At 44.0% G+C, this 144,179-nt stretch overlaps 1 protein-coding gene across 1 annotated transcript; it reads left to right on the top strand.

The window, feature by feature from the left end:
• Positions 1 to 81,680: 81,680 nt before the first annotated feature.
• On the top strand, positions 81,681 to 134,155 carry LOC143783287 (1,25-dihydroxyvitamin D(3) 24-hydroxylase, mitochondrial-like). The gene is made up of 13 exons (XM_077271694.1): positions 81,681 to 81,707; positions 86,401 to 86,409; positions 88,674 to 88,841; positions 88,965 to 89,155; positions 93,511 to 93,604; positions 95,675 to 95,771; positions 95,857 to 95,948; positions 98,724 to 98,835; positions 110,950 to 111,092; positions 114,293 to 114,459; positions 118,147 to 118,225; positions 131,778 to 131,975; positions 133,985 to 134,155. The coding sequence occupies exons 1-13, from the start codon at positions 81,681 to 81,683 to the stop codon at positions 134,096 to 134,098; spliced, it is 1,491 nt and encodes a 496-aa protein (XP_077127809.1). The 3' UTR covers positions 134,099 to 134,155.
• Positions 134,156 to 144,179: the final 10,024 nt, after the last annotated feature.

Raw genomic sequence — 144,179 nt, 5'->3', positions numbered from 1 at the left:
CTCACATAAAGAGCATTGCATGCTATGCAGATGTTTTTTTGCTTTGCCCACAATAGGTAAGAGCAAAGTATACCTGTGTGAGCCAGAGATTTCCCTGCGCAGGCACGAGATTGCATTCGGCTATGGGGATGATTCATGATCATGACACGTTATCCACACCATTCACAGTGGGAGGACAGCGATTACGAGTGGAAACGAGGGACAAACGCTGCTGCAATGACGCACATCAGACCAGAGCATTCAGATTTGTATACAGTGTGGGAGCAAATCAAAAGGTTTTTCTGGGGATATGCAGAGAGGTTCAGGATATAATACACAATTTTCTGTAGCAGCGCATGCACTAAAGAAGGTGGTGGTAATGGTTCATACATGAAAAAACTGGTGACAGGTTCCATTTAACGTACTGTAAGAGTGAATTGGCAGACAGTGATGATGATGTTGTCGGCTTCTAATCCAACCTTTTTCTGGAGTACATTAATAGATAATCCTAACTTATCAGAAGAGCGTTTCATTTCTGCAAGAGAAATATTGTGAAAATTAAAGAAGAACATCTCTGTCATGTCCAAGTACTTGTGAGGAAAGGTTTAGAAAAAAATCATAAGAAATATACTGTTACAGATGGTTTAGTATATACGAATAACAGTGTATCTTTAATAAACAAATTAAATGCAAATTTGCTCTATATTGTCAATTCTATATTTGCCAAGCTGATAGACTCCTACAAAAAAAGAACGCATGCTGTCATAAATTTAATTGTTACTTCACCAAAGTATTACTTTAAAAGTGTGCATATTTATACAACCACATTATTTTAGTTATTTTTCTTTTTCCTCCCAAAAAGATTTTAGTTTCTTTTTCTATTGAATTGTGTAGTATATAGGTGACAATAAAAGTGGAAAAAGTTATGAAATAATTCTTCTGGCTTTTTTTACATGACTACAACCTGGCATTTTAAAGTGGGTGGGTAGACATTTTATATCCACTATAGGTCAGAGTATTTTAGAAAGAAGGGTCAAATGTGTCACCACTTCATTGTAAGAATGTAGTTAAAAAATGTTTTAGAGTATTCATTTGGGAGCCTTGCTGGACCTGGGGACATATTTTGTTTAATTAATTTAATTACTTACTTACGAAGCACCATTAATTCCACAGTTATTTACAGACATTATTAGCACTGTCCCCATTGTGGCTCATAATCTAAATTCCCTATAAGTATGTCTTTGGAGTGTAGGAGGAAACTGGAGTTAGGGAGGTAACCGTTACAAACATGGAGAATACATACAAACACCTTGCAGATGTTGTTTTTGGTTGGGTTTGAACCCAGGACCCCAGCGCTGCAAGGCTGCAGTGCTAACCAATCATGCACCATGTTGCCCAATTTAATTACTTATTTAGATTACAGAGTGTAATTGTGAAGGTTTAAATTTAGGTAATGATAGGCATGATAAGAATCTTTTTTTAAATATTCTTCTGATAATAGAGGTGTAGTATTTATTTTTTTTAAGTTGCCATAGGATTCCCCAAAGTAATCCACTATTTTTTGAGGACCATGCATTTGCATTGCATGAAGATTTGCTTTTTCTTTCCATTAGCTAAAATCTGACTTGGCCTGTCTTTATGCATACACAATTTTCAGTTCATGAGTTTTAAGCTTTTCCAATATTGAAACAAGTGAAAAGTTGTTCCTGCATTTTCTTAGCTCAGACATTAAAATGTCAGAATGATAAGCTTTATTGTGAGTTTCACATAATTCAATCTCTTTTCTGAGTTCCTTGGACATTTTTAACCTTTCTTTTTTTGCCGTAGCCATGATTCGAATAAATATTCCTTTTATATATGCTTCATGAGCAAAGCAGAGAGTTTCTGTTAGCGGAACTGAAAAATGCTTAAAATGGGAAAAAAATAAGGATGATATTAACATAATATTGTGTTGTTTAAAATTTCAGCAAAAAATGTTGAGTCTTTAGGGAAATTGAGAAGGCATATTATATTTATCTGTTAAAGTGAACCTGTCAGTAGGATTGCGCTGAGTAACCTACAGACAGTATCAGGTTGGCGTCTTAATATTGATTAAAATGATACCTTTGATGATGAAATCCGTCTTGTAGTTGTTGTTTAATCTTTATTTTCAATTTACAGTTAATGATATGCCCATGATCCAGGGTGGTGTCACGCACAGTGTAGGAAGTACAACATGAAGGGATCAGGCGAAGGGAACCCAACACTAGGGAAAGGGGGAGTGGAAACCCCTAGGCAGATTTATCATCACCCTGTCTGCCCTAAACGTCCCTATATGGGTTCTGCACCCATCGCCGAGCAGGAACCTGATCCCTGCCTTACCCTGGCGAAAAGCCCTGCATAGGGAAGGACAGGATGTGCACTAGTGAATCCCCACAAACACTACAGACAGCTTGTGTACACAAACAAGGGGAACACTTGAAGACCCAGAGATGTAGCACAGACATCCTCCAGCAACACCAAAGAGGAAGATAGCCAACTGCTATAGCTCTGAGCCTCAACAAGGGTAATAGAAATATTACTGGTAACTAGGGTTGAGCGAAACGGATCGTTCATTTTCATAAGTCGCCGACTTTTGGCAAAGTCGGCGTCTCATGAAACCAAGCCGATCCCTGTGTGGGGTCGGCCATGCGGTACGCGACTTTCGCGCCAAAGTCGCGTTTCAATGACGCTAAAAGTGCCATTTGTCAGCCATTGAAGGTGGACGCAGAGTGTGGGCAGTGTGATGACATAGATCTCAGTCCCCACCATCTTAGAGAAGGGCATTGCAGTGATTGGCTTGCTTTCTGCGGCGTCACAGGGGCTATAAAGGGGCGTTCCCGCCGACCGCCATCTTACTGCTGCTGATCTGAGCGTAGGGAGAGGTTGCTGCAGCTTCTTCGGAAGCAGGGATAGTGATAGGCAGGGTACATAAAGCCACAAACCGCTTGTGCTGTAGCGATTTCCACTGTCCAATACCACCTTTTGTTTGCAGGACATTTTTTTTTCCTCAGCGCTGTAGCTCATTGGGCTGCCCTAGAAGGCTCCCTGATAGCTGCGTTGCTTTGTGTGTATGCCGCTGTGTAAACCAACTGCTTTTTTCAAAGCACAAATCCTGTTTTTCCTTCCTTTCTGCACAGCTATCTTGTGTGTTTGTCCACACTTTTGTGTGCAGCAGTCCTTTTTACAGCTGCCTGCCATACTTTTCTGAGATAACTGCAGGGAGATAAATATTGGCAAGTCTGCCTCCATGCCATTGCTGTGTGTGGCATCTCTCTCTCATTGTGTGCCACTGAAAACACTGTGTAATAGTTGGCCATTTTTTTTTGGGGGGGGTACATTCTCCCTTTTAAAAAAAAAAAAAAAATATTGGGAGATAAATATTGGCAAGTCTGCCTCCGTGCCATTGCTGTGTGTGGCATCTCTCTCTCATTGTGTGCCACTGAAAACACTGTGTAATAGTTGGCCATTTTTTTTTGGGGGGGGTACATTCTCCCTTTTAAAAAAAAAATAAAAATATTGGGAGATAAATATTGGCAAGTCTGCCTCCGTGCCATTGCTGTGTGTGGCATCTCTCTCTCATTGTGTGGCACCGAAAACACTGTGTAATACTTGGCCTTTTTTTTTTTTTCTAAATTCTCCCTTTTCCCAAAAAAAAATTAGTGGGAGATAAATATTGTCAAGTCTGCCTCCGTGCCATTGCTGTGTGTGGCATCTCTCTCATTGTGTGCCACTGAAAACACTGTGTAATAGTTGGCCATTTTTTTTGGGGGGGGTACATTCTCCCTTTTCAAAAAAAAAAAATATTGGGAGATAAATATTGGCAAGTCTGCCTCCGTGCCATTGCTGTGTGTGGCATCTCTCTCTCATTGTGTGCCACTGAAAACACTGTGTAATACTTGGCCATTTTTTTTGGGGGGGTACATTCTCCCTTTTAAAAAAAAAATATATATATTGGGAGATAAATATTGGCAAGTCTGCCTCCGTGCCATTGCTGTGTGTGGCATCTCTCTCTCATTGTGTGCCACTGAAAACACTGTGTAATACTTGGCCATTTTTTTTGGGGGGGGTACATTCTCCCTTTTCAAAAAAAAAAAAAATTATTGGGAGATAAATATTGTCAAGTCTGCCTCCGTGCCATTGCTGTGTGTGGCATCTCTCTCTCATTGTGTGGCACCGAAAACACTGTGTAATACTTGGCCATTTTTTTTGGGGGGGGTACATTCTCCCTTTTCAAAAAAAAAAAAAATTATTGGGAGATAAATATTGGCAAGTCTGCCTCCGTGCCATTGCTGTGTGTGGCATCTCTCTCTCATTGTGTGGCACCGAAAACACTGTGTAATACTTGGCCATTTTTTTTTTTTTTCTAAATTCTCCCTTTTCCAAAAAAAAAATTAGTGGGAGATAAATATTGTCAAGTCTGCCTCCGTGCCATTGCTGTGTGTGGCATCTCTCTCTCATTGTGTGCCACTGAAAACACTGTGTAATACTGGGCCTTTTTTTTTTGGGGGGGGTAAATTCTCCCAGAAAAAAAAAAAATAGTGGGAGATTAAGATTGGCATTTCTGCTTGAGTGCTGGGCCTGTGTGTGCCATCTGTCTCAAATTATTGGGCCACAGAAAACCTAGTGTGTAACATTGGGCCTGATTTTCCTTTCAGTGTCAGGCACCTATAAAGGTATATATAAATCCTACAGAAGTTTGAGTTCACCTTATAAGTAGTGTTGAGCGATACCGTCCGATACTTGAAAGTATCGGTATCGGAAAGTATCGGCCGATACCGGCAAAGTATCGGATCCAATCCGATACCGATACCCGATACCAATACAAGTCAATGGGACTCAAGTATCGGACGGTATTCCTGATGGTTCCCAGGGTCTGAAGGAGAGGAAACTCTCCTTCAGGCCCTGGGAACCATATTAATGTGTAAAAGAAAGAATTAAAATAAAAAATATTGCTATACTCACCTCTCCGAGGGAACCGGCAGCGTTGTTTGCTTAAAATTTGCGCTTTTCTTTCCTTACGTGAAGTCCCGGCTTTGTGATTGGTTGCGTCGCAGTCACATGGGCGACGCAACCAATCACAGCAAGCCGTGACGTAATTTCAGGTCCTTAAGGATTTTAAAATTATGTCCCGGCTTTGTGATTGGTTGCGTCGCAGTCACATGGGCGACGCAACCAATCACAAGCCGTCACGTCACGGGAGGCTGGACACGCGCGCATTTTAAAATGCGCGCTTGTCCAGCCTCCCGTGACGTCCCGGCTTGTGATTGGTTGCATCGCGGTCAACCAATCACAAGCCGGGAGGCTGGACACGCGCGCATTTTAAAATGCGCGCTTGTCCAGCCTCCCATGACGTCCCGGCTTGTGATTGGTTGCATCGCGGTCAACCAATCACAAGCCGGGAGGCTGGACACGCGCGCATTTTAGCCTCCCGTGACGTCCCGGCTTGTGATTGGTTGCGTCGCGGTCAACCAATCACAAGCCGGGAGGCTGGACACGCGCGCATTTTAAAATGCGCGCGTGTCCAGCCTCCCGTGACGTCACGGCTTGTGATTGGTTGCGTCGCCCATGTGACTGCGACGCAACCAATCACAAAGCCGGGACGTAATTTTAAAATCCTTAAGGACCTGAAATTACGTCACGGCTTGCTGTGATTGGTTGCGTCGCCCATGTGACTGCGACGCAACCAATCACAAGCCGGGACTTCACGTAAAGGAAAGAAAAGCGCGAATTTTAAACAAAGAACGCTGCCGCTTCCCTCGGTAAGGTGCAGGCTGCGTCGGAGAGGTGAGTATAGCAATATTTTTTATTTTAATTCTCTCTTTTACACATTTTTACATTAATGTTGTTTCGATACCGATACCCGATACCACAAAAGTATCGGATCTCGGTATCGGAATTCCGATACCCGCAAGTATCGGCCGATACCCGATACTTGCGGTATCGGAATGCTCAACACTACTTATAAGTTGTTTTACAGTAACAAATAGTGTTACTTTGGTTACGTTTTGCAAGCAATGAGGAAGTGTAGTGGAAGAGGTCGTGGCCGTGGGCGGTCATTGTCAGCTGCTAATGATGGTAGTGGTGGTGGAGCATCAGGTGGTCGTGGTAAAAGCAGTTCAGCACCTAAGTCTCGAGTTGTTGAGCCAGGTTCGTTGTCTGGCTACACAAGGCCTCGAACGCTCTCTTTTCTGGGAGTAGGAAAACCACTTTTGAAGCCGGAGCAGCACGAACAAGTATTGGCTTTCATTGCTGACTCTGCCTCTAGCTCTTTCGCCTCCTCCTCGGAAAGTGCCAAATGTCAGAGCAGTGCATCGTCAGTGGATGCTCCCTGTCAGGGACAAGTCGCTTCCTTGTCTTCTTCACCCAGAACAAGAGAGAAGGATGCGTCAGGAGACACAACGGGTTACTCCATGGAGCTCTTTACACATACCGTTCCTGTGTTAGACAGTGAAACAGTTAACAGGCCATGTCCATTAGAAGTTGAATCGGACATGGAGTGCACAGATGCACAGCCACAGCCAGATTACTATGCTGTTCCTTTGACTCAGACCAGAACATTGCCCTCGCAGTGTACTGAGGCAGAATCAAACCCAGCGGAGACTATGGTGCCCCATCACGGACGCTATACCACCGGCTTACACGGTGACACAGCCGAAATCGCACATGACATAGAAGAGGAGGTCATAGATGACCCAGTTGTGGACTCCGATTGGCAGCCATTGGGGGAACAGGGTGCAGGCGGCAGTAGTTCTGAAGCAGAGGAGGAGGAGCCGCAGCAGGCATCAACATCACAACAGGTTCCATCTACCGGGCCCGTATCTGGCCAAAAACGCGTGGCAAAACCAAAACCAGTTGGAGGACAGCGTGGCCATCCGGTTAAAGAAGCTCAGTCTGCAATGCCTGAAAAGGTATCCGATAGTAGAAAGAGTGCAGTCTGGCATTTTTTTAAACAACATCCAAATGATCAGCGCAAAGTCATCTGTCATAAATGTTCAACAACCTTAAGCAGAGGTCAGAATCTTAAAAGTCTAAATACAAGTTGCATGCATAGACATTTATCCACCATGCATATGCAAGCCTGGACTAACTACCAAACATCCCTAAAGGTTGCAGCACCCTCGGCCAATGAAGCTAGTCAGCAACGCTACATCCCTTCCCTCCCTGTAAGCCGACCATTTCCCACACCACCTGCAGTATCTGTGCAGCTTTGGTCGCCAGGCCAAAGCAGTCAGGGAATCACCAGGTTAGTAGTAGGAAACACTGCATGTAGGGCACTGGCAAGAATACCATCTCCAACCCTCTCTCAGTCACCCATGTCCACCGGCACCACCGCTAGTTCCACGATCTCCAGCTCTCCAGTCCAGCTCACATTATAAGAGACTCTTGTTAGGAAAAGGAAGTACTCATCCTCGCATCCGCGTACACAGGGTTTGAATGCCCACATTGCTAGACTAATCTCATTAGAGATGATGCCCTACCGGTTAGTTGAAAGCGAAGCTTTCAAAGCGCTGATGGACTACGCTGTACCACGCTACGAACTACCCAGTCGGCACTTCTTTTCTAGAAAAGCCATCCCAGCCCTCCAACAGCATGTTAAAGACCGCATCGTCCATGCACTCAGGCAGTCTGTGACTACAAAGGTGCACCTGACAACAGATGCCTGGACCAGTAGGCATGGCCAGGGACATTACGTGTCCATCACGGCACACTGGGTGAATGTGGTGGATGTAGGGTCCACAGGGGACATCAATATTGGGACAGTTTTGCCTAGTCCACGGTCAAGGAAAGAGTTGGCTGTAGGCGTTCGCCCCCCCTCCTCCTCTTCCTCCTCCTCATGCAGAAGCGAGAGCTCGTCCACACACCACAGTCGCACATCCACTCCATCCGCAGCTGCCACCAGGTGTGCCATTATGGGACAGCTAGTGGCAAGCGTCAGCAGGCTGTATTGGCAATGAAGTGTTTGGGCGACAACAGACACACCGCGGAAGTTCTGTCCGAGTTCTTGCAGAATGAAACTCAGTCATGGCTGGGCACTGTACATCTTGAGGCAGGCAAGGTTGTGAGTGATAACGGAAGGAATTTCATGGCTGCCATAGCCCTTTCCCAACTGAAACACATTCCTTGCCTGGCTCACACCTTAAACCTGTTGGTGCAGTGCTTCCTGAAAAGTTACCCGGGGTTACCCGACCTGCTCCTCAAAGTGCGCAGACTTTGCTCGCATATCCGCCGTTTGCCCGTACACTCCAGCCGTATGCAGAACTACATCCAAAGTATATAGACCAATAATTACATATGGCGTACTACCAAAAAAATCACAGATACCCAAAGAGAAGAGGAGTACCAACCAAATATAAAATATTTTATTGATAATATTTAAAAACAAAATAGTAAAGGGTTTACATAGTACAAGAAAAAATGGGGACAAGGCAGAGTAGCCCCAATGCAATCCATATAAAAATTAATCAAATGCAGACATAAAAAGAGTCATACCCAGTAGTTGAAAAAGATATATAATATATAAATATGCCAGCAGGGGTCAGTATTGCTCCAAAAGAAACGTATAGGTCAATAATCCCAAAATGGTTTTAAGGAGCAGTAATGGTGTGCTGAAAAAAGGCTACACCAAAGGGAAGGTTGAAAAGGGTATCAATGTTGATACAATTATATTAGCATGGTAACCATAGATATACATAAAGTGCCCGTGCATGTGCGAATATGGAGCCTATATAGACTAATATAGTGCAAAAAAGGGGCTATGGGTTAACTATAGAATACCACATAAATACCTGCTGTTAGAAGGATTGCAGTGGGAAAGGAAACCCCATGACGCGCGTTTCGCAGCGTAGCTTCTTCCTGGGGGTTGTAGTGATATAGGGGACATAGTGCGGTCCTTATATGTGCGGCGGTTGTCTTGGCGCTGGCGTCCATCAGACACAGGACAGGAAGCGGTGGGTTCGGCGTCCCACGTCACCTAGTCCCGCCCAACTCCGAGAGGTCAGAGAGGTAAGAAACATGGCGACGCTGCTGGACACGTTGCCACGGCAACCTGAAACGGCCGATGGGCGCAAGCGCACCACGCTACAGCAAGGAAGCACCGTATGAGGGGGCTGAATAAAGGTAAAAAGAAGAATGATACTGAATACACGCTGAACATGGTAATGACCTGACATGTTGCTAGGGAGTGCCGAACTAATTAGGGTGTGAAAGGGACGTGTGCAAAGGAATAAAGAAGAAGGCTTACATCTAGCCACTTCAGACATAAACTAAATGTGAGGGGAAAAGGCAGTGGATATGCATAAATAAATGGCAACGTAACATCTTACTGGGGACACAAAGGTGGATTGATGTCTGACCTAATCAAGGTAGGACAAAGTGATATACAAACCACTAAGGTCTATATACAGTAATGAAAATCAAAGTGCATAGTGCAATCACATGATGATTATACATAATTAAAATAAACATGATATATTGAACTGGATGTGTAAAGAAAAAATACAGCCAGAAGAAGAAAACATAATAATAGCACATCAAACATAATTACACAAGTGAGAATAATAAATATATTTAATCAATCAATTGTAGATGATGAAGTCCTTTCGAAGCATACAGTGAAGCCTGAATAGAAAACATGGCGTGAGGAAGGTGAATAAGGTAAGTAGCAACAACGGGTCACATTCACGTATATGGACTGTAAAATACTGTAAAAAAGAAAAAGACAACACACAGTATTAATAGCACATACATATAATGTACATATGTGATCTCCTGTACGTGATTGTAGGTATTGCAGGGATACTTTTCGCCAAAACGGGATCGCTCATAATAATAGGCCAGAACTTGGAGAGGGCTTGTCTCATGGGTTTCCATTTCTCGTTGTAATTAGAGATAAATCTCACCATGGACGGTGTATTTGAGGGATTTCTTATCTTCTGTTTTAGTAGATCACATCTTGGTCTATTGCTCGCTTTAGACCAACCCCGGCGGATGGTTCGATTTGAGTATCCCCTTTGTGAAAAACGTTGTGCCAATTCCAAGGATTGAGCTTGAAATGAGGTTTCAGTGGAACAAATTCTCCTACACCTCAAGAATTGCCCATATGGTATACTGTCTTTAAGAGGCCTGGGGTGTGATGAAGTGGCGTGTAACACTGAGTTTATGGAGGTCTCCTTCCTGAATATTTCTGTGTGTAAAAAGCCATCTTCACCTTTAAAGATTTCCTTAAAGGTTTCCTTTCCCACTGCAATCCTTCTAACAGCAGGTATTTATGTGGTATTCTATAGTTAACCCATAGCCCCTTTTTTGCACTATATTAGTCTATATAGGCTCCATATTCGCACATGCACGGGCACTTTATGTATATCTATGGTTACCACTGCTAATATAATTGTATCAACATTGATACCCTTTTCAACCTTCCCTTTGGTGTAGCCTTTTTTCAGCACACCATTACTGCTCCTTAAAACCATTTTGGGATTATTGACCTATACGTTTCTTTTGGAGCAATACTGACCCCTGCTGGCATATTTATATATTATATATATTTTTCACCTACTGGGTATGACTCTTTTTATGTCTGCATTTGATTAATTTTTATATGGATTGCATTGGGGCTACTCTGCCTTGTCCCCATTTTTTCTTGTACTATGTAAACCCTTTACTATTTTGTTTTTAAATATTATCAATAAAATATTTTATATTTTATATTTGGTTGGTACTCCTCTTCTCTTTGGGTATTCGTATGCAGAACTATCAGCGGTCTTTGAACCTTCCCCAGCATCGCCTAATCATCGACATTTCAACAAGGTGGAACTCCACACTGCACATGCTTCAGAGACTGTGCGAACAGAGGCGTGCTGTTATGTTTTTGTGTGAGGATACACATACACGGGCAGGCAGTTGGATGGCAGACATGGAGTTGTCAGGTGTGCAGTGGTCGAAGCTACAAGACCTGTGTCAAGTCCTTCAGTGTTTTGAGGAATGCACACGGCTGGTTAGTGCAGACAATGCCATAATAAGCATGAGCATCCCCCTAATGCGTCTGCTGATGCAAAGTTTGACGCACATAAAGGAGCAGGCGTCTGCAGCCGAGGAAGAGGAAAGCCTTGATGACAGTCAGCCATTGTCTGGTCAGGGCCGTGTAGAGGACGCGGTAGCGGGCGAAGAGGAGGAGGAGGACGAGGAGGATGATGGGGATGAGTACTTTTTTAATGAGGAAGCTTCTCCTGGGCCAACAGAAATTAGTGGCGTTGCAAGGCCGGGTTCTGTTTTTTTAAGGGAGACAAGTGACGTAGATTTGCCTGTAACTGCCCCTCAAACCAGCACAACCGCAGATTTGCCAACAGGAACTTTGGCCCACATGGCGGATTATGCCTTACGTATCCTCAAAAAGGACCCACGCATTACTAAAATGATGAGCGATGACGATTACTGGTTGGCCTGCATCCTTGACCCTCGCTATAAAGGCAAATTGCAAAATATTATGCCACATGAGAACCTCGAACAAATCTTAGCAACCAAACAAGCTACTCTTGTAGACCATTTTATTCAGGCATTCCCAGCACACAGCACCGGTGATGGTTCTCACACAAGCTGCAGGGGGCTACATGGCAGAGGTGTTAGAGGTGCACAGATCAGAAGTGGCGTTGGACAGAGGGGTTTTCTGAGCAGGTTGTGGAGTGATTTCGCAAAGACCGCAGACAGGACAGGTACTGCAGCATCTATTCAAAGTGACAGGAGACAACATTTGTCCAGTATGGTTACTAACTATTTTTCAGCCCTTATCGATGTTCTCCCTCAACCGTCATTCCCATTTGATTACTGGGCATCAAAATTAGACACCTGGCCTGAATTGGCAGAATATGCGTTGCAGGAGCTTGCTTGCCCAGCAGCTAGTGTGCTATCAGAAAGAGTATTCAGTGCTGCTGGTTCAATATTAACCGAAAAAAGGACTCGTCTGGCTACCCAAAATGTGGATGATCTCACCTTCATTAAAATGAACCACTCCTGGATTTCGAATGATTTTGCCCCACCTTTCCCGGCTGACACCTAGCTTTCCTATAAAAAGGTGTTGCTTGTGGACTGGTCTTACTGAGTGTTCAAATCTCTTAATTTGCAGCAGCTGTATGACCAGCATACGAAATGTTTACACATCCCCCAATGGGAAAACTCCCCCCACGGGGCCGTTGTCTCACTCTCGACACTTGGCGCAAGCACCCGTTAGTTACAGTGCTGTTTGTCAGAAGAGGTGGGTGTGCTCGCTTTTGGTCGACGGCACTGCCACTGGGTCCCTCATAGTACAATGTAGTGTCTCTGGCGGTGGTGGTGCGCACCCAACGTCAGACACACCGATGTAACATGAGGGGCCCTGGGGCGGTACCGCCAGCCACAAGAGAGTCCCCCCCCCCCAGCTCAAACTGTGCTCTACCACGTGCAAAATTATCTCGCACAGCTCCAACAATGTTTAGTCTATGCGCTGACATCATTCAATGCCTGGCACTGACAAACAATAACAATTTCTTGACATCTATGATGCTAGTTAAAGTAGTCTGGGTCAGTGTCCTATATTGACACCAGTACATACTAATTTACTGCCAAATTACTGTGTCATAAACTCTGCAGATGAGCCCACCCCTGTACCTAAGCATGCCACCCTTTTTTTATTTATAGTTGTTTTGCGAGACATTAACAGCTATTTATTTTTTGGGAGTACTAACTGTGTCACACACTTCTTGCAATACTCCTCCACTGACCAGTGACCACAATGCTGCCTGGAGTGCCTGCCTGTGTATCCATGTAACCGATTTCAAACTGCCATGACTGCCTACTGTTTGTTATTTTAGGCCTTTGTGAGCCTGTCTGCGGCCCCTACTTGCAATACTCCTCCACTGACCACAATGCTGCCTGGAGTGAGTGCCTGCCTGTGTATCCATGTAACCGATTTCAAACTGCCATGACTGCCTACTGTTTGTTATTTTAGGCCTTTGTGAGCCTGTCTGCGGCCCCTACTTGCAATACTCCTCCACTGACCACAATGCTGCCTGGAGTGCCTGCCTGTGTATCCATGTAACCGATTTCGAACTGCCATGACTGCTTACTGTTTGTTATTTTAGGCCCTTGTGAGCCTGTCTGCGGCCCCTACTTGCAATACTCCTCCACTGACCACAATGCTGCCTGCCTGTGTATCCATGTAACCGATTTCAAACTGCCATGACTGCCTACTGTTTGTTATTTTAGGCCTTTGTGAGCCTGTCTGCGGCCCCTACTTGCAATACTCCTCCACTGACCACAATGCTGCCTGCCTGTGTATCCATGTAACTGATTTCAAACTGCCATGACTGCCTACTGTTTGTTATTTTAGGCCTTTGTGAGCCTGTCTGCGGCCCCTACTTGCAATACTCCTCCACTGACCACAATGCTGCCTGGAGTGAGTGCCTGCCTGTGTATCCATGTAACCGATTTCAAACTGCCATGACTGCCTACTGTTTGTTATTTTAGGCCTTTGTGAGCCTGTCTGCGGCCCCTACTTGCAATACTCCTCCACTGACCACAATGCTGCCTGGAGTGCCTGCCTGTGTATCCATGTAACCGATTTCGAACTGCCATGACTGCTTACTGTTTGTTATTTTAGGCCCTTGTGAGCCTGTCTGCGGCCCCTACTTGCAATACTCCTCCACTGACCACAATGCTGCCTGCCTGTGTATCCATGTAACCGATTTCAAACTGCCATGACTGCCTACTGTTTGTTATTTTAGGCCTTTGTGAGCCTGTCTGCGGCCCCTACTTGCAATACTCCTCCACTGACCACAATACTGCCTGCCTGTGTATCCATGTAACCGATTTCAAACTGCCATGACTGCCTACTGTTTGTTATTTTAGGCCTTTGTGAGCCTGTCTGCAGCCCCTACTTGCAATACTCCTCCACTGACCACAATGCTGCCTGCCTGTGTGTCCATGTAACCGATTTCAAACTGCCATGACTGCCTACTGTTTGTTATTTTAGGCCTTTGTGAGCCTGTCTGCGGCCCCTACTTGCAATACTCCTCCACTGACCACAATGCTGCCTGCCTGTGTATCCATGTAACCGATTTCAAACTGCCATGACTGCCTACTATTTGTTATTTTAGGCCTTTGTGAGCCTGTCTGCGGCCCCTACTTGCAATACTCCTCCACTGAGCACAATGCTGCCTGGAGTGCCTGCCTGTGTATCCATGTAACCGATTTCAAACTGCCATGACTGCCTACTGTTTGTTATTTTAGGCCTTTGTGAGCCTGTCTGCGGCCCCTACTTGCAATACTCCTCCACTGACCACAATGCTGCCTGCCTGTGTATCCATGTAACCGATTTCAAACTGCCATGACTGCCTACTGTTTGTTATCTTAGGCCTTTGTGAGCCTGTCTGCGGCCCCTACTTGCAATACTCCTCCACTGACCACAATGCTGCCTGGAGTGCCTGCCTGTGTATCCATGTAACCGATTTCAAACTGCCATGACTGCCTACTGTTTGTTATTTTAGGCCTTTGTGAGCCTGTCTGCGGCCCCTACTTGCAATACTCCTCCACTGACCACAATGCTGCCTGCCTGTGTATCCATGTAACCGATTTCAAACTGCCATGACTGCCTACTGTTTGTTATTTTAGGCCTTTGTGAGCCTGTCTGCGGCCCCTACTTGCAATACTCCTCCACTGACCACAATGCTGCCTGCCTGTGCATCCATGTAACCGATTTCAAACTGCCATGACTGCCTACTGTTTGTTATTTTAGGTCTTTGTGAGCCTGTCTGCGGCCCCTACTTGCAATACTCCTCCACTGACCACAATGCTGCCTGCCTGTGTATCCATGTAACCGATTTCAAACTGCCATGACTGCCTACTGTTTGTTATTTTAGGCCTTTGTGAGCCTGTCTGCGGCCCCTACTTGCAATACTCCTCCACTGACCACAATGCTGCCTGCCTGTGTATCCATGTAACCAATTTCAAACTGCCATGACTGCCTACTGTTTGTTATCTTAGGCCTTTGTGAGCCTGTCTGCGGCCCCTACTTGCAATACTCCTCCACTGACCACAATGCTGCCTGGAGTGCCTGCCTGTGTATCCATGTAACCGATTTCAAACTGCCATGACTGCCTACTGTTTGTTATTTTAGGCCTTTGTGAGCCTGTCTGCGGCCTTTACTTGCAATACTCCTCCACTGACCACAATGCTGCCTGGAGTGCCTGCCTGTGTATCCATGTAACCGATTTCAAACTGCCATGACTGCCTACTGTTTGTTATCTTAGGCCTTTGTGAGCCTGTCTGCGGCCCCTACTTGCAATACTCCTCCACTGACCACAATTGTTGTGAAATTGGATTTTGGGCTCCCCCGGTGGCCACTGGTGGAATTGAACTGGTGTGCATCATCCCCTCTGTTCACCTGTTTCCATCAGGATGTGGGAGTCGCTATTTAACCTTGCTCCTCTGTCACTTCCATGCCGGTCAACATTGTAATCAGAAGCCTTTCTGTGCATGTTCCTGCTGCTAGACAACTCCCAGCTAAGTTGGACTTTAGTCCTCGTTTGTTTTTGCATTTTGTTCCAGTTCACAGCTGTAGTTTCGTTTCTGTGTCTGGAAAGCTCTTGTGATCTGAAATTGCCACTCTGATGTTATGAGTTAATACTAGAGTCTTAAAGTAATTTCAGGATGGTATTTTGATAGGGTTTTCAGCTGACCATGAAAGTGCCCTTTCTGTCTTCCTGCTATCTAGTAAGCGGACCTCAATTTTGCTAAACCTATTTTCATACTACGTTTGTCATTTCATCTAAAATCACCGCCAATATATGTGGGGGCCTCTGTCTGCCTATCGGGGAAATTTCTCTAGAGGTGAGCAAGGACTATATTTTCCTCTGCCAGGATTAGTTAGTCCTCCGGCCGGCGCTGGGCATCTAGGGATAAAAAACGTAGGCAACGCTACCCGGCTACTGTTAGTTGTGCGGCAGGTTTAGTCATGGTCAGTTTAGTTTCCATCCTTCCAAGAGCTAGTACTTATGTTTGCTGGGCTATGTTCTCTTGCCATTGAGAACCATAACAGTTTGACCGGCCCAAAAAGGGTTAAATTAATTGACAGAGAAAGGAGAGAAAAGAGAAGTCTGCTGAAGATTTTTTTTTTTTTTCCCTTCCCTTCAGTTCTGAGTGTGCTTGTAATTGAATCTCTTGCAAGTCTGCCTATATTGCAGCCTTTCTCTCGCTCTCTCTCCTTCTAATCCTGGAATGGCTCTGTGTTCACCTGTTTAAAATGGATATTCAGAGTTTAGCTGCAGGTTTGAATAATCTCACCACGAAAGTTCAAAATTTACAAGATTTTGTTGTTCATGTTCCTATATCTGAACCTAGAATTCCTTTGCCTGAATTTTTCTCGGGGAATAGATCTTGCTTTCAAAATTTCAAAAATAATTGCAAGTTGTTTTTGTCCCTGAAATCTCGCTCTGCTGGAGATCCTGCTCAGCAGGTCAGGATTGTGATTTCCTTGCTCCGGGGCGACCCTCAGGATTGGGCTTTTGCATTGGCTCCAGGGGATCCTGCGTTGCTCAATGTGGATGCGTTTTTTCTGGCCTTGGGGTTGCTTTATGAGGAACCTCAGTTAGAGCTTCAGGCGGAAAAGGCCTTGATGTCCCTATCTCAGGGGCAAGACGAAGCTGAAATATACTGCCAGAAATTCCGTAAATGGGCTGTGCTTACTCAGTGGAATGAGTGCGCCCTGGCGGCGAATTTCAGAGAGGGTCTCTCTGATGCCATTAAGGATGTTATGGTGGGGTTCCCTGTGCCTGCGGGTCTGAATGAGTCCATGACATTTGGCGGTGTCTACTGAGAAGACGCCAGAGAATATGCAATGTGATAGAATTCTGTCCAGAAGTGAACGGCAGAATTTAAGACGAAAAAATGGGTTGTGCTTCTATTGTGGTGATTCAACTCATGTTATATCAGCATGCTCTAAGCGTACTAAGAAGCTTGATAGGTCTGTTTCAATTGGCACTTTACAGTCTAAGTTTATTCTATCTGTAACCCTGATTTGTTCTTTATCATCTATTACCGCGGATGCCTATGTCGACTCTGGCGCCGCTTTGAGTCTTATGGATTGGTCCTTTGCCAAACGCTGTGGGTATGATTTGGAGCCTCTTGAAACTCCTATACCCCTGAAGGGGATTGACTCCACCCCATTGGCTAGTAATAAACCACAATACTGGACACAAGTAACTATGCGGATAAATCCGGATCATCAGGAGATTATTCGCTTTCTTGTGCTGTATAACCTACATGATGTGTTGGTGCTTGGATTGCCATGGCTGCAATCTCATAACCCAGTCCTTGACTGGAAAGCTATGTCTGTGTTAAGCTGGGGTTGTAAGGGGACGCATGGGGACGTACCTGTGGTTTCCATTTCATCATCTATTCCCTCTGAGATTCCTGAATTCTTGACTGAATATCGTGACGTTTTTGAAGAACCTAAGCTTGGTTCATTACCTCCGCACCGGGAGTGCGATTGTGCCATAGATTTGATTCCGGGTAGTAAATACCCTAAGGGTCGTTTATTTAATCTGTCTGTGCCTGAACATGCTGCTATGCGAGAATATATAAAGGAGTCCTTGGAAAAGGGACATATTCGTCCTTCGTCATCTCCCTTAGGAGCCGGTTTTTTCTTTGTGGCTAAGAAAGATGGCTCTTTGAGACCGTGTATTGATTATCGGCTATTGAATAAAATCACGGTTAAATATCAATATCCGTTGCCACTGCTGACTGATTTGTTTGCTCGCATAGAGGGGGCCAAGTGGTTCTCTAAGATAGATCTCCGTGGGGCGTATAATTTGGTGCGAATTAAGCAGGGGGATGAGTGGAAGACCGCATTTAATACGCACGAGGGCCACTTTGAGTATTTGGTGATGCCTTTTGGTCTTTCAAATGCCCCTTCAGTCTTTCAGTCCTTTATGCATGACATTTTCCGTGATTATTTGGATAAATTTTTGATTGTGTATCTGGATGATATTTTGATTTTTTCGGATGACTGGGACTCTCATGTCCAGCAGGTCAGGAGGGTTTTTCAGGTTTTGCGGTCTAATTCCTTGTGTGTGAAGGGTTCTAAGTGCGTTTTTGGGGTTCAAAAGATTTCCTTTTTGGGATATATTTTTTCCCCCTCTTCCATCGAGATGGATCCTGTCAAGGTTCAGGCTATTTGTGATTGGACGCAACCCTCTTCTCTTAAGAGTCTTCAGAAATTTTTGGGCTTTGCTAACTTTTATCGTCGATTTATTGCTGGTTTTTCTGATGTTGTTAAACCATTGACTGATCTGACTAAGAAGGGTGCTGATGTTGCTGATTGGTCCCCTGCTGCTGTGGAGGCCTTTCGGGAGCTTAAGCACCGCTTTTCTTCCGCCCCTGTGTTGCGTCAGCCTGATGTTGCTCTTCCTTTTCAGGTTGAGGTCGACGCTTCTGAAATCGGAGCTGGGGCAGTTTTGTCGCAGAGAAGTTCCGATTGTTCCGTGATGAGACCTTGTGCCTTTTTCTCGCGTAAATTTTCGCCCGCCGAGCGGAATTATGATGTTGGGAATCGGGAGCTTTTGGCCATGAAGTGGGCTTTTGAGGAGTGGCGTCATTGGCTTGAGGGGGCTAGACATCAGGTGGTGGTATTGACTGACCACAAAAATCTAATTTATCTTGAGTCCGCCAGACGCCTGAATCCTAGACAGGCGCGCTGGTCGTTGTTTTTCTCTCGGTTTAATTTTGTGGTGTCCTACCTGCCGGGTTCTAAGAATGTTAAGGCGGATGCCCTTTCTAGGAGTTTTGAGCCTGACTCCCCTGGTAACTCTGAACCTACAGGTATCCTTAAGGATGGAGTGATATTGTCTGCCGTTTCTCCAGACCTGCGGCGGGCCTTGCAGGAGTTTCAGGCGGATAGACCTGATCGTTGCCCACCTGGTAGACTGTTTGTTCCTGATGATTGGACCAGTAAAGTCATTTCTGAGGTTCATTCTTCTGCGTTGACAGGTCATCCTGGAATCTTTGGTACCAGGGATTTGGTGGCAAGGTCCTTCTGGTGGCCTTCCCTGTCTCGAGATGTGCGAGGCTTTGTGCAGTCTTGTGACGTTTGTGCTCGGGCCAAGCCTTGTTGTTCTCGGGCTAGTGGATTGTTGTTGCCCTTGCCTATCCCGAAGAGGCCCTGGACGCACATCTCGATGGATTTTATTTCGGATCTTCCTGTTTCTCAGAAGATGTCTGTCATCTGGGTGGTGTGTGACCGTTTCTCTAAGATGGTCCATTTGGTTCCCCTGCCTAAGTTGCCTTCTTCTTCCGAGTTGGTTCCTCTGTTTTTTCAAAATGTGGTCCGTTTGCATGGTATTCCGGAGAATATCGTTTCTGACAGAGGAACCCAATTCGTGTCTAGATTTTGGCGAGCATTCTGTGCTAGGATGGGCATAGATTTGTCTTTCTCATCTGCTTTCCATCCTCAGACTAATGGCCAGACCGAGCGGATGAATCAGACCTTGGAGACATATTTGAGGTGTTTTGTGTCTGCAGATCAGGATGATTGGGTTGCTTTTTTGCCTTTAGCGGAGTTTGCCCTCAATAATCGGGCCAGCTCTGCCACCTTGGTGTCTCCTTTTTTCTGTAATTCGGGGTTTCATCCTCGATTTTCTTCTGGTCAGGTGGAATCTTCGGATTGTCCTGGAGTGGATGCTGTGGTGGAGAGGTTGCATCAGATTTGGGGGCAGGTAGTGGACAATTTGAAGTTGTCCCAGGAGAAGACTCAGCTTTTTGCCAACCGCCGGCGTCGGGTTGGTCCTCGGCTTTGTGTTGGGGACTTGGTGTGGTTGTCTTCTCGTTTTGTCCCTATGAGGGTTTCTTCTCCTAAGTTTAAGCCTCGGTTCATCGGCCCGTACAAGATATTGGAGATTCTTAACCCTGTGTCCTTCCGTTTGGACCTCCCTGCATCTTTTTCTATTCATAATGTTTTTCATCGGTCATTGTTGCGCAGGTATGAGGTACCGGTTGTGCCTTCCGTTGAGCCTCCTGCTCCGGTGTTGGTTGAGGGCGAGTTGGAGTACGTTGTGGAAAAAATCTTGGACTCCCGTGTTTCCAGACGGAAACTCCAGTATCTGGTCAAATGGAAGGGATACGGTCAGGAGGATAATTCTTGGGTGACTGCCTCTGATGTTCATGCCTCCGATCTGGTCCATGCCTTTCATAGGGCTCATCCTGATCGCCCTGGTGGTTCTGGTGAGGGTTCGGTGCCCCCTCCTTGAGGGGGGGGTACTGTTGTGAAATTGGATTTTGGGCTCCCCCGGTGGCCACTGGTGGAATTGAACTGGTGTGCATCATCCCCTCTGTTCACCTGTTTCCATCAGGATGTGGGAGTCGCTATTTAACCTTGCTCCTCTGTCACTTCCATGCCGGTCAACATTGTAATCAGAAGCCTTTCTGTGCATGTTCCTGCTGCTAGACAACTCCCAGCTAAGTTGGACTTTAGTCCTCGTTTGTTTTTGCATTTTGTTCCAGTTCACAGCTGTAGTTTCGTTTCTGTGTCTGGAAAGCTCTTGTGATCTGAAATTGCCACTCTGATGTTATGAGTTAATACTAGAGTCTTAAAGTAATTTCAGGATGGTATTTTGATAGGGTTTTCAGCTGACCATGAAAGTGCCCTTTCTGTCTTCCTGCTATCTAGTAAGCGGACCTCAATTTTGCTAAACCTATTTTCATACTACGTTTGTCATTTCATCTAAAATCACCGCCAATATATGTGGGGGCCTCTGTCTGCCTATCGGGGAAATTTCTCTAGAGGTGAGCCAGGACTATATTTTCCTCTGCCAGGATTAGTTAGTCCTCCGGCCGGCGCTAGGCGTCTAGGGATAAAAAACGTAGGCAACGCTACCCGGCTACTGTTAGTTGTGCGGCAGGTTTAGTCATGGTCAGTTTAGTTTCCATCCTTCCAAGAGCTAGTACTTATGTTTGCTGGGCTATGTTCTCTTGCCATTGAGAACCATAACACACAATGCTGCCTGCCTGTGTACCAATGTAACCGATTTCAAACTGCCATGACTGCCTACTGTTTGTTATTTTAGGCCTTTGTGAGCCTGTCTGCGGCCCCTACTTGCAATACTCCTCCACCTACCACACCAATGCTGCCTGCCTGTGTATCCATGTAACCGATTTCAAACTGCCATGACTGCCTACTGTTTGTTATTTTAGGCCTTTGTGAGCCTGTCTGCGGCCCCTACTTGCAATACTCCTCCACTGACCACAATGCTGCCTGCCTGTGTATCCATGTAACCAATTTCAAACTGCCATGACTGCCTACTGTTTGTTATCTTAGGCCTTTGTGAGCCTGTCTGCGGCCCCTACTTGCAATACTCCTCCACTGACCACAATGCTGCCTGGAGTGCCTGCCTGTGTATCCATGTAACCGATTTCAAACTGCCATGACTGCCTACTGTTTGTTATTTTAGGCCTTTGTGAGCCTGTCTGCGGCCCCTACTTGCAATACTCCTCCACTGACCACAATGCTGCCTGGAGTGCCTGCCTGTGTATCCATGTAACCGATTTCAAACTGCCATGACTGCCTACTGTTTGTTATCTTAGGCCTTTGTGAGCCTGTCTGCGGCCCCTACTTGCAATACTCCTCCACTGACCACAATGCTGCCTGCCTGTGTATCCATGTAACCGATTTCAAACTGCCATGACTGCCTACTGTTTGTTATCTTAGGCCTTTGTGAGCCTGTCTGCGGCCCCTACTTGCAATACTCCTCCACTGACCACAATGCTGCCTGGAGTGCCTGCCTGTGTATCCATGTAACCGATTTCAAACTGCCATGACTGCCTACTGTTTGTTATTTTAGGCCTTTGTGAGCCTGTCTGCGGCCCCTACTTGCAATACTCCTCCACTGACCACAATGCTGCCTGGAGTGCCTGCCTGTGTATCCATGTAACCGATTTCAAACTGCCATGACTGCCTACTGTTTGTTATTTTAGGCCTTTGTGAGCCTGTCTGCGGCCCCTACTTGCAATACTCCTCCACTGACCACAATGCTGCCTGCCTGTGTATCCATGTAACCGATTTCAAACTGCCATGACTGCCTACTGTTTGTTATTTTAGGCCTTTGTGAGCCTGTCTGCGGCCCCTACTTGCAATACTCCTCCACTGACCACAATGCTGCCTGGAGTGCCTGCCTGTGTATCCATGTAACCGATTTCAAACTGCCATGACTGCCTACTGTTTGTTATTTTAGGCCTTTGTGAGCCTGTCTGCGGCCCCTACTTGCAATACTCCTCCACTGACCACAATGCTGCCTGGAGTGCCTGCCTGTGTATCCATGTAACCGATTTCAAACTGCCATGACTGCCTACTGTTTGTTATTTTAGGCCTTTGTGAGCCTGTCTGCGGCCCCTACTTGCAATACTCCTCCACTGACCACAATGCTGCCTGGAGTGCCTGCCTGTGTATCCATGTAACCGATTTCAAACTGCCATGACTGCCTACTGTTTGTTATTTTAGACCTTTGTGAGCCTGTCTGCGGCCCCTACTTGCAATACTCCTCCACTGACCACACCAATGCTGCCCGTGTACCCCTGGAACCTATTTAAAAGTTCATAGAGCCTAGTTATATATTTTATTTACTATTAATAAGGCCATGATGGACTACGCTGTACCACGCTACAAGCTAACCAGTCGACACTTCTTTTGCGAGAAAAGCCATCCCAACCCTCCACCAGCATGTAAAAGACTGCATTGTCCATGCACTCTGGCAATCTGTGAGTACAAAGGTGCACCTGACAACAGACGCATGGACCTGTAGGCATGGCCACGGAAGATTACGTGTCCATTACGGTGCAATGGGTTAATGTGTTGGATGCATGGTCCACAGGGGACAGCCTACTAAGTCTGTCTGCAGTCCCTAATTCAAATTGTCCTCCACTGTCTAAATCGGAGCTTCCACCTTCTGGCTTTCGGCCTATAGTATCAGAAATTAAACTGCATTTGGCCTTCAACTTTGGTTACGGCCTACTAACGGTGTCTGCCCCTGCCTGGTGTTTTTCCTCAACTGAAAAAAGCTGAGCTTCAACCTTCTGGCTCTCATTAAGTGCTGTGTTTTCAAAAATTGGTGGTTAGGGCCTACTAACGATGTCTGCCCCTCCCTGGTGTTTGCCCTCAACTGAATAAAGCTGAGCTTCAACCTTCTGGCTTTGGGCCTATAGTATCAGATATTAAACTGCATTTGGCCTTCAACTTTGGTTACGGCCTACTAACGGTGTCTGCCCCTGCCTGGTGTTTTTCCTCAACTGAATAAAGCTGAGCTTCAACCTTCTGGCTCTCATTAAGTGCTGTTATTTTAAAAATTGGTGGTTAGGGCCTACTAACGGTGTCTGCCCCTCCCTGGTGTTTGCCCTCAACTGAATAAAGCTGAGCTTCAACCTTCTGGCTTTGGGCCTATAGTATCAGATATTAAACTGCATTTGGCCTTCAACTTTGGTTACGGCCTACTAACGGTGTCTGCCCCTGCCTGGTGTTTTTCCTCAACTGAATAAAGCTGAGCTTCAACCTTCTGGCTCTCATTAAGTGCTGTGTTTTTAAAAATTGGTGGTTAGGGCCTACTAACGGTGTCTGCCCCTCCCTAGTGTTTTTCCTCAACTGAATAAAGCTGAGCTTCAACCTTCTGGCTTTCGGCCTATAGTATCAGAAATTAAACTGCATTTGGCCTTCAACTTTGGTTACGGCCTACTAACGGTGTCTGCCCCTCCCTGGTGTTTGCCCTCAACTGAATAAAGCTGAGCTTCATCCTTCTGGCTTTCGGCCTATAGTATCAGAAATTAAACTGCATTTGGCCTTCAACTTTGGTTACGGCCTACTAACGGTGTCTGCCCCTCCCTGGTGTTTGCCCTCAACTGAATAAAGCTGAGCTTCAACCTTCTGGCTTTGGGCCTATAGTATCAGATATTAAACTGCATTTGGCCTTCAACTTTGGTTACGGCCTACTAACGGTGTCTGCCCCTCCCTGGTGTTTGCCCTCAACTGAATAAAGCTGAGCTTCATCCTTCTGGCTTTGGGCCTATAGTATCAGATATTAAACTGCATTTGGCCTTCAACTTTGGTTACGGCCTACTAACGGTGTCTGCCCCTCCCTGGTGTTTGCCCTCAACTGAATAAAGCTGAGCTTCAACCTTCTGGCTTTGGGCCTATAGTATCAGATATTAAACTGCATTTGGCCTTCAACTTTGGTTACGGCCTACTAACGGTGTGTGCCCCTCCCTGGTGTTTTTCCTCAACTGAATAAAGCTGAGCTTCAACCTTCTGGCTTTCGGCCTATAGTATCAGAAATTAAACTGCATTTGGCCTTCAACTTTGGTTACGGCCTACTAACGGTGTCTGCCCCTGCCTGGTGTTTGTCCTCAACTGAATAAAGCTGAGCTTCATCCTTCTGGCTCTCATTAAGTGTTGTGTTTTCAAAAATTAGTGGTTAGAGCCTACTAACAGTGTCTGCCCCACCCTGGTGTTTGCCCTCAACTGAATAAAGCTGAGCTTCAGTCTTAGGCTTTTGGCCTAAAGTATCAGATATTAAATTGCATTTGGCCTATTAGTGTGTTTGGGCCCTTAAAACAGTGTCTGCTGCTCCTGGGTTTGCTACTCCACTGAACAAAGCAGTGCCACCTGTTTAGTCCTGTTACCAATTTAGAACTGCATTTAGCCTACTTTATTCTTTGGCCCTATATCTGTTTCCTCCTCATCCTGCCCATTGCCCAGTCACTGCTAGATGAGTCTGCTGGTACATTGACCTAGACCACTACATTCCCCTTGCACTCTACACAGCCAGAATCTGACCCTGCTGAAAGTAAGGTTCCCCTTCCCGCATGTTATACCACCTTACACAGGGACAAAGAGGAAGGTGCAGATGAAAGTGCAGGTTCCTTCATCAGGTGGAGGGGGCATACTCGTTGGCGACGTCACTGGCACAGGGCCCCTCAGAGTACGCAAAAGTGTCGCTGCTGGTGGGAGGCGCCCCCGCCGTGCAAACACACCGCTGTACTTTGAGGGGCCCTGTGCCAGTGCCAATGCGAACAAGTGTGCCCCCCTGCTTGCTCAGGATCACAGCACTTGCAACATTGAAATACTTTCCTCTCCCTGCTCCACTGCCGTGACGTAGTCCACGATTCCTGAGCCCACTAAAACCTTGAACCAGCCCTACCCCCCACAAATTTGCCAAATGACCCCCAAGTTCCATTGAACAACTATTATTATAAAGTTAATTAAGATTGACAAGCTTCAGAAACAAGAATAGATGTTTTTGGCATTAAAATGGGCACTGTAGGTGTTTTCCTGGCCTCCACTCACTGCCGACTATGCTTCCCCATTGACTTGCATTGGGTTTCGTGTTTCGGTCGATCCCCGACTTTTAGCGATAATCGGCCGACTGCACTCGACTCGACTCTGGACAAAGTCGGGTTTCACAAAACCCGACTCGATCTTAAAAAAATGAAAGTCGCTCAACCCTACTGGTAACTTCCAGCAGCAGGCAGCGAGTCTATAACACCCTGGTCAAGGTGTGTCAATTAGAGCCAGAGAAAGATTGCCATTGGGTCAAAGAGTCAGAACGGTTAAGAAGGTGACTGCAAAACCAAACGCAGAGACCTTCTGCAGCCAGATGCAGTGTGACTGTCTACAGCTTCTAATGCACCCACGACAGGTGGCCTGTGGTGGGGCTTAATGTGTATTCATATGTATGGCTTCTGATAGGTCAATGATCCCTCAGTGACCTACCCCTAGTTTACATAATGAATATTAGTTATTTATGACCTTATTTACTTAGGCTTGATTGTATGCATCTGGTCCACCCTTAATTCTCTGACCAAGATGAGCAGAGACCACTCCTCTCTGCTTCACACCTGAACGCACTTAGTTTTACATATATTGCATAGCTAAAGTCTGCATAGACTTCAGTCTGCAGTGTGATTCCTAAAAGTGTGTCCTAAAAGTGTGAAGATAACAGTCAAATTAAAACCTGAATTGAACCTGAAGGGAACTGAAGGGAACTGGCCAGTCACTGCAAACAATGTTTCTGTTTGTTATCACTTTCACCCCTATAATCGTTCACTTTCTGCTAACTCCCCTAATCCCCACTGCTGTAATCCTCCCCATCCATCTCACCTCCTCCTCAGAACTGTTCCTTAACATACAATCCTCTGCCTCCAAACACAGACAGCCCCCTCATGCCCTCTCCTGCTCCCGCCTGCTAACACTTTCTCTGCTCCTTCTCACTGCTGGTGATATCTCTCCAAATCCTGGTCCTCCTCACCACATTCCCACAGTCATTTCTACCTCCCATCCACGCTCTATTACAAACTTCCATAACCTCTCTAACCTTATAACCATTCGCCCAGCCCCGGCTTCCCCAGTCCCACTAACAGGAGCTCTGTGGAATGCTCGCTCTGTCTGCAACAAGCTTTCCTACATCCATGATCTTTTTGTTACTACCAAACTTTCATTCCAAGCCATCACCGAAACCTGGCTCACCCCTTCTGACACAGCCTCCCCTGCTGCACTCTCTTATGGTGGCTTCCACCTTTCTCACACATCCCGCCCCAGCAGCAAACATGGCGGAGGAGTTGGTTTTCTCCTGTCAGATAACTGCTCCTTCACCCCAATCCCACTGCCACCCTCTGTTACCCTCCCTTTCTTTGAGGTGCACTCTATGCACATCTACTCCCCCTCCAGCTTCCAACTGGCTGTCATTTACCAACCCCCAGGACCAGCCACCACCTTATTTGACCACTTCACCACCTGGCTACTTCATTTCCTTTCCGCGGACTTCCCCACTATCATCATGGACGACTTCAACATCCCCATTGACACTTCCCTCTCAGCTGCCACTAAACTATCTCTCACTTCCTCTTTCGGCCTTACTCAATGGTCTTCTGCAGCCACTCACAAAGATTGTCACACACTGGACCTCATCTTCACCCGCCTCTGCTCCCTGTCTAACCTCTCTAACTCACCTCTTCCTCTCTCTGACCACAACCTTCTCACATTCTCTTCCCTCTCCACTCCATGTCTACAATCCCCACCCCACAAACTTTCATACCCTCGCAGAAATCTTAAACATCTTGACCTACATTCATTCTCTGAATCCCTCCTCCCTCTCACAGACATAAGTTCCTTACACACTGCGGATGACGCTGCCGCTCTATATAACACCACAATAGCTGTAGCTTTGGAATCTGCTGCCCCACTTACACATACCAAAGCTCACAAAATCAACAGACAACCCTGGCACACCAGCCTGACCAAAGAACTGAGGCGAGCTTCCAGGGCTGCTGAGCGCAGATGGAAAAGATCCCACTCCAATGAGCACTTCATCACATTCAAACAGTCCCTCACTACTTTCAAGACCACACTCATCACAGCTAAACAAACCTACTTCTCATCTCTCATATCCTCCCTGTCTCACAACCCTAAACAGTTATTCAACACCTTCAATTCTCTCCTCTGTCCCCCAGCACCTCCTCCCTCCCCACTTATCTCAGCTGAAGACTTTGCCTCATTTTTCAAGCAGAAGATTGATAACATCAGAGACAGTTTTGGTCAACAACCCCCAGAGCCCTTCTTCCCGACTTCCCAGCCCTCCACCTTCAAAACCAACTTCACCACCATTACAGAAGATCAACTCTCCACTCTACTCTCAAAATCGCATCTCTCCACCTGTGCACCTGACCCACTCCCATCCCACTTCATCCCAAACCTCACCACAGTCTCATCCCAACCCTAACCCATCTCTTCAACCTATCACTAACAACTGGTGTTTTCCCCTCAAGCTTTAAACATGCCTCCATCACATCTATCCTCAAAAAGCCCTCTCTTGACCCATCCTCTGTATCTAGCTATCGCCCTATATCATTTCTCCCTTATGCCTCCAAACTACTGGAACAACACGTCTACCTTGAACTGTCCTCCCATCTCTCTTCTTGCTCCCTCTTTGACTGCTTACAATCTGGCTTCCGGTCACACCATTCCACTGAAACTGCCCTAACTAAGGTCACCAATGACCTCTTAACTGCCAAGAGCAAGCGACACTACTCTGTCCTCCTCCTCCTCGACCTGTCGGCTGCCTTTGACACAGTGGACCATTCCCTATTATTACAGACCCTCTCATCCCTTGGCATCACAGACTTGGCCCTATCCTGGATCTCATCATCCCTAACAGACCGGACATTCAGCATCTCCCACTCACACACCACCTCCTCACCTCACCCCCTATCTGTCGGAGTCCCACAAGGTTCAGTCCTTGGGCCCCTGCTCTTCTCCATTTACACCTTTGGCCTGGGACAGCTCATAGAATCTCATGGCTTTCAGTATCACCTCTATGCTGATGACACACAGATCTACATCTCTGGACCAGATATCACCTCCCTACTAACCAGAATCCCTCAATGTCTGTCCACTATTTCATCCTTCTTCTCCGCTAGATTTCTGAAACTTAACATGGACAAAACAGAATTCATCATCTTTCCCCCATCTCAAGTGACCCCCCCAACGAACCTATCCATTACAGTACATGGCTGCCCACTCTCCCCAGTCCCACAAGCTTGCTGCCTCGGAGTAATCCTTGACGCTGATCTCTCCTTCAAACCACATATCCAAGCCCTTTCCACTTCCTGCCGACTTCAACTCAAAAATATTTCACGAATCCGTACATTCCTCAACCAAGAATCTGCAAAAACCCTAGTCCATGCCCTCATCATCTCTTGCCTTGACTACTGCAACCTCCTGCTCTGTGGCCTCCCCTCTAACACTCTCACACCCCTCCAATCTATTTTAAACTCTGCTGCCCGGCTAATCCACCTGTCTCCCCACTATTCCCCGGCCTCTCCCCTCAGTGAAATCCTTCACTGGCTCCCCATTGCCCAGAGACTCCACTACAAAACCCTAACCATGACGTACAAAGCCATCCACAACCTGTCTCCTCCATACATCTGTGACATTGTCTCCCAGTACTTACCTACACGCAACCTCCGATCCTCACAAGATCTCCTTCTCTACTCCCCTCTTATCTCACCTTCCCACAATCGTATACAAGATTCCTCTCGCGTATCACCCCTACTCTGGAACCCTCTACCACAACACATCAGACTCTCGCCTACCATTGAAACCTTCAAAAAGAGCCTGAAGACCCACCTCTTCCGACAAGCCTACAACCTGCAGTAACCACCGATCGACCAAACCGCTGCATGACTAGCTCTATCCTCACCTACTGTATTCTCACCCATCCCTTGTAGATTGTAAGCCTTCGCAGGCAGGGTCCTCTCTCCTCCTGTACCAGTTATGACTTGTATTGTTTAAGATTATTGTACTTGTTTTTATTATGTATACCCCTCCTCACATGTAAAGCGCCATGGAATAAATGGCGCTATAACAATAAATAATAATAATATATATATATATATATATATATATATATATATATATATATATATATATATACTGTATACTGTACAGACCAAAAGTTTGGACACACCTACTCATTTAAAGATTTTTCTGTATTTTCATGACTATGAAAATTGTACATTCACACTGAAGGTATCAAAACTATGAATTAACATATGTGGAATTATATACTTAACAAAAAAGTGTGAAATAGCTGAAATTATGTCTTATATTCTAGGTTCTTCAAAGTAGCCACCTTTTGCTTTGATGACTGCTTTGCACACTCTTGGCATTCTCTTGATGAGCTTCAAGAGGTAGTCACCGGGAATGGTTTTCACTTCACAGGTCTCATGGCCAGTACATGGTTAATGTCCTGTCAGGGTTAATTTTGCTAGCCTCTTTCCCAAAATGGGAGGGGTACTTATACTCGCTCCTAACCTGGTTTCTTTGTCAGCTATAGATTCTGTTTGTCTGTATGCGTGACTCTTGCAGTGTGTGTCTGGCTTGCATAGCGTTGTCTTGCTTTCCGTGCTTTACTCTGTTTGTGTTCCTGGCTACTGAACTCTGACTTTGCTTCTGATGATCCCCTGTCTCTCCGTTTTGGTACCTCGTAATCTCCTGGCTACGACCTCTGCTTGTTTGATTATTCTTTAGTGCTTGTCCCTTCTCTGTTTCCCTGGCATCTGGCTCCGCCCCCTTTCCTCTTCCCACTCTGTCACATGGTCTAAGGTCCTGTTCATTACCTGTACACTCTGTTTCATGTCAAAGGTCCCGTGGGGTCAGGTTAGTAACTTGGCATCTTGCTCATCTGCTGTGTGCAGCTTCCCCTGCAGCATTGATACCCGGGCATCGTGACAACAGGTGTGCCCTGTCAGGTGGGATTTCTTGCCTTATAAATGGTGTTGGGACCATCAGTTGTGTTTGGCAGAAGTCTGGTGGATACACAGCTGATAGTCGTACTGAATAGACTGTTAGAATTTGTGTTATGGCAAGAAAAAAGCAGCCAAGTAAAGAAACATGAGTGGCCATCATTACTTTAAGAAATGAAGGTCAGTCAGTCCAAAAAATTGGGAAAACTTTGAAAGTGTCCCCAAGCGAGAAGGCAAAAACCATCAAGGGCTACAAAGAAACTGGCTCACATGAGGACCGCCCCAGGAAAGGAAGACCAAGAGTCACCTCTGCTTCTGAGGATAAGTTTATCCGAGTCACCAGCCTCTGAAATCACAGGTTAACAGCAGCTCAGATTAGAGACCAGGTCAATGCCACACAGAGTTCTAGCAGCAGACTCATCTCTACAACAACTGTTAAGAGGAGACTTTGTGCAGCAGGCCTTCATGATAAAATAGCTGCTAGGAAACCACTGCTAAGGACAGGCAACACGCAGAAGAGACTTGTTTGGGCTAAAGAACACAAGGAATGGACATTAGACCAGTGGAAATCTGTGCTTTGGTCTGATGAGTTCAAATTTGGGATCTTTGGTTCCAACCACCGTGTCTTTGTGCGACGCAGAAAAGGTGACCGGATCGACTCTACATGCCTGGTTCCCACCATGAAGCAAGGAGGAGGTGTGATGGTGTGGGTGTGCTTTGCTGGTGACACTGTTGGGGATTTATTCAAAATTGAAGACATACTGAACTAGCATGGCTACCAAAGCATCTTGCAGCGGCACGCTATTCCATCCGGTTTGCTTTTAGTTGGACCACCATTTATTTTTCAACAGGACAATGACCCCAAACACACCTCCAGGCTGTGTAAGGGCTATTTGACCAAGAAGGAGAGTGATGGGGTGCTACGCCAGATGACCTAACCTCCACAGTCACCGGACCTGAGCCCAATCAAGATGGTTTGGGGTGAGCTGGACCGCAGAGTGAAGGCAAAAGGGCCAACAAGTACTAAGCATCTCTGGGAACGCCTTCAAGATTGTTGGAAGACCATTCCCGGTGACTACCTCTTGAAGATCATCAAGAGACTGCCAAGAGTGTGCAAAGCAGTCATCAAAGCAAAAGGTTGCTACTTTGAAGAACCTAGAATATAAGACATAATTTCAGCTGTTTCACACGTTTTTGTTAAGTATATAATTCCACGTGATAATTCATAGTTTTGATGCCTTCAGTGTGAATGTACAATTTTCATAGTCATGAAAATATGGAAAAATCTTTAAATGAGAAGGTGTGTCCAAACTTTTGGTCTGTACTGTATATATAAAGCTTGGAGAAAATATTGCAATTTAGTGGATTAAGTGGGGTTACACCAAGCAGTTGACTAAGAAGCAGGAGACACCTATTTTTTAATGATATTTCAATCTGATAAAACACTGATTTTATTGAAACAACAAAAAGAGTAGTAAGTGACACAGCCCCTACATTGTGCTGCGTTCAAATTACAGTACATAGCAAAAGTCTGCTGACAGCTTCACTTCAAATTTCAGAATTAACAAGATTTGTTGTTTTAAAAATTGCGTACTGAAAAACAGAAGCAAGTCTTGAATTCAGAATTTGGATTTAGTTGCAAAATCTGCAATGAATGGTTTATTATCACCCCTGCTTGATAGGACTGTCAGAAAGAAATCAGCCATTAGTATATCTGTGTGACAGATATATTCATTCACAGTAACACACTTAGTGGTGATGATGAAACTGTTACAACAGTTCACTGTATATCACTTGAATCTTGGACTTCTTTTCTCACACTATCCCTCCCATTTTAAACTTAATAAATCAGCACTAGTGTTGAGCGATACCTTCCGATATTCAAAAGTATCGGTATCGGATTGGATCGGCCGATATCCAAAAAATATCGGATATCGCTGATACTGATACCCGATACCAATACAAGTGAATGGGACACAAATATCGGAATGTAAATCAGCTCTTTCTGTCCTTCTATATGCTGTTCTGGAGGGGGGAAGAGTGTGGGAGGTGTGTGGGCAGACACTGTGAGTGTCTGTGTGTGCGGGCGGGGTCTGTGCGGGCCTGCCAGGGATCTAATTCTATGCGGCGCTGTATCCGGGCTGCCCAGGCTCTATGCGGTGTGCCGGGGCTCTATGTGGCATGGGGGGGTCTCTGCGGTGTGGGGGGTGTCTCTGCGGCATTGGGGGTGTCTCTGCGGCGTGCTGGGGGGTCTCTGCGGTGTGGGGGGGTCTCTGCGGCGTGGGGGGTGTCTCTGCGGCGTGAAGGGTGTCTCTGCAGCTTGGGGGGGTCTCAGTGCAGCGTGCGGGGGTCTCAGTGCGGGCATCGTCCGATAGGACTACAAGTCCCATCGGGCTATGCCTGCTACACTGACAGTCATTGACACATTAGCCTATGATGGGACAGTAGTAGTCCCATCATCCAGCTAATGCGTTGAATGAAAAAAAATACTCCATACATGCTACATACATACATACATACATGCTACATACATTCTACATACATACATACATGCTACATACATACATACATGCTGCATACATATATGCTACATACACACATGCTACATACATGCTACATACATACATTCTACATACATACATGCTACATACATACATGCTACATACTACATACATACATGCTACATACATACATACATACATGCTACATACTACATACATGCTACATACATACATTCTACATACATACATGCTACATACTACATACATACATGCTACATGCATGCTACATACATACATTCTACATACATACATACATGCTATATACTACATACATACATGCTACATACATACATGCTACATACATACATGCTACATACATACTGCATACATACATACATCCATACATACTACATACATCCATACATACTACATACATGCTACATACATACTACATGCATACATACTGCATACATACATACAGTACATACATACAGTACATTAAACATAGATTACATACTCACCATTACTTGTCATTTTGATCCCCGAAGCCAGTGTCATCTGTAAAAAATGTGAAAAAAACAAACAACCAATATACTCCCTGTCTGCAGAAATCCACAAGTATCCCACGACGATCTCCTATGGAGAGCAGCAGCAACAGCTGTTGCAACCGCTCTCCAGGGGCCTCAGGAACACAATGACGGGAGGAAGGTATCCTTCCGCCACTGTATTCCTCCGCCGCTGTAAAAAAAATGTCCCTAGTCTCACGTTATGGCATTGCTGGCTGACAAATTTTCCCAGGCAGCAATTGCGATAAAGTGACACTTTGAACTCAGGTAACTTCAGTGATGCACTGCAGGAGCCATTGTCTCCTGTCAGTGTGTCACTGAGAGTCCTATAGAGCAGTGACATCACCCGATGTCACTGTTCTATAGGGGAGATGGGACACTTTTTTTGTAACAGATTTTTTGATGGATCCTGCAAAAAACAAATGAAATGTGTGGCCATCAGGCGCAATCCGGCGCTAATACAACTCTATGAGAAAAAAACGGATCCGGCAGGAAAAAACGGATCCGGCGAAAAAAAAACGGGGGCCAATATTTGTAGCCTGCTATGAATATCAGCACCGCAGCTGTCTGCGTAGCCTTTACTGGCTATTAAAATAGGGGGACCCCCCAAAAAAATGACATGGGGTCCCCCTATATTTTATAGCCAGAAAGGCTACGCAGACAGCTGTGGGCTGATATTCATAGCCTAGAGAGGGGCCATGGATATTGGCCCCCCCCGGCTACAAATACCAGTCTGCAGCCGCCCCGGAGATGGCGCATCTGTAAGATGTGCCAATTCCGGCACTTAGCCCCTCTCTTCCCACTCCCGTGTAGTGGTGGGATATGGGGTAATAAGGGGTTAATATCCCCCTTGTAAGGTGAGATTAAGCCGGGTTAATAACGGGGAGGCGTCAATAAGACACCTATCCATTATTTATCCAATACTAGTAAAGGGTTAATAAAACACACACATTAGGAAAAAAGTATTTTAATATTCTTCATTTCACCATACTTACCATACTTCAGCGCCTGCAAAAAACGTAAAATAATAAACCGTATACTACTTGTCCGCCGTAGTCCAATTAATAATGAGTGCCCCACGATGATCTCCCCTATAGAACAGTAACATCGAGTGATGTCACTGCTCTATAGGACCTTCAGTGACACACTGACAGGAGACAATGGCTCCTGCAGTGCATCACTGAGAGGTTACTAGAGATCAAAGGCTCACTTTATGGCAATTGCTGGGTGGGGAAATTTCTCACACAGCAATGGCATAAAGTGAGACTAGGGACTACAGCGGCCGAGGAATACAGTGCGGAAGGATACCTTCCTCTCATCATTGTGTTCCTGGAGCCCCTGGAGAGCGGTCGCATCATCTGATGCTGCCGTTCTCCACGGGATATCGTCATGGGACACTCGTGGATTTCTACGGACAGGGAGTATATTGGTTGTTTGTTATTTTAATCTTTTTTACAGATGACACTGGCTTCGGGGATCAAAATGACAAGTAATGGTGAGTATGTAATCTATGTTTAATGTACTGCATGTCTATATGTATGTATTGTATGTAATGTATGAATGTATTGTATGTAGTATGTATGTAGTATGAATGTAGCATGTTGTATGTATGTAGTATGTATGTAGTATGTATGTAATGTATGAATGTATTGTATCTAGTATGTTTGTAGAATGTAGTATGTATGTATGTTGTAAGCAGTATGTATGTAGTATGTATGTGGTGTGTATGTATGTAGTATGTATGTAGTATGTAGTATGTATGTAGTATGTTTGTAGAATGTAGTATGTATGTAGTATGTATGTGGTATGTATGTATGCAGTATGTATGTAGTTTGTATGTAGTATGTATGTAATGTATGTAGTTTGTTTGTATTTTGTATGTAATGTATGTTGTATGCATCTAGTATGTATGTTGTATGTATGTAGTATGTATGCTGTATGTATGTAGTATGTAGTATGGATGTAGTATGTATGTAGCATGTATGCAGCATGTATGTAGTATGTATGTAGCATGTAGCATGTATGTAGCATGTATGTAGCATGTAGTATGTGTCTAGTATGTAGCATGTATGTAGCATGTACGTAGCATGTAGTTTGGTAGCTGGTAAGTGGCTGCCTCATCGGTTATGCTGCACCTGTGTTGTTTCCATTTTAACCACATGGGTCCACTGCATCCTGTTACTGCATTTGTTTGGAGGCCTAGGCAGGTAAAAATCTCTGCCTTTTGTTGCTGTTTTTTCTAATTTTTGGAGGATCTCTGAATCCTCTTTTTGTGCTTTTGCTGTTTAGAGATAGGACTCATAAGCGTGAGGACCCTTGACGTGGGTTATGAGCTTGCGTATTTTGGCCAGAATATAAACTAATACCTCACATAATAATTTTTTTATGTGTTTTTTGCACTTTTTTCGGGGTGCAGTTGGGCCCATTTTTTACTTGTAAACTGTGGTGTCTGTGCACATGGGGTGCATTTGGATAGCGCTGGGCAGGCCCGCCTGATCTAATAGAAGGGTGTCACTACTAGGCCTGCCTGGATGCTGTGCATCTCCATTGTGTGAACAGCGCCACATACAAGTTTTTATGTGCAGCAATGTGCCAAGCAGCCACCCCCTCCATTAGTTTGGTAGCTGGTGAGTGGCTGCCTCATCGGTTATGCTGCACCTGTGTTGTTTCCACTTTAACCACATGGGTCCACTGCATCCTGTTAGTGCATTTGTTTGGAGGCCTAGGCAGGTAAAAATCTCTGCCTTTTGTTGCTGTTTTTTCAAATTTTTGGAGGATCTCCGAATCCTCTTTTTGTGCTTTTGCTGTCTAGAGACATGTAATATGTATGTAGCATGTATGTAGCATGTATGTCGTATGTATGTAGCACGTATGTAGCATGTAGTATGTAGGTAGTATGTATGTAGAATGTATGTGTTATGTATGTAGTATGTATGTAGCATGTAGTGTGTATGTAGTATGTATGTGGTATGTATGTAGCATGTAGTATGTATGTGGTATGAATGTATGTAGAATGTATGTGGTATGTATGTAGCATGTTTTATGTATGTATGTAGTATGTATGCATTATGTATGTAGTATGTATGTATGTATGTGGTATGTATGTAGCATGTATGTAGTATGTATGTAGCATGTATGTAGCATGTATGTAGTATTTTTTTTACATTCAACACATTAGCCGGATGATGGGACTACTACGGTCCCATCATTGGCTAATGTGTCAATCACTGTCATTGTAGCAGGAATCATCCGATGGGACTTGTAGTCCCATTGGACGATGCCTGCACAGACCCCCCAGCAGGCCGCACAGACCCCCGGGAGGCCGCACAGACCACCAGCAGGCCGCACAGATCCCCCAGAAGCCAGCACAGAGCTTTGGCAGGCACGCACAGACCCCCCACAGTCCTGCACAGACCCCACCCGCACAGAGACACGCAGTCTCCGCCCACGCACTGCCCACACTCCATTATAGTGCATTATTGCACTATGGGAACTTCCGATTCTGGTATCCGATATTTCAAAAATATTGGAACTCAGTATCGGAATTCCCATACAGCGAATATCGCCGATACCCGATATTTGCAGTATCGGAATGCTCAACACTAGTCATGACTCATAACATATATTAAAATTACAGATTCCTTGACAGATGTTTGTATAGTTGTGCATTAAATACATGTGCCTTAATAACATAAATTATAGACCTTAAATGAGCAAGATCGAAGACTTAAACAGACATTCTTAAGCTGAGATAAGAATTTTTCCCACACTTAATCAGTGTAAAATTCAGTAAAATCATTTAATTTCAGCTAAATGTGACATTAATTTCACCTCATTTTACATCATTCTTACGTCTATAAGTAGAAATAGAGTTATACGCACAGAGGTGGGGACATTGTTCCTGACCACCTGTTTTACTATGAGTCTGGGTGTGGGTGGAAAGTAGAAATAGGATCATCAATATAATTAGGCTGTTATTAATCATAATTACCTGCATTGTTTGTACAGGAAACAACTCTCGTTTTCTATATTATATTACATTTTACATTGTTTACACTGTGGGCAGCATGGTGGCTCAGTGGCTAGCACTACAGACTTGCAACGCAGGAGTCCTGGGTTCAAATCCCACCAAGGACAACATCTGCAAGGAGTTTGTTTATTCTCCCCGTGTTTGCGTGGGTTTTCTCCGGGTACTCCAGTTTCCTCCCATGTTCCAAAGACACACTGATAGTGAATTTAGATTGTGAGCCCCATTGGGGACAGCGATCATAATGTGTGCAAACTGTAAAGTGCTGCTTAAAATGTTAGCGCTATATAAAAGAAGAAAAATAAAAGACATATATGATATGTGGAGCAGACTTAGATTTGTGGCATCTATGACATATTCAAGTTCCTTGCTTTTAATGTTGCTTAAATATGTTATTGAATACTTTTTAAATTCTTCATTTTCTTAAGAAAAATGAAATCATTTTAATTGTGAGCTGGACTATGCAGAGACAAATTATGCCTCTGCTGTTTCTTGAAATAGAACTGTAGTCACAGCTTATGCCCCACATCTTTTTTGGGTCATATATGTTAGGTGTCAAGATCCCACCTCTGCACAGGAGGAATCTCAAACCATCTCCGCTGCGGTTTCCCATTCTTCTCCAGCCACAGTGGAGCCTGCTCAAGGGATACATCGGTCCCAGAGTCAAGCTCAGGATGTTACTGGGTGACTGGTTACTACTGTCCTTCCTGGCTCTGCCTTTGTAGCCAGCACTGATAAGCAGCGAGCAGATCTTTCTGGGACTAAGTCCTGCTTTTCCCATTCTGAGTATGCCCACGGGGCGACCTCCCATTGGACGTCGGGGGTCACATGCTCAGGTCCTGTTGCGGCTCCTATTGGACCATCTGGAAGGTCTTGTAGCACTGCCGCTATAAAAGGTTCGCATGGCCGCTCGGCCATGCGCTGCTGTACACTTGTAAACTTGTGTGTGTTGACATGTGAAAGCTGTTCATTAATTATCCCCTCCCTTGTGTATGACTGCTCGCTTAAGGTGGATGATTGCTATCTTGCGCCCGACTTAGCTATCAGCACTTGACACATAAAGCAGCGTCAAATTGCTGTTACAGCCAGTGCGGCGCCGTGCGCTTTCACAGCGCTTTCCTTACCCAAGCATGGGTGGTTAGTGGCATCCACCAGAGCGGCACCGCACGCCCTCTCTTGCATCTAAATAATTATTACTATTTCATTCACTCTGACACCCCAGTTGTGGTGTCGAGCGCAAGAGATCTAGATGAAATCTAATCCAGAGTCTTGGGATTGAGTTCTGTGGCTCCTTGCTTGCGCTCTTTTATGCGGTATCGTGGCCCTGTGGCCCAACAGGGTTCGCTTTCTTTATACAGGGTGAAGTTAACCCATGTGTGAATCCATTTTGTACCACCATATCGTCCGTCATTACTCAGCAGCAGGTTCCGTCTCTGCATGGAGGAGCCCGGGCTGCGAATGCACCTTATTCTATATATATTATTATTTGGTGCATTCCACTAGCCCTAACATTACGCTAGCTCCAGGGTCTGGCTAGTAATGACGGACAAACAGCAATCCTTGCGTTACATCCAGCAGCTGGAGGGCAGGTTGGCAGCTCTTGAGCGCACCACATAAGCTGTGGATGTTACCTCAGTAGCTGTTCAGGCTGCTAGCATGGCTGCAGCAACCTTGTCCACTGCCACCTCTGTTCTGACCCTAACTGGCCTCCGCTGCCAGATACATTTTCTGGTGATAGGAAATCTTGTAGGGGTTTCGTGAGCCAGTGCTCTATAAACATCGAGCTCCTGGCTGCACGTTTCACCACAGAGCGTGCAAAGGTTGGATTCATTTTGTCTCTCCTGTCGGACAGGGCGTTGGAATGGGCTACGCCACTGTGGGAGCGTGGCGATGATGTGGTGCAGAGTGCTCCGCTGTTCCTGTTTGCTGGTCTTTTTAGGACCTCGAGTCACCCATGATACGGCGCTCCAACTGTTGGCATTGACTCAGGGCTCTTCCTTGGTCAGCCATTTTGCTGTCCACTTCCGTACCTTAGCATCTGAGCTGGAGTGGTTGGAAAAGCCCTTATCCCTGTATTTTGGAGGGGGCTGGCTGACCATGTAAAGGACGCTTTGGCCAATAGGGAGATTCCCGCCACACTGGAGGAGCTAATAGCTATATCCACTCGTATTGACATCCGTTTTCACAAGTATAGGTTTGAGCGAGCCCAGTGTAGTCAGAGGTTTCCTCTGGCTCCCACATTTGCCAAACCTTTGGAATCTCCAGTCCAGGCGCCAGAGTGACATGAGGCCATGGAAGTGTCACGAGCGGGATATAAGTCCCAGACAGCTCGTGCACCCAAGGTCTATCATGTCTGCTGGCAGTCAGGACATCTTGCCACCAAAATGTTCCCAGCAGTTGGGGAAACATCAGCTTCTAGTGGTAGTAGGTACACTAGATACGGCGACGTTTGCCTCCAAATTGACCTTTAAGGGGACAATTACTATTAGCTCATCCACTCATTCAGTAGAGCTTTGCGTGGATTCCGGGGCGGAGGGCAATTTTATGTCTTCTGTCTTCACCCAACGACACGCAATACCTCTGGTGATGCTTGCTCAACCTGTAACCGTACGAATGGTGAATGGCTCGACACTGCCATGACAGATAACACACCAGACTATCCCTTTTACTCTACCCCTGTCGCCATATCATCAGGAGATTATATCTCTGCTTGTCATTCCTAAAGGAATTGATGAGGTCCTGTTGGGGATACCTTGGCTACGGTACCACTCTCTACATATTGAGTGGTCCACAGGCAGAATTTTGGGATGGAGCGAATCTTGTGGGGGTAGATATCAGAGGGAATGCGTTCAGGTTGCTACTACTGAGGTACCCGCAGATCTTTCCTCTCTTCCCAAGCAATATTGGCCCTATGCGGACATGTTCTCCAAAAGGGCTGCGGAGATCCTTCCGCCTCACCGCCCCTATGACTGTCCTATTGATCTCTTGCCTGGTGCTGAGCTTCCCTGGGGTCGAGTCTATCCGTTATCTCTCCCAGAGATGGAGGCAATGTCACAGTACATCCAGGAGAATCTGGCAAGAGGATTCATTAGGAAGTCAGTGTCATCTGCGGGGGCTGGGTTCTTCTTCATGCAGAAGAAGAATAGGGAACTACGTCCATGCATATACTACAGGGGTCTTAACGCCATCACCGTTAAGAATAAGTATCCTCTGCCCCTGATATCTGAGCTCTTTGATAGGCTTCAGGGGAGCAAGGGTATTTACTAAACTAGATCTGCGGGGTGCCTACAACCTGATTCGCATCTGTGAGGGGGACGAATAGATTTTAACACCAGGGATGGGCACTATGAATATCTAGTGATGCCCTTTGGGCTCTGTAATGCCCCATCCATTTTCCAAGGCTTTGTAAATAATATCTTCCGGGATATGCTCTCCACCTCGGTCGTAGTATGACTCCTTGCTTGCGCTCTTTTGTGCGCTACCATGACCCTGTGACCCAACAGGGTTTGCTTTCCTCATACAGGGTGAAGTTAACCCGTGTGTGAATCCATTTTGTACCGCCATATAGTCCGTCATTACTCAGCAGCAGGTTCCATCTCTGTACGGTGGACCCCTGGCTGCGAACGCACCTTATTCTATATATCTTATTATTTGATGCGTTCCGCTAGCCCTAACAATATATTATTAGGATATCCAAACATAGAAAGATTTTTTCTTACAGATAACACCTGAATAATTATGCACAATGAAGTTTTCAAAATGTTGTCTTATTTGTTGTTTGTGTCACAATTGAAAAGAAAACCAAATGTTCCCAGTTGTAGGCATGTTCTTTACACCAACTGATGCAAACCATCAAAAAACAGTGAAATTCCAGGTTGTGAGGTAGCAAAAGACAAAAAATGCTAAAGAGATGAATACTTTCGCAAGCCATTGTACACAGTACTCATATCTATACATATAAAGTTGAGTGTCTGTATGTGTATGTGTGTGTTTGTATGTATCAAGCCATGCCCACTCCACATAGCAGGCACAGGCCACATCTAGCTCTGTCGTGTCTAGAATGGAGTTGCTCCTGTGAGGTATGACGTCAAGGGAAAGGGAGGAGCCTCATGGATAGAGGATGTGAGGGGAAAAATGAGAGATGTCAGGGGGAAAATGAGAGAAGTGAGGTGCTGCTGCAGTATGAGGCTGTGTATAGAGAAGAGTGAGGCGCTGCAGGTGGAGGCTGTGTATAAGGCCACATTCACACATTAAGTATTTGGTCAGTATTTTACCTCAGTATTTAAAAGCCCAAACCACACGTTTTGAGAAAAATACAGAAGTGGTGACATGTTTCTAATAAACTTTTCCTCTGATTGTTTTACTCCAAGTTTTAGCTTACAAATATTGAGGTAAAAATACTGACAAAATAACGTGTGAATGAGGTCTAAAGGAGAAAAGTGTAGTGCTGCAGAAGAAGTAGGCTGTGTATACGATACACTCTATTGCAATTATTGTAATTTCTCTCCTGATCAAATGTTTCCAATTGTATATGGAAGAGGATTGTGAGGTGCTGCCGGACGAGGCGACTATAAAGGAGAAAAGCTGTGCTGCAGAAAAATGCAGTGTATAAAGGAGGAGCGTAAGGTGCAGGAGGAATAAGGCCCCTTAACTGCTGCCATTATAAGACGTATCGACAATCGTTATGGAGTTAATATTGTGTTAAAAAAGCTATTTTGCTTCAAAAAAATGGCGCAAGTAAACCTGCGAGACGCAACACAAACCACAGAGCAGGATATACTATATACAGGGGTAGATGACATACAGTTATATACTGTTGTGAATTCCGCTCTTGGGCTCCCTCCGGTGGTTGTAAGTGGCATTTTTGTGAATTCTGTTCTTGGGCTCCCTCCTGTGGTTTTGAGTGGTATGGCTGCTTCTGGGATTTAGCATCAGCAGCTGTTTTCACTGATCGTCTTTCTGGCTCGGCTATATTAGTCTGGCCTGTTCTCTCATTCAATGCCAGTTGTCAATTGTTCCAGCCTGGAGTCACGGCTCTTTGGATTTCCCTGACACTCTGACCAGTTCAGCAAAGCTAAGTCCTTGCTTGTCCTTTTGCAGTTCACTTGTTGTGGACTTTGTTGTTCAGCACTTTCTATGTTTTGCTCATTTGTCCAGCTTATCAGTATGAACCTATTCCACTAAGCTGGAAGCTCTGGGCAGCAGAGTTTGCCCTCCACGCCTTTAGTCAGGTGTGGAGATTTTTGCATTTCACTGCGGTGGACTTTTTCTAGTTTTTATTACTGACCGCACAGTGTTCTGTCCTGTACTAATTCTATCTAGCTAGAAGTGGCCTCCTTTGCTAAATCTTGTTTCATACTACGTATGTCATTTCCTTCTCCTCTCACAGTCATTATTTGTGGGGGGCTGTCCTATCCTTTGGGGATTTTCTCTGAGGCAAGATAGCTTTCCTGTTTCTACCTTTAGGGGTAGCTAGTTCTCCGGCTGTGACGAGGTGTCCAGGGAGTGACAGGAACATCCCATGGCTACTGCTAGTGTCTGTGTTAAGATCAGGAACTGCGGTCTGTATAGTTACCACCTGCTCAGAGCTAGTCGCATGTCGCTCCTACATCACCAGACCATAACAGAACAACTGGCCAAAAATGAGCTGAATGCATCTCAAAAGAAGGAAAAGAAAGAGTTCTGAGCCATTTTTTTTTTCTTTAGTCTGTTTTGTCTTTTTCCTTCCTCTTAATCTCTGGGTGATTCAGGATTTGGATGTGGGCATGGATGTTCAGGGGTTGTTTTCTCGTGTGGATCAGCTTGCTGCAAGAGTACAGAGTATCCAAGATTATGTTGTTCAGACTCCGGCCTTAGAGCCTAGAATTCCTACTCCGGATTTGTTTTACGAGGATAGATCTAAGTTTTTGAACTTTAAAAATAACTGCAAATTGTTTTTTGCTCTGAAACCCCGTTCCTCTGGTGACCCCATTCAGCAAGTTAAAATAGTGATTTCTCTGCTGCGTGGTGACCCTCAGGACTGGGCATTCTCCCTTGAGTCAGGGGATCCGGCATTGCTTAATGTAGATGCATTTTTTCAATCGCTCGGATTATTGTATGACGAACCTAACTCTGTAGAGCATGCTGAGAAAACACTTTTGGCCCTGTGTCAGGGTCAGGAAGCGGCAGAATTATACTGCCAGAAATTTAGAAAATGGTCTGTGCTCACTAAATGGAATGAGGATGCTCTGGCAGCAATTTTCAGAAAGGGTCTTTCTGAAGCCCTTAAGGATGTTATGTTGGGGTTCCCCACACCTGTTGGTTTGAGCGAATATTTGTCTCTGGCCATTCAGATTGATCGGCGCCTGCGCGAACGCAAAGTGGTGCACCATATGGCAGCGTCCTCTGAGCAGAGACCTGAGCCTATGCAATGTGATAGGATTTTGACTAGAGTGGAACAGAGGGGATACAGACGTCAGAATGGGCTGTGTTTTTACTGTGGTGATTCTGCTCATGCTATTTCTGATTGCCCTAAGCGTATTAAGAGGGTCGCTAGATCTGTTACCATTAGTACTGTACAGCCTAAGTTTCTCTTGTCTGTGACCCTGATTTGCTCATTGTCGTCTTTTTCTGTCATGGCATTTGTGGATTCAGGCGCTGCTCTGAATTTAATGGACTTAGAATTCGCCAGGCGCTGTGGCTTTTCTTTGCAGCCTTTGCGAAGTCCTATTCCCTTGAGGGGTATTGATGCTACACCGTTGGCCAAGAATAAACCTCATTATTGGACTCAGCTGACTGTGTGCATGGCTCCAGCACATCAGGAAGATTGCTGTTTTCTGGTGTTGCATAATTTACATGATTTTGTTGTACTGGGTTTTCCATGGTTACAGGTGCACAATCCTGTGCTGTATTGGAAATCGATGTCTGTGACTAGTTGGGGTTGTCAAGGGTTACATAGTGACATTCCTTTGATGTCAATTTCCTCTTCCCCCTCTTCTGATGTTCCTGAATTTTTGTCAGATTTCCAAGATGTATTCGATGAGCCCAAGTCCAGTTCCCTTCCTCCACATAGGGACTGTGATTGTGCTATTGACTTGATTCCTGGCTGTAAGTTCCCTAAGGGCCGTCTTTTCAATCTGTCTGTGCCAGAGCATGCCGCTATGCGGAGCTATGTCAAGGAGTCTTTAGAGAAGGGGCATATTCGGCCGTCTTCGTCACCATTGGGAGCGGGATTCTTTTTTGTTGCCAAGAAGGATGGCTCCTTGAGACCCTGTATTGATTATCGCCTTCTTAATAAAATCACGGTCAAATTCCAATACCCTTTACCTTTGCTCTCTGATTTGTTTGCTAGGATTAAGGGGGCTAGTTGGTTTACCAAGATTGACCTTCGAGGGGCATATAATCTTGTTCGTATTAAACAGGGTGACGAATGGAAAACTGCATTTAATACGCCCGAAGGCCATTTTGAATACCTGGTGATGCCTTTCGGGCTTTCTAATGCTCCTTCTGTATTTCAGTCCTTTATGCATGATATTTTCCGCAATTATCTTGATAAATTCTTGATTGTGTATTTGGATGATATTTTGATTTTTTCCAATGATTGGGAGTCTCATGTGAAGCAGGTCAGGATGATATTCCAGATCCTTCATGATAATGCTCTATTTGTGAAGGGGTCTAAGTGCCTATTTGGAGTTCAGAAGGTCTCTTTTTGGGGTTTATTTTTTCTCCTTCATCTATAGAAATGGATCCTGTTAAGGTCCAAGCCATTCATGACTGGATTCAACCCACATCTGTGTAGAGCCTTCAGAAATTTTTGGGCTTTGCTAATTTTTATCGCCGTTTCATTGCCAACTTCTCTAGTGTGGTTAAACCCCTGACCGATTTGACAAAGAAAGGCGCTGATGTGACTAATTGGTCCTCTGAGGCTGTGGAGGCCTTTCAGGAGCTTAAACGCTGATTTACTTCTGCCCCTGTCTTGCGTCAGCCGGATGTTTTTCTTCCTTTTCAGGTTGAGGTTTACGCTTCTGAGATTGGGGCAGGGGCCGTTTTGTCACAGAGGAATTCTTATGGTTCCTTGATGAAGCCATGTGCCTTCTTTTCCCGAAAGTTTTCGCCTGCGGAACGCAATTATGATGTCGGCAATCGGGAGTTGTTGGCTATGAAGTGGGAATTTGAGGAGTGGCGACATTGGCTTGAGGGAGCCAAGCACTGCATTGTGGTCTTGACCGATCATAAGAATCTGATTTACCTCGAGTCGGCCAAGCGGCTGAACCCTAGACAGGCTCGGTGGTCCCTGTTTTTCTCCCGTTTTGACTTTGTGGTCTCACATCTTCCGGGATCTAAGAATGTTAAGGCGGATGCCCTCTCTAGGAGTTTTTTTGCCTGATTCTCCTGGAGTCCTTGAGCCGGTTGGCATTCTTAGGGAAGGGGTGATTCTGTCTGCCATCTCCCCTGATTTGCGGCAGGCGCTTCAGGAATTTCAGGCTGATAAACCTGACCGCTGTCCTGTGGCGAAGCTGTTTGTTCCTGATAGATGGACAAGTACGGTAATTTCTGAGGTCCATTGTTCTGTGTTGGCCGGTCATCCTGGGATTTTTGGTACCAGAGATTTGGTTGCTAGGTCCTCTTGGTGGCCTTCCTTGTCGCGGGATGTGCGTTCTTTGTGCAGTCCTGTGGGACTTGTGCCCGGGCTAAGCCTTGCTGTTCCCACGCTAGTGGGTTGCTTTTGCCTTTGCCTGTCCCGGAGAGGCCTTGGACGCATATTTCCATGGATTTTATTTCGGACCTTCCTGTGTCCCAGAGGATGTCTGTTATCTGGGTGGTTTGTGACCGGTTCTCTAAAATGGTCCATTTGGTGCCTTTGCCTAAATTGCCTTCCTCCTCTGATTTGGTTCCATTGTTTTTTCAGCATGTGGTTCGTTTGCATGGCATTCCGGAGAATATTGTGTCTGACAGAGGTTCCCAGTTTGTTTCCAGGTTTTAGCGGGCCTTTTGTGCTATGATGTGCATTAATTTGTCTTTTTCTTCGGCGTTCCATCCTCAGACAAATGGCCAAACTGAGCGAACTAATCAAACCTTGGAAACCTATTTGAGATGCTTTGTGTCTGCTGATCAGGATGATTGGGTGGCTTTCTTGCCGTTGGCCGAGTTTGCCCTTAATAATTGGACCAGTTCGGCTACTTTGGTTTCGCCTTTCTTTTGTAATTTTGGTTTCCATCCTTGTTTTTCTTCAGGGCAGGTTGAGCCTTCTGATTGTCCTGGTGTAGATTCCGTGATGGACAGGTTACAGCAGATTTGGACTCATGTGGTAGACAATTTGACGTTGTCTCAGGAAAAGGCTCAGCGTTTTGCTAACCGCCATCGGTGTGTTGGTCCTCGGCTTCGTGTGGGGGATTTGGTCTGGTTATCCTCTCTTCATGTTCCTATGAAGGTTTCTTCCCCTAAGTTCAAGCCTCGGTTTATTGGTCCTTATAAGATTTCTGAGATTATCAATCCAGTGTCTTTTCGTTTGGCCCTTCCAGCCTCTTTTGCCATCCACAATGTTTTCCATAGATCTTTGTTGCGGAGATATGTGGTACCCGTTGTTCCATCTGTTGATCCTCCTGCCCCAGTGTTGGTTGAGGGGGAGTTGGAATATGTGTTTGAGAAAATTTTGGATTCTCGTTTTTCGAGGCGGAGGCTTCAGTATCTTGTCAAGTGGAAGGGTTATGGCCAAGAGGATAATTCTTGGGTGGTTGCCTCCGATGTCCATGCCGCCGATTTGGTTCGTGCTTTTCATTTGGCTCATCCTGATCGGCCTGGGGGCTCTGGTGAGGGTTCGGTGACCCCTCCTCAAGGGGGGGTACTGTTGTGAATTCCGCTCTTGGGCTCCCTCCGGTGGTTGTAAGAGGCATTTTTGTGAATTCTGTTCTTGGGCTCCCTCCTGTGGTTTTGAGTGGTATGGCTGCTTCTGGGATTTAGCATCAGCAGCTGTTTTCACTGATCGTCTTTCTGGCTCGGCTATATTAGTCTGGCCTGTTCTCTCATTCAATGCCAGTTGTCAATTGTTCCAGCCTGGATTCACGGCTCTTTGGATTTCCCTGACACTCTGACCAGTTCAGCAAAGCTAAGTCCTTACTTGTCCTTTTGCAGTTCACTTGTTGTGGACTTTGTTGTTCAGCACTTTCTATGTTTTGCTCATTTGTCCAACTTATCAGTATGAACCTATTCCGCTAAGCTGGAAGCTCTGGGCAGCAGAGTTTGCCCTCCACACCTTTAGTCAGGTGTGGAGATTTTTGCATTTCTCTGCTTTGGACTTTTTCTAGTTTTTATTACTGACCGCACAGTGTTCTGTCCTGTACTAATTCTATCTAGCTAGAAGTGGCCTCCTTTGCTAAATCTTGTTTCATACTACGTATGTCATTACCTTCTCCTCTCACAGTCATTATTTGTGGGGGGCTGTCCTATCCTTTGGGGATTTTCTCTGAGGCAAGATAGCTTTCCTGTTTCTACCTTTAGGAGTAGCTAGTTCTCCGGCTGTGACGAGGTGTCCAGGGAGTGACAGGAACATCCCACGGCTACTGCTAGTGTCTGTGTTAAGATCAGGAACTGCGGTCTGTATAGTTACCACCTGCTCAGAGCTAGTCGCATGTCGCTCCTACATCACCAGACCATAACAATATACTATATACAGGAGGAGATGACACACAGCTACCTACTTTATACAAGAGGAGATGACACAGGTATTTACTATATACAGGAGGAAATGACATACAGGTATATACTATATACAGGAGGAGATGACATACAGTTATATACTATATAGAGGAGGAGATGACACACACAGCTTCATACTATATACAAGAGGAGATGACACACAGTTTTATACTATATACAGGAGGAGATGACACACAGGTATATACTATATATGGGGGAGGTGACATACAGCTATATGCTATATACATGAGATGACATACAGGTATATGCTATATACAGGGGAGATGACATACAGGTATGTACTATATACAGGAGAGATGACATACAGGTATATACTATATACAGGGGAGATTACATACAGATAAATACTATATACATTAGGAGATGGCATACAGGTATATATTATATACAGGAGATGACATACAGGTGTATACTATAGACAGGGCAGACGACATACAGGTATATAATGAGGGGAAAATGAGAGGTGTGAGGAGAAAATGAGAGGTGTGAGGTAAAAATGGAGAGGTGTGAGTGCAAAATGAGAGGAGTGAGGGGAAAATAGTGGAGTGATCGTAAAATGACAGGTGTGAGGTCAAAATGACAGGTGTTTTGGGGGGAATGAAAGGAGTGAGGAGAAAATGAGAGGAGTGAGGAGAAAAATGAGATGTGTAAGGAGGAAAATGAGAGGAGTTAGGGGGAAAATGAGACGTTTGAGGGGAAAAATAAGAGGCGTGAGGGAAAATTGAGAGATGTGAAGGGAAAAATGAGAGATTTGAGGGGGAAAATGAGAGGCATGATGGCAAAATGAGAGAAGTGAGGTGCTATAACTAACCACAGTTAATTACATGACAATCGTGTGATGCATCCCAAAAAACTACGTCTAACATGGATAAGTGCCTCATTAAACGTAATTATGTCGTGCACTCCATTTACCAATAATAACTGCAATAAAGAGCTTCCTAATCCCCCACCTACTAATGAGTAGGGGAGATTTAAGAAACTGTCTTAAAGAAAAGCTCTCAAGAAGGGAAGAAAAAGGATGATTGAATCCTAATCCAGGTGCTTCTATATGTTTAGATGGGTGACATAAATGATCTCATTTAGCACTTGCAAACAGCTTTCTTCTTTTTCTTTCTTTTGCTTTTTTTGATGGTACAACAGAGACATTGGTTAGTGTTGAAGTTCACCTGCAGTGGGTCACTGGCTGATAGAGTGCACATTCTTCTGTGCATCTGAGAGAACAGGGATGTTATTTCATATGAATGAATGTGTCCCCCCACAAACAAAAATCATACCCATATACACTGTAAGTGCATAAAGCTATTTTGGATCATTTTTGTATACAGAAGGTAGCCCCTCTGTAAAAAAATGTATTTTTTGGCCTATGTTATTCTATTTATTTTTAAAGAGGCTGTTTTTATTGCCCACAGCAATCATATAAATTAATTTTGGGTCATTGAGGGAGATTAACAGAATGTTCTAGAATTCTGGTTGGTATTGCACCAAAACTTGTGTACATGCAGTATGCAAAACTGTGATGTATTTTAGACATTTTTTTTCTAACATATATAATGGGAGTCCATTGGAAATCCCAGCATTTTTCCAGCAGCCCGCACAAGGAGGTCTGGGGGGGCAGTAGAAATGTTGAAATGGAAGGAAAAAGCTGAATGAAAAGAGAATGGCATGGGGAAGATCCCTAGAAACAACTCTGACTCACAGATTGCTGAAGAGAACAATGGAGTAAAGGCCCCGTCTCACATAGCGAGATCGCTAGCGAGATCGCTGCTGAGTCACGTTTTGTGATGCAACAGCGACCTCAGTAGCGATCTCGCTATGTTTGACACGTACCAGCGACCTGGCCCCTGCTGTGAGATCGCTGGTCGTGTCGGAATGGCCTGGACCTTTTTTTGGTCGTTGAGGTCCCGCTGACATCGCTGAATTGGTGTGTGTGACACGGATTCAGCGATGTCTTCACTGGTAACCAGGGTAAACATCGGGTTACTAAGCGCAGGGCCGCGCTTAGTAACCCGATGTTTACCCTGGTTACCATCATAAATGTAAAAAAAAAAAAAACAGTACATACTCACATTCCGGTGTCCGTCAGGTCCCTTGCCGTCCGCTTCCCGCACTGACTGACTGCTAGCCGTAAAGTGAAAGTACAGCACAGCGGTGACGTCACCGCTCTGCTGTTAGGGCCGGCGCTCAGTCAGTGCAGGAAGCGGATGCCGGGGGACGCGAAGGTGAGTATGTACTGTTTGTTATTTTACATTTTACACTGGTAACCAGGGTAAACATCGGGTTACTAAGCGCGGCCCTGCGCTTAGCAACCCGATGTTTACCCTGGTTACCCGGGGACCTCGGCATCGTTGGTCGCTGGAGAGCGGTCTGTGTGACAGCTCCCCAGCGACCACACAGCGACTAAACAGCGACGCTGCAGCGATCAGCATCGTTGTCTGTATCGCTGCAGCGTCGCTATGTGTGACGGGGCCTTAACACTTTAACTCCACTTTAAGGACTAACAATAAAAATAAAATGGGGTATACAGGAAAAATTGGTTAAGAAACATTCTTTCCTTTATAATGACTTGTAAATAAGGCACAATTTAAAAAATAATTAAACAAATAATTAAGTTAAACAAAATTGAAATTTTTATAAAAAAATGGAAAGGTAGCAAGAAGTGCCAAAAAATTAGATGGAAGGGGGGTTCAGATATACCCTGAGGGCCTCATACACATTCTGTTCAAATTGTCATGTAGTGATACTCCTAGATTCATAAAGGCAATAAGTGCAAAGCCTGACAAAAATTTCAAGCAGGGTAATCCATACACCATTGAAGGCACAAACTGGAATGTCTCATTCAAATATTAAGAAAGTGTAGTTGCAGTACTTCTACATTCAGAAAGGCCCTGCACACAGTTCAAAGAAAAAAAATATAAAGAGGTTCATGTATAGACCCTTGAAGGCAACAACGGGAGGGCCTCATTCAAATATTAACCCCTTTCTGACATCGGGCGTAATAGTATGCAGATGTCAGACTCCCTCCCTTTGATGTGGGCTCAATGCTGAGCCTACATCTTTCCCAATATATGTCAGCTGTTTTGAACAGCTGACATGTGCACAGAATAGCTGAGGGTGGAATCGTGATCCACCCGCGGCTATTAACCCATTAAAGGCTGCTGTCAAACGCTGACAACGTCATTTAAATCGCGCTTTCAGCCATCGGGCAGGAAACCCTCCCACCAGTGACCCTCATCACATAATCGCGGGTCACCAGTTCATTGGCATGTCTAGTGGTGGACACAGCGTCGCTGGGCTACACACCGGGCACATTAAGGAATACAGGCTGCAGTCTTCACACTGGACAAGTATATAGCCGGATCCACAGGAGCCTATTCCTATATAAACCTGATTATAGGCATACCACAGCTCCACAACACTGTTCATATGAATTTCTGCTTCTCTTTGATAAGCACGTTACTGAAGAAGGCCACAAAGGCCGAAACGTTTAATCTCTCCTTTACCACAATAAAAGGAAATTCACCTTAAGTTGAGTGCCAGGTTTTATTTATTTCATTGTGACACGGTGTGGGAACCTACCTTGGCACCTCTTTCGGTAGTGCATACGTTATTCCTTTTCACGTAGATGCTGATGTGACTTCTCACAATTGGACAGAGTCTCTGATATAGGCACACAGATTAATCCTGTTCATGATGCCAAAAATTGTGGTGGGCCACTGGGGAGGCTCCAGATATAGCAGAAGGGCCAACTGGGGCATATAGTCCCACTGGCAGCAGATAATAATGTCACGGTAGCTGAAGGGGGTCACTGGACCCCTCAACACTTCTCTCGTGTCCAAAACAATTGTCAATAGCGGGAGGTCGCACTAGTGGATGGTATAAGACCCCCCAGGGGCACTACTGTAGGGGTGGTCTCTGGGTGCAGGTTTTGGAGTGCCTGTGGTGTTTGTGCAATCTCAAGCAGCCCGACACACCGTGAACTTGTAAACAAAACAATTTTACTGAAAGAGGTAACGGGTACAGTCTCTCTCCTAAAGACAAAGTTCATAGAATATTGTGCATAGGGAAGTAATGATTCTCTCCTAATGGGACAAGCGAGGTTATGGCCTCTCAGGGCGGCTGGAGCAGCGTTCTCTTCACTTGATATTAGAAGAAGTACTATGTGCAGTCCAAGAAATATTACACTGAAGGAGGGACATTCACAGATTCACAGATTGGCTCTCTGTGGAAACACACTAAAGTGTGGAAGTACTCATGGTTTAGAGCCTACCATTCCCTATCGCAGGGGGTAGGTTAAAAACAGTCGGTGGCGTGGCAGGCACATGGATCTGGTCATGCCTAGAAGCAAACAGGATTACCAGCATACAGGAGAGCACATGTCCACTGGCTGGCCGCATCACTAGATGGGGTGCAGCCTCGCTCAATATAAGTTTATGGAGCGAGGCAACATCTACTGGCCAGGGGTATGTATAACTCATTCAGTGAATTCCTGGAGCACACAGTGCACGCACTGCAGGGATCCATATGTCTGCAGTTACACAGAGTGACTGCATATTTATAGATTTGAATGGGGCAATCCCTTTAATATGTATAGTGTCCATATATACACATGTACCACTAATGTCTACATGTTATGCATCTTTACAAAATTAAAGCTAAACTACACATGAAGCAGTTTGCAGACTAGCGTAGGCTAGAATGTCCTCATTCACTGATAGCAAGCAAATATTTTGAAAATAGTGAGGAATTTAAACTTATAATCACAAATCAATGTAAATTTATGAGACAGTGTTAGCACAATAAAGCAGAAGCAGGTCTGGTTAGGACCCTATGGAGAAGACAGAAGTGATTTATTCTTCTATCTTCTCTTTTGATACATAGTGCACATTAAATGCAATTTAGAGAATGGATGCATCCGCAATTCCAAAATTTCTGTAGGACCTTGCAATCACATGATCACAGGGTGTCTGTTTGTCATAAAGGAGCTGTTGAGTCCTAGTAGACCCTGATCAGCTCTGCGAGTGATTTAAAGCAGTATTCCCATCTCCAAGATCTTACCGCAATATGTGGAAGGTGTAATAATGTTAGCAAGTATTTCCAATTAGAAATGCAATATAGCTCTTCTGATTCGCTATGTCGCTTACCCCATCTGCAAAGCATTGCAGTAGCTTAGGTATCAATGGTGACAACCACTAACTAACTAACTGTCCCTATATGAGTGCTCATAATCATGGGGAAAGCGACATAGTGAACTATGAGAACTGTATTAAATTTCTAATTGGAGGAATTGGCTAATATTATTCTTAATACACCTACTACATTTTGGGATAGGATCTTGGAGATGGGAACACCCCTTTATGACACTGTAGTGGGCAGTTTTACCCTGTAACAAGGGCTCCAGTGAATCCTCGATTCATCCCCTTACTGACGGAGAAAATTGTGACCTTCATAAGCAAGACACGTTTTTAAATCTGACCATTGTCATTTTATGTGGTAATAAATCTGAAGCTCTTTAACTAATCCCAGTGATTCTGAGAGTGCTTTTTGTGACATATTGTACTTCGTGTTTGTTGTAAATTTTGGTCAAAATGATTTGCATATATTAATGAAACTTTCAAAAATTTGACAAAAAATTAGAAAATTTTGCTATGTTGTACTTTAAATTTTTATGCCCTTAAGTCAGACAATTATACCACACAAAATGTCCCACGTGTCTACTTTACATCAGCACAATTTTTTAAGCATAATTTTTTTTGTTAGGAAGTTAGAAGTGTTTAAAGTTGATCAACAATTGAATAACATCCAATAACATTTGTAAAACCATTTTTTAGGGACCACACCACATCTGAAGTGACTTTAAGGGGTCTATTTAACAGAAAATACCCCAAAATGACACCATTATAAAAGCTGCAGCTCTCAAGGTGCTTGAAACCACATATAAGAAGTTTACTAACCCTTCAGTTGTTTCAAAAAATGTTGTTTTAGCCAACATTTTGTACTTTCATATTGGTAGCAGGAGAATATAGACCCCAAAATTTGTTATGCAATTTCTCCTGAGTACACTGATACCCCATATGTGGGTGAAAACCACACTATGACAGGGCTCTGAAGGGAAGCAGCACTGTTTGACTTTTTTTAATGCAAAAATGGCTGGAATCGAGAACAGACACCATGTTGTGTTTGGAGAGCCCCTTATGTGTCTAAACAGTGGAAACCCCCACATGTGACCCCATTTTGGAAACTATACTCCGCAAGGATTTTATCTAGATGTATAGTGAAGATTTTTAACCCAAGTGTACTACACAGAATTTAATAATATTAGGTTGTCATATTGAATATGTCATCATGAGTGTTAAACTCAAGTGGTTTCTATTCAAGTTTGCATCGGAATGGTTGGGTGTGCACCAAGTACCGAGTGCGCTCGAGCAACACTGATGCAAACTCCGAGAAACACTTGCGCTCAACGCTATTTGTCATATCGTCAACTTTTGAAAAAACCCTAACCCCACTGCTATCTCTAACCCTAGTGCAACCCTAACCCTAGCCTAATACTAATCCTAATTCTAGCCCAACTCTAATCTTAGCCCATTCCTAACCCTAGATCATTCCTAACTCTAACTCTAACCCTTTTGAAAAAACCCTAACCCCAATGCTAACCCTAACCCTAGGTCAACCCTAACACTAGCCTAATCCTAATCATAGTCCCACTCTAATGCTAACCCAAACCTAACTGAAGCTCAACCCTTAGAAATGTTTTTAATAGCTGGGACACTTTTTTTTTTTATATATTCACCGCTATTCGCTGAATAATGGCAATCACATGATAGAGACCGGACCAACAAGCCTTGGTTATGTCCTCCTGGGGCTCAGCTACCCCCAGTAGCTGAAATCCCAGAGATTTTCTGACTCTAGGGGAAGCTATACGATTATTCCAGAACCCCATTTTAATATGTTAAAACGTTAAAGTAGAAAACACTTTATGTAAATATATTTTATTACATACATGTAGCAAAAAATTACAAGAAACAAATCACATAACAGTTATCTACAACACTAAGTTTATTTAGTATAAAATATGTAAATAAATATAGGAACAAGCTAAGTAAAAAATCTTTTCTTCTATATTTGTCAGACAACATTTTTTTATAAATTAGGCAGTAACAATTTATGCGACTTAAAAAAGCCTTATGCACCCACATCAGTGAAACCATAAAAAGGTAAGATTGTCTGAAAAGCACAAGTGCAAAAATTAAAAAGAAATAAGAAAAAGACCAGTCATTAAGGCCCTTTCAGGCTTGATCATTAATGTGTTAAAAAATTGAGTTATTTCAGAATCCTTTAAATCTATTAACTGATAAAGCAATTAAAGTATTAATTACATGAAGCAAGATAATGCCGTTAAAGAATAGTTAGTGCTATTTTTTTAGAAGACAAGCAAAACATAACAGATTTTTTTTTGCAGTACATTTGCTGTCTAAGTGGCAAACATTGCTGAACATTATTATTATTCTACTGACACCTAGTGGAGTTTAGTTAGTAAGCATTTAGTTGAAATGTTGGAGCTCATATTTTCTTGTTCTTATAAAAACAAAAACTAGATAAATGAATTCTTTGTTTTCTATATAAAGTTATTGATGACTGGATAACTCTGTTTTTTACATATTACGCTCACTATCTATTTCTATCTTTCTTAAGTTTTTATTTCATTTTTGACTCAAGGGATTTTAGATACTTTAGTGAATTGAAGCCATTGTATGGTTTTATTAAATAACAGTCAGATTATAATGGACAATATCTCCACTCTTAAACAGTAGCAGAGATAAATATGACACACAAACATGGTAATATCGTAATCAAACAATACATCACTAAATACTCAATTATATACCATGTTAACATTAATAGGACAGTGGAGCCTATCATCAATTACTACATAGCAACCAGAACAAAAGATGATCAGAAGGCCAAAATAAGAAAAATATACCAAACTTTATTAATTGTTACTCATATAAAAAACATATGACCATGGTATACAGGGAAAGCACACCCATCCATAAGATACCAACGTACATGACACGCGCCCCCGCAAGATACATACACAACATGTGTGGGACCACTAGAGGCACTCAAACTAACCACATGGTTCCACTATGCGTCTAAAGTGACATTGTGCCTAATACCAGCCCACTGGGGAACCTCACTGAATCATGTGGAGTATATAATTACACCCCCTATATCAAAATAACAAGCGTTCCCCACACCCCCATGGTAATAGCACACGTGGCTCTACAGCCCATATGACCGCGATTACCTGCTCAAAAATAATGGGGAATGTTGTAGATCCTGCGGCGCACGTCCGCCCCGACGCGCGTTTCGGTCACCTTTCTCAAGGGGCCGCACATACACACATCCCTAGTCTTCTTGTTATATAGTCACCGGCCGCCGCGTGGGTACCGCGCGGCCGGATGTGACCTACACACCCCCGGATATGACGCGTACTGTTGCCCGGTCAACAGGTGACGCATGCCGGCGTCGGTGTCACATGGGGGGCGGGACAAATCCAGCACCCATGTAGAGACGCCGAAAGCAGGCAAGCACAGCGGTGAACAGACACAGCACGCGTCAGGGGGAGGAGGACTTGGGATACCACACTTGCCACACATACAATTACCCTGCCTAAACCATCAATAACAAACTATGGTGAACACCGCAAAATATTCTATCTGTACAATAACTGGGGGCAAATACAGGCAATTGGAACATTGCATAATATACATCACATATCAAGTCCTGCATTAACAGTATCACACCTTATACAATATAGGTAATAGCACAATTATTGCGTCCAAGATCTTGTCTGATGCCGTTATTCTAATATGCATGTCCGATGCTTTGTTGCTCCACACTTCCGCATAATTCACCAAAATGTGCATGAACGATAAACGCTAAAATATAAAATATAAAGAGAATAACCAATCATATAAAAACAGTATAAAATATAAAATATGTAACAATGGTACCACATGGAAATCGGCGGTATCGTGGTTATAAGAAGGGGGCATAACTAATATTTTCATTGAGTCCAGATGGATGGACCGTATCCAAGGTCCAAATCCATCTGGACTCAAGTTGGGCCAACCTCCTAGTCATATTACCACCACGAATATTTATATCCAACATATCGATCCCCCTACACCTCAAGAGGTCCCCATTACAATCATGGTACTGTCTGAAATGACGTGGGATCGTTTTAAGTGCCGTGATGTCCTCGGCACTAGCCGCCGCCGTAATCCCTAGAATGTGCTCACGGATCCTTATCTTCAATGGTCTGGTGGTCATGCCCACGTATATTTTGTGACAAGGACACACTGCATAGTAGATCACGTGCAATAGTAGATACGTGATAAATGACCAACCAGTAGTCCTGACCACAGCCCCTATAAGATATAGGCTAAACAGAGGAAAAGCCATATGGTCATACCTCCCCTGATGAAGACGCTCTAGCAGCGTCGATACGCGTGGGGCTCTTACTCCCCTATGGACTTTGTTTGGTAATCTTTGTGCACTTGCAACTGGGTCATTGGCGCATAACCTATATGCATCTAAATGCTAGTGGTTCCTTCTCACAGCCATTGTTATGGATTTTCCTCTGTTTAGCCTATATCTTATAGGGGCTGTGGTCAGGACTACTGGTTGGTCATTTATCTCATAGTGCATGGGTGTTTGTTGTGGCAGGATTTAGGTGCTTTATATGATATACAAATAGAGGTATCTATTGTGACATTTCCTGCATGCACATTATGGGTTACCAACACACACATGGGCTCATGGTATGCATTAGAGGTCAGCTGGCAGTACAGGGCAGATATGCTCCCTATTTACTGTTCTGTATGTAAAATTGTCTCACAGTTAATAGTATGCATATCAATATTTATTTTCTTTATGTGCCTTGTATTTACTACCTCATGCATTACCATGTTAGTCTATTTTTTCCATCTGTGTTTGTCCTGGGGGATTAAAGTTGGTCCACTTGGCTATTTGTTTTTTTAAATGTTTTTAATTGTACGTCCTCTTGTTTGCCTCTTTTTTGTAGTATCATGTTAAATAAAAATTATTATGGCTGGTAGATCCCACTAGTGTGCATATCTTTTCTCTTTTTTTGTTTCCTGATTATGCTATATGCACGTGGTTGATCCCTGTGGTATATATATATATATGCAGTGCCCGCTATCCCCTTGTTTCTATGACACATTAGTAACAGAGGAAACTTTTTTTGGTGTAGATGAGGATTGTATAACATAGAAGATATGGTCCAAACAATTTCAAACTGAGATCTCGCTGTCATGTCAGACGCTGTTCAGACCAGGTCGTTCGACAGACAGCGGTAATTCCGCTTTTGACCACTATTTGCTCATTGGCGTCGGCTAGATGTTATCTAGCTGTTCCGGGGTTAATTTACCTTATCCTCGGATTGGAAGCTGGGCCATGCCCATTGCCTTTAAATAGTTCTCCTGATCATTGGGCGTCGCCGATTATAGCTTCTGTCTTGTGCGTTGTTATCTCGGTCTGGAGTGGTGAGCTGGTTGTTAAAGATTCGTTGCTGGTGGTGTATTTTCCTTTGTCTTATTTACTCCTTCCTATATTTGTATTTATTTTGCCCTGCACATTTATAGTGTATTCCTGAGTGACTGCGGCATGGAGTATATTTTCCTTTATCCTTGTCTGTGCTAACTGTGGGTATTGGTGTATTACCTCTTCACTGGGTGGTGGGCGGAGGTTTCAGCCTAGGGTTGAAACAGGAGACAGGGTGAGGTTCGAGGCCTGGACATGCACACCATCAGTGTAAACTCCAGGTAGAGGGTCAGTCAGGATTTCCCTAGTCTGAGGGAAATTGCAGGGGCCCAGGTTATTAGCTCTCGCCCACCTAGTCTCCCCGTGACATTATATTCGGCCCAACAACAAAAAAAAACGGGTTTCTTTTTTTTTGTGTGTGTTTTGTCATGGATCCCATGACTTCCATAACCCACCAGTTGGAGGCGCTGTCCCTACAGGTCACTGAGTTGAGGGGGGCAGTACAGCAGCAGGGACTAGCAGTATCTAATGTGCAAGCTGGTGCGACAGGAAGAGTTGCTGAGCCTAAATTTCCTTTGCCTGAAAAATTTGCTGGGGAACGCAGTAAATTTGTTTCTTTTCGTGAAGCTTGCAAACTATATTTCTGTATGTGCCTGATCTCCTCGGGTAATGAGGTTCAGCGTGTGGGCCTGGTGTCATTGTTAAGCGGAGATCCTCAAGCATGGGCGTTTCCTTTGCCATCTGATTCTGCTGCATTTGACTCTGTGGAGAGTTTTTTTTCCTCTCTTGGAAAAATCTATGATGAACCTGACAGAATGGCTCTAGCAGAATCTAAGATACGCACTATTTGCCAGGGGGAGTGAGTTGCTGAGGATTACTGTTCTGAATTTCGTCGCTGGGCGATCGGTACACAATGGAATGATCCAGCATTGCGGAGTCAGTTTATACATGGGATTTCTGGAAGGGTTAAAAAAGCCCTTCTGATGTACGAGACTCCTGCTTCTCTAGATTCCTCTATGAGTCTGGTTGTCCGCATTGATCGCCTATGGGAGAGGGTTTAGGTTCACGTGAGGTTGCTGCAGGTGAGAAATAAAGAAACATAGCCAGCTCACCAGTAACCACCGCAGGTGCACAGAACTCCGTTGCAGGAAGACGGGTAGATCATCAGAAAAGGAAAAAAAAAAATTGAGTTCCAGTTCCTTAAAATTGAAGTCTTTAATGGTATCCAAATAGTAAAATTCACATGAACAAGGTGTAAAGCTCCCTCCGGTGGGTGCCCTAAAGCGTGAGGAGCTAAACGGCAACGCGTTTCGATCAAACGATCTTTATCAAAGCCATACCATACACTGAATGTGCTCCTCTATATGGGCAAACACACCCAACCAGATTCTCTAACTAGATCACATGACAATTTGTAAGGTCCTACCTTAAAACCATTGATCTGTATCTATACAATATAAAATATAAAATAATCAGTTCCTTCTCAGCAATAATGCAACATAGTCTCGTTTCGTTTATTTAATCCCATCGGGAAACGAGTATTAAGATGGAAAATCCAATATGCCTCTCGCGTGAGGAGACGCCTCCTGGCGTCTCCACCGCGAGGAGACACATTAACCTGTTCAATTGCCTGGACCTGAAAGCATGCGGTACTCCGTGCATGGTGAGTGACAAAATGTCTGGATGCTGCTGATATATTTCTGTTGCCACTTTGCGTATTGCCTATGTCATATAGATGTTCACGGATGCGTGTTTTTAATTTCCTAGCCGTGCATCCCACATAGGACAAATTGCACTGTGTACAGTTGATTTTACATACTATATTACTAGAATTGCAATTAGTATATTGCTTAATATAGAATTTCATTGATGCATCCGCATTGTAAAATTTTTTAGCAACAACAGCATGTTTGCAGGTACTACAATTATTTGTACCACATCTAAAAAACCCAGGGTAATTTAACCATGTTCTCATAGGTTTTGTCCTTTCTGCCTGAAACATACTAGACGCTATTTTATTGCCAATAGTTGGCGCTCTTCTTGATACCACATTAACGCCAGACTGAAGTATATCATATAATTGTGGATCCTCATGAAGAATGGGCAAATATCTATAAATAATATTTTTCATTTTAGTAAATTGGGGACTGTACTGGAAACATATATACGGTTTATTTGTTCTTTCCAAATCTTTATTTTTATGTGTAGTTATCATCTCCCTACGATCTTTCCCTTCCACAATCTTTTTTGCCCGATTAATTGTCCATTTAGGGTATTTCCGATTTTTTAATTTACTTGTTATTCGCCCAAACTCTCCCTGAAGATCCTCCTCCCGGTTACAGTTACGTTTGATCCTGGTGAACTCACCAACCGGGATTGATTCAATAGTATGTCTACTATGGCTACTGCTAGCATGTAAGATGGTATTACCTCTCACTGGTTTGTGATATGTTCTAGTAACAATATTCTGATCCATATATCCTGTAAGTTCCAGATCCAAAAAAGAAACACTGTTCCTATCCCATTTATGTGTAAACCTGATATCATAATCATTAGTGTTGAGATAATCCACGAAGTGTGGTATGGCAGACACATCCCCCTCCCAAATGATGAGGGTATCATCTATGTGTCTGCCATACCACACCACATGATCCAAATACGGATTGGCCGCAGTAAAAATAAATTCCATCTCCCAGAAGGCCATGACCAAATTTGCAAGGGAGGGTGAATATTTGGCACCCATAGCCACTCCGTCTTGTTGTAAGTAAAATTGGCCATCAAAAGAGAAGAAATTATTTGTCAGCAAAAACTGTATCACCATGAGCAAATACCCAATCAGATCCTCGGAATAATTACTATACTTTACAAGATGATACTGTATAGCTCGCATTGCTAAACTATGAGGAATGCAGGTATACAAGGATATAACATCACAGCATAGCCAGGAATAATTGTCATGCCATATCCTATTATCCAAACTGCGTAAGACCTCTTTGGAGTCTCTAATATATCCTGGAGTACGTTTTACCAATGGCTGAAGAAGTGAATCCACCCATTTACAAAGTTTTTCATTACATGAGCCGATGAAAGTAGCAAGTGGCGTTCATATTTGTGGGGTTGATGTCACCTTTGTATTGTCAGGTGACATTAATCCCATGGATTACTAATGGAGAGATGTCTATAATATACTTATCCATTACTAATCCTATAGTTGTATGGTAAATAAAGACGTAGTCAGAACGAAGTCCTTTATTACAAATAAGACTAAACACTGGTGTTGAGCATTCCGATACCGCAAGTATCGGGTATCGGCCGTTGCTTGCAGTATTGGAATTCCGATACTGAGTTCCGATATTTACCGCATATCGGATACCGAAATCGGAAGTTCTCAGAATTCAAACTGCACGAATTCAGCCAATGAGGAATGATTACAAGTGTGGGCACATCCTGTTCAGCATGGTGGGCATGTAAGTACTGGCAAGGCTGTGATTTGCTGCTGAAATGATGTCATGATGCACTATAAATAATGCTGCCACCCTCTCTGGCTCACTCTGCTGTGAATTCAGTTAGGCATAGGATGCTGTGTTCTGACTGAGGGCCAGTTAAGATAGCGATTTGCTTCATTGTGCTATTCCCAGGCTAATAAACCGCTGTGTGTTCACCTTGCTTTTGCCTTGCAGCGCTGTTTTTACAGCAATCTGCAAGGTCTTTGTGTGTGTGTGAGTGCAGCTCACTCTGTAGTCTGTGTGCAGCCATAGCCGGTTGTATTCAGCTTAGGGTGGTTCACTGACTCATACTGTTCTATCCATTGTCCTTTTTTGCAAATAGTGCAGGCTGCTGCACATTTTTTCAAATAATTCCTATTAGTGGCTTTCCACCCGTATCCAGCTAAATTGTGGAAAAACACTACATAGGATAACCTAGAGGAGGTTTTTTGGACCTTGCAGCGCCGTTTACGGCTGTCTGCACGGTCTCCGTGTGAGTGCAGCTCGCCCTGTAGTCTGTGTGCAGCCACAGCCGGTTGTATCCAGCTCAGGGTGCGTCACTGCCTCATACCGTAAAATACATTGTCCTTTCATCTCAGAGCACTTTACCGCCTTCATGCGCCGTTAATAACGCTATATTTACACTCTAAGCATCACCTGAGACGTTCCCTAATTTCAGACATATGGCTGAAATTTCTCCTTTTTTGTGCTTCACATGCGGCACTTTCATGCCTTGCTAGCAACGTTGTATACACACCCCTAGCAATCCCAGGGACGACCACCAATCACATGCATGGGCTTGATTAACTCCGCCCCCTTGGCTCGTCATCTCCCTGCTGCATGCACCCTTCTGTGCTTCACATTCGGCACTTCCACACGCCTCTGGTAACGGTTGTATACACACCCCTAGCAACACTCTGAGGCGTCCACCAATCATGCACTTGGTTTTGACTAACTCTGCCCTCCCCTCTATACGTCACACCCGGCTTCCAGGACATATAAAACCAGACTAATACCTAGACTCCATTACGCCCCTCTTGATTGAAGAAGCCGAAAGGCGAAACGGCGCTCGTCGGGCACAGGAGGTGACCTGCTTTCCCAGTTCATCAGCTCCACTCACCATCAGGTAAACATCAGCTCTGGCTCCGCTTCTAATTCTTTTTCTTTAGTTCCCTCTCCGCTGGTTGTCTTCCTAAGGAAATTTACATTTCCTTCTCTCATGTCTTACACTGCCATCTAGTGGCTAATATCCTCCATAGCTTACTGCTGCCATATTCTTATGCACAGTAGTAATTATTAGTAGTAAAATATCATTTTTACTTTTATACCACTTTAATAAAATCTATTAGCACTACAGCCAGAACCTTTTTCTATCTCCTGGTGCTAGAGTACTGTCTAATTTACATACCTATTATTAATTACTTATCTCTCTGCCAAACCCTTTAATTAGATAATAGTTTGCTATGTGGTGTCTGTAAAGAGACGTGTTACACGCCCATCCACATAGACAACCTCGTCTTTTTTATAGGGATTTTATCTACAGCATAGCAACATGTGATATGCATATTTAATAGGTAAAATACATTGCTACTGGGAAACGTGGGCCACCACTTGTTTTATTTTTGGAGGTCCAATTGTTTTACATCACCCTGTCTTTTTAAGTATTGTAATTTTAAACTATTTTGTTAATAAAGATCTCTTTTATCGTCACCCATTAACGTGTCACTTCATACCTCAATAGGTAAATTCAATTCAGCATCTATAATCGAAGTGCTTATGTTCTGCCTATATTAAACCCTCTCCTTTTCGGATTATTGTCCTTTTTTGCAAATAGTGCAGGCTGCTGCACATTTTTTCAAATAATTCCTATTAGTGGCTTTCCACCCGTATCCAGCTAAATTGTGGAAAAACACTACATAGGATAACCTAGAGGATTTCTTGGGCCTTGCAGCACCGTTTACGGCTGTCTGCACGGTCTCCGTGTGAGTGCAGCTCGCCCTGTAGTCTGTGTGCAGCCACAGCCGGTTGTATCCGGCTCAGGGTGCGTCACTGCCTCATACCGTAAAATACATTGTCCTTTTTTTGCAAATAGTGCAGGCTGCTGCACATTTTTTCAAATAATTCCTATTAGTGGCTTTCCACCCGTATACAGATACATAGGATAACCTAGAGGAGGTTTTTTGGCCTTGCAGCGCCGTTTACGGCTGTCTGCACGGTCTCCGAGTGAGTGCAGCTCGCCCTGTAGTCATTTCTGCCAAAAAAAAATAAATAATAAAGTTCACCAAACACACCACTTTACAGTTGTGTAGGCCACATTAGCTCATATTAAAGTCTAGTCCACACTTTAGAAAATTAGTTTCTTATACCTGTTAGGAGCTGTTCAGGAATAAGCACACTAAGCCCTTAGTACTTTTCTGCTTATCTTTATCAGTCAACCAAGATGAAGAAGGCAAGGAGTAAGGCACGTGGGCGTGGGTGCGGAGCAGGGAGAGGACATGGGGATTCTGTGCTTGCTGCGGGCACCGGTGACTCATCATCACCCAGTTTCAGCAGGGAACAGTCCTTCATGCGCAGCTTTGTCGGAGAGCGCCATACACCGCTGCTGCATGAAGACCAAATTGAAGCCATTGTCGGATGGATGGCAGCTAACGCATCGACTTCAATTAGTGCCACATCCTCTCAGGCACAGAGCACTGGAGAGCACCCATCTGTCTCTTCACCACCAGCCAAATTGCCCAGGCAGTCAGAGAGCCCAGGACAGGAGCCATCTCTACTTCTGTTCTCTGAATCTCTTGACTTGGAAACAGGGGGACAGCCAAGCAGCATTGGAGAAATGGAAGAAGAGGCAGTGTGCAGTGATGCGCAACAGCTTTGTCTCTCTGACTCTGAAGAGGCGGGTGGGCCAGTGCCTCCAGTCACCACACCGCAGTACGCATCTAATGATGCCAATCAGGTGCCACTTTCTGGTGCGTGCTGTGCTGCTGAGACTACCCAGGAGGAGCAGTTGGTGGCAGAGGGTAGTGTAGATGATGAGGTCCTTGACCCATCGTGGCGTGAGGAACAGGAAGGTGGTGGGAGCAGCTCAGAGGAAGAGATTCCCCGAACAGGCCAAAGACGGAGAGGGATGGGGAAGACTGCGGAGCCTGTAGCCTCCACTTCGTCACCCGTTAGGAGCATGTCTCTTCCAAATGCCAAAAAGGGTGCTCCCAAGACTTGCAGTGCCTGGTCCTTTTTTGACACAGTTGCAGATGACATTTGCTTTGTCAAATGCAAGGTGTGTCATCAGAAAATCAAAAGAGGGAGAAATGTCGGCAACCTCAATACCTCAAATATGTGGAAACATGTGCGGACCAGGCATGCGGTGGAGTTACAAAAACACACTGAAGACCTAGGCCAACCAACAGCGGCAGCTACCACCTCTTCAGCTCGTGTTGCCTCCTCCTCCAGCTCACACACAGCTGGTTCGGCTTCCTCCCAGGATCGCCATGGAAGAACCTCTGGCACTGTTGTCCAGAGACCCACTGTAATTCCACCCGCAGCACCACGTTCCCAGTCATCCTCACACTCCCAGCCCAGTCTACAGCCATCGGTAGTACAGGCATGGGAGAAAAGGCGGCCATTCTCGGCAAACCACCCACGAGCACAGGCTCTGAATGCAGGCATTGCCAAACTTCTGTCACTGGAAATGCTGTCATTCAGTCTGGTGGAGACTGACAGCTTCTGTGACTTGATGGCATTGGCTGTCCTACAGTACAATGTGCCCAGCCGCTTTTATTTCAGCAGGCAAGCCGTCCCTGCCCTGCACAAGCATGTGGAGGGACACATAAAACATGCGCTACTGAACGCCGTCAGTACCAAGGTCCACCTCACCACCGATGCGTGGACCAGTCACCATGGACAGGGGCGATACCTTTCCCTCACTGCCCATTGGGTTAATGTTCTTGAGCCGGGTGCAGATCGTGCGAGTGGCGCAGGACGTGTCCTGCCCACTCCAAGGATTGCAGGAATCCAGTCTGTACGCATTGACTTCTCCTCATACACAATTTCCTCAGAATCATCGCTGCAGGAGCCGTCACAGTCCACCTCCACATGGACCCGTGAACGTTTACCTGTTACGACCGACATGAGCACAGCCGTGGCCAAACGTCAACAGGCCATCTTGAAATTAATTTCTTTGGGGAATCGAAGCCACAAGGCGCAGGAGCTCTGGAATACCATCAAGCAGGAGAGCGATGTGTGGTTTGTGCCAGCAAATCTCCAGCCAGGCATGGTAGTGTGTGACAATGGCCGAAATCTGGTGGCAGTTCTGGGCCTCGGCAACCTCACTCACATCCCATGTCTGGCACACGTGCTCATCTTGGTCGTGCAGAGTTTTTTGAGGGACTATCCGGATCTTGATGCACTGCAGCACAAGGTCCGCCTAGAGTGTGCTCACTTGCGGCATTCCAGCACGGCAAGATCGCGCATTGCAGCTCTGCAGCGCCGATTCTGCCTTCCGGAACATCGCATCATATGTGACCTACCTGCCAGGTGGAATTCCACGTTACATATGTTGGAGCGATTGTGTGAGCAGCAGCAAGCAGTAATGGAGTACCAGCTGCATCAGGCGCAAAGAAGTCACACTCCGCGCCGTTCAGACTTCACATCCACAGAGTGGGCCACTATGAAGGACGTCTGCCAGGTCTTGCGTCCCTTTGATTATTCCACGCGGATGGCGAGTGCAGATGATGCACTAGTCAGCATGACTGTCCCCCTTATCTGCCTGCTTCAACAAAAACTGCAAGCGCTAAGGGATGATGTTGTGGAAGAGGTGGAGGATGAAAATTCACCATTTCCATCAGCTTCTGGACAGTCAGCGCCACGTGGTTCCTCACAAACGCGTAGGCTGGGGACACTTTGTGAGGAGGATGAGGAGGAGTCAATGGAGGAGGAAGACATCCGTCCAGAGGAGAGAGTTACACAATTGTCCAGTAGTCAGTGTGTACAGCAAGGGTGGGGTGATGAAGAGCGGGCAGAGATCACGCCTCAAGCAGGGGACAGCGTTTCTTGGGCAGTTGGCAGTCTGCAGCACATGGTTGATTACATGCTGCAGTGCCTGAGAAATGACCGCAGCATCGCTCACATTCTCAACATAGCTGATTATTGGGTTTACACCCTCCTCGATCCTCGCTACCGGGACAACGTTCAAAGCCTCATCACACCGTTGAACCGGTAGCGTAAAATGCGGGAGTACCAAGACACACTGGTGAATTCCATCATCTTCTCCAGTCCAACTGAGAGAAGTGCTGCTAGTGCTTTACAAAGCCGCTCAGTGCATCCAGGCAGTGGAGGAGGCTCTGCTCAAAGAGGGAGAAGAAGCAGTGCCTCTGCCCAAGGCAAGACCAGTATGGCCCAACTGTGGCACAGTTTTGTGTGCCCGCCACAAATGTCTACACCATCACAGGCGGCTCCAGTCAGCAGGAGGCAACAGTTCCGTCAGATGGTGACAGACTACATGTCTTGCCCTCTTACTGTACTCCCAGACGGCTCTTCCCCTTTCAAGTTTTGGGTCTCTAAGCTGGATACATGGCCAGAGCTAAGCCAGTATGCATTGGAGGTGCTGGCTTGCCCTGCGGCTAGTGTATTATCAGAACGCGTCTTTAGTGCTGCAGGTGGTGCACTAAGAGACCGTCGCATGCGACTATCCTCCGATAATGTTGACCGGCTTACTTTTCTGAAAATGAACCATGCCTGGATCTCGCGGGAATTTGCCACTCCTCTTCCTGATTAAATAATTGGGTGACTGTCTACAGTATCCTGGTCTCCTGTTGTGTTCATCTTTCTACCACCTGAACTGTAATTCCTGGGCTCCAACACTGCCAGTTGAGGCTCAGAAGTCCCGTTTGCACAGTCAAAACATATGACCCAGTGTTATTGGGTTTCAGTAACGTCAGCTGATCCCCAGCTGTGTAGCCGGCAATGTGTCCTGCGACCGCCACGCTGACACAACAACTGAAATTCAAGGGATAACATAACAGTGCAGGCTCCGGGACAGAATCAAACAATGCTGAGGAGGCGTCACACGGCACCAAGGGGGTAGGAATGACGGCTGTGCTGCGTCCCATTACGAAGGAAAGTACCACCTCCGGGACGGTCTCACAGTATCAGGGAACACATTTTATAAGTGTTTAGTTCTGTGTTTGCAAGGAGCATAATTAAAAGAGCCACCTTTTCCTTTTGCATCCTTAGTGCTGCACAAGATGGCTCTTTCTACTACAAACGCCTTGGGGGGGGTGGTTAAAGGCTCCCTTTCGACTTGCTCCAATCAGGCTTCAACCTACACTGTGTTCCTCTGCTTCTCCTGCTGTCCCTGGGCTCCAACACCGCCAGTTGGTGCCTGGAAGTGCTGTCCGCACAGTCAACAGTTGCTCCTCTGTTATTGGGGTTCAGTAACGTCAGCTGTTCCCCAGCTGTGTGTGCGGCAATACCTCCAATCTGCTCCTCCTGCTGTCCCTGGGCTCCAACACCACCAGTTGGTGCCTGGAAGTGCTGTCCGCACAGTCAACAGTCGCTCCTCTGTTATTGGGGTTCAGTAACGTCAGCTGTTCCCCAGCTGTGTGTGCGGAAATACCTGCAATCTGCTCCTCCTGCTGTCCCTGGGCTCTAACACCGCCAGTTGGTGCCTGTAAGTGCTGTCCGCACAGTCAACAGTCGCTCCTCTGTTATTGGGGTTCAGTAACGTCAGCTGTTCCCCAGCTGTGTGTGTGGAAATACCTCCAATCTGCTCCTCCTGCTGTCCCTGGGCTCCAACACCGCCAGTTGGTGCCTGGAAGTGTTGTCCGCACAGTCAACAGTCGATTCTCTGTTATTGGGGTTCAGTAACGTCAGCTGTTCCCCAGCTGTGTGTGCGGCAATACCTGCAATCTGCTCCTCCTGCTGTCCCGGGGCTCTAACACCGCCAGTTGGTGCCTGTAAGTGCTGTCCGCACAGTCAACAGTCGCTCCTCTGTTATTGGGGTTCAGTAACGTCAGCTGTTTCCCAGCTGTGTGTGCGGCAATACCTCCAATCTGCTCCTCCTGCTGTCCCTAGGCTCCAACACCGCCAGTTGGTGCCTGGAAGTGCTGTCTGCACAGTTAGCAGTCGCTCCTCTGTTATTGGGGTTCAGTAACATCAGCTGTTCCCCAGCTGTGTGTGCGGCAATACCTCCAATCTGCTCCTCCTGCTGTCCCTTGGCTCCAACACCGCCAGTTGGTGCCTGGAAGTGCTGTCCGCACAGTCAACAGTCGCTGCTCTGTTATTGGGGTTCAGTAACGTCAGCTGTTACCCAGCTGTGTGTGCGGCAATACCTCCAATCTGCTCCTCCTGCTGTCCCTGGGCTCCAACACCGCCAGTTGGTGCCTGGAAGTGCTGTCCGCACAGTCAACAGTCGCTGCTCTGTTATTGGGGTTCAGTAACGTCAGCTGTTCCCCAGCTGTGTGTGCGGCAATACCTCCAATCTGCTCCTCCTGCTGTCCCTGGGCTCCAACACCACCAGTTGGTGCCTGGAAGTGCTGTCCGCACAGTCAACAGTCGCTGCTCTGTTATTGGGGTTCAGTAACGTCAGCTGTTCCCCAGCTGTGTGTGCGGCAATACCTCCAATCTGCTCCTCCTGCTGCCCCTGGGCTCCAACACTGCCAGTTGGAGCCTGGAAGTGCTGCCTGCACAGTTACCACTTGCTGCCTTGTTATTGGGGTTCAGAAGAAGCCGGAGGGAGGGGAGTGAGAGGCGAGGATATGCACTGCGCATGCCCATGGATCCCAGGCCTGCAGTGGGATTACATTAGACGACACTGCGAGGCGGGATCTCGGCTAGCGCGGCCGCACAGGCGCAGCCAGCCTGACACCGAATGATGTCAGAAGACGGGCAGCGCTAAGTGTGCATGGCCAAGGGATAACATAACAGCGCAGGCTCCGGGACAGAATCAAACAATGCTGAGGAGGCGGCACATGGCACCAAGGGGATAGGAATGACGGCTGTGCTGCATCACATTACGAAGGAAAGTCCCACCTCCGGGAAAGTTTTATGGTGTGAGGGGGACACATTTCATAAGTGTCTAGTTCAGCGTTTGCAAGGAGCAAAATTAAAAGAGCCACCTTTTCCTTTTGCATCCTTAGTGCTGTACAAGATGGCTCTTTCTGCAACAAATGCCTGGGGGGGTTAAAGGTTACCTTTCAACTTGCTCCAGTGCAGGCTTCGGCAACGTGTCCTGTAAACGCCACGCAGACACAAAGCTGCCCCCAGTGCAGGCTTCGGCCTACACTCTCCTCCTCTGCTCCTCCCGCTGACCCTGGGCTCTAACACCACCAGTTGGTGCTCGGAAGTGCTGGCTGCACAGAGAAAAACACCCGCCAATGTGTCAGTGGGGTTCAGCAATGTCAGCTTTTCCCCTGCTGTGTAGCCGGCATCGTGTCCTGCAAAGGCCACCCAGACACAAGAACTGAAATTGAAGGGAACCTGTCCCCCCCCAGGTGTTTGTATGTATTACAGCCACCTTGTACAGCAGTAATGCTGCATTTGTGCAAGGTGGCTGATTAAGTTATTCTCCTTGCACACGTCAAACTCAACACGTATAAAATGTGTCCCCTGAGACCATTAAAACATCCCTTAGGTGTGACTTTCCTTTGTAATGACATGCAGCAACCCCCTTGGTAGCGCTGTCCGTCTTCTGACATCATTGTTTGGCTGGCTGTGCATCTGCGGCCGCCCTGCCCGACACAACGCCCCTCGGTGTCTTATTTATTTTGACTGCGAGGGTGAGATTGATGGGCATGAGCAGTGCATATCTTCGCCTGTCACTCATCTCCTTCCGCCTTCTTCAGACTGTGCGGCTTCATGGCCGTGGCATGCAATAAGGGATCAGCTGACGCCGCACAGTCTGAAGCAGGTGTAAGGACACGAGGGAGAGGCGAACATATGGACTGCGCAAAGCCATGAATCCCAGCCCCGCAATGTGAATAAATGAAAAGACACTGCGGGGCTGGGATACATGGGCATCACGAACCGCACCGGCCGACATCAAATGATGTCAGAAGACGGGCAGTGCTAACAGCGCATGGCCAAGGGATAACACGACAGCGCAGACTCCTGTACAGCAAAATGCGATGCTCAGGAGGCCACACCCAGCACCAAGGTGGTATTTTTGACAGCTGTGCTGCATCTCATTAAGAAGGGAACTCCCGCCTCCAAGTCAGTTAGACTGTATAAGGGGCTACATTTTATACGTGTTTCATTCAGCGTGTGCAAGGAACAAAATTAAAAGAGCAACCTTTGACTTGTGCATTACTGCTGCACAAGGTGGCTCTTCTAGTTTTTAACACCTGAGGGGTTGTTAAAGGTTACCTTTAAAATTGGTTCAAATAGGCTTCGGCCTACACTCTGCTCCTCCTGCAGACCCTGGGCTCTAACACCACCAGTTGGTGCCCAGAAGGGCTGGCTGCACAGAGAAAAACACCCACCAATGTGTCAGTGGGGTTCAGCAACGCCAGCTGTTCCCCTGCTGTGTAGCCGGCAACGTGTCTTGCAAACGCCACGCAGACACAAAGCTGCCCCCAGTGCAGGCTTCGGCCTACACTCTCCTCCTCTGCTCCTCCCGCTGACCCTGGGCTCTAACACCACCAGTTGGTGCTCGGAAGTGCTGGCTGCACAGAGAAAAACACCCGCCAATGTGTCAGTGGGGTTCAGCAATGCCAGCTTTTCCCCTGCTGTGTAGCCGGCATCGTGTCCTGCAAACGCCACGCAGACACAACAGACCTAAAACTGCCTCCAGTGCAGGCTTCGGCCTACACTCTGCTCTCTCTGCTCTTCCTGCTGACCCTGGACTCTAACACCGCCAGTTGGTGCCCGGAAGGGCTGGCTGCACAGAGCAAAACACCCGCCAATCTGTCAGTGGGGTTCAGCAACGCCTGCTGTTCCCCTGCTGTGTAGCCGGCATCGTGTCCTGCAAATGCCATGCAGACACAACAGACCTCCAAATGCCTCCAGTGCAGGCTTCGGCCTACACTCTGCTCCCCCTGCTGACCCATTGCTCCAACACTGCTAGTTGGGGCTCTAGGAAGACAAGCTTGAATAGGTCCCCATCCTGGTTCCAGTACCGTCAGCTGGTTCCGGGTAGAGCCTTTGCCTAAGGTGCCTCCTTCTGGGTATCCGAGTTCCACCAATGTCAGGTGGTCCTTGGTAGTGCTTTCAGGCACGGGTACCTCCTGCTTAGTAACTGGGTTCCAGTAACATCAGCTGGTCCTTGGTAGTTCCATTGGCACTTGGACCTTCGGCTACCCATCCGGGTTCCAGTACCGTCAGCTGGTTCTCGGCAGTGTCTTTTGCTCTTGTACCTTCTGCTCCCCATCCTGGTTCCAGTACCGTCAGCTGGTTCCGGGTAGAGCCTTTGGCTAAGGTGCCTCCTTCTGGGTATCCGAGTTCCACCAACGTCAGGTGGTCCTTGGTAGTGCTTTCAGGCACGGGTACCTCCTGCTTAGTAACCGGGTTCCAGTAACATCAGCTGGTCCTCAGTAGTTCCATTGGCTCTTGGACCTTCGGCTACCCTTCCGGGTTCCAGTACTGTCAGCTGGTTCTCAGCAGTGTCTTTTGCTCTTGTACCTTCTGCTCCCCATCCTGGTTCCAGTACCGTCAGCTGGTTCTGGGCAGAGCCTTTGGCTTAGGTGCCTCCTTCTGGGTATCCGAGTTCCACCAACGTCAGGTGGTCCTTGGTAGTGCTTTCTGGCACGGGTACCTCCTGCTTAGTAACCAGGTTCCAGTAACGTCAGCTGGTCCTCGGTAGTTCCATTGGCTCTTGGACCTTCGGCTACCCATCCGGGTTCCAGTACCGTCAGCTGGTTCTTGGCATTTTCTCAGCCTTCTTGTACCTTCTGCTACATTTCCAAGTTCAAGACCCTAAAGACAATGACCCGGAAGACCACCCCTAAGATGACGACGACACCAGAGACGACAACCAGTGAGATGACGATGACCCTGAAGACCACCCCGATGACGACGACGACGACCCCGGAGATGACGACCCTGGAGACGACGACATGGAAGACTGAGAAGCAGAAGAACAAGAAGCTGCAGAACAAAGAGCAGAAGAACATTAAGCATAACACTAAATATCAGAGCAAAAGATATTATCTAAATTATAAGCAGAAGAAGACTAAGCAGTGTATGGGGGTGAGTCCATTCCTCCTCGTGGTGCCCCTTTATAAAGCCTGATGCTGCAGTCCAAACTGAACGCGGACAAATGTAACTCTTTTGTGACAGGCAGAACAGAAGGAGTAATCTTCAAACTTTTATAGATAACAACTACAGGAATGCCTGTCACAAATAAGAATATGATGAAGTAGAATATGAAGAAGAATAATAGTTGAATAAAAAGAATATGAAGAATGTAACAAAAAAAAATAATAGGTAGAAGATGAAGAAGAAGATGAATAAGGTGAAGAAGTTGATGTCAAAGATGCTGATGATGATGAAGAAGAAAGTGTGGGAGAAGTAAAAATAAAGGTGAAGGGCGTGGAAGTAGTGACACATCAATATCTGACAAAATAAAAAAATTCTTAACATAGTCAATATCTTTGTAACTCCGAACATCTTAAAAAAAATAAAATTCCTGCTATTCTATTTGATTGGGCTAAACCTCTATGCCTTTAATGTCTCCGCCACCTCCCCCAATACATCCTACATTATTCTAAGTTGTTTTCCTTCATGGAGAATGAACCTACAAGGAAAGAAAGGGTTTATTTTAATTCCGATATATTCGTCCCATTGACTTGCATTGGTATCGGGTATCGGTATCGGCGAGATCCGATATTTTGCCGGTATAGGCCGATCCAATCCGATACCGATACTTTCCGATATCGGAAGGTATCGCTCAACACTACTAAACACCCTTTTCCATTTTTATTTAAAAATAACAAACACAGTTATATTCATCTAATGCCTAATTCCACTGAATCCCTCATCTTCTGTAATAAAACAAAAATAAAAACAACCACATCCCTCACCTGTCGGTCATTCTGTTCCATGCCATAATCCATGTCTAGGGGATTAATAATTTTCAACCTGGATGGTGCCAAGATGCAACCATCCAGAACCACTGATGAATGAGCTGCTGTGAATGCAGCCTCAGTGACTAGCGGCGATGTCATCGAGGGTACCTCTGGTCATTGAGGCTGCGTTCCCAGCCGGGCTGAACTATGGTGACCTCAGCATGGCGGGAAAAAGTCACTGAGTTTACCGCAGTTCAAGCTCAATGACTTCACTGCAGATCATGGTGAGAAATTCTCATGGTCACCTGCAGTGGTCATTGAGCTTGAACTGCGATGATTTTATCACTGAATTTTTCCCACTGTGCTGAGGTCACAGCAGTTCAGGCCGGCTGGGAACACAGCCTCAATGACTGAAGATAACCTCGATAACATCACCTCTAGGAAGGTATACAAAAATAGAAGAGGATGGGATTATGCACACAGCCAAAACTCCAAGCAACAGTCACAGAACAACTCTCCTTTAAAGTCCTTTATTGCATACCAAATCCTCCATCAGAGGGGAGTGACTGATGCTGCACAACTGAGAACTTCCAGGAAGCTACAGAAACTCAAGCCTGAGCAGCTTAACTCCTGAAAGAAACCACCACCATTTAATAAGAGGGAGAAATGCTTCTATTCAATGCCAGAGTATGTGAAGTCAGACACTGCAGTCCTCTAGCTCCTCTTTGTTGCTGTAAAACGTAACCTGTTTTTGGTTTAAATGTGTACCACCCTTGACAATAAAGCGTAACTCTAAATAAAGAAGTTGCTACACGTGCAGAAATTAATTTGAAGCATCAGCCAGCAGTATTGCTCTGGTACCTACAAATGTTAAATGTGACTCGTCAAAAAGTTGTGAACCCTTAATCTCTCATTGTTTTTTTTTTTGTGTGTTTTAAATCTTTTTATTTTTATACTTAATTTTAAGTAATGACTGTTCAAGCAAAATAAAAAGTAATTTCTTAAAACCTAAAATTCTAGTTTGCAAATATACTACATGTAGGCTCACAACTGCTATCAAACACGCAACAGCAGCAGTATGGTCATGAAATGTACAGTTTCTGGAGATGATAAGGTATTCTAAAAATAAAAAGATTCCTTTTATATTAAAGTTGAAGAAAAAAAGACTTTACTAATTAGGAGGTGACCAAAAAATGGAGATAGAATCACTTCCACAAGCAAGCATGTGTAACTGTCTACTGTTTTCTGGAGGTGTGTGCACATGTCAAATTTTAGACTTGGAGAAATAAAGCGGACTCAAAAAATTATTTCAAACAACGAGCACATTTTAGTAGGTAAACATGAGTTTAGTGTTAAAAACGATGTTATTTTCTATTAAAAATATTAACATAAAATAAAAAGGTAAAAGGCCACGTGCCAATAACAAATAGGATGGGACCAAAAAATGTTGGTAGAATCATGTCCCAGTAGCAAGCATGTACAACTGACCGCTGTATTTAGGTGACACATCTAAGGCCGGGGTCATACTTGTGAGTGCAATGCGAGAAACTTGCACGAGTCTCAGGCATCAATACCCGGCACTGCAGCCGGTACTTGGGACCAGAATATGCAGCTGCATGTATTTCTATGGAGCTGAACGCTCCGGTCCCGAGTGCTGTGGCTGTACTGGGTATTGATGCGAGAGACTTGCGTGAGTTTCCCGCATTGCACTTGCAAGTGTGACACCGGCCTAATGCTGACTGTGGGAGCAATGAAGCGGGCTCAGAAAAATATTTTAAACAATGTGCACAATTTGGTAAGTAGATACATGTTTTAAGTTTCAGGATTAAGGAGATTTCACTATAAAGAAAAAATGACAAACATAGGAATCATACTTTCATTTATAAACAGAAGCAAGCTTTGAATTGTAGGGTCTGAGACCATGATTCCAGTTATGTGTCAGTTTCTGAGCTGTGTTGCTGTTTCAATAAAATCAGTGATTTATCACCAGTGGATTATCACTACAGGACTAGGTGTCTTATGACTCATGGTTAACTATAATAATGAATCATTCAGAGTAAGATAAAGCAAATTTGTCTCAATCTTTATTACAAACATAATAGCGATAATAGCAGTAGCAAGGATCTAGGAGGGTATACACCCAATAATCAGCCATGTTGAGAATGTGGGCGATGCGGCGGTCATTTCACAGGCACTGCAGCATGAAATCAACCATGTGCTGCAGACTGCCAACTGGCCAAGAAACACTGTCCCCTGCTTGAGACGTCATCTCTGCCTGCTCTGCATCACCCCACCCTCACTCTACATTCTGACTACTAGAGCATTGTGTACTTCCCTCCTCTGGACAGATGTCTTCCTCCTCCATTGACTCCTCCTCCTCCTCACAAAGTGTCCTCTGCCTAGGCCTTTGTGAGGAACCACATTGCTTAGACTGTCCAGAAGCAGATGATATTTGTGACTCCTCATCCTCCACCTCTTCCACAACCTCATCCCTTAGTGCTTGCAGTGTTTTTTCAAGCAGACAGATAAGGGGGATAGTCATGCTGACTAGTGCATCATCTGCACTCGCCGTCCGCGTGCAATCATCGAAGGCATGCAAAACCTGGCAGACATCCTTCATAGTGGCCCACTGAGTTGTTGTGAAGTCTGAGCACCACGGAGTGCGACTTCTTTGCGCCTGATGCAGCTGGTACTCTATTACTGCTGCCTGCTGCTCACCCAACCGCTCCAACATACATAAAGTTGAATTCCACATGGTGGGTGGGTCACATATGATGCGCTGTTCCGGAAGGAAGAATCGGCGCTGCAGAGCTGCAATGCATGATCTTGCCATGCTGGAACGCCGCAAGTGAGCGCACTCTAGGCGGACCTTGTGCAGCAGTGCATCAAGATCCGGATAGTCCCTCAAAAAACTCTGCATGACCAAGGTGGGCACATGTGCCAGACATGGGATGTGAGTGAGGTTGCCTAGGACCAGAGCTGCCCCCAGATTTCAGCCATTGTCACATACTACAATGCCTGGCTGGAGATTCGCTGGCACAAACCACACTTCGCTCTGCTGCTTGATGGCATTCCAGAGCCCCTGCGCTGTGTGGTTTTAATTTCCCAAAGAAATTAATTTCAATACGGTCTGTTGACGTTTGGCCATGGCTGTGCTCGTATCGGTTGTAACAGGTAAGCTTTCACGGGTCCATGTGGAGGTAGACTGTGACGGCTCCTGCAGCGCTCATTCAGAGGACCTGGAGTATGAGGAGGAATCAATGTGTACAGACTGGATTCCTGCATTCCTTGGAGTTGGCAGAACACGTACAGCGCCACTCTCAAGATCTGTACCCGGCTCCACACATTTACTCAATGGGCAGTGAGGGAAAGGTATCGTCCCTGTCCATGGTTACTGGTCCACGCATTGGTGGTCAGGTGGACCTTGCTACTGCATTTAGTAGCGCATGTTTAATGTTTCCCTCCACATGCTTTTGCAGGGCAGGGAATGCTTGCCTGCTGAAATAAAAACAGCTGGGCATGTTGTATTGTGGGACTGCCAATGCCATGAAGTTACGGAAGGTGTCAGTCTCCACCAGCTTGAATGAGAGCATTTCAAGGGACAGTAGTTTTGCAATGCCAGCATTCAGAGCCTGTGCTCGGGAGTGCCTTTTCTCCCATGCCTGTGCTACCGATGGCTGTAGACAGGCCTGGGAGTGTGAGGATGACAGGGAATGTGGTGCTGTTGGTGGAATTACACTGTGTCTCTGTACAACAGTGCCAGAGGTTCTTCCATGGTGATCCTGTGAGGAAGCCGAACCAGCTGTGTGTGAGCTGGAGGAAGAAGCTACAACAAAAGCTGAAGAGGTGGTAGGTGGTGCTGTAGGTTGGCCTAGGTCTTCAGTGTGTCTTTGCAAATTCACCACATGCTTGGTCTGCACATGTTTCCACATATTTGTGGTATTGAGGTTGGTGACACTTTTCCCTCTTTTGTCTTTCTGATTACAAAGCTTGCATTTGACAAAGCAAATGTCATCTGCAACTGTGTCAAAAAAGGACCAGGCGCTGCAAGTCTTGGGAGCGCCCGTTTTGGGTTGTGGAAGAGGCATGCTCCTAACGGGCACCAAAGTGGAGGCTACAGGCAACCCAGTCTGCCCCCTCCCTTTCCCTTCTTTTTGGGCCATTCAGGGAATCTCTTCCTCAGCGCTGCTCCCACCACCTTCCTGTACCTCACACCATGATGAGTGAAGGAACTCATCATCTACACTACCCTCTTTAAACGACTGCTTCTCCTGGGTAGCCTCGGCAGCACAGTACCAGAAAGTGGCACCTGAGTCTCATCATCAGATGCATACTGAGGTGTGCTGACCATAGGTACTGGCCCACCTGCCTCTTCAGATTCAGAGACACAAAGCAGTTTCACATCACTGCATACTGCCTCTTCTTCAATTTCTCGAATGCTGCTTGGCTGGCCCCCTCTTTCCAAGCAAAGAGATTCAGAGAACAGAAGTAGAGATGGCTCCTGTCTAGGGCTCTCTGACTGCCTGGGCAATTTGGCAGGTGGTGAAGAGATAGATGGGTGCTCTTCAGTGCTCTGGACCTGAGAGGATGTGGCACTAATTAAAGTTGATGTGTTAGCTGCCATCCATCCGACAACGGCTTCAATTTGTTCGTCCCACAGCAGTGGGGTACGGCGAGCTCCTACAAACCTGCGCATAAAGGACTGTTCCCTGGTAAAACTGGGGGATGCTGAGTCACTGGTGCCCACAGGAGGCACAGAATCCCCACGTCCTCTCCCTGCAGAAACTCCACGCCCAGGACCACGTGCCTTACTCCCTGCCTTCCTCATCTTGGTAGACTGATAAAGATAAGCAGAAAAGTACTAAGGGCTTAGTGTGCTTATTCCTGAAGAGCTGCTAACAGGTATAAGAAACACTAATTTTAGAATGTGTGGACAAGACTTTAATATGAGCTAATGTGGCCTACACAACTGTAAAGTGGTGTGTTTGGTAAACTTTATTTAGGTTTTTTTTTAACAAAAAAAATGGATGTGCCCAAGGATGTCAAAACGATAGTATCACAAACTTTTTGTAGCTATTGCAATGCAGGAAGGTAACCTACAATGCAATTGATGAGGCTCCAAAAAATAGGCTATTACTAATCTGGCTGGGGCTGCAGGGCACAAGGCTGCAGAAAGGCTCCTCTATCTACTCCTATATACAGTAGTGTTTGCACGCAATCTAGCTGGATACGGATTGAACCACCCTAATAGGAGAAATCAGGAAAAATGTGCAGGAGCACTAATGCAAAAAAGGAGAATGTAAAAGTAAGAGGCAGTGACGCACGCTGAGCGGACTACAACCAGATGTGGCTGCAGAACAGACTACAGCGTGAGCTGCACTCACACACAGAGACCTCGCAGACAGCCGTGAACAGTGCTGCAAGGCTGCAGAAAAGCTCCTCTATCTACTCCTATATAGTATTTGCATGCAATCTAGCTAGATTTGGATGGAACCACACTAATAGGAGAGTTCAGGAAAAATGTGCAGCAGCACTAATGCAAAAATGGACAATGTAACAGTATGAGGCAGTGACGCATGCTGAGCGGATTACAACCAGATGTGGCTGCAGAACAGACTACAGCGTGAGCTGCACTCACACACAGAGACCTTGCAGACAACCATGAACAGCACTGCAAGGCTGCAGAAAAGCTCCTCTATCTACTCCTATATAGTGTTTGCACGCAATCTAGCTAGATACGGATGGAACCACACTAATAGGAAAAATCAGGAAAATAGTGCAGCAGCACTAATGCAAAAAAGGATAATGTAACAGTATGAGGCAGTGATGCACGCTGAGCGGAATACAACCAGATGTGGCTGCACAACAGACTATAGCGTGAGCTGCACTCACACACAGAGACTTTGCAGACAGCCGTGAACAGTGCTGCAAGGCAAAAAAAAGCTTCTCACACAGCGGTTGCTAAAGTAGCCAGGGTAAAGCACAATGAAGCAAATCGCTATCTCAAACTGTCCCTCAATCAGAACAGCAGCGTCCTGTCCCTAACTGAATTCACAGCAGAGTGAACCCAAAATGGCGGCGGCGGCTTTTATAGTGCATCATGACATCATTTCAGCAGCCAGTCACAGCCATGCCATTACTTAAATGCCTAACATGCATAACAGGATGTGCCCACACTTCTTAGGATTCCTCATTGGCTGAATCAAATCAAACTGGGTCATTGCATTATGGGTAGTGTTGAGCATTCCGATACCGCAAGTATCGGGTATCGGCCGATATTTGCTGTATCGGAATTCCGATACCGGTATTCCGATACTTTTGTGGTATTGGGTATCGGTATCGAAACAACATTAATGTGTAAAATAAAGAATTAAAATAAAAAATATTGCTATACTCACCTCTCCGACGCAGCCTGCACCTTACCGAGGGAACCGGCAGCGTTGTTTGCTTAAAATTCGCGCTTTAACTTCCTTACGCGAAGTCCCGGCTTGTGATTGGTCGCGCGCCGCCCATGTGGCCGGGACGCAACCAATCACAGCAAGCCGTGACGTAATTTCAGGTCCTTCAGGATTTTAAAATTACGTTCCGGCGTTGTGATTGGTTGCGTCACGGTCACATGGGCGACGCAACCAATCACAAGCCGTGACGTCACGGGAGGCAGGAGACGCGCGCATTTTAAAATGTGCGCGTGTCCAGCCTCCCGTGACGTCACGGCTTGTGATTGGTTGCGTCACCCATGTGACCGCGACGCAACCAATCACAGCAAGCCGTGACATAATTTCAGGTCCTTCAGGATTTTAAAATTATGTTCCGGCGTTGTGATTGGTTGCGTCGCGGTCACATGGGCGACGCAACCAATCACAAGCCGTGACGTCACGAGAGGCTGGACACGCGCGCATTTTAAAATGCGCGCGTCTCCTGCCTCCCGTGACGTCACGGCTTGTGATTGGTTGCGTCGCCCATGTGACCGCGACGCAACAAATCACAACGCCGGAACGTAATTTTAAAATCCTGAAGGACCTGAAATTACGTCACGGCTTGCTGTGATTGGTTGCGTCCCGGCCACATGGGCGGCGCGCGACCAATCACAAGCCGGGACTTCGCGTAAGGAAGTTAAAGCGCGAATTTTAAGCAAACAACGCTGCCGGTTCCCTCGGTAAGGTGCAGGCTGCGTCGGAGAGGTGAGTATAGCAATATTTTTTATTTTAATTCTTTATTTTACACATTAATATGGTTCCCAGGGCCTGAAGGAGAGTTTCCTCTCCTTCAGACCCTGGGAACCATCAGGAATACCATCCGATATATGAGTCCCATTGACTTGTATTGGTATCGGGTATCGGTATCGGATTGGATCCGATACTTTGCCGGTATCGGCCGATACTTTCCGATACCGATACTTTCAAGTATCGGACAGTATCGCTCAACACTAATTATGGGAACTTGCAATTCCAGTATTCGATATACTAAAAGTATCGGAACTCAGTATCAGAACTCCGATACCATGAATATCAGCCGATACCCGATATTGCAGTATCGGAATGCTCAACACTGCTGAGGAAGGTCAGGTATTGACTGAAAAATGTCTTAATCTTTTGGAATTTCTTCATTCAATAAATAAGTTCTTGAATACACCTATATGAGTGCCAAGTATTTCTACATCGGGGTAGATAGGATGACCAGTCGTTGGCAAGGCCCACTAGTCTGCATTTTTAGTGCAGTGAGATTCCCACACTAAGGCATGTTGATCGTGCATGTGTCGGTTCATACATGTAGTTGTCAAATTATTGCAATTCTTGCCTCTGCTGAGTTTTATTTGAAACTTTGACAGATAACGTGTTGGGTCATCATTACCAGTCTCAAAAAAGGCCCAGGCTTGGCAGCACTTTCCGCCCATGTGAACTGCACATTCGTGACCGGTGTTGGCTGAGTTGGGGCTGAGGATGCTGTGCTTGTTGTGGCTGCATCATTTTGTGTCTGGGTGGGAAAATGCAAAGCAACCTCCTCAGGATCATGTTAACTCTTGGCGGTTGACATCTGTTGACGAGGGTCTGGATTTTGCTCAGACATCTCTTCATCCAGCAAAGTATCCAATATGAAAAAAATTGGGGCATCAGTGCAGATGCTTGCCTCCTCTGAATTCCGTGATTCCTTAGAGCAGACCTCTGATACCCATGGAATAGAATATGTGAACAGCTCCACAGAATTGCCCATCTGTGGCTTCCCACAGTCAGTTGGGAGTTTTGGAAATTTATGACGAGGGGGAAAAATGGTGATTCTAGTGCCACCTCTGAGAATTGTACTGTGTGCGATGTTAAGGTAGAGAAAGAAGAGCAGAGGCCACTTGATACAGTTCTTGCCATCCACTGTTGCACATGCTCTTTCTGAGACTCGTCTACAAGGCGGACCGATGTGGGGCTGCCAAAGAAAGGGAGTCGAATAGTTTGTCCAGTAACAGATGTTGTCAGTGGTCTTTAGATAATAGTAATAATAATCTTTATTTTTATATAGCGCTAACATATTCCACAGTGCTTTACAGTTTGTGCACATTATCATCGCTGTCCCCGATGGGGCTCACAATCTAAATTCCCTATCTGTATGTCTTTGGAATGTGGGAGGAAACCGGAGAACCCGGAGGAAACCCACACAAACACAGGGAGAATATACAAACTCCTTGCGGGATTTGAACCAAGGACTCCAGCGCTGCAAGCATGCAGTGCTATCCACTGAGCCATCGTGCTGCCAGGATGAGACAGTGTTTGTTCAGTTTATCTTTCACTAAAATTAACACCTAACCCACATACACGTCGAACACCAAGCCTATTCCCGCTTCCACCACGACTTCGCTTTTACCCACTATTGTTTTAAGTAGCCTTCCACTCTTGTAACCTGCTGTTTAACAAACTTACACCGATAGTTGTAAGTCACCTGTCATTAAATGAACAATTGGTATGTATTTTCTTAGTGTGCCTGAACAACTCTGTTATAACTAACTATTTGTAAGTGAAAATCTGGCCTTCTCATTTGCCACTGATACACAGCACAGTTTTATCACAAAGTATTTGGACTAGCTAATTGGCCCTCCAGGCTCCACCCCAATAATAGGCCTAATAATTTTAAAGTGGAAATCTGGCCTCCTAATTTTCCACTGTAACACAGTTTTCTCACAAATGATTTGTATTAGCGAATTGGCCCTCTAAGCTGCACAACAATATTAGGTCTAACAATTTGTAAGTGGAAATCTCACCTTCTGATTTGACACTGAAAAACAATTTTATCACAAATGATTTGGAGTAGCTAATTGGGCCTCGGGCTGCACCCCAATATTAGTCTGAACTTATGTTAAGTGGAAATCTGGCCTTCTGGTTTGTCACTGAAGCAAAGTTTTATCACAAACTGTTTGGATTAGGTATTTGGGCCTTTAGGCTGCACACCAAAATTAGGCTTAATGATTTTTAAGTTGAAATCCGGCCTTCTTTTTTGTCAATGAAACACAGGTTTATCACAAATGATTTGAAGTAGCTAATTAGGCCTCATGGCTGCACTCCAATATCATTCCCAACTATTTTTAAGTGGAAATTTGGCCTTCTGAATTATCAATGAAACACAGTTTTATCTCAAACTGCTTTCAATAGCTAATTGGGCCTTGTGGCTGAACCCCAATATTAGGCCTAATGATTTTCAAGTGGAAATCTGGCTTTCTTGTTTACCACTGAAACAGTTTTATCACAAACGATTTGGATTAGCTAATTTGGCCTCCTCGCTGGACTCCAATATTAGGCTTAATGATTTTTAAGTTGAAATCTCGCCTTCTTTTTTGTCAATGAAACACTGTTTTATCACAAATGATTTTAAGTAGCTAATTGGGCCTCGTGGCTGCACCCCAATATTAGGTCTAATGATTTTAAGTGGAAATCTGTCCTTCTGGTTTGCCACTAAAACACTGTTTTATCAGAAATGTTTTAGATTAGCTAATTGGGCCTCCTCACTGGTCTCCAATATTAGGAGTAACGATTTTTAAGTAGAAATCAGGCCTTCGGATTTGTCACTGAAAAACAGTTTTATCACAAACGATTTTTATTAGCTAATTGGGATTCTTGTTTGCATCACAATATTAGGTCTAATGATTTTTAAGTGGAAATCTGGCCTTCTGATTTGTCAATGAAACACAAATTTATCACAAATGATTGGGAGTAGCCAACTGGGCCTCATAGCTGCACCCCAATAAAAGGCCTAACGATATATAAATGAAAATCTGACCTTCTGATTTGTCAATGAAACACAATTTTATCACAAATGATTTGGAGTAGCAAATGAGGCCTCCTGAGGCTGCTGCATAGTTTTTGCACAATCTAGTTCAACGCTGGAAGATTGATTTCAAGTTCACTTGCAGAACTAAAAGGAGCAACTTCTCTAACCTCTCAACACTAGTGTTGAGCATTCCGATACCGCAAGTATCGGGTATCGGCCGATACTTGCGGGTATCGGAATTCCGATACCGAGATCCGATACTTTTGTGGTATCGGGTATCGGTATCGAAACAACATTAATGTGTAAAATAAAGAATTAAAATAAAAAATATTGCTATACTCACCTCTCCGACGCAGCCTGGACCTCACCGAGGGAACCGGCAGCGTTCTTTGCTTAAAATGCGCGCGTTTACTTCCTTCCGTGACGTCATGGCTTGTGATTGGTCGCGTGCCGCCCATGTGGCCGCGACGCGACCAATCACAGCAAGCCGTGACGTAATTTTCAGGTCCTCAATGCCTAATTCTAGGCATTCAGGATTTTAAAATTACATTCCGGCTTGTGATTGGTCGCGTCGCGGTCACATGGGCGACGTGACCAATCACAAGCCGTGACGTCACGGGAGGCAGGAAACGCGCGCATTTTAAAATTACGTCACGGCTTGTGATTGGTTGCGTGCCGCCCATGTGACCGCGACGCGACCAATCACAGCAAGCCGTGACGTAATTTCAGGTCCTGTATGCCTAATTCTGCATTCAGGACCTGAAATTACGTCACAGCTTGCTCTGATTGGTCGCGTCGCGGTCACATGGGCGGCACGCAACCAATCACAGGCCGTGACATAATTTTAAAATGCGCGCGTTTCCTGCCTCCCGTGACGTCACGGCTTGTGATTGGTCGCGTCGCCCATGTGACCGCGACGCGACCAATCACAAGCCGGAACGTAATTTTAAAATCCTGAATGCCTAGAATTAGGCATTGAGGACCTGAAAATTACGTCACGGCTTGCTGTGATTGGTCGCGTCGCGGCCACATGGGCGGCACACGACCAATCACAAGCCGTGACGTCACGGAAGGAAGTAAACGCGCGCATTTTAAGCAAAGAATGCTGCCGGTTCCCTCGGTGAGGTCCAGGCTGCGTCGGAGAGGTGAGTATAGCAATATTTTTTATTTTAATTCTTTATTTTACACATTAATATGGATCCCAGGGCCTGAAGGAGAGTTTCCTCTCCTTCAGACCCTGGGAACCATCAGGGATACCGTCCGATACTTGAGTCCCATTGACTTGTATTGGTATCGGGTATCGGTATCGGATTAGATCCGATACTTTGCCGGTATCGGCCGATACTTTCCGATACCGATACTTTCAAGTATCGGACGGTATCGCTCAACACTACTCAACACCCTTTCCCCTCATCAAACACATCACCCCATCTCCCCCGCTTATCATACAGCCCCACCATCCTAGCCAATGTAATAACAAAAGCATTTGTGGAAATGCGATGATTTACCAAACTGTGACTCAATTTTGCCATCGTTAAGTTAAAATACATGGAAAAGCGAAGACAAATCCGAATGTGTTACATTTGTGCCGAATTTGTGATTGGCAAATGTTTAGTAAAAAAATAAAGCCATTGAAGATTGATGCCAATGTAAAATATCAAATGAAAGGATATTTGTGGATGGTTTCCGTGCAGCTGGATGAACTGAGATGACATGTCACTTCTGTCATGTGTTTGAGTTGAAGCCCACATTCAAAACATTTACCTATTTAAATGGTAACCCTACATTATTTGTATACATGTGGTCAGTCCTGAGGAAGAAGTAATTTTGTACTTTGAAACGCATCAAATAAACCACTACCTTGTCACTCATTAGACCAAAATATTCATCTCAGTTCATCTAACGGCGCAGAAACCATCCACAAATATCCTTTCATTTGATGTCTAATGGTCACTGACTGACCTGTGGATCTACTGCAGCTGATGTTCACATTCCATGCTTTCTCAACAGATACATCAGGTTAGTTTACTCTGAGTAAAACCTAATTTTGTATATCGGATAAGACCCTATTTGTGCTGATTTCTCCTACAGTCTTGTGATTGCCAATATAAAATAGACATATTAATTAATCCTCTTCATTGACTATTTTGTGTGAAATGACTATCTGCTCTAAAGCCATACAAATAAAAATCTTCAAAATTGCTATTTTTTTTTCTAAAATATTGCCACATTTTGATATATAATATCATTAAAAGCACAACTTTTCTTGACCTAAATTTACCACTAGCAAATTACAGTGTATCACAAAAAATAGTTTTAGCTCACTGGAATATTTAGAAGCATTCCAAAGTTATTGCCACATGAGGTGACACATCAGATTTGAAATATTTAGAATGGTTGAGAAGGTGTAAGCTGGGAAGAGGTTAAAAGTGGGTGAGGTGCACAAAATCATGTAGCCAACATATTTGAAAGGTAAAGAAAGGTTGTAGTCATGTTAAAAAACAAAAAAATTCCGACATTAGTAGATATTTACTTATTTAGTAGTCTCTTGGTGGCTGTCATTTTTACCTATTTGCTGTTTCAGATTTAATGGTTTGATGTTTAAAATGTTCAAGTTATATATTTTTAATTCCCATGATGTAATTCACAAGTAATTGCATTTAAAAAGTACTGTATAAATCAATTTTACCTATTGTAATACGCACTTGTTATTATGCAAGCGGAAAAAGCTTTTCAATGACTGCCCAATGTAGTTAGAGCTCGCTTGAAGCCATATGTAACATACAGCATTCAATTCTAAACAAAGATCTTTTCTTCATGGACTCTGCAAACACCTCTTTAGACCTAGTTTTTATGGAAATGTTGCTAAAAATAGTTTTTTGGGCATTTGCACTAAATGAAAACCAAAAATCTTCTGTTGAATTTGTCTAAATTTAGTATATGCCACTATTATAACAACATCAAACATTCTGTGAATAGTCAAAGAAAAAGACTATTGTGCAAGTAAGTTCCCATGTCCTTTCACCACTTTTGGTTCATGTGAGTTCAGTAGTCCCGTTCTCGAATACCTATTTAGATGTGAGAACAAAAACAAGCCTTGGTGGTTTAAGAAGTTCAAGTAGTTCACTGTTTACAAATTGTGACTAATTTTAGAAAATCAAACAATGGCCTATATACAGCCCAAAATAAGTAACTGTGAGTGAAGTGTCCCAAATTTAGGGTGAACTTCTGGATGGAATGATTTCCGTCTTAATTACTGGTCTCTACAGACAAAGAACAATTCTTGTGCTCCTCTACAGTAGATAATGTTTTCAATAGTGAGAATAATATTACATTTAAAGACCTAAACATTGGAATTGTACCTAAAATGTTTGTATTTCTATATATACGTAACTGAATTTTTAAAGATTAGAAGTCTTTTCTAATTTTAGTTCTGTCAAACACAAAGCTGACTAATTATCTCTTCCTTAGTTATGGGTATTTCTTGGAAAGTTGTGTGAATCGTTATATCCTCCATTGTAGCTTCTGCAGAGATTGTCAGCAACAGATCTAAAATATTGATGCCATATACACAATGATTTTGGAGGGTAGAATGCATTGTGAGGTGAATTGCCACTTTAAATCCTGGGAACGCTGGATAATATATTTGAGAGTTGAAAATATTGTGAGCCAATGTTACCAGAAACATCAAATGTCGTCTATTTTGTGGGGTCTGTAACAAAGCTGATAAAATGAAAATATTGAAATTGTAATTGTATTTGAATATTATACCGGATTACAATTTGAATTTGTTTTTATTTGTTGTATAATATTTCTACTTGATGGAATGGATGAAGGTTTAGCACAATAGAGAATAATAGAATTCTTCTGGAATAGCTCTGGATTTACATTTTAAGAAAAGTTAGAAATAACTTTGTACGGAGAAAGTTTCCAGCTATGAATACTTTTGTTACTTAGGCAAGAAGTGCACTTGAACATAAGTATCTTGAACCGGTTCATCTTCTTAATTTGGAAACAGCAAGTTAATTCTTACTATCCTGATGCAACCACTGACTAAATTCAAATCCAGACCATGCCCTTCCCCTTAATCTCTTAACCAATCATATTTGAGGTTACTGTATTTTTTTTTAAACTGTTAAATAAAAAAGATCTGTCATGCCACCCCTTTCCATTTTCACAAACTGTTTGAGACAACTGTATATTATATTGAGTGAGGAAGAATTAAATCTTGAGCATCTGCCATGAAGACTCTCTCACTGATTTTGTCACCTTGCATTTCTCAGAATTTAGTGCACAAAATAAATTTCCACACACAGCCTGAAAGTATTGCCCTTACAAAAGGAAGACCATTACCTTACTCCTCTCTCCCAGGTCCTATTGATTTGCCTGGTATTGGAAGCCTCTTAAATGTCATTTGGAATGGAGGACTACAAAATCAACATGAAATTATGGTAAGTTTATTGCATGGTAACTACATAATTAGTATTATTTTAATTGTTATATGATAATGTTATCTTACTTGTTAAACTTTGGAATTCTTTGTTTTGTTCTCTTCCTTTTTGTTTCTTGTTTAGTATAAATATCATCAAAAATTTGGAGGAATTTTTAAGATGAATCTTGGATTTTTTAAGTCAGTACAAATTGGTGACCCTGCTCTCCTGGAATCATTTTTACGACATGAAAGCATTCATCCCAAAAGAATGGAGATTAAACCATGGAAAATGTATAGAGAATATAGAGATGAAGCTTATGGTCTACTTACACTGTGAGTGCAAAATAAATTTACAGAACATTATTTATGAAAAAGTATTTATTCTAATTACATAAATACATATTTTAGTTAGTGAATAGCAAATCGTAGGTGATTAAATGCCCTGTTATCATTAAAGTAAAAAAAAAGTATGGAATAAACAACTCTGAAATCCTTGGTAAAACTGCCAAAGTACACATCTCCATCGCTACCACTATGTGCGGTTTAGGTTTTGTGGATTTTTTGGTATAACTATGTATGTGTTAACAGATAAGCTTTTTTATGACTAGTTATATTAGCCATTAGAAAAAGACACATTTTGAATTTCTTTTGTAACAAAATATTGTAAGAATGCTTGTGAGCAAAATTTTCTTCTAGTATCCAACAAAAAAGTTTTCAGCAAAATATAACAAGCTGGTCCACGGAAGAGTCAGGGGCTTGCGTTTTGGACTAGTCATTTAAGGTGCACAGTCCCTGGTGGTGTTTTCAAAGTATGTTTTCTCTGAAATGCACCATCATTTCAGAGTAAAACATACACAACTGAAATAACGCAGCCGGTGCCTGAATAATGATTGTGGCTTGGGCAGCATGAGTGTCCTGACAGGTCCCCTTTAAGTTTTGTTCCCCCACTCCAGTTCTCTAGAGCCAAAAAGAAGTCATGTTTTCAGGATTTCCTTAGTATTTCACAGGAGATGCAATCATCACGTGGGCAATACTAAGGAAATCCTGAAATCATGATCGGCTGGTGGCTCTTGTGGACTGGAGTTTAAGAACATTGCCGTTAAGCATATCTCATTTCATGTAAAGCACCTCTTTACAAGGTTGTAAATATCATATGAGGGATTTATAGCAGCTCAGGAAGGAGATTGAAGTAAGCGCACTGTGAAATCTGTTAAAAACATGTATGTTTGCGCAATGAGGACTCCAGTTGGGAAAATAGCATTCTCCCTTACTGCAAGAGTGCCTGAAAAGAGTAGAAACTGTTGGATTTGGTTCTTGTGAAGAAGATTTACAAGTGCTGCTAATTATATCCTTCAGAGTTCCTAGAGGTGAACAGCTTTGGAAGTCATTAGAATACCAAGAAATTGCTGGCAAAAAAACTCAAAATGAAAGTCATAAGAAGATATAATTCCAAAAAAAAGACAACCAATGAAAGCAGAGTGGAATTACTATGCTTCCAGGGAGGGTGAAATCTTTTTAACCCTTTCCCGACCTGTGACGCAGCGTATGCGTCATGAAAGTCTATGCCAATCTGACCTGTGACGCAGCATATGCATCATGAAAGTCGGTGTCAATCCGACCTGTGATGCAGAGTATGCGTCATGGCGGGATCGCACTCCTGCGGGTCGGGTGAATGGGTTAACCGAAATTTCACCTAACCTGCATGAACAGGGGGGACTTGTACTTGAGCCTGGGGGGGTGGCTTTGCCCCCCCATGGCTACAATCAATTTCGGTGACCTCTTTGTCACCACCCCCAGATCTGATTGGAGCTAGCGTCCATGTGATGCTATCTCTCCATTCAGATGTGGAGAGGTGGAATAAAAGATGGCTGCCGTACTGTCCAGGTGGCAGGTGCCTGCTTGCTGCCCTGCCACCTACTCATCGCGATCACCGCCGCCGCCACCATCATTGCCACCATCAGGTATTCCCCTCTGCTGCCCTCCACTCTCCCCGCCATTCATTCCCATCCCCCTGCCCCGGTGATCACCCCTGATCACCCCCCTGCTGCTGCTGCCAGCTCCATCTGCTGCTGCATCTCCTTAGTGCCCCACGCCTGACAACCCCCTCCTGCCCCCGGTGATCAGCTCCCGCCCCAGTGATCACCTCAATCACCCCCTGCCCCCTGGTCTCCCACCTGCCCTGTGGGTCTCCCCCCTGCCCCGTTGATCTCCCCCTACCCCGCTGATCTGCCCGCTGATCTGCCCCCTGCCTCAGTAATCTCCCCCTGCCTTGGTGATCACCCCCTGCCCCACGGATCACCCCCACCCTGCTGATCTCCCCCCAGAACTGCTGATCTCCCCCCTGCCACACGGATCTCCCCACTGCTCCGCTTATCTCCCTCCTGCCCTGCTGATCTGCCCCCTGCCTCGCTGATCTGCCCCTGCCCCACTGATCTCCTGCCGCCCTGCAGATCTCCCCCCTGCCCCACTGATCGCCCCTGCCCCACTGATCTCTCCCTGCCCCCCTGATCGCCCCCTGCCCCGGTGATCACCCCCCTGCCCAAGTGATCACCCCATCCCGCCCCAGTTTTCTTATTAGGGTTAGAGTTGGGCTAAAGTGAGTTGGGCTAAAGTTAGGGCTAGGGTTGGGGCTAAAGTTAGGGTGAGGATTAGGGCTAAAGTTATGGTTGGGATTAGGGTTAGGGGTGTGTTGGGGTTAGGGTTGAAGTTAGAATTGGGGGGTTTCCACTGTTTAGGCACAACAGGGGCTCTCCAAACATGACATGATGCCCACGGACTATTCCATCAAAGTCTGCATTCCAAAACGTCACTACTTCCCTTCCGAGCCCCAACATGTGCCCAAACAGTGGTTCCCCCTACATATGGGGTACCAGGGTACTCAGGACAAACTGGACTACAACTTTTGAGGTCCAAGTTCTCCTGTTACCCTAGTGAAAATGAATTTTTTTTGCTAAAAATCATTTTTGAGGAAAAAAATGATTTTTTATTTTCACGGCTCTGTGTTATAAACTTCTGTGAAGCACTTGGGGGAAAAAAGTGCTCATCACACATCTAGATAAGTTCCTTGGTGAGTCTGGTTTCCAAAATGGGGTCAGTTGTGGGGTTTCTACTGTTTAGGCACATCAGGGGCTCTGCAAACATAACATGATGCCCGCAGACCATTCCATCAAAGCCTGCATTTCAAAACGTCACTACTTCCCTTCCGAACCCCGACATGTGTCTAAACAGTGGTTCCCCCCCACATATGGGGTACCATCGTACTCAGGAATAACTGGACAACAACTTTTGAGGTCCAATTTCTCCTGTTACCCTTGTGAAAATAAAAAAATTGCAGGCTAAAAATTCATTTTTGAGAAAAAAAATGATTTTTTATTTTCACGGCTCGGCGTTATAAACTTCTGTGAATCACTTGGGAGTTCAAAGTGCTCAACACACATCTAGATAAGTTCCTAGGGAGGTCTAGTTTCCAAAATGGTGTCACTTGTGAGGGAACTCCAATGTTTAGGCACACAGGGGCTCTCCAATCGTGACATGGTGTCTGCTAACAATTGGAGCTAATTTTTCGTTCAAAAAGTCAAAATTGTTGCTGAAAAATCATTTTTGTGACTATAAAGTTAAATGTTCATTTTTTCCTTCCATGTTGCTTCTGCTGCTGTGAAACACCTGAAGGATTAATAAACTTCTTGGATGTGGCTTTGAGCACCTTGAGGGGTGCAGTTTTTAGAATGGTGTCACTTTTAGGTATTTTCAGCCATATAGACCCCTCAAACTGACTTCAAATGTGAGGTGGTCCCTAAAAAAAATGGTTTTGTAAATTTTGTTGTAAAAATGAGAAATTGCTGGTCAACTTTTAACCCTTATAAGTTCCTAATAATAAAAAGTTTTGTTTCCAAAATTGTGCTGATGTAAAGTAGACATGTGGGAAATGTTATTTATTAACTATTTTGTGTCACATAGCTCTCTGGTTTAACAGAATAAAAATTAAAAATTTGAAAATTGCAAAATTTTCACAATTTTCACCAAATTTTAAATTTTTTCACAAATAAACACAAAAATTATCGACCTAAATTCACCATTTACATGAAGCCCAATATGTTACGAAAAAACATTCATAGAATCGCTAGGATCCGTTGAAGCATTCCTGAGTTATTACCGCATAAAGGGACACTGGTCAGAATTGCAAAAAATGGCAAGGTCTTTAAGGTCAAAATAGGGTCATGAAGGGGATAAAAGTCACATAGAAGCATGGATGACATTTGTTAAAGATGAGAAGACACAATAAGTAATCTAGCTCATTTGAGAAGAAATTAGAGGCTAGTTTTATAATTAGAAGTATTTCATTAACCCTCATCCTCTGTCCTATACTAGGCAGTAGCCTCAGAACTAAATTGAGTTTCTCTGATGCCTGTTGATTGGCCACCGAATGTCTGAAAGGGTTGTGGAATATCATGTCACATTATTAGCAAATAAAGTATTGCAAGTAAATAGCAATAAGTGTATATTTCATTTGAAGTTAAAAAAAGGTTGCAAAAACTGTATCAACAGGTATCAACCCTGCCCTTTTTATGAAAGAGAGTACATTCTAATGCTTTAATATTGTACATAGTAGTAGCATAATTGAACTGTTAGATTACATGGGAGAAGTCCATCTTAAATATTATATATATTGCATATATTTCTGTCCACAGTGAAGGTGAAGAGTGGTTGAACATGAGAAGAATCGCGCAAACAAAGTTGATGAAAATTAAAGAAATTGCAAGAATGGATGTACAAATAAATGAGGTGATCTGCATTTTTGCATACTTGTATAACAAAATATTTTGCAGTGCATGTGTCCGTGCAAAAAGGGAATTTGTATTTGATTTAGGATTAGTGATGGGTGAACACCTGGATGTTTGGGTTCTGTGGGTTCAGCTGCACAGTTAAAAAAAGTTCAGGTTCGGGTACAAGAACAGTACCAGGACTTGAACCGGAACCCAGACCCCATTTACTTGAATGGTGGGGCCTGAACATCCAGTGTTTGCTGTGCTGTAATGTGCAAGACAGCGCAGTAAAAACCACTTATGATCACTGGTGAAATCATCACCGCCGGTCAGAGAGCAGCGGTTTCCGTGCTTTTAAAAGACAGCATAAGTGCTCAGCTGTGATTGGAGGCATAAATTTTACCTCCGTTCTCTGGTGTCAGTTGATGAGACAACTGCTCCCATCATCTGACACCTGTTGCCGCTAACAGCGACAGCAGGAGCGGCGGTTGGAAGTATTCATCAGCTGCTTCTGTACTGTAAATAAATAAATTAAAAAAAGGCATTGGCTCCCCTGTATTTTTTTAACCAGCCAGGCAAAACTCACAGCTGGGGGCTGCAACCCTCAGTTGTCAGCTTCAGCAAAGCTGGTTATCAAGAATAGAGGGGTCCCCACCTCGTATTTTTTAATTATTTAAATAAATAATTTTTAAAAATGGTGTGGCGTCCCCCCATTTTTGACAACCAACCTTTCTAAAGCAGACTAAAGCAGACTAGGCTGAACTGGATGGACAAATGTCTTTTTTCGGCCTTACTAACTATGTTACTATTGCATCATACAATTATTAGGTTCTGTAGAAGGACGTAGATCTGGGGATTTATTATGATGGAATATAGGCTGAACTGGATGGACAAATGTCTTTTTTCGGCCTTACTAACTATGTTAGACAGTTGTGGGCTGGTATTCTCAGGCTGGTAAGGGGCCAAGGATATTGGCCCCTCAGCCTAAAAATAGCAGCCCGGAGCTGCCCAGAAAAGGCACATCTATTAGTTGTCCCAATTCTGGTGCTTTGCCTGTAGGGGTGGCAAGTGGGGTTAATATTTGTGGGGTTGATGTCACCTTTGTATTGTCAGGAGACATCAAGCCCACTGGTTAGTAATGTAGAGGCATCTGTAAGACACCTATCCATTACTAATCCTATAGTTATATGGTAAATAAATACACAGCAAGAATAAAGTCCTTTAGTTGAAAGAAATACACAGACTCCTTTAATAATCTTAATTAAATCATACTTACGACCTCACCTAATTCCACTGATACCCTCCGTCTTCTGTAATAAACCAAAAATAAAAAACAGCAATATACCAAACCTGTCCGTCATTCTGTCCCACACCGTAATCCTTGACTGGGGGATAAACAGTTTTAAACCTGGACGGTGCCAAGATGTGACCATCCAGGCTGAGAACTACTGGTGACTGAACTGCTGCGAGCACAGCCTCAGTGACTGGTGGTGATGTCATTGAGGTTACGTCCGGTCACTGAGACTACATTTCCAGCCAGACTGAACTGCCATGACCTCAGTGAGATCCCCTCTAACACTGTGAGAAAAACTCTCAGGGTGATAGCGGGGATCTCAACGAGGTCACCGAAGTTCAGCCCGGCTAGGAACAGAGCCTCAGTGATCGGACATAACCTCAATGACATCACCACCGATCACTGAGGTTACGCTCACAGCAGTTCAGTCGCCAGTGGTTCTCAGCCTGGTGATGAGCGAACATGCTCAGATAAAGTGTTATCCGAGCATTCTTGGGTGTTATCCAAGTATCTTGGACGTGCTCGGGTTAATATATTTGAGTCCATGAGGCTGCATGCTTTGCAATGGTAGAAAGTCACAACACAGAGATTGCCTGTTTGTTTGGCAAACCCCTCCGAAGGGACTCCAACATATTATCCGAGTAGGCCCAAGATACTCTATCTAATAAAATCCGAGCATGCTCGGATAACACTTTATCTGAGCTCGTTTGCTCATCAGCACCTATTATGTTTGCAATGGAATGTTTATTGCCTTAAAAAAAAATTCAGTCATGTAAATCTGAGACCTTTTTGCAGGTTTTGAAAGATTTTGTCGCCCATGTCAACCGAGTGTGCGACGAACATGGAAAAATTGATGACCTGTATTTTGAACTTAATAAACTTACATATGAAAGTAAGTACAAATAGATATGATTGCAGTGTGTTGATTCATTTTCCTAATTTATATTGTGGTAAATGTTGATGTCATCTCCTTACAGCAATATGCTCAGTGCTGTATAACGAAAGATGTGGTCTTCTCCAAGAGGCGTGTACAGACGATGCATTGCTTTTTATACAGTCAGTGAAAAAGGTGCTGTATATACTAAGTCAACATAAGTTTTAATTGTAGCATATGTCTGTCTAATGATAGTTGGTAGTAGCAATATGAGCATACAGTACATACAGAGGTATTGCACACACTTTTAGTTATACACGTCACGTCTTCTTCAAAGCTATCCCAACCCAGCAGTGAGAAAGGAGGCATGTTTATGGGTAGCTATCATCAGAAACTTACCTAATGTTTAAATCAGGTTTTTGTGTTATATGTGTTTTGTAAACTTTTTATATTTCTTTTTAAAACAATCACAATCTGTATTTAAAATATAAAAATATAAATCTTACATTGGGGTAAAAGAAAATTATTTGAATGATTTGTTTTATTTTTTTATTTTATTTGGTTCCTTTGGTATTTTGTTTTCTGAAAACTGTGCACTGAAAGAGCTCTGCTGTGTCAATGCAAAGCCTTATCCAGATGTCTGTGATTCAGGGATGTCTGAATGAGGCTTTACTTCTGCATTTGCAACTCGCATCAGAAGAGATAACTGTGTCACTGGTTATTGCACTATATACATTGAAGTTGAATGTACAGAGCCCTGTAGCCAGTGACAGTCATCTGGCCTGATGAGCTTTGCTAACACAACAATAAACTTTCATTCAGAAGTCTATACATCAAGTACATGTTAATAAAGCTTTAGGGTAGGTTCACACTAGGCATCTTTTCAGCATTTTTTTCTGCTGCAAAACCAGATCTCTTGACAAGAAAGAAGCTGCTGAATAAAAGTATGTTTTCCTTGTTTTTTTCTTGCATTTTTCGCTGTGTTTTTGGTACATTTCTTGTGCATTTTTTGCGATTATGTTGGCATGCTAGATTTGTCTCTTGTACATGCTGATAAAATGTGTTAAAAAAGAGTCCTATTCCTTAGAATCAGATTTTAACACAAAAAATGCAGCAAAACATGATGGGCCACGTCAATGGGTGAAAAAAGCTGAAAAACGTTGAAAGAAGTGATATGCTATACAGTTCTGGCAAAAATTAAGAGACCATTGCAAAATGTTCAGTTTGTCTGATTTTTCTCTTTATAGGTATATTTTTAAGTAAAATGTAAATTGTTCATTTATCCTATAAACTTCTGACAACATGTCTCCAAATTTCCAAGCAATACATTTTGTATTTTTTTTTTCAGAGAAGGAGAAATAGTCAAAATGAAAAAAAAACAACCCAGTACTTTGAGACCTCAAATAATGCAAAGAAAACAAGTTCATAATCATTTAGAAACAACAATACTAATGTTTTAACTCAGGAAGAATTCATAAATCAATATTTTGTGGAATAACCATGATTTTTGATCACAGCTTTCACGCATCTTGGTATTCTTTTCACCGGTCTTTCACACTGCTTTTGGCGCAAAAATTTAAGCAGTTCTTCTTTGTTTGATGGCTTGTGACTATCCATCATCCTCTTGATTACATTCCAGAGGTTTTCAATGGGGTTCAGGTCTGGAGATTGGGCTGCCCATGACAGGGTTTTGATGTGGTGGTCTCTTAATTGTTGCCAGAGCTGTATGTCCAAAAAAAACAGGCAAAGCACAAAATACTGATGACAAAAAAAACAATGTGTGGGAATGAGATTTCTGAAATCTCAGAGGCTTTTCTGGTACTGTAAAAAGCAGTTGAAAATTAGCAAAAAAACATAAAAAACAGTAGCAAAAATGCCTAGTGTGAACTTAGCCTTACAGTGATATAACAGAGCTCAGTCAATGGGCAGTGATTACAGGACATCAGCAATCACTTATCCCTGCTGGAAGAAGTTATAACTGCAGTCCTGCTCTCATCAATTAGAGGGAGGCTGCAGAGGTGACTTCTTCCAGTGGTGAGAACAGGATTGGCACTGGTAGGATGATTCCAGGCTACCCAACCTGTTCTCACTGATGATGTCCAAGACCTGTGCCTGACGCTGCTTTGTCCTGGGGCCGCTGCATTTGCTGCATGTTAGGCAGGGGCCACACTTGTGAGTTCAATGCGAGAAACTCGCATCAATACCCGACACTGCTGCCGGAGGTTCAGACCGAAGCATGCAGCTGCATAGAAATACATACATCCACACGCTCCGGTCCTGAGTGCCGGCGGCTGTGCCGGGTATTGATGTGAGAGACTCACGCGAGTTTCTCGCATTGAACTCCCAAGCGTGACCCTGGCCTTAGTGTCGTGCTCAGACAGTTACACAGAAAGAAATAAAAATAGCAGCCCTCAATGGCTGCAGAAAAAAAATACATATATAAAAATTCAAACAGTAAGTTCTATTTTATTTAAAAACTAATTGTTTTATAATTAATGATTATTAATTTAAAAAACTCTCTGCAGACTTTCTTGATTTCCTTCTGCTTTCATCAATCTGAAGCAGTTTAGAAAATCCATTTGTGATAACTTAATGACAAACAGGCAGTAAACAAAAGGCAAGGTTTCCACACATTCTCATTCTATGGGCTCCTGAATAGCCACACATCTGCCAAAATGCCCCACTTGTCCATCCCTCAGCTATTCCCCTTAGAAGCAATACTGTTTCAAGTGATAGTACTATACATTGCTATGCAGGGTTAATTTACAATAATGCAAATATTCAGATTATTTTCAAGAATAATTTTCATTTTTTTCAATTGATATTTCTTGCCCATTTAACTTATCACCATAAGTCACTTAACCAACATCTTATCATTTATATTATAAATGATTTTATTTCATTATAGAGATAAGATGAACCTTTCTGCAACTTTTACCAGTATATAAATATTGTTTATTGTTATTTCAGATGATGCACTATTTAGGTCCACTCATTGTGACCTCAGCAGATCTTCATAAACAATTTAATACAAAATCTTGGAAAAGTCATACTGAAGCCTGGGACAATATATTTGCAGCAGGTAATTTACTGCACATTACAAAATGTTTAATATTGAACAAATATGCCTTATGATTATTTGACTTAAGCTCTATAAGAAATAAGAATGTTTATACAGTGGTCTATAAAAGTATTCCCCTCTTGGCTTTTTACCTATTTTGTTACATTTAAACCTCTGTTTAAATATCTTTTAAATCCGATTTGTGTGTGATGCATCAGCACAAAAAAATCTAAGCTGGTCAAGTGAAATGAGAAAAAATAGGCATAAATTAAATTTATGGGATAAAATAACTAAAAATTGGCATGAGCATATGTATTCATCCCTTTTGCTATGAAGTGTGACGCTAGCCACTTCTCATGGCCTGGCTGTGAGTCAAAATAATCAAAGAGTCCAAGGTCAAAAGCCTGGAGGGTACGTCCTAAGAAGAAAGAAGAGACAAAAGAATACCAGGAGGATAACAGACCAGCGCAGAAGGGGTTAAACAGCTGATCAGAATGAGGTCCAAGGTCAGTCAACAAAAGATCAAACATACAGGACTCAAGGCACAGCAAGAGCAACCCTCACTAGCTGAATGTACATCTAAGAGTAAATAAAGTCTCTTTCAGCTCACGTGTCCACTCTGTGCATGGCTGCCATCCCAGGAAAGTGACATGTCAGTCATCTTAGATAATGAACACTTGGACACAGCTAGTGGCTTCCAGTCTCAGATTGGATAATTGAGCTGTCAATCAACACAGTGACAGCACTGCACACCCCTGTACCAGACTGGATGACTAAGCTGTCAAAACATCAACAGCTTCAGCATGCCCATGTACTAGAGTGGATGGCTGAGCTGTCAATAACTGCATCCCAGATACATTGAGGGGTGGAACTGTGACATAAATCTCCTAAAATTTTAGGTGCAATCAATTACCTTCATAAGTCACATGCTTAGTGAAAGGAAGTCCACCTGTGTACAATCTAAGTGTCACATGGTCTTTCAGTATATACACACTTTTTCTTAAAAGCCACAGATCCTGCAACACCATTAAGCAAGAGGCACCAGTAACCAAACAACTCCATGAGGTCCAATGAGATCTCCAAACACCACCATGAAGACCATGGAGATCTCCAAGCAACTCAAGGACAAAGTTATTGAGAAGTACAAGTAAGGGTTGGGTTATAAAACAATATGCCAATCTCTGATGACCTCGTAGCACCATCAAGTCCATTATCATCAAATGGAAAGAACATGGTGCCACAACAAACCAGCCAAGAGAGGGATACCCATCAAAAAAGTCTCAGACTGGACAAGGAAGGTATTAATCAGAGAGGCAGTACAAAGACTAAAGGTAACCCTGATGGAGCTACCTCAACCACTGAGGACTCTCAATTCTAAATATTTTTTTAAAATTAATTAGTTCTTTAGGGCATTGATGCAACAATATTAAATTGGAGTTATGTTTTTTTTCCATTTCAAGAAATGTACACTATAGTAGTCAAGGTATCCATTCACATCCCAAAACTTAAAGCGGGTTCTACTTGTGATGAAATGGTCCTCGTGATACATTTCCAAATCCAAATGTATTATACTGTCTCTAGCAATACGTGCTGTAAATGACATAACCCACACATTGTTTTCAGCATTCACCTTCCAGACAATGACCCAGAGCATACTGCTAAAGCAACAATGGAGTGGTTTTAGGGGAAACATGGAAATGTTTTGAAGTGGCCAAGTCAAAGCCCTGACCTTAAGTCGATAGAGAATCTGTGCTCAGACTTGACAATTGCTGTTCACCAGAGGAAACCAACTAACTTGAAGGAGTTGAAGCAGCTTTGCCTTGAGGAATGAGCAAAAATCCCATTAGCAAGATGGATGTGGAAAGCTCATAGAGACTTAATCAAAGCAACTTGCAGCTCTAATTGCTGCAAAAGAAGGTTCTGCAAAGTACTGACTTTAGGGGGATGAATAGTTATGCATACTGAAGTTTACAGTTATTTTGTCCTATTTGTTTGATATACAATGGGAAGCAAACCAAATATTCACAGTTATAGGCATGCCCTTTACATGAACTGATGCAAACTCTCAAAGAAAACTAGTGAAATTTCAGATTGAGTGGAGGAAAAACATGAAAAATGGCAATGGGTAAATACTTTCGAAAGCCACTGTATATAACCTTGAATGTGAAAACCACTAATAAAAAAAGGTTTGATCTGAGTGTCATGTCAGTGTGATCCTCTTCTCTAGCTTAAGAAAATTGCAACGCAGGTGCGGAGAATATGGAGAATTTAATTTCTCCATTTCATCCATTGTCCCTGTGAGCGTACATTGGTTTTCTTATGTTGAATCGGCATGATAAAAAATTGCAGATATGCACTGCCCCATAGTATAACATTGGACTGAGTGCTATCCGATAAAACATCAGATAGCACTTGGCCGTGCAATACGGCCGTGTAAGCGATCCCACACATTTCAATTCTGCAAGATAGGAAACTGTAAATGGTCCTATAAAAGTTTAATAGCTGCTGAGTTAAAAAAAAAACATATTGTAGATGGACAAAACAGAGATGACAAGTGAGGAAAAAATAATCTTAACCCCTTTCTGACATCGGACGTACTATCCCGTCGAGGTGGGGTGGGCCCCCATGACCACGGACGGGATAGTACGTCCAGCGCGATCGGCGGCGCTCACGGGGGGAGCGCGGCCGATCGCGGCCGGGTGTCAGCTGCCTATCGCAGCTGACATCCGGCACTATGTGCCAGGAGCGGTCACGGACCGCCCCCGGCACATTAACCCCCAGCACACCGCGATCAAACATGATCGCGATGTGCCGGCGGTGCAGGGAAGCATCGCGCAGGGAGGGGGCTCCCTGCGGGCTTCCCTGAGCCCCCCGCAGCAACGCGATGTGATCGTGTTGCTGCGAGGGTCTTACCTCCCTCCCTGCCTGCTCCAGACCCGGATCCAAGATGGCCACGGATCCGGGTCCTGCAGGGAGGGAGGTGGCTTCACAGAAGCCTGCTCAGAGCAGGCACTGTGAAGCAGCCTGCGCTTCTCTCAGATCGGTGATCTGTCAGAGTGCTATGCAAACTGGCAGATCACCGATCTGTATTGTCCCCCCCTGGGGCAAAGTAAAAAAGTAAAAAAAAAATTTTCCAAATGTGTAAAAAAAAATAAAAAAAAGTATTCCAAAATAATGAAAAAAAATATATATTATTCCCATAAATACATTTCTTTATCTAAATAATAATTAAAAAAACAATAAAAGTACGCATATTTAGTATCGCCGCGTCCGTAACGACCCGACCTATAAAACTGGCCCACTAGTTAACCCCTTCAGTAAACACCGTAAGGAAAAAAAAAAAAAACGAGGCAAAAAACAACGCTTTATTATCATACCGCCGAACAAAAAGTGGAATAACACGCGATCAAAAAGACAGATATAAATAACCATGGTACCGCTGAAAGCGTCATCTTGTCCCGCAAATAACGAGCCACAATACAGCATCATCAGCAAAAAAATAAAAAAGTTATAGTCCTGAGAATAAAGCGATGCAAAAATAATTATTTTTTCCATAAAATAGTTTTTATCGTATAAAAGCGCCAAAACATAAAAAAATAATATAAATGAGGTATCGCTGTAATCGTACTGACCCGAAGAATAAAACTGCTTTATCAATTTTACCAAACGCAGAACTGTATAAACGCCTCCCCCAAAAGAAATTCATGAATAGCTGGTTTTTGGTCATTCTGCCTCACAAAAATCGGAATAAAAAGCGATCAAAAAATGTGACGTGCCCAAAAATGTTACCAATAAAAACGTCAACTCGTCCCGCAAAAAACAAGACCTCACATGACTCTGTGGACCAAAATATGGAAAATTTATAGCTCTCAAAATGTGGTAACGCAAAAAATATTTTTTGCAATAAAAAGCGTCTTTCAGTGTGTGACGGCTGCCAATCATAAAAATCCGCTAAAAAAACTCGCTATAAAAGTAAATCAAACCCCCCTTCATCACCCCCTTAGTTAGAGAAAAATAATAAAATGTATTTATTTCCATTTTCCCATTAGGGCTAGGGTTAGGGTTAGGGTTGGGGCTAGGGTTAAGGCTACAGTTAGGGTTGGGGCTACAGTTAGGGTTAGGGTTGGGGCTAAAGTTACGGTTAGGGTTTAGATTACATTTACGGTTGGGAATAGGGTTGGGATTAGGGTTAGGGGTGTGTCACGGTTAGAGGTGTGGTTAGGGTTACTGTTGGGATTAGGGTTAGGGGTGTGTTTGGATTAGGGTTTCAGTTATAATTGGGGGTTTTCCACTGTTTCGGCACATCAGGGGCTCTCCAAACGCGACATGGCGTCCGATCTCAATTCCAGCCAATTCTGCGTTGAAAAAGTAAAACAGTGCTCCTTCACTTCCGAGCTCTCCCGTGTGCCCAAACAGGGGTTTACCCCAACATATGGGGTATCAGCGTACTCAGGACAAATAGGACAACAACGTTTTGGGTCCAATTTCTCCTGTTACCCCTGGGAAAATACAAAACTGGGGGCTAAAAAATAATTTTTGTGGGGAAAAAAAAAAGATTTTTTATTTTCACGGCTCTGCGTTATAAACTGTAGTGAAACACTTGGGGGTTCAAAGTTCTTACAGCACATCTAGATAAGTTCCTTGGGGGGTCTAGTTTCCAAAATGGGGTCACTTGTGTGGGGCTTCTACTGTTTAGGTACATTAGGGGCTCTGCAAACGCAATGTGACGCCTGCAGACCATTCCATCTAAGTCTGCATTTCAAATGGCACTCCTTCCCTTCCGAGCCCTTCCATGCGTCCAAACGGTGGTTCCCCCCCACATATGGGGTATCAGCGCACTCAGGACAAATTGGACAACAACTTTTGGGGTCCAATTTCTCCTGTTACCCTCGGGAAAATACAAAACTGGGGGCTAAAAAATAATTTTTGTGGGAAAAAATTTTTGTTTTATTTTTACGGCTCTGCATTATAAACTTCTGTGAAGCCCTTGGTGGGTCAAAGCGCTCACCACACATCTAGATAAGTTCCTTAGGGGGTCTACTTTCCAACATGGTGTCACTTGTGGGGGGTTTCTACTGTTTAGGTACATTAGGGGCTCTGCAAACGCAATGTGACGCCTGCAGACCATTCCATCTAAGTCTGCATTTCAAATGGCACTCCTTCCCTTCCGAGCCCTTCCATGCGTCCAAACGGTGGTTCCCCCCCACATATGGGGTATCAGCACACTCAGGACAAATTGGACAACAACTTTTGGGGTCCAATTTCTCCTGTTACCCTCGGGAAAATACAAAACTGGGGGCTAAAAAATAATTTTTGTGGGAAAAAATTTTTGTTTTATTTTTACGGCTCTGCATTATAAACTTCTGTGAAGGCCTTGGTGGGTCAAAGCGCTCACCACACATCTAGATAAGTTCCTTAGGGGGTCTACTTTCCAAAATGGTGTCATTTGTGGGGGGTTTCTACTGTTTAGGTACATTAGGGGCTCTGCAAATGCAATGTGACACCTGCAGACCATTCCATCTAAGTCTGCATTCCAAATGACGCTCCTTCCTTTCCGAGCCCTCCCATGCGCCCAAACAGTGGTTCTCCCCACATATGGTGTATCATCCCACTCAGGACAACTTGGACAACAAATTTTGGGGTCCAATTTCTCCTGCTACCCTCGGGAAAATACAAAACTGGGGGCTAAAAAAATAATTTTTGTGGGAAAAAATTTTTGTTTTATTTTTACGGCTCTGCATTATAAACTTCTGTGAAGCCCTTGGTGGGTCAAAGCGCTCAAAACACATCTAGATAAGTTCCATAGGGGGTCCACTTTCCAAAATGGTGTCACTTGTGGGGGGTTTCAATGTTTAGGCACATCAGTGGCTCTCCAAACGCAACATGGCGTCCCATCTCAATTCCTGTCAATTTTGCATTGAAAAGTCAAACGGCGCTCCTTCCCTTCCGAGGTCTCCCATGCGCCCAAACAGTGGTTTACCCCCACATATGGGGTATCAGCGTACTCAGGACAAATTGTACAACAACCTTTGGGGTCCAATTTCTTCTCTTACCCTTGGGAAAATAAAAAATTGGGGGTGAAAACATAATTTTTGTGAAAAAATATGATTTTTTATTTTTACGGTTCTACATTATAAACTTCTGTGAAGCACTTGGTGGGTCAAAGTGCTCACCACACCTCTAGATAAGTTCCTTAGGGGGTCTACTTTCCAAAATGGTGTCACTTGTGGGGGGTTTCAATGTTTAGGCACATCAGGGGCTCCCCAAACGCAACATGGCGTCCCATCTCAATTCCAGTCAATTTTGCATTGAAAAGTCAAATGGCGCTCCTTCGCTTCCGAGCTCTGTCATGCGCCCAAACAGTGGTTTACCCCCACATATGGGGTATCGGCGTACTCAGGACAAATTGTACAACAACTCTTGGGGTCCATTTTCTCCTGTTACCCTTGGTAAAATAAAACAAATTGGAGCTGAAGTAAATTTTTTGTGAAAAAAAGTTAAATGTTCATTTTTATTTAAACATTCCAAAAATTCCTGTGAAGCACCAGAAGGGTTAATAAACTTCGTGAATATGGTTTTGAGCACCTTGAGGGGTGCAGTTTTTAGAATGGTGTCACACTTTGGTATTTTCTATCATATAGACCCCTCAAAATGACTTCAAATGAGATGTGGTCCCTAAAAAAAAATGGTGGTGTAAAAATGAGAAATTGCTGGTCAACTTTTAACCCTTATAACTCCCTAACAAAAAAAAATTTTGGTTCCAAAATTGTGCTGATGTAAAGTAGACATGTGGGAAATGTTACTTATTAAGTATATTGTGTGACATATCTCTGTGATTTAATTGCATAAAAATTCAAATTTGGAAAATTGCGAAATTTTCAAAATTTTCGCCAAATTTCCATTTTTTTCACAAATAAATGCAGGTACTATCACAGAATTTTTACCACTATCATGAAGTACAATATGTCATGAGAAAACAGTGTCAGAATCACTGGGATCCGTTGAAGCGTTCCAGAGTTATAACCTCATAAAGGGACAGTGGTCAGAATTGTAAAAATTGGCCCGGTCATTAATGTGCAAACCACCCTTGGGGGTGAAGGGGTTAATCTCCTGGGTGGGATTTTTTATACTCTCATGTGACCCTAGCCTTAGAGTAAGGGAATAACTTATAAATACAAGTTTTATTATAGAACATTAAACATGGAATAACTACACTCAATTTGTACCAGTTTTATGGTATAATACAGGGAAGGCCTCACCTATATGGAAGAAAAACATAGTGATAAATGGAATGATACACACAGGTCAGAAAATTTGCAGAATTATGTTAAATTGTTACAATCTACAAATACCCCATAAAGGGTCCACAAATATATACACTCACCGGCCACTTTATTAGGTACACCATGCTAGTAACGGGTTGGACCCCCTTTTGCCTTCAGAACTGCCTCAATTCTTCGTGGCATAGATTCAACAAGGTGCTGGAAGCATTCCTCAGAGATTTTGGTCCATATTGACATGATGGCATCACACAGTTGCCGCAGATTTGTCGGCTGCACATCCCAAAGATGCTCCATACAAGGCAGGATGGATCCATGCTTTCATGTTGTTTACGCCAAATTCTGACCCTACCATCCGAATGTCGCAGCAGAAATCGAGACTCATCAGACCAAGCAACGTTTTTCCAATCTTCTACTGTCCAATTTCGATGAGCTTGTACAAATTGTAGCCTCAGTTTCCTGTTCTTAGCTGAAAGGAGTGGTACCCGGTGTGGTCTTCTGCTGCTGTAGCCCATCTGCCTCAAAGTTCGACGCACTGTGCGTTCAGAGATGCTCTTAGGCCTACCTTGGTTGTAACGGGTGGCGATTTGAGTCACTGTTGCCTTTCTATCAGCTCGAACCAGTCTGCCCATTCTCCTCTGACCTCTGGCATCAACAAGGCATTTCCGCCCACAGAACTGCCGCTCACTGGATTTTTTTTCTTTTTCGGACCATTCTCTGTAAACCCTAGAGATGGTTGTGCGTGAAAATCCCAGTAGATCAGCAGTTTCTGAAATACTCAGACCAGCCCTTCTGGCACCAACAACCATGCCACGTTCAAAGGCACTCAAATCACCTTTCTTCCCCATACTGATGCTCGGTTTGAACTGCAGGAGATTGTCTTGACCATGTCTACATGCCTAAATGCACTGAGTTGCCGCCATGTGATTGGCTGATTAGAAATTAAGTGTTAACAAGAAGTTGGACAGGTGTACCTAATAAAGTGGCTGGTGAGTGTATATACTAGATGGTAGCCCGATTCTAACGCATCGGGTATTCTAGAATATATATGTAGTTTATTTATGAAGATTTTAGAATAATTCATTGAATACAAAGGATTCGGCCGGCCGGGCGCGACCAATTAGCGAAGCGTGGTTCAAATCCCGCGCCAATTCGTGGCCGGACTGCACCTGTCGCTGATTGTTCGCGGCCGGCCACATAGTATATAGCACAGCCACGTAGTATATAGCACAGCCACGTAGTATATAACAGCCCACATAGTAAATAGCACAGCCACGTAGTATATAACAGCCCACGCAGTATATAGCACAGCTATGTAGTACATAGCACAGCCACGTAGTACATTGCACAGCCATGTAGTATATTGCACAGCCACGTAGTATATTGCCCAGCCCACGTAGTATATTGCACAGCCACGTAGTATATTGCACAGCCTCGTAGTATATTGCACAGCCCACATAGTATATTGCACAGCCACGTAGTATATTGCACAGCCCACGTAGTATATTGCACAGCCCACGTAGTATATTGCATAGCCCACATAGTATATTGAACAGCCACATAGTATATTGCACAGCCATGTAGTATATTGCACAGCCCACGTAGTATATTGCACAGCCACGCAGTGTATTGCAGAGCCACACAGTATATTGCACAGCAACATAGTATATTGCACATCCACGCAGTATATTGCACAACCATGCAGTATATTGCACAGCCCACATAGTATATTGCACAGCCCATATAGTATATTGCACAGCCACGCAGTATATTGCACAGCCCACGCAGTATATTGCACAGCCCAGTAGTATATTGCACAGCCCACATAGTGTATTGCACAGCCCACATAGTATATTGCACAGCCCATGTAGTATATTGCACAGCCACGTAGTATATTGCACAGCCCATGTAGTATATTGCACAGCCCACATAGTATATTGCACAGCCCACGTAGTATATTGCACAGCCACGCAGTATATTGCACAACCACACAGTATATTGCACAGCCACATAGTATATAGCACAGTCACATAGTATATTGCACAGCCACATAGTATATTGCACAGCCCACATAGTATAGTCCACAGCCACATAGTATATTGCACAGCCCAAATAGTATATTGCACAGCCACGCAGTATATTCCACAGCCACACAGTATATTGCACAGCCACATAGTATATTGCACAGCCACATAGTATATAGCACAGTCACGCAGTACATAACACAGCCCATGTAGTATATTGCGCAGCCAAGTAGTATATTGCACAGCCCACATAGTATATTGCACAGCCCATGTAGTATATTGCACAGCCAACGTAGTATATTGCACAGCCCACGTAGTATATTGCACAGCCCACATAATATATAGCAATGTGGGCATCATATACCTGTTTAAAAATAGAATTCAAATAAAAAATAGTTCTATACTCACCCTCTGTTGGCCCCCGGATCCAAGCGAGGCGTTTACCTATGCTCCTTGCGCGCTCCGGTCCCAAGAGTGCATTGCGGTCTCACGAGATGATGACGTAGCGGTCTCACAAGACCACTACGTCATCATCTTGCGAGATCGCAATGCATGGAGCGGTCACCGGAGAGTCGCAAGGAGCGGGAAAGGCCTGTTCCTGATCCAAGGAGCCAACGGACGGTGAGTATATAACTATTTTTTATTTTTTTATTATTTTTAACATTAGATCTTTTTACTATTGATGCTGCATAGGCCTTGGTCACACAGGGTTAATTGCAGCGTTAACGGACTGCGTTACACCACTGCATAACATGGTCCGTTAATGCTGCCATTAACCCTGTGTGAGCGCTGACTGGAGGGGAGTATGGAGCGGGCACTGACTGCGGGGAGTAAGGAATGGCCATTTTGCTGCCAGACTGTGCCCATTGCTGATTGGTCGTGGCTGTTTTGCCGCGACCAATCAGCGACTTGGGATTTCCGTGACAGACAGACAGAAGGACAGACAGAAAGACGGAAGTGACCCTTAGACAATTATATAGTAGATATATATATATATATATATATATATATATATATATATATATATATATATATTCTGCAATAATCCAGTGTGATAGCCATCTTTCAAAGTTGAGCCCTTCCCACATCACAGATATGCCGACACGTGCAATGCTTATGGAGAATATATCATCCACCATGATTCCACTTTTTTAAATGATGGAGTAACTTATAAAGGTACCCTAGTTTCTCTTACTTTTTCCTTGGGAAACTGCTACAGATGTAAAAAAAAAAATATTGGACCCATAATTGGGTTGCTGGGGAATCTATTAGTATAATTGGAGAAACTCATCGAGACCAGGTATAACATGTCTTTTGAAGTTTTACTATGGAGACAAGGTATAATATGACTTTTTAAGTTACGCTTATTTAGGAGAGTTGGACATTTATCTTATCCTCTACCTATATCTCTATATATTTAGGCCCTTTACAGGATAGATTATAACAATACAGCATAATTATGGAAATTATCTGATCTGCGTGTGTTTTTATTACTACTTTTTTTAGTGTATTTTCCTTCAGGTATAAGCGAGGGACTTTTATGGACAGCCTCTGTTGAGTGGGGGTTATAGATGAGTGAACTCATGGATGTTCAAGACCAGTGGGTTTGTCCGAACATTTGAAAAAAAGTTTGGTTTGAATATCAGAACGGTATCCGAACTCGAACCCGAACACGGACAGATTCAAATGATTGGGGGGCCCTAACATCTGTTGTTTCCTACGCGGTCACATATGTGACAGCTCAAGAAATATCGACTCTGATCGGCAATAAGCTTGTTACAGCTGTTTAGAATGCTGCGATTCCCACGCTGTCATAAAGACAACAGCGTGTGAGAGCAAGCGGTTGTGACCGGCAGCAAAAGGGTTACCGCTTGTCACAGGCATTGGCTGATGAAAGTACCACTCTCATGATCCTACACTAGGTGTACAATGATGGGAGTATTCACCAGCCACCTCTTGTGAAATAAATAAATAAAAAAATGACATGTGGTCCCTTCTATTTTTGACAACCAGTGCAGGAAAAACCAAACACTGCGAGATGCAGCCTCAGCTTTCAGTTTTATCTTGGCTGGTCATAAATAATAGAGGAGTCCCCACGTGGGAACTGCAGTGCTCTGACTAGCGGTAACGAACTTATAACCGGTGTTTCTCATGCTGTCTTACAAATGACAGCATGGGAATCATTGGAAGTTTGGACTGCTGATCACAAATAGTAGTACGGACTTCCTGGAAAAGTCTGTGTATGGGGTCTTGCAAGGAAGCTAGGTGTACATGCCCCAAACTATGCCATTCTGGTTTGCCCATCACTAGTGGGGGTGCCATTTTGTTTCACAGATAGGGTGCCAACCTCCACAACCTGGAAGGGATGATCTAGTTGGGGCTTATGTAGGGTTATCATTACATATATATTAATTGAGTTATTTCATTCCTACACTGATATACCAGTTGATGATTAATAAGTCCTATCTGCTATCACTTTACAGTTATGTAGTATCTAGTATTCTGAAAACATATGGTCAACACCATAAATCGCAGGCTTTTTCATAAGACACCTTTTTCCATCTCACTTAGGCCTTATGTCTATCCTTGCTGGCTATGCATATTAGATGTCCTTAATTATATCTAAGATTCTGTTTATTGGGATTGTTGCCAACAATAACAATGACATAGATATGTTATTCTAGAGATGTCATTATGGATACCAAGTCCAAAAAAATGATCAGACTAATTTCAGAAAATAAATTAGCAATGTGTGTTTTGGTATGAATTCAATGTGTTAGTCTCCAATGCAAATATGTAATTGATTCTTTCTTACCAACCTATTGCACTAGTAAAAACCTATATTGACAAGCGACTAAACTCCAGCAGTGGCCAGAATGATGATTTGCTAAATGCAATTTATTCTGAAAAATCACTTACAAAGAAACAACTATCTGGTCTTTTCACCGAACTTCAGATTGGAGGTGTTGAAACTGTAAGTTTATAAATAGTAACATGTTAAAAAATTATGAAAATTATAGTGCTAAATAGAGATGAGCAGATTGATCTATAGACAAATATGTTTGAGTCAAATTTCATTAAAGTTATGATTTCACATGAAGTCAAATATTTTAAGTAAGCTTCGTGATTGGCAAAAAAATTTGCCCGACATCATTTGCCACACTAAATCGTCAGAGAGTGGGCTTTCAATTTGCATTGCTGTGTAGGCTTCCCCATAATGCCCTGCAGCTATGACATCTTACAGATTACCATACTTTGAACAGTGGTGGTCAGTAGTGTTGAGCGATACCATCCGATACTTGAAAGTATCGGTATCGGAAAGTATAGGCCGATACCGGCAAAGTATCGGATCTAATCCGATACCGATACCCGATACCAATACAAGTCAATGGGACTCAAGTATCGGACGGTATCCCTGATGGTTCCCAGGGTCTGAAGGAGAGGAAACTCTCCTTCAGGCCCTGGGATCCATATTAATGTGTAAAAGAAAGAATTAAAATAAAAAATATTGCTATACTCACCTCTCCGACGCAGCCTGGACCTCACCGAGGGAACCGGCAGCGTTCTTTGCTTAAAATGCGCGCGTTTACTTCCTTCCGTGACGTCACGGCTTGTGATTGGTGGCGTGCCGCCCATGTGGCCGCGACGCGACCAATCACAGCAAGCCGTGACGTAATTTTCAGGTCTTCAATGCCTAATTCTAGGCATTCAGGATTTTAAAATTATGATCCGGCTTGTGATTGGTCGCGTCGCGGTCACATGGGCGACGCGACCAATCACAAGCCGTGACGTCACGGGAGGCAGGAAACGCGTGCATTTTAAAATTACGTCACGGCTTGTGATTGGTTGCGTGCCGCCCATGTGACCGCGACGCGACCAATCACAGCCAGCCGTGACGTAATTTCAGGTCCTGTATGCCTAATTCTGCATTCAGGACCTGAAATTACGTCACGGCTTGCTGTGATTGGTCGCGTCGCGGTCACATGGGCGGCACGCAACCAATCACAAGCCGTGACGTAATTTTAAAATGCGCGCGTTTCCTGCCTCCCGTGACGTCACGGCTTGTGATTGGTCGCGTTGCCCATGTGACCGCAACGCGACCAATCACAAGCCGGATCGTAATTTTAAAATCCTGAATGCCTAGAATTAGGCATTGAGGACCTGAAAATTACGTCACGGCTTGCTGTGATTGGTCGCGTCGCGGCCACATGGGCGGCACGCGACCAATCACAAGCCGTGACATCACGGAAGGAAGTAAACGCGCGCATTTTAAGCAAAGAATGCTGCCGGTTCCCTCGGTGAGGTCCCGGCTGCGTCGGAGAGGTGAGTATAGCAATTTTTTTTTATTTTAATTCTTTATTTTACACATTAATGTTGTTTCGATACCGATACCCGATACCACAAAAGTATCGGATCTCGGTATCGGAATTCCGATACCCGCAAGTATCGGCCGATACCCGATACTTGCGGTATCGGAATGCTCAACACTAGTGGTCAGTACCTGGGCCATCAAAAACCTGTGGTTCCCAGTGGAGCACAGCTTCTACAACAAAGTAACTTTCCATCTCTAGAGTCACTGGGTAGATCTCTCTCCTATAGAGTGTAAGCTGTTATGGTTAGCAGGGTTTCTTCTCTTTTCCACCTGTAAAGTGTAAGCGCTTATGGTCAGCAAGGTTCTGTCTCTCTCTATCATGTTGTTGTAAAGGTACCTTCACACGAAACGACATTATAACGATATCGCTAGCAATCCGTGACGTTGCAGCGTCCTCGCTAGCGATATCGTTTCGTTTGACACGCAGCAGCGATCAGGATCCTGCTGTGATGTCGCTGGTCGCTGAATAAAGTCCAGAACTTTATTTGGTCGTCCGATCGCTGTGTATCGTTGTGTTTGAAAGCAAAAGCAACGATACCAGCGATATTTTACACTGGTAACCAGGGTAAACATCGGGTTACTAAGCGCAGGGCCGCGCTTAGTTACCCGATGTTTACCCTGGTTACTAGCGTAAAATGTAAAAAAAACAAACAGCACATACTCACATTGCGTCCCCTGCAGTCTGCTTCCTCCTCTGACTCAGCGCCGCAAAGTGAAAGTGAAAGCAGCACAGCGGTGACGTCACCGCTCTGCTCTCACTGTACGGCGCTCAGTCAGTCAGGAAGTGGACGCAGGGGGACGTGAATGTAAGTATGTGCTGTTTGTTTTTTTTAGATTTTACGCTGGTAACCAGGGTAAACATCGGGTTACTAAGCGCGGCTCTGCGCTTAGTTACCCGATGTTTACCCTGGTTACCAGGGGACCTCGGCATAGTTGATCGCTGGAGAGCGGTCTGTGTGACAGCTCTCCAGCGACCAAACAGCGACGCTGCAGCGATCGACATCGTTGTCGCTATCGCTGCAGCGTCGCTTCGTGTGAAGGTACCCTAAGATCTTATGATCTGCAGCAACCTTTCTCTTTTATGCAGAATGTATGCCAATATGATAAGCAGTGTCTTATCTCTCATGTAGAGTGTAAGCTCTTATTGTCAGCAAGGTTCTCTCTCATGTATTTTGTAAGATCTTATGACCACCGGTGTTCTAATTCTCTTTTCTGTAGAGTGTAACCTTTTATGGTCAGCAACGTCCACTCTCTTTCCTGTAGAGCGTAAAATCTTATAGTCATCAGGGTCCTCTCTATTTCTGTTTCTCCTCTCTCCTTGTGTATATATTGATTAATTACAAGCTTTACAGTATTGAGATTCTTTCAAATTTATTTATTGTGGAACGGATTTTTAAGGAAAATCTGGCAAAGTCAAATTTCAAAACATCGGCTCATGTCTAGTGATAAACAATGGCTAATAGGAAACAAATACATGTGTTAATTTTACAAAACTAGAAAGTTGCATTGTACTTTGTTGTCACCTTCTCTGGATATTTTAGCATTCAATCAAGGTATTAAACATACATTAAAGAGCATTGTGTTAAAAAAAAAATGGACTGCCCTCCTTAGTCCTGAGCACCTTTTTGGAAGGATTATGCTCATGTTAGAAGATTTCCCAGTGTGAGCATCAAACCCAAGACTTGATGCAAACACAACCTTACTAACCACATAATGAGACTTTAAGAAATATGTACTGCGAATACAGTTTGTATGTTTAATTGAAGTGAAAAGAGAAGTGAAACTGTGTATTTTGTTTACAGACAGCAAATGCTTTATTGTGGTTGATATTTAATTTATCAAGACATGATGATGTGCAAAAGAAAATTCTCAAGGAAATTCAGACAGTTTTATCACCAGGAACATTCCCATCTGCTGATCATTTACAAAAGATGCCATACTTGAAATCATGCATTAAGGAATCCATGAGGTTATTATTATTATTATTATTATTATTATGAACAATATTTAGGCTTGAGAAATACTATGCAATATACAATACTTAGAACCCAGACGTTTCAGCTTTACAGAGTATAAAAATGTTACAACGTGGACACTGTAATAATGGTTGTGTTAATTGACTAATTGTGTATTATATATATAACACATGTGGAATATTATACAAAATGCAAAATATTATAAACTCTAAATATAATGCAGAGGTTACACATAAAACATCACCAGTAAAACCTGCATGTGTAATATCAATCCACACCAATATGTTCAGCCTAGTAAAGTCATAATTTACCAATTAAAGTGATATGATAATTTCTAATTTGGAACATAAAGACAATAGTGCTTTATAAATATGACTCAATTTGTGAAAAATTGCTTTGCCACTTTTTGCTGAGTAGCAAATAGCGTACTATACATATACACCATATTTTGGACTATAAGGGTATGTGCACATGTTGCGGATTTTGCTGCGGATCCGCAGCAGATTTAATGCTGCGGATCTGCAGCTGTTTTACATGCATTGTATAGTACCATGTAAATGTATGGAAAACAAAATCCGCAGTGCACATGCTGCGGAAAAAAACAGCGCGGAAATGCAGCGGTGTTTTTTCCGCAGCATGCCAATTCTTTGTGCGGATTCCGCAGTGGTTTACACCTGCTCCATAATAAGAATCTGCAGGTGGAATCCACACAAAAACTGCACAAAAGCTGCGGAAAATCCGCCGGTAATCCGCAGTGCGGTTTACCTGCTGATTTTGCAAAAACAGTGTGGAAAAATCCGCACACCAATCCGCAACGTGTGCACATAGCCTAAGATGCATCAAACCATTGCTTTTAGAGGAGGAAAATATAAAAAATAATTGAAGCCAAAAATGTGGTCATGATGCACTGTTATGGGGGAGCAGCTGCTGACACTGTTAAAAGGGTAATGTCCCCCAATTCTGTACTAATATCCCCCATCCTGGTCTATGCATGTGCCCGGGGGAGCAGTGAATATTCTGGATTATTGACCCATGATGTCAAGATCAATAATCTGACATGATGGGTCAATAAACCACTATATTTTTTGAACCTTTTGGAGTGCTGCCTTCATCTTTTTTTGATATATTGAGGTTTGGTTATGCCTGGTAGGCTTTGCACCAGCTAATAATCTTTTACCTTTGTTAGTGCTGCCCCTATATTTTATTTATAGATCGGGCGATTCTGAATGCAGTGATACCAAATATGTTAATGTTTGATTTTTTCTTTATTGTTTTATTTTGAATGGGGTGAAAGGGGGGTGATTTGAACTTTTATATTTTTTTTATTTTTTTTTATTTTTAAAAACATTTTTTTTTAACATTTGGCATGACTAGGAGGTCTCCTGGAAACCTGTATGGTTGTCATTGTCGGCTTGCTGTGAGTGCCACCCAGTAGGCGGCGCTCATAGCAAATCAGTATACCTGCAATATAGAGGCGATCTGAACATCTCCTCTATGTAGCAGAGCTGATCAGGCTATGGCAGCTTCTAGTCTCCTATGGAGACTATTGAAGCATGCCAAAAGTAAAAAAAAATGTTTTTAAAAATATACCGGTAAAAAAAAAGTAAAAAAATATAAAAGTTCAATTCACCCCCTTTTCACCCCATTCAAAATAAAACAATAAAAATAAAATCAAACATTAACATATTTGGTATCGCCACATTCAGAATTGCCCTATAAAAAAAAAAAGGAATAACCTGATAGCTAAACGGCGTAGCGAGAAAAAAATTGTTTTTTTGGTCGCCACAACATTGCATTAAAATGCAATAAGGAGCGATCAAAAAATTGTATCTGCACCAAAATGATATATTTAAAAACAGCAGCTCGGCACACAAAAAATAAGCCCTCACCCAACCCGAGATCACGAAAAATGGAGACGCTACAGTTATTTTTGTTTTATCAAAGTTTGGAATTTTTTTCACCACTTAGATAAAAAAGAACCTAGACATGTTAGGTGTCTATGAACTCATAATGACCTTGGGAATCATAATTGCAGGTCAGTTTTAGCATTTAGTGAACCTAGTAAAAAAGCCAAACAAAAAGCAAGTGTGGGATTGAACTTTTTTGCAATTTCCCCTGCACTTGGAATTTTCTTCCCATTGTCTAGCACATGACATGGTAAAACCAATGGTGTTCTTCAAAGGTACAGCTCATCCCACAAAAAACAAGCCCTCACATGGCCATAATGACGGTAAAATAAAAAATTAATGGCTCTGGGAAGGAGGGGAGCGAAAAAAAAAAGCAAAACCGAAGAAAGCTCCGGGGGTTGAGGGGTTAACATAGCTATTTGAGAGCTTGCGAGATTTATGAGATGAGTTGTAGTTTTGAATAACAATATTTCTTGTTATCATACATTATACTGGAAAATGAAATGGTGAAAAAATGCAATACAACCATGGAGTTTTGGGTTTTGTTTTTATAGCACTCATTGTATGGTAAAAATAATGATTCAGAAATATTATAATATAGGTCAGTATGATGACAGCGATACCAAATTTGCAAAAAAAAATTTTTACGTTGTAAAAAAATCCATAAGTTTGTTCAAATAAATTATTGGTTTGTGTCACCATTTACCAAGATTCTTAACAGTTTCATTTTTCCATTGATTGAATTATGAGAGTGCTTGTTTTTCTTACATGGCAAACTGATGTACTGTATAGTGAAAATCATAGACTTCCATGAAGTTCACAGCAGTTCATAAGTGGCAGCAATCAGGGACAACAGAACAACCCCTGCTGCAAAGGGAAGCCATCGGTGCTGTGCGATCATCTTTTGTGGGGCCGATGATGATGCTCCTTTTAAATGCCGCTTTCAGTTATTGACATTGGACTTTAAATGGTTAACAGCAATGATCGGTGCTCAGCTCCAGTTCCCTATGCAAGAAAGAGCTTAGTTTAGTGTAGGCTACTTTCACACTAGCGTCGTGCACTGCACGTCACTATGCGACGTTGCAGCGCACCGACGCATAGTGTGGAAGCGCCGCACAACGGGGGCAGCAGATGCTGTTTTACATCGCATCCGCTGCCCCATTGTGAGGTGCGGGGAGGCGGGGGCGGAGTTCCGGCCGCGCATGCGCGGTCGGAAAAGACGCTATTGATGCACAAAAAAAATTACATGCAACGTTTTTTGTGCTGACGGTCTGATGCAACATGACGCAACCGTCGCACTGCATCGCTAATTCAAGTCTATGGAGAAAAAACGCATCCTGCAAGCATTTTTGCAGGATGCGTTTTTTCTACAGAATGACGCATAGCGACGTGCAGTGCACAATGCTAGTGTGAAAGAGGCCTTAGTAAGCTATCCTTGATGATACGTCAATAGGCCTTTGGTCTATGAGCCTCAGAGGAGGGCTGCTAAGCAGAGGTGAATGAATTTGCAAAAATTCTAATTCAGCAAATCATGCAGATTTTAAAAGATTTTAAAATTATATGGATAATGATATATTCATCTGGCTAAAATGTCCATATAGGTTTAATCTAGATGACCTCTGCTTACCAAATATTTTTGGAATGCTAAATGTATATTCTGTAAATCTATAGATGTAAATAAATATATAGTGGGTTCAATGCTTTTAAGAAAGTTATAATTGTTTCAAAAGTTAGTTATAAATGGGATTGTAATCATAACCATCCTTGTTTTAGAGTCACACCAACAGTGCCTTTTACAAGTCGTACACTGGATGAAGATACAAACCTTGGAGGCTATTTGATTCCACAAGGGGTATGTATCACTTATCTTTAACCCCTTTCTGACCTCGGACAGGATAGTACATCTGAGGTCAGAAGCCCCGCTTTGATGCGGGCTCTGGCGGTGAGCCCGCATCAAAGCCGGGACATGTCAGCTGTTTTGAACCTATTAACTAGCTAAATGCCGCTGTCAAACACAGACAGCAGCATTTAACCGGCGCTTCCGGCCGGGCTGCCGGAAATGAGCGCATCGCCGACCCCCGTCACATGATCGGAGGTCGGCGATGCTTCTACATTGTAACCATAGAGGTCCTTCAGACCTCTATGGTTACTGATCCCAGATAGCTGTGAGCGCCACCCTGTGGTCAGCGCTCACACCACACCTGCATTTCTGCTACATAGCAGCGAACATCAGATTGCTGCTATGTAGCAGAGGCGACCGTGTTGTGCCAGCTTCTAGCCTCCCATGGAGGCTATAGAAGCATGGCAAAAGTTTAAAAAAAAGTAAAAAAAATGTGAAAAAAATAAAAAAAATATAAAAGTTTAAATCACCCCCCTTTCGCCTCAATCAAAATAAATCAATAAAAAAATCAAGCCTACACATATTTGGTATTGCCGCGTTCAGAATCACCCGATCTATCAATAAAAAAAGCATTAACCTGATCGCTAAACGGCGTAGCGAGAAAAAAGTTCAAAACGCCAGAATTAAAGTTTTTTTGGTTGCCACGACATTGCATTAAAATGCAATAATGGGAGATCAAAAGAATGTATCTGCACCAATATGGTATCATTAAAAATGCCAGCTCAGCACGCAAAAAATAAGCCCTCAACTGACCCCAGATCATGAAAAATGGAGACGCTATGAGTATCGGAAAATGGCGCAATTTTTATTTTTATTTTTTTTTAGCAAAGTTTGGAATTTTTTTTCACCACTTAGATAAAAAATAACGTAGTCATGTTAGGTGTCTGTGAACTTGTACTGACCTGGAGACTCATAATGGCATGTCACTTTTAGCATTTAGTGAACCCAGCAAAAAAGCCAAGCAAAAAACAAGTGTGGGACTGCACTTTTTTTGCAATTTCACCATACTTGAAATTTTTTTTCCATTTTCTAGTACATGACATGGTAAAACTAGAACAACTCGTCCTGCAAAAAATAAGCCCTCACATGGCCAAATTGACGGAAAAATAAAAATGTTATGGCTCTGGGAAGGAGAGGAGCAAACACTGAACACGGAAAAACGGAAAATCCCAAGGTCATAATAATAATAATAATAATAATAATAATAATAATAATAATTTTTATTTATATAGCGCCAACATATTCCGCAGCACTTTACAATTAAGCGGGGACATGTACAAACAATAAATTCAATACAGGTTAAGACAATTTAAACAGTGACATTAGGAGTGAGGTCCCTGCTCGCAAGCTTACAATCTACAAGGAAATGGGGGGACACAATAGGTGAAAAGTGCTAGTTATTTCAGGTCTGGCAATTATAATACATAGGGATTTTCATACAAAGCTGCATGATTCAGTCATCAGCCCGTGTGTTTAAGTGCAATAGTCAAGTATCAAGTGCAGTTATCGTGTGCATGGAGGGTGTGGAGACAGATGAATAGTAGGGTGCAGATTCAGAGTAATATTTGGAAGGAGGGAACAGGGCAAAGTTAGTTTACTGAGTAGTTGGTGTAGTAGGCTTGTTTGAATAGATGGGTTTTTAAAGCTCGCTTGAATAGGTCGGGGCTAGGTATCAGTCTGATCATCTGGGGAAGTGCATTCCAGAGAGCTGGCGCAGCACGAGAGAAGTCTTGGAGACGGAGGTGTGAGGTTCGGATTATGGGGGATGCTAGTCTTAGGTCGTTTGTAGAACGGAGGGCACGTGTAGGGCGATAGACAAAGATGAGAGAGGAGATATAAGGCGGTGCAGAACTGTGGAGGGCTTTGTGGGTGAGAGAGATGAGTTTATACTGGACCCTGTAGCAAATGGGTAGCCAGTGTAATGACTGGCACAAGATGGAGGCATCGGTGAAGCGGCTGGACAGAAATATGACTCTGGCATTCAAGATGGATTGGAGAGGAGAAAGTTTGGTAAGAGGGAGACCGATTAGAAGAGAATTGCAGTAGTCCAGACAAGAATGAATAAGAGCGACAGTAAGAGTCTTAGCAGTTTCAACGGTGAGAAAAGGTCGGATTCTGGAGATGTTTTTAAGATGCAGATGACAAGAGCGAGTGAGTGATCGGATGTAGGGAGTAAAGGAAAGTTCGGAGTCGAATATGACCCCAAGACAGCGGGCATGCTGCTTGGGAGTTATGGTTGAATCCTCCAGGGTAATTTCGATGTTGGGTAGAGAGAGGTTAGTAGAAGGGAGAAACACAAGAAGTTCCGTTTTGGAGAGATTTAGTTTCAGGTAGAGGGAGGACATGATGTTAGAGACAGCAGACAGACAATCCTTGGTATTTTGAATTAGGGTAGGGGTGATGACAGGGGAAGAAGTGTACAATTGGGTGTCATCAGCATAGAGATGATACTGGAACCCAAATCTGCTGATTGTTTGTCCAATAGGGGCCGTGTAAAGAGAGAAGAGGAGGGGGCCTAGGACTGAGCCTTGCGGAACCCCGATAGTAAGGGGATGAGGAGAGGAAGAGGAGCCGGCAAAAGATACAGTGAAGGAGCGGTCAGATAGGTAGGAGGAGAACCAGGAGAGGGCTGTGTCCTTGAGGCCTATGGAGCGGAGCATAGTGAGAAGGAGCTGGTGATCCACAGTGTCGAATGCAACAGATAGATCCAGGAGAATCAGCAGAGAGCAATGACCTTTGGATTTAGCTGTTATTAGATCATTAGAGACTTTAGTGAGGGCAGTTTCAGTGGAGTGTAAAGAGCGGAAACCAGATTGTAAGGGGTCGAGAAGAGAGTTATCTGAGAGATAGGGGATTAGACGGGAGTGAACCAAGCGTTCCAGGAGTTTAGAGATGAAGGAAAGGTTAGAGACAGGTCTGTAGTTAGCAGTGCAGTTCTGGTCCAGGGATGGCTTTTTAAGTAAAGGGGTTATGATGGCATGTTTAAATGAGGAGGGAAAGATACCTGAAGAAAGAGAGAGGTTAAATATTTTAGTCTGGTGAGTGGTGACCACTGGTGAGAGAGACTGCAGGAGAGGTGAGGGAATGGGGTCATTGTTGCAGGTTGTAGGCCGAGCAGAAGCGAGGAGCTTGGAGACTTCTTCTTCTGAAACAGGCTTGAAGATGTCTAGTGAGCTTGAGGTGCGGCAGAGAAGGGGATCCAGGCACTGAGGAGATTGCGCTGAGATATTCTAATGGATGAGGTTGATTTTTTCTAAGAAATAAGTGGCCAGATCCTCACCGCTGAGGTTGGTGATGGGGGCCTGCACTTTAGGTTTCAGGAGGGAGTTTAAGGTTTCAAAAAGTCGTTTTGGGTTGTTGAATAGTGAGGTGATGAGGGTGGTGAAGTAGGATTGTTTGGCCAGATAAAGGGCAGAGTTGTAGGTTTTGAGCATAAACTTATAGTGGATGAAGTCTTCTGCTAAGAGAGATTTTCTCCACTGCCGCTCTGCACACCTTGAGCAACGCTGCAGGAAGCGTGTTTGCATAGTGTGCCAGGGCTGCTGTTGTCTGTGTCATGTCTTTCTGCGTGTAGAAGGTGCTACTTCATCTAGGGCATTCTTCAGTGTATTATTGAAGTGTGACAATGCTAAGTCTGGACAGGAGAGGGAGGAGATGGGGGCTAGAGATGTGTGGAGATTGTCCATAAGCTGCTGGGTATTAATGGTACGTGTAGTCCGATAAGTGTGGTAAGTGGGGGTGTCCCGGGTGAGGAGACAATTCTTGACAGAGAAGGAAAGAAGGTTGTGGTCTGAGAGCAGGAGAGGGGAGTTCGTAAAATCGTGCAGCAAGCTGGGACGGGAGAAGACCAGGTCCAGAGTATTCCCATCCTCATGCGTAGGAGAATTAGTAAACTGTGAGAGGCCGAATGAAGAAGTTAGAGAAAGAAGTTGAGCGGCAGATTGGGAGGGGGTATCATTGATGGGGATGTTAAAGTCTCCCATAATGAGGGCGGGGATGTCACAGGATAGAAAGTGAGTAATCCAGGTGGCAAAGTGGTCTAGAAACTGGCGGGAGGAGCCTGGAGGGCGATAAATAACCGCCACTCGCAAGGAGAAGGGCTGAAAGAGTCTAACGGCGTGGACTTCAAAGGAAGGAAATGTGAGTAAGGGAACTGGGGGGATGACCTGGAAAGCACATTGTGATGAGAGGAGCAAACCAACACCTCCACCCTGTCTGTTCTCAGGTCTGGTGGTATGTGAAAATTTCAGCCCACCAAACGAGAGAGCGGCAGCGGCGGTGGTGTCTGAGTCCTGGATCCAGGTTTCTGTAATAGCCAGAAGGTTAAGGGAATTAGAGAGGAAAAGATCATGGATGTAAGTTAGTTTGTTGCACACAGACCGTGCATTCCAGAGAGCACAGTGGAAAGCGATAGGAGAAGGCATGCACTGAATGTTAATAAGATTAGCAGGGTTTCTATATGCAGCTGGAGGAGAGTAATGTATGCTGGTGGAGGGTGGCCCAGGGTTCGGGGAGATGTCACCTGCAACTAGTAGAAGGAGAAAAAACAGAAAGAGCAGGTGGTGGGATGATTTGTATGAGCGTTTTGAGTGCTGCATGGCGGTAGTGGCTGGTTTGGAGTGGGTAAGAAATGTCAGTAGGGTCTCAGAGTTATACATGGGAGAGGGGAGTAGGGAGGGGTGGATATAGAGAGATGGCCCAGAATGTGTTAAAGGGCGGGCGAGTTGTGAGAAAGCAGAAGTAAAAACAAATAAGAAGCAGATAGATATGATTAATGCAAAATGTAGTATGACTGACCAAAAAGCATGATTGTTTATAGAACTTATGCACCTTACCTGTCTCCTGCCCTGTCTAACTGCGAAGCACTTTAAACTGTTGCACTTAAAATCTGTTGCTCACGCGTCCTATCCCAGACAAACTAAATGTATATGAATGGAGTGACTGCTAGCATCAGGAACCAAATGGCCACAATCAGCAATCAATCAATTAGCATAAGGCCAGAGCAGGCATTACTATGCATGGTAAACAACCAATGCTGAGGAAGGCCATAAAGCAGTTGGACAAAAGAAGAAAAAAAAAAGATAGCTTTGAACACTTAAATCAGAAAAAAAACCAAAAAAAGAAAACAACACAGGAGTGATGGATAAAATACCATTCGCAAAGTCTTGCTAGATATGATTCAGTTCACACTTGCAGTCAGCACACAAATGGATGGATGGATAAAATAAGGTCATGAAGGGGTTACAGCATATTAAGTAATCTAATGTTTATTATTGCTTTAACCCCTTAGTGACAGAGCCAATTTGGTACTTAATGACCGAGCCAATTTTTACAATTCTGACCAGTGTCACTTTATGAGGTTATAACTCTGGAACGCTTTATCGGATCCCGCTGATTCTGAGATTGTTTTTTCGTGACATGTTGTACTTCAAGTTAGTGGTAACATTTCTTCGATATTAGTTGCGATTATTTATGAAAAAAATGGAAATATGGCGAAAATTTTTAAAATTTTGCAATTTTCAAAATTTGTATTTTTATGCCCTTAAATCAGAGAGATATGTCACAAAAAATAGTTAATAAATAACATTTCTCACATGTCTACTTTACATCAGCACAATTTTGGAAACAATTTTTTTTTTTGTTAGGGAGTTATAAGGGTTAAAAGTTGACCAGCAATTTCTCATTTTTACAACACCATGTTTTTTTTAGGGACCACATCACCTTTGAAGTGATTTTGAGGGGTCTATATGATAGAAAATAACCAAGTGTGACACCATTCTAAAAACTACACCCCTCAAGCTGCTCAAAACCACATTCAAGAAGTTTATTAACCCTTTACGTACTTCACAGGAACTAAAACAATGTGGAAGAAAAAAATGAACATTTTACTTTTTTTTGCAAACATTTTACTTCAGAACCATTTTTTTTAATTTTCACAAGTGTAAAAACAGAAATTTAACCACAAATTTTGTTGAGCAATTTTTCCTGAGTACGCAGATACCCCATATGTGGAGGTAAACCACTGTTTGGGCGCACCGCAGAGCTTGGAAGTGAAGGAGCACCGTTTGACTGTTTCAATGCAGAATTGGCTGGAATTGAGATCGGACGCCATGTCGCGTTTGGAGAGCCCCTAATGTGCCTAAACAGTGGAAACCCCCCACAAGTGACACCATTTTGGAAACTAGACCCCCCAAGGAACTTATCTAGATGTGTGGTGAGCACTTTGAACCCCCAAGTGCTTCACAGAAGTTTATAACGTAGAGCCGTGAAAATAAAAAATCTCATTTTTTCTACAAAAATGATCTTTTTGCCCCCAAATTTTTATTTTCACAAGGGTAACAGGAGAAATTAGACCACAAAAGTTGTTGTGCAATTTCTCCTGAGTACGTCGATACCCCATATGTGGAGGTAAACCACTGTTTGGGCGCACCGCAGAGCTTGGAAGTGAAGGAGCACCGTTTGACTTTTTCAATGCAGAATTGGCTGGAATTGAGATCGGATGCCATGTCGCGTTTGGAGAGTCCCTGATGTGCCTAAACAGTGGAAACCCCCCACAAGTGATACCATTTTGGAAACTAGACCCCTTAAGGAACTTATCTAGATGTGTGGTGAGCACTTTGAACCCCCAAGTGCTTCACAGAAGTTTATAACGTAGAGCCGTGAAAATAAAAAAATCTCATTTTTTCTACAAAAATTATCTTTTTGCCCCCAAATTTTTATTTTCACAAGGGTAACAGGAGAAATTAGACCACAAAAGTTGTTGTGCAATTTCTCCTGAGTACGTCGATACCCCATATATGGGGGTAAACCACTGTTTGGGCGCACCGCAGAGCTTGGAAGTGAAGGAGTGTCGTTTTACTTTTTCAATGTAGAATTGGCTGGAATTGAGATCGGACGCCATGTCACGTTTGGAGAGCCGCTGATGTGCCTAAACAGTAGAGACCCCCCAGATATGACACCATTTTGGAAACTAGACCCCTTAAGGAACTTATCTAGATGTGTGGTGAGCACTTTAAACCCCCAGGTGCTTCACAGAAGTTTATAACGTAGAGCCGTGAAAATAAAAAAATCGCATTTTTTCTACAAAAATGATCTTTTTGCCTCCAAATTTTTATTTTACCAAGGGTAACAGGAGAAAATGGACCCCAGAAGCTGTTGTACAATTTGTCTTGAGTACGCCGACACCCCATATGTGGGGGTAAACCACTGTTTGGGCGCATGGCTGAGCTCGGAAGCAAAGGAGCGCCATTTGACTTTTCAATGCAAAATTGACTGGAATTGAGATCGGACGCCATGTCGCGTTTGGAGAGCCCCTGATGTGCCTAAACAGCAGAAACCCCCCAAAAGTGACCCCATTTTGGAAACTAGACCCCCCATGGAACTTATCTAGATGTGTAGTGAGAACTTTGAATGCCCAAGTGCATCACAGAAGTTTATAATGCAGAGTCGTGAAAATAAAAAATATATATTTTTTAACAATAAAGATTTTTTAGCCCCCAAGTTTTTATTTTCACAAGGGTAACAAGAGAAATTGGACCCCAAAAGTTGTTGTCCAATTTGTCCTGAGTATGCTGGTACCCCATATGTGGGGGTAAACCACTGTTTGGGCGCACGGCAGAGCTCGGAAGGGAAGGAGTGCCATTTTGGAATGCAGACTTTGATAGAATTGTCTGCGGGCATTATGTTGCCTTTGCAGACCCCTAATGTACCTAAACAGTAGAAACCCCCAACAAGTGACCCCATTTTGGAAAATAGACCCCCCAAGGAACTTATCTAGATATGTGGTGAGAACTTTGAATGCCCAAGTGCTTCACAGAAGTTTATAATGCAGAGTAGTGAAAATAAAAAATATTTTTTTTCCCACAAAAAAGATTTTTTTAGCCCCCAAATTTTTATTTTCACAAGTGTAACAAGAGAAATTGGACCCCAAAAGTTGTTGTCCAATTTGTCCTGAGTATGCTGGTACCCCATATGTGGGGGTAAACCACTGTTTGGGCGCACGGCAGAGCTCGGAAGGGAAGGAGTGCCATTTTGGAATGCAGACTTTGATAGAATTGTCTGAGGGCATTATGTTGCCTTTGCAGACCCCTAATGTACCTAAACAGTAGAAACCCCCAACAAGTGACCCCATTTTGGAAAATAGACCCCCCAAGGAACTTATCTAGATATGTGGTGAGAACTTTGAATGCCCAAGTGCTTCACAGAAGTTTATAATGCAGAGTAGTGAAAATAAAAAATATTTTTTTTCCCACAAAAAAGATTTTTTAGCCCCAAAATTTTTATTTTCACAAGGGTAACAAGAGAAATTGGACCCCAAAAGTTGTTGTCCAATTTGTCCTGAGTATGCTGGTACCCCATATGTGGGGGTAAACCACTGTTTGGGCGCACGGCAGAGCTCGGAAGGGAAGGAGCGCCATTTTGGAATGCAGACTTTGATAGAATTGTCTGCGGGCGTTATGTTGCGTTTGCAGACCCCTAATGTACCTAAACAGTAGAAACCCCCAACAAGTGACCCCATTTTGGAAAATAGACCCCCCAAGGAACTTATCTAGATATGTGGTGAGAACTTTGAATGCCCAAGTGCTTCACAGAAGTTTATAATGCAGAGTAGTGAAAATAAAAAATATTTTTTTTCCCACAAAAAAGATTTTTTTAGCCCCCAAATTTTTATTTTCACAAGGGTAACAAGAGAAATTGGACCCCAAAAGTTGTTGTCCAATTTGTCCTGAGTATGCTGGTACCCCATATGTGGGGGTAAACCACTGTTTGGGCGCACGGCAGAGCTCGGAAGGGAAGGAGCGCCATTTTGGAATGCAGACTTTGATAGAATTGTCTGCGGGCGTTATGTTGCGTTTGCAGACCCCTAATGTACCTAAACAGTAGAAACCCCCACACGTGACCAAATTTTGGAAACTAGACCCCCTAAGGAACTTATCTAGATATGTGGTGAGAACTTTGAAAGCTCAAGTGCTTCACAGAAATTTATAATGCAGAGTAGTGAAAATAAAAAAATATATTTTTTTCCAACAAAAAAGATTTTTAGCCCCCAAGTTTTTATTTTCACAAGGGTAACAGGAGAAATTGGACCCCAAAAGTTGTTGTCCAATTTATCCCGAGTACGCTGATGCCCCATATGTGGGGGTAAACCACTGTTTGGGCGCACGGCAGAGCTCAGAAGGGAGGGAGTACCATTTGACTTTTTTAGCGCAAAATTGGCTGTCGTGTTTGGAGACCCCCTGATGTACCTAAACAGTGGAAACCCCCCAATTCTAACTCCAACCCTAACCCCAACACACCCCTAACCCTAATCTCAACCCGATCCATAATCCTAATCACAACCCTAACGATAATCACAACCCTAACCCCAAAACAGCCCTAATCTCAACCCTAACCATAACCCTAAACAAAACCCTAAATCCAACACACCCCTAACCCTAATCCCAACCCTAACCCTAATCCCAACCCTAATCCCAAACGTAACACTAATCCCAACCCTAATCCAAACCCTAACCCTAATCCCAACTCTAACCCTAACTTTAGCCCCAACCCTAACTTTAGCCCCAACCCTAACCATAACTTTAGCCCCCGTCGTCACAAAAAAAGTTCAATGTAACCTTTTTTTTGTACGTCGCGTCCGCCATTTCCGCGGATGCGTGGCTGTAACTCTGCCCCCTCCTCCCCAGGACATAGACTGGGCAGCGGATGCGTTGAAAAACTGCATCCGCTGCCCACGTTGTGCACAATTTTCACAACGTGCGTCGGTACATCGGGCCGACGCATTGCGACCGCCCCGTACTGACGCAAGTGTGAAAGAAGCCTAAGGCTACTTTCACACTAGCGTCGTACTCGGCCCATCGCAGTGTGTCGGGCCGACGTACCGACGCTAGCGTTGTAAGCGCCGCACAACGGGTGCAGCGGATGCTGTTTTTTCAACGCATCCGCTGCCCCATTGTGAGGTGCGGGGAGGCGGGGGTGGAGTTCCGGCCACGCATGCGCGGTCGGAAATGGCGGACACGTCGCACAAAAAAGTTACATGTAGTTTTTTTTGCGTCGACGGTCCGCCGAAGCACGACGCATCCGTTGCACGACGGATGCGACATGTGGCAATCCGTCGCAATGCGTCGCTAATGCAAGCCAATGGAGAAAAAAACGCATCCTGCAAGCACTTTTGCAGGATGCGTTTTTTCTCCAACGACGCATTGCGACGGAAGCCAAAAAACGCTAGTGTGAAAGTAGCCTAACCCTAACCCTAGCCCTAATCCTAACCCTAAATTTAGCCCCAACCCTAACCCTAACTCTAACCCTAACCCTAACCCTAACCCTAACCCTAACTCTAACCCTAACCCTAACCCTAACTCTAACCCTAACCCTAACCCTAACCCTAATTTTAGCCCCAACTTGTCTTCTCCTGCCGGCCGGCAGATGGCAGCAGATGGCGGGCGCACTGCGCATGCGCCCGCCATGATGAAAAAGCCGGCTGGCAGGAGAAGACAGAAGAGGACCCAGGGACCCCGGGCGAGTATGATAGGGTCCCCGAATCCCCCTATTTCTCTGTCCTCTGATGTGCGATCACATCAGAGGACAGAGAAATAACTGATCGCTTTTTTTTTTTTTTTTTTTTTTTTTGCGGTCGCCGGTAAACTGTTAATTACCGGCGATCGCAAAGCAGGGGTCGGTGCAAACCGACCCCGATCATGTTCTTTGGGGTCTCGGCTACCCCCGGCAGCCGAGACCCCAAAGAACATCCGGGTGCCGGGCGGCGGGCGCACTGCGCGTGCGCCCGCCATTTTTTCCCGGAAAAAAGATGGCGGCGCCCATGGGGAGACACGAGGAGCACCGGGGGAGGTAGGTAAGTATTGGGGAGCTATTGGGGGCCATCGGGGACCACATTTCTCTGTCCTCCGATGTGCGATCACATAGGAGGACAGAGAAATTAAACGGCAAATCGCGTTTTTTTTTTTTTTGTTGCGACCGCGGGTAAACGGTTAATTACCGGCGATCGCAACTCGGGGGTCGGTAAAAACCCCCCGAATCATGTTCTCTGGGGTCTCGGCTACCCTCGGCAACCGAGACCCCAGAGAAAATCCGACTCTGGGGGGCGCTATTCACTTTTTCCACAGCGCCGTTAATTAACGGCGCTGTGGATTAAGTACCCTTAGCGGCCGCCGTTAAAAGGCGTATCGGCGGTCGTTAAGGGGTTAAGAGACATCAAACATTTTTTAATCAATCAAAACATTTTTAATGCAGGATTGGAGGGAGAGGCGGGCATTATATGCAGTATTTTTTTAATCCTTCCCCAGCGTAAAATGCAGCAAGATGTCGGCATCCATTGTGCTTAATTTAAGAGTTTAGATTCCCAAGAAATGTTACATCATTGGGATTGGTCAATGTTTTTAAACACACACACACACACACATATATATATATATATATATATATATATATATATATATATATATATATATATATATATAGATTAATTTTGGGACAAATTTCCTGACATTCTCTGGTCCATGCAAATTCAAACAATTTGGAGTTTGAATCCCAATGAACAAAAAGAAAGAGTACCTGATGACAAAGACAGCAGCTACAAGAGAGTGGGCTAATTACATCAGGTGCGGCCATGGGGAATACCCCATAATGCCTTGCAGCTTTTACAGCACATGTGTATACCACAGTGTTAGGGCTGGCAGAATGCACCAATTAATATTAAGGGAGATATGAGGTGCGTTCCCAGCCCAGGGTCCACCATGCAGAGATGGAACCTGCTGCTAAGTAATGGCGGAAAAAGATGGCGGATGAACGCTTGTGCACACGTGGGTCAGACTTCATCCAGTGTGAATGGAAGAGAACTCTGTTGCTTCACAGAGTCACTAAAGGTATGCTGTGCCCTGTTAGCAGTCACAGGGTGGAGTCAGTAGATGCTGGTGTGATCCCTATGATTCACCCCCACTATACTAGTGATTGGACTCACTCTGACCCTCCGTGGCTTTTGAGCCCGTGCCTGAGTTAAATGCTGAGTCCAAGCGGGAATTCCCTACCTACACTGACCATTGGAAAAACGCGGCTGTGCCGCCTAGCTATGGTGCTGACGGTTTACTCCACTCACCCTAATACCCAAACAGCAACCAAAGGGAGGGGGATCATTGAGGAGCTTTCACCAGTCTCATGCACACAGCACTCGCACACCTAGTCAGGTTTATACTATAGCATGGCCGAGCAGCCATGCGAGCCTTTGATAGATGTAGCCTTCTGGGACCTTCCTAGTGGTCCAATCAGAGCCGCTACAGGACCTGAGCATGTGTTCTCTGACCTCCAATGAGAAGTCGTCCCATGGGCATGCTCACAAGATGAAAAGCAGGACTTGGTCCCTGGAACGTCTGCTTGCCGCTGATCAATGCTGGTCACAAAGGCTGAACCTGGGATGGCAACTGTAACCAGATGCACAGTATCAGTTTGAGCCAGACACTGGAACCAAGGTCTCTGCTGAGTAGACTCCACTGCGGCTGGGGAAGAATGGGAGACCACAAAGGACATGGTTCGAGATTACCCCTGTGCAGCGGCGGGAACTCGACACCTAACACACAGTCCATCAAGATAATCACAGTCACCATGAATGATGATGCCCGTGCAAGTATCACCAATTTAGGATTTTACAGGCTAGGCATAGGAAGTCAATGCATATAGCTCGTTACATATAGGAATAGAAAAATGTCTTAACTGACTGTGGCATACTTCTGCAGTGCTGAAGCACATTGAAAATGGGACTGGTGGCCTCAGTATCCTTAAATAATCCGAATATTCAAGTGGTAGGGTGGTGCTGTCCCATTATAGTCAGTATGACAGGGAACTGATTGATCTTTGACACACAACACCTTAACAACATAATTTTTTCATATACTGCAATTTGGTATGTGCAATAAACTGCCTAGGAATGGTTGTTCCATCTGTGAACCCACATCTAAAGTTTAATAAGGAAAGGAATAGTGGACACTAAGGAGAAGGAAATGAAATCAATGAGATAGCTGGATAGATAGATAGATAGATAGATAGATAGATAGATAGATAGATAGATAGATAGATACAGATAGATATTGAAACAGAGGATTGTGACACAGCACTATGTAATAACTACTCACAATGGGTGCTAGGGCTTCAGGCAAATGTCCAATTTGTTCCATAATATAAGTCATACAGAAGGAAGCACTTTCGGTTCATAGAATCTTTCTCATGCCTTGAGAAAGGTTCTATGAACCGAAACATTGCCATTTGGGCTCAATAAAGTCATAGTCAGACAGACAGACAGACAGACAGACAGACAGATAGACAGATAGATAGATAGATAGATAGACAGATAGACAGATAGATAGATAGATAGATAGATAGATAGATAGATAGATAGATAGATAGATAGATAGATAGATAGATACTTTTTACTATATTATATATTGGTTCCCTGTATATTGAGTACATTTTTCAGTTGATGTTGCTCTATTATACCTAGACTATTGCAATGATTAACTTTCATTCAATGGCGTGGAATGCTGACTACTTTCCTGATGCTCAACTGTACAAACCTGAAAGATGGATGAAACCAAGATCCACAGTAAATCCATTTGCAAGTACACCTTTTGGTATTGGAAAAAGAATGTGCATAGGACGACGGCTGGCAGAATTACAACTTCAGCTGACTCTTTGCTGGGTAACATGATTTTTTATTCTTTTCTTTTTAGTACTACATTATTGTTTTCAAATACAGGACAATTAAAATATAGGAAATAACCAAATATTTTTTTAAGGAAATTATGGTTTTGAAGCAATTACTAATATGTAAATATTACAGTTTGTGAAGACCACTCTTTACAGACTGCTCAGCATTTCTGTTCTCAAAATGGTAGATGATGGCAAGTAATGTGACCAGATCTGTCAATCAGTATTTGAAAGCAAGCTTTCCCAAACGCAGTGGTTTTCAACTGCAGAAGACTGATGGATAGATCAGGTCATTTGAATCTCCATCAGCAGTCATTATGGGAATATCAGAGGAAATTGGTCCTACTGTACACCTGTATAACTTACAGTATATTGGTTTGGAGAAGATGCTTAAAACCTACAAAGAGACGTAAATGTGAAAGCTGAAAAGATGCCCAGAAAAAGCCGGCACATTTTTTTGGATGATTGTCAGTGTTTTTGCATGAAAAAATGCTAGTGTATTATGCATTATTTAATGAAGTTAACAAAATGTCTGCAAAATCTATATATGTAAAAATGAGTGTATGTGTGTGTGTGTATATCGATGATGATGTCATAATGGTTAACATGGCGATGATGATATCATAAAGGTTACCTTGGCAAATATGATCTCATAATGGTTGCCATGGTGACGATTATGTGATGTCATAATGGTTGCCATGGTGACGATGATGTCATAAAAGAGTGTAATGGTGATGATTATGTCATATGTCTTAATGGTTGCCATGGTGACGATGATGTCATAATGGTTGCCATGGCGAAGATGATGTCATAATTGGTATATGGGCACAGAAGTATGGGATGGAGGATGTGTGATGGGTATATGTGCAAGGGACTATGAGATGGAGGATGTGTATGATGGGAATATGGGCATGGGACTATGGGATGGAAGATATGCATGATGGGAATATAGGCACAGGACTATGGGATGGATGATATGTACGATGGGTGTGTGATGGCTATATGGGCACAGGACTATGGGATGGAGGATATGTGATGGGTATATGGGCACGGGACAATGCTATGGAGGATGTGCATGATGGGTATATGAGCACAAGACTATGGGATGGAGGATCTGTATGATGGGTATATGGGCACGGGACTATGGGATGGAGGATAATCATTATAATTTTATATAACTAAACACATTTAGTTACTATGCCGGGGCAATGCCGGGCTCTTCAGCTAGTGATAGTATAAAGATGAAAAATGCTGAAAAAAATGTAAAGTTGTCTTATGATTAAAAAATGGACATTTTTAACTACTGGAAAAAGATACAGTGTGAGCAAACCCTATGAAAGCACTGTCATGGTCTTTGTCAAATGCAATTGTTGCTCAACTATTTGAAAATAATGGAAAAAACTAATAACACTACTAGATTATATAGGGATCTATAAATGTTCTACAATGTGAACAGCAGGTGAAGACTTGTTTTTCCTAACCCCTGTTCTTATTCCTACCTTTTCTCCAAACCCTTTTTTACACTGACTGGGTGAAAAAAAAGAGTTACATACTGTATTCTGCATTGTTTCTATCTATAAGGCAGTAAAAATTGCATTACCTTTCCAAACAGTAGGATCCAAGTGATGTTTCCCCTTGTGGAGAGTGACATGCCTGGTCTAGCATGCCAGAGAGGAGGCTTATAAGCCATGCTCAAAGAGGAAGAGGTCTAGAACTCTAGTGCCACCTATTAGAAGTAGCAAATCTAAAAGTCAATATCGACCCTTTAATGAGCCTCGCCACATGACTTAGAATAAAAGTCAAACAGTAATTGTTACCATGAAAGCTAACTAAAAAAAGCCATGTTCTTTGAACAACATCAGATAAAACATTTGTTAAATAGTAAGCTTCATTATTTACTGTGTTGTGAATACAAGAAATGACTACAAAGTCACTAGTTATCTATAGATACCTAAAAAAAATGTATTTCCATCATTTAAAAGGTTTATTTTTTTATCTCAGATTTTACAGAACTTTCATATAAGCACCACTGATGTGGAACCAGTGAAGGCCATTGCCTCAGGAACGATGATTCCTACACGGAAACTGCCTGTGGTTTTTAAGAAACGATATTGACCTGAGGATAACGTGCCTTTGTACTTGCTGATTGCTGCTGCTTAAAACATACTTTTTCAGCCCTGTGATCAGTGTAAGGCCGGGTGCCCACGATCTGGAACTAGCAGAGCTTTGGATGCAGTGCGTGTTCATTGAGTCCAAAGCACTGAATTCTATTGATTGCAGGTAAATCCACGTGTTCACTGAACTGTGCAGATTAACTGCATGCAATACAATACATTTTATGTGTGGAAAGAAGCGCCGCATGTCAGTCTCTGTGGATGATCCGCAGGCATCTCTGGATGCATAGTGGACATCTGATTTCATGAAATACCAACCACTATGCTGTCACAGCTGGCTGCATAAATAGGCAGAGTCAAACACGCAGCAGTTCCTGATCGTGGGCACCTACCCTCAATGCTTTGCCTGTCACAGACTGTGTCCGTTTTTTTTACGATGAAAAGATGTCTAGTTTTTTGGATTATTTCTGAATGTTTTATCTTGCTTTTTTCATTGTACTGTATTATTATAATTATTATTAGAGGTTTTTAGCTTGGGAAAAAGTAAAGTATAATAGAGATGAAAGCAATTATCCTACTGGCTGTGTTAATGCTTTTAAATATACATAAACAATTTTCCGATCTCTAGACAAATTTCTGCAGCAACTTTATATGACTGCCAATTACCAAATTGTGACAGCGTGCAATGCACACACTGTCAAGGCTATCCAGTATTGAGAGAACAATTGGGCAGTCACGTGACATAAGGAGTATTTGCAATTCATGTACGGTAATCTTCAATTTTACACCTTTTTGCTCCTACTTCCCACCTCATTCCTTTCATAATAAAACACCCAATAATCACACCACACTTAAATTGGATTAATTAGCCACAGCAGCCTTTTATTAACATTTATTATAAAACCAGTTAAAACAACTTTCCAGAAGGGGTGGTCCTCGAAGCCCCAAATCTATAAAGTGCAGGTTTAATAAGCCAACCTTAGCCCCAGGTCATGTCTTACCTTTAGCCGCTATGCTCCAACTCAGAGGCACCTATTAACTGACTTGGCCAATATCTAAAACCATTCACCATGGGTCCCCCTTAATGCTTTCCAAGGGATTATTTAAACACCCTTCCACTTGAAGCCACCCAGGAGGGGTCCAGAACCTCTTGAGATACCCCAGAACAATTCGCCATTTACCAACTCCACCAACTTTGAGGACCTCCCGCCCATACCAAACTGCCATGACATACATTTTATTTATATTATTAATAAAAATCCCAAGTAACTCTAAATTACATTGTTCCCATCTCTATGAAGAACCCAAAGAAATAAAACCGCTTCCATGAAATCTAATAACCAAATAAGGAGGGTGGGAGCTTCTTAACACTGGTAAGGGGTACCTAAAATGGCTACCCCAGTAGGATGGCTGACCCTTTTATATTACTCCTCCTTTACACCACCTCTGACCCCTCCTCCCCTAAGTCCTGGCCCCAGCTCCACCTCTGCACATCTTGTTAACCCTGAGCTTCCCAATGCCCATCCAGCTCACTATATTCCCACCATAACCCCATCATGTCGGCCTCCCTGCATGGCCCAGTACGGCCCCTGTTGATCACAACTTGTAGATTCCCATACTTACAGTCACGTACCAATTAGATTGTCAATCACTTTCTGAAATGAGAAATTGCAACAATGCAAAACAGGTTCTTGTGGTCATGTAACCATCCACTTGTGCTCAAAATACCGGGGGATCATATTGGTTGCACAATGCACACTGTAATAAATCAGAAATCTGCAGTCACATAGAATTACTGCAGAATTGTATCTAGAGCATACATTATGTTATATGATACTGACAAAAAAAGCATAATATTTTGTAGGTGTATATCATACTAACATCAATGAGTGTGCCATGGTATGTGTATTATGAAAAATAAATAAATAAAAAATCTGATTATATGAAATATAAATATTGAGTAATGAATTACAAATCAATTGGAAAGCTGAACTTGTATTGTTCATGAAATTATAACATTTGTTCGTGGAAGGAGGAGGAGGTGAATGCATATTAGACGATGAGGCATGACCTAATAACATTTTCCGTGTCATGTGTTATTGTCAATGTCATTGTGGCATTGGTCAATCCTTGAGTGGTGTTAAAACATCAGATTTTCACTCAAGTCCTAAAAGTTAAAGTCAAAATATTTGATTGTGATTTTTTTATTGCGGAAAGTGATTCAATATCACATTGTGGCACAATATGTGAGCCTTTGCTTTGAGTATCTGCTGTGACCCTCATGTGCAGCAATAACTGCTTCTAAACATGTACAGATTAACCCCTTAGTGACAGAGCCAATTTGGTACTTAATGACCAACCCAATTTTTAAAATTCTGACCACTGTCACTTTATGAGGTTAAAGCTCTGGAATGCTTCAATATATCCCACTGATTCTGAGGCTGTTTTTTCATTACATATTGTACTTCATGATAGTGGTAATATTTCTTTGATATAACTATCTTCTATTTATGAAAAAAAACGGAAATTTGGCAAAAATGTAGAAAATTTAGCAATTTTCAAAATTTTCATTTTTGCACACTTAAATCAGAGAGTGATGTCACACAAAATAGTTAATAAACAACAATTCCCACATGACTACTTTAGACCAGCACAATTTTTGAAACATATTTTTTTTCTATTAGGATGTTATAAGGGTTAAAATTGGACCAGCAATTTCTCAATTTTTCCAGCAAAACATACAAAACCAGTTTTTTAGGGACCACCTCACATTTGAAGTGAGCTTGGGGGGTCATTATAACAGAAAATACCCAAAAGTGACAACATTTTAAAAATTGCACCCCTCAAGGTGCGCAAAACCACATTCAAGAAGTTTATTAACCCTTCAGGTGCTTCACGAGAAGAAAGCAATGTGGAAGGAAAAAATGAACATTTTACTTTTTTTCACAAAAAATTTACTTTGGAACCAATTTTTTTATTTTCACAAGAATAGCAGAAGAAAATGGACCACAAAATTTGTTGTTCAATTTCTCCTGAGTACGACGATACCCCATATGTGGGGAAAAGCCACTGTTTTGATGTGCAGGGAGGAGAGCCAGGCTAATGGTCCCTCTTGCATGTCTGGGCCAGAACTGTCGGGGCTGTCACCATTATTTCAGGGGGAAGAGATTTCTGACCGGAGCAGTTCAGGACACCTGACTGATGGGGGCGGGTCTGATTTAAATAGCGGTGTGCGTGGGAAGACCAGCCTTTTGGCTGGGACCCAGCGTGAGAGCACAGAGACATTGACTCCATCTCGACGTACCCACGCCAGCTATCCATGCCTCCTCACTCGGTTAACAGTGCCATCCCGACTGATGACTCAGGGCCCAGAGTGATCCCCACACAGTACAGTGACCAGTACGGACTTCAGAGAATTGTTTTCCTCCCCACCGCAGAGGCACCGCTCAGTCCTATCCCGGCGGTGTCTACTGAGTGCCGACCTGTTCCTGTGGCCATGACCACTGGACTGCATACTACTTCTGCAGCCTTGTCTGCTGAATAGTGTTGAGCGATACCGTCCGATACTTGAAAGTATCGGTATCGGAAAGTATCAGCCGATACTGGCAAAGTATCGGATCTAATCCGATACCGATTCCCGATACCAATACAAGTCAATGGGACTCAAGTATCGGACGGTATCCCTGATGGTTCCCAGGGTCGGAAGGAGAGGAAACTCTCCTTCAGGCCCTGGGATCCATATTACTGTGTAAAATAATGAATTAAAATAAAAAATATTGCTATACTCACCTCTCCGACGCAGCCTGCACCTCACCGAGGGAACCGGCAGCCTTCTTTGCTTAAAATGCGCGCGTTTACTGCCTTCCGTGACGTCACGGCTTCTGATTGGTCGCGTGCCGCCCATGTGACGGCGACGCGACCAATCACAACAAGCCGTGACGTAATTTCAGGTCCTGAATGCCTAATTCTAGGCATTCAGGATTTGAAAATTACGTCACGGCTTGTGATTGGTCACGTGCCACCCATGTGACCGCGACGCGACCAATCACAACAAGCCGTGATGTAATTTTCAGGTCCTGAATGCCTAATTCTAGGCATTCAGGATTTGAAAATGACGTCACGGCTTGTGATTGGTCGCGTCGCGGTCACATGGGCGGCACGCGACCAATCACAAGCCGTGACGTAATTTTCAAATCCTGAATGCCTAGAATTAGGCATTCAGGACCTGAAATTACGTCACGGCTTGTTGTGATTGGTCGCGTCGCGGTCACATGGGCGGCACGTGACCAATCACAAGCCGTGATGTAATTTTCAAATCCTGAATGCCTAGAATTAGGCATTCAGGACCTGAAATTATGTCACGGCTTGTTTTCATTGGTCGCGTCGCGGTCACATGGGCGGCACGCGACCAATCAGAATCCGTGACGTCACGGAAGGCAGTAAACGCGCGCATTTTAAGCAAAGAAGGCTGCCGGTTCCCTCGGTGAGGTGCAGGCTGCGTCGGAGAGGTGAGTTTAGCAATATTTTTTATTTTAATTCTTTATTTTACACATTGCTATTAATCCCGATACCGATTCCCGATATCACAAAAGTATCGGATCTCGGTATCGGAATTCCGATACCCGCAAGTATCGGCCGATACCCGATACTTGCGGTATCGGAATGCTCAACACTACTGCTGAACTGTTTGCTACATTTGCCGTGCCTCGGACAAACACCTCTACAACATCTCGTGCCCGGGCAGTGCATCACCTTTCAGCGGGACCGGATTGGAGACTTCTTGCGCCACCTGTGGTGCCACCGAGGGATCTTCCAGCCTCCTCCTACCAAGGCCCAGAGACTGATAAGTTGAACTGTAGTTACCTTTACAATAATACAACCTGCTTGGTTTATTATTGTGTTATAGAAAATCCCTGTGAACTCTTGCTCTGCCTCCTGTGAGTTACTGCATCTTATGCACATGCTAGAATCCTACAGTTGCGTGGCAGGGCTCAGATGGGAGGTAGCACTATTTGACTTTTGAAATGCAAAATTGACTGGAATCAATGGTGGTGCCATGTCGCAATTAGAGACCACCTAATGTACCAAAACAGCGGAACCCCCAAATTCTAACTCCAACTATAACCCCAACACACCCCAAACCCTAATCCCAGCCCTAACCATAACTCTAGCCACAAACTAAATTGTAAGCGGTCAAAGAGAGAGCAGGAGGATAGATTTGAGGACAGTTAAAAATGGACTTCTTGTTCCACTAGTTTTGAGGCATAGAGGAGAAGTGATATGGGGTGATATCTATACACAAAGGATGGGTCAAGCGAGTACTTTTTGAGGATGTGTGATCGAGTTATGTCAGAAGCATGAGGAGAAGACAACAGTTGTTAGTGACAGATTGGAGTGGTGAATTAATTTGGAGATGAAGACTGCTGTAAGGTTTGGAATGAGGTGGGACAGGATTGGGTAAAGTTCACAGGTGGTGAGATGTGATTTGGAGAGTAAAGATGAAAGTTCATCTTCCATGATGATGAAGTTGTTTTTGGAGGAGGAGAGTTGAGTAGTTATGAGAGGGTTTGTGGGGACTTTGCACAAAAGCTTTGCCTTATATTGTCAATCTTCTTCTTAATGAATGAGGCAAAGTCTTCAGCTGAGATGAGTGGATAGTGAAGGGGAGCTGGGGACGAGAAGAGAATTGAAAGTACTGAATAGCTGTTTAATGTTGTAAGACAGGGAAGATATGAGAGATAAGAAGAAGCTTGATTTTGCTGCAGTGAGAAATTGTGCTGCTTTTTGACAACTTCTGTTACTGAATTGTCTACTTGACTCCCTTTCTTTGGCAGCTGCACAGGGGTATGCCTTATAGATGAGGGCCAGAATGTGCTCCAGTGGATGGCAAGCTCTGCATCAAGTGACCTCTCCTCCACCTTAGCATCACACAGCACAGTCCTCATAATTGGCACTCTAATTACTCTTGTTTCCATCCACTTCACAACTTTCCAACTGCCCAACTGACTGTGGGGAACCACAGATGAGCAAGTCTTCAGAGAGTTTGGCACATTCCATTCCATTGTCACAACTGTTCTGTTCCAAAGATTCACAGAATCAAGAGGAGCACCAATTGGCAATATTTTTGGCAGTTGGATCTGGGGATGGATGCATTTGGGTCCTAGCAGAAGCGAGACCCTCATCACCAGATGTTAACCCTCGGGAATGGAGATGATCAAAATGAGATTTGTGAGGCACACGTGGATTGTACTTTGCTAATAGGGCAGAAAGAGGAGTATGGTGATTCCCAGAGTGAGGAATAGGAGAACAGAGAGGATGATGATTAGGTTATAGATCCCACTTAATTTGAACCTAGAGGCATGCAGCTGAGTAGCTCATCAGAGGAGGTGCAGGAGGAAGAACTCGAGTAGGTTTCGTTGCGGCTTCCACACAGACAGTGAGCGATGCAACCATGACAAGCACTGCATCATCAGTCATAACTCTGCTGTGGCACGCAGTGGTTGCCGGTTTGAAGTTCACAGGGGCAGCAAGCGTTGGCAAGCCTGGCCCTTTTTGGAGACCACAAAGGATGACTCATCTCATGTTATCTGCCAATTTTAAAAAAAGAGGCACAAAATCTAGTATTTTGCCTATTGCATGCATGAACCGGAACATGCATGATCAACATGATTCAGTCTGGGAATCTCATTGCCCTAAAATACAGATTAGCGGGCCTCGCCAACTACCGGCCGCACCATTATCCACATCTGCTGCTTTCTCCTCCAGCAATGTGGCAAGTGTTCACACACAGGTCTCCGTCCGCAGAACCTCCAACTTTTTACCCACTACAGTCATGGTAAGTGAGAGCCTGTCAGCTGGTAAGGAAGTAGACATGCCTGCTGTTTTTGACCGATCTCAGATGCCCAGCACATCACATCTTTCTCAATTCATAATAACATCTGCAGTAGAAGAATAGTCTATATATAAAGGACTTTGATTAGGGAACATGATAGGCCTCACTAAATAGATGTTTTTTAGGGTTTTATATAAGAAAGTGTAAGTTGTGGTTAGTCCTAATTTTATGGGGTAGAAAAGGGAAGAGGTGAGTTATCTAGGTGAGAGATTGAACAGAGCCGGACAAAGACCAGATCTGAGGTGTTACCGTCTTTGTGTTTCTCAGAGGTTGAAAATTGTGAGAGGCCAGGAGAAGTGGGTAGAGATATAAACCAGGATGCAGATTGGGAGGGGGGTCTGTTGAAGTCTCCCAGGATAAGAGTTGGCAATTCTGAGGACATGAAGTGTGTCAGCAAGGCAGAAAAGTGGTCAAGGAAGTGGGTGATCCTGGGGGATGGAATATAACCGCTCCTTTGAGGGAGAGGGGATAGAAGACCTGTATTTATTTTAAAAAAAACAGGATTGGTGGTGGCAGCAAGTAAAGTGGGGTTATCATGCGGTTGGCAGTGATCGTACAGTGGTATACACACATACTCCATGCCTTATAATCCAGAGGCGTATATGTCATACGCTCACTGTTAGTTTTCTGCTAATTATTGGGAACAGCCTGCAGACTCCTCTGTTGACCGTCGCCCAGTCGTGTAGTTGTCTGGATAATAGGGGTCAGCTGAAAGCTCTTCACTCTAAAGATCACAGCGGATGGTTCTACGTGACTCCCGTCCTGTGATCTCTGTGATAAATTTATGGCCAATTCAATCTGTTGGCCACAGAAATGCAGCCTTTCTGCCTCATGGGTACAGACTGTCTCTGAAATCTGATGGCCCTCGCAGTTCCCCAGTACCAGTTTCCCAGTTGCCATTACTTCTCTAAGAAAGATGTCTTCACTACACCAGCATGTCACAGACAACATCAGTGATAAATCACCAATTCCTTGAAAAAAATCTATGTTTGACAAGGTGCATTTCAACATTGACACCTGGATAAGCAAGCATGGACAGGGGCATTACATCTCGCTGACTGGGCACTGGGTGAGTCTGGTGGTTGCGGTGGATGGTGAGGAAGGCTTGCTGGGCGCTTGAGGATGAAGAACTAAACCACTGCACACCATAAGAAGGAGAACTAAACTATTAGACAACAGGGCTTGGAGAAATAAACTACTAAATACCTTAATTTGGATAACTAAACCATTATGCACCAGAAGATAAAAAACTAAACTACAAGACATTGGGGCTTGGAGAAATAAACTACTAAACACCGAAAGTTGGATAACTAAACTACCTCTGTATTGCAAAGCCAGGGAAAACTGCAATCAGGCATTGTTTAAATTGATATGCCTTGGAAAACTCAGTCACACAGCTCAAGAGTTGTGCACAGCTATCCAGGCCGTGTTTGAGCAATGGCTGTTTCCACTGAACCTGGAGTCAGTGAAGGCCGGGTGCGATAACAGTGCAAACCTGGTGGCGGACCTAAGCCGGGCAACCTTACATACTTGCCTTGCATGGCTCATATCCTCAACCTGGATGCACTACTAAAAAAAAGTACAGCCGCTGTGTGCTCATTTCTGGCATCCATACCACTAGTGGTCATCGACTTACATTGCTGCTGAGGTCTTTCGGGCTAACGATTAACCGGTTGATATGCATTGTGCCGACACCATCAAATTACACTCTGCACATGTTGCAGCAATTGTGGAGGATGTGGAAGTGATAACAATATCTCTAACTTTTGGACTGTCATGGTGGATGGATTATAGCAATCGAGGGGGGCTCAAGGTAGCAGACAAATTGTTAGTAAAGATGCAGGAGCAAAGGAACATATGGAGGAGGATGAGGAGAAAGAGGTGATAGGCACTTAACAGTCAGGAGATGAAGAGGATAATGATCCATTCTGTGTTGTCCATGGTTGGTGGGAGAGGACGGCGGAAACAAGCTTAAGTCTTTCCCCTCTGCCAACACACTATGTACATTGACCTCATGTAAGCGACCGACACATGCGTACCTTCTTGCTGCACTATGTGCAACATGATTGTTTGCTGTATTGTTAGGATTAGAAATAGTGTTGATTACTTGATTTCCACTCTGTTAGATCCACGATACAAGAGTAAATTTTGCCAGATGCTTCACCCCCTCAAAAGGGATGCGCGCACGTTGGAGTATCGAAACACACTTGTAGACAATCTTAAGAGTGATTTTTCACAAGACAGCAGTGGGTCACACAGTGTGGATCGCAGTTATAGAATTCCAACCATGGTAACATCGAGTTGTAAATGCAAAAACTTTAGCAGCAGCAGTGTTAGAGGCAGAGGCAGCACAGTGGTTTAGTGGTTAGCACTGAAGCCTTGCAGCACTGGGATCCTGTGTTAAAACTAGTGTTGAGCGATACCGTCCGATACTTGAAAGTATCGGTATCGGAAAGTATCGGCCGATACCGGCAAAGTATCGGATCTAATCCGATACCGATACCCGATACCAATACAAGTCAATGGGACTCAAGTATCGGACGGTATCCCTGATGGTTCCCAGGGTCTGAAGGAGAGGAAACTCTCCTTCAGGCCCTGGGATCCATATTAATGTGTAAAAGAAAGAATTAAAATAAAAAATATTGCTATACTCACCTCTCTGACGCAGCCTGGACCTCACCGAGGGAACCGGCAGCGTTGTTTGCTTAAAATGCGCGCTTTTCCTTCCTTCCGTGACGTCACGGCTTCTGATTGCTCGCGTGCCGCCCATGTGGCCGCGACGCGACCAATCACAGCAAGCCGTGACGTAATTTTCAGGTCCTTCTAGGCATTCAGTATTTTAAAATTACGTTCCGGCTTTGTGATTGGTCGCGTCGCGGTCACATGGGCGACGCGACCAATCACAAGCCGTGACGTCACGGGAGGCAGGAGACGCGCGCATTTTAAAATGCGCGCGTGTCCAGCCTCCCGTGACGTCACGGCTTGTGATTGGTCGCGTCGCCCATGTGACCGCGACGCGATCAATCACAAGCCAGAACGTAATTTTAAAATCCTGAAGGACCTGAAATTACGTCACGGCTTGCTGTGATTGGTTGCGTCGCGGCCACATGGGCGACGCGACCAATCACAAGCCGTGACGTCACGGGAGGCTGGACACGCGCGCATTTTAAAATGCGCGTGTCTCCTGCCT

This window comes from Ranitomeya variabilis, chromosome 6, assembly GCF_051348905.1.
Source record: "Ranitomeya variabilis isolate aRanVar5 chromosome 6, aRanVar5.hap1, whole genome shotgun sequence".
In the NCBI taxonomy this organism is placed as follows: domain Eukaryota; kingdom Metazoa; phylum Chordata; class Amphibia; order Anura; family Dendrobatidae; genus Ranitomeya; species Ranitomeya variabilis.
The sequence above is the reverse complement of the archived record's forward strand: the minus strand, read 5'-3'. Positions and strand labels throughout refer to the sequence as shown.

Excerpts from the sequence above, each read along its gene's own strand:
- LOC143783287 (XM_077271694.1), top strand. The coding sequence starts at position 81,681 with ATGCTCAACACTGCTGAGGAAGGTCAG. Across the intron at positions 93,605-95,674 it reads TGGATGTACAAATAAATGAG|GTTTTGAAAGATTTTGTCGC; the intron begins GTGATCTGCATT and ends ACCTTTTTGCAG. Across the intron at positions 111,093-114,292 it reads AGATTGGAGGTGTTGAAACT|ACAGCAAATGCTTTATTGTG; the intron begins GTAAGTTTATAA and ends TTTTGTTTACAG.